The following is a 132,783-nucleotide window of genomic DNA, read 5'->3' as shown; positions in this document are numbered from 1 at the left end:
AGAGAGAGATGTTTTAATCCTGACCACCTCTGCCCTTATAGCCTGTAAATAACTTCCACTGTGGCAGGTTTGGGATCGTCCAGGATGTGATTGGAAGCCTGTGCTGAGTAAGTGCAGGAGTTTCCTGAGTATCATGCAAGTTCAGTCTTGCTAAGCCTGAGATAGGTCGGCATCTCTCCCAAGCTTCCCAGGACCCCTTGGCTGTGCACACAAAGAGAACCAGGCTTTTCTTGTTTGGGCCTTTGCTCCTTCCTATTTGATTGAATTTGAAGAGGAACTGTTTGCCTTTAGCCGCACATCCTGAATCGTAATCAGGATGCTGCTGGCACAGAAAACCTGCTCCCACCCTCGCCTGAAATAACTGAACAGGGAAGTAGCGTTCCTCCCCTTCCCAACCTTAAAGAAAGAGGCTCATAATTTATGGTATGTTGGCGATACATCAAAAGTCAATTCAGTCACTTACAGTAAAATCGAGGAGGGCAGAACAATGAATATAAAGTGAGATTCAAACACCTCATTAAAGGAACAAATGGTTCAGTTGACAGCAGAATGATGATGCTTACATATTTGTCAGCCAGAGTCCAGTGGCCTCCAAAGATGCTTCCTTGTCTGTAGGATATGCAAAAGGCACAAGCCACACCCTCAGCCTTTTCCATTCTTAAGCAAGTGTGCCTTGCTCAAATTATCTACCAGGGATGGTGCTGCTAAGATATGTCAGAGTCCTTGGGCTGCTGTAACAAGTTACTATAAAACAACAGGAAACTGTGGAGGCCAGAAGCATGAAATCAAGGTGTTGGCAGGGCCTTGATCCCTCAGAATTCCCTAGAGGAGAATCCTTCCTAGCCTCTTCCAGCTTCTGGTGGCTGCAGGCATTCCTTGGCTTGTGGGTGCATTACTCTACTCTCTGCCTCTGGCTTTACACGGCTCTCTTCTTCCAGAGTGTCTCTCCTCCGTGTGTCTCTTACAAGGTGCTTGTCATTGGATTGAGGGTCCACCTGGATCATTCAAGCTGACCTCATCTGGAGATTCTTAATTTAATTACATTCACAAAGACCCTTTTCCCAAATAAAGTCACATTCATAGTAATGGAGGTTAAGAGTTGACATATCTTTTGGCGGCGCCACCTTGATACAGAGGACACGAAGTAGGGAAGGACAGGGTTGCTGTTCTCAAGGAGCTCAGGCTAGTGGGGGAGCAAATCATCAAATCACTATGTCAAAGGAATAACCACACGCAGAGCTGCGTGCCACGAGCTGAGTTTGTATTGTGAGTTCATGTGGAGGTGATGGTGAGGCAGGGATGAGGTGTATATTTTTTAAGCCTCTGAACTCAACAATTTTCTAGCATCTAGAAATCATGATAGAAAGCCATCAGGTTGAAAAAACAAGTCCAGTTTGAATGATTAAAAATAATTCATAATTAAAACATAACCCATCATTAAAAACTTGGGGGAAACTAATAGAAGAAAATTCTTTTTTTTTTTTTTTAGGTTTTATTTATTTTAGAGAGAGAAAGAAACACGGATTGGTTGACTCCCATAAGCACCCCAGCCGAGGACTGAACATGTAACCTGGGCAAGTGCCCTGATCTGGATTTGAACTGGCGACCTTTTGGTGCACAGGCCCACACCCGACACACTGAGCCACACCGGAGGGTGAGGAGAAAATTGGTGAAGCAGTTTCTTGACCTGTGTTTCATGGATTCTGGGGGGGAGGTATGGATGGGTGTCAGGGACCAGGAAGATTCTAAATTTATATATAAACTTTTGTGGTGTGTGTGTGTGTGTTTCTATCATCATTGTTGGGGGAAGGTTTATTGTTTGAGGCGCTCTCCTCTGAATCTCATGACCCCCTTCCTCAAGGTTAAACACCATTGCTTAAAACTAGAGACCTATTTGCATCCATTCTTCCTCTTGTAAATGGACACAAAGAGCCAGAGTGTATTGCTGATGTATCATTAGTACTTGCAAAATCTGAGCTTTTATAAATACAAGTTATATATTACTCTCCCTTTAGAGTCATTAAGTAATTTCTGAATTACTTCTTTTTCTATTTTAGTTAAATTCTTAGACTTTTCACAGGCTGGGTTGCTCATATGAATAAAACTGTTTTCCCTTATACTAATTTAAAACTGAAATCATAATTTTGGTTATCCTTCTAGATTATAAAAATAACAGACTCAATATGTACAACTTGCACAATATAGAAATGTATAAAGAAGAAAATCAAATCACCATTAACCCATGCTCCAGAGGTAGCCACCAATAATATTTTGATGAATTTCTTGCTTTTGGTATGTATGCATTTGTGTGTTTGCATATATATGAAGCAAAATTGAATAAGACTGAATGTGCAGGTTTATGTTATTACAAAAAAAGAGAGCATTTCAAACTTCTTGACCTTTTCATGCTAACCCAGTTTTCTTGAAGAAGCGTTTGAATAGGTTTCTCCAGCCTTTGTGATACTGTTGTTGAAAATCACTTCTTTTAGATTGTAGTGAAGACATCTTCCTCTTGAAATCTCCCATCTTGCCGTAACCGGTTTGGCTCAGTGGATAGAGTGTTGGCCTGTGGACTGAAGGGTCCCAGGTTTGATTCCGGTCAAGGGCTTGTACTTTGGTTGTGGGCACATCCCCAGTAGTGGGTGTGCAGGAGGCAGCTGATTGATGATTCTCTCTCATTGATGTTTCTAACTCTCTATCCCGCTTCCTTCCTCTTTGTAAAAAAATCAATAAAATATATTAAAAAAAAAAAAAGAAATCTCCTATCTCTTCTGAGTGCTTAGTACCCTGAGTAATATTATTTATGTTAAATGTGTAGAATTACAATTTATTTTTCCCTTTGGGATGGGTAAGAAAAAAATTTACTAGTAAGTCCGTATTTGTTATTGAGGATGGAACCAGGGCACAGCTAGCACCAGAGTGCTGAAAATCTGGGGGGTTGGGGGTGGGGTGGGGAAACCTAAATAAAACACTGATTTATGTGTAGCTTGGTTTTATAGGTTTGCTGTTTGGTGAAATCACACTAGTGCAAAGGAACCATGCTAAGGCTGTCTGCTTGAGCCTACTTCCATTAGGGCCAGTAGGTTGCCACGGAGACTCACAGGAGTTGAGGAGAGAAGAGGGGCCCCAGGAGGGACAGCAAGGTGGGTGGGGCCTTCAGAGATGGGCAGAGGGACACTTGCCCTCTGACTTTCAGTGGCACTTGGTAAGGCCCTAATCACATTTTGATTTGAAGGAGAGTTATTTGTTTGCTTACATTAATCTATGTAAAGCCCCAGCAAAGTGTCTTGCACTTAATAGGCACAAAACAAATACTAATTCTCTCCTGTTGTATAAGACAATGAGTTCTTGGGAGGTATCTGCATTGTTCTGAGCAGTAAATAAGAGCATGGGGCTTTCACACATACAGACTTGCTTAGGGTCTTGAATTTGCCTCTTATTAGTGTTGTAACCTTGGAAACTTGCTTAAGACCTCTGATCCCATTTTCTCACCTGTGAAATGGGGATAGTAATAGTTCCCATATCTTGGGGTATTAAAAGGATCGAGTAAGAATATTCCTGTAATAATAGCTAACACGTATCAAGGGCTTACTGCATTCTGATCACTGCATTTTTATTTTTATTTTTCATGTATATTTTATTGATTTCAGAGAGGAAAAGAGAGGGAGAGAGAAACATCAATGATGAGAGAGAATCATTGATCAGCTGCCTCCCTCATCCCCCCTACTGGGGATCGAGCCCACAACCCAGGAATGTGCCCTGACCAGGAATCAAACTGTGACCTCCTGGTTCATAGGTCAATGCTCAACTACTGAGCCACATGCCCAAGTGTTTTATTCAGTTTTTTAAGTGCTTGAGTTATAACCATCTTAAGCTAGGTACTAGCATCCCCATTTTGCAGATAAGAAAACTGAGACACAGAGAAGTTGAGTAACATGCCCAAGGTCACACAGCTATTAAATAGGTAGACTTGGGATTTGAACTGAGGAAGCTTAGTCCTCTCTCTGGTATCTTTATATTCCACTTTGCACATGGCCATCCCCTCATCACACGTTTGTGTGACGACACATCTGGTAAGCGCTTGCTGAATAGCGTCTACAGAAATGCCTTTCCGGGTTGGTAATCAGAAGAGCACTAAATGTATTCCTGTTGTGGATGAGAACTTGCTCTGTTGTTCAGTCTTTGCGACAGTAACCTCGCATTTGAATAAGCTCATGGAAGAAGGGCTGGTCTGGTGAAGATCTCTGCCTTTCCCTGTCCCAATCAGCTGCTGAGTTGGGCTGCTGCCAGACTGATGACTCTTCTCCCAAATGCAAGAGGGTGAAGCATGAGGGTGTTACCAGGAACTGTGAGACCTGGACAGGCTTGCAGGGCTGGGCACCCAGCCGAGTCACACCCAAGTGGTGGGCGCCTGCCAGCTTCAGGGCTAAGCTATGGCCCCTGAGAGGCTGGGCAGGGCAGGCAGCTCTTTGCTTGCTGATTCTCTCGTCTCCCTGGGCAACAGCCTGGAGCAGACTGTGGTCACCCGTGGGAATGCTTCTCCTGAGTCAGCGGGGCCTGCAATGCCTCAGGGTGTGGCTGACTGTGCTCCTGTGGGCCCTACACAGATGGCTTTTATCTCAAGGATGTCACTGCGCCATCATGGGTTCGGGGCTGGAGCTGCAGGACAGAAGCTGCTTGTTTTGAGCCCAATTAAGTCCCCAGAAAGTGTCAACTTTAAGGGCTTTTCCTTGGGCTGCTGCTGTATCCATGAGGTGTTTAAGATGGGTACATTTTAAGACAATTAGTATATCAGTGCACAGTCATCAGAGACTAGAGACCTTCATTCTAGAATCAACTCATTCTCTGATTTGTTGTATAAATATGGAAGATCATTTCCTCTCCTCCAGACCTCAGTTTCTTCATCTGAAAGTAACTCCTGCCCTACCTATATCACTGGGTTACTCTGAGAACTAAATGAGATGATGAACGTAAAAATGGTCAATAAATGGTAAGGTGTTGCCCAAGAGCAAGAAACGATTTGTTTTCATGTGGTTGGGTCTTACAGTACTGGCTCCTGGTGGCTGCTTTCCGTTTGAAGAGTTTCTGGCCATAGCCAGCTTTGAAGGGCTGGGGTCTGGTTTTATTAAGAGACATGGCTGGATTCCTGACCTTAAATGCCAGCAAGGATTTCTAAGAGGAAGGAAGGTCTCAGGGAGCTGGTGTTGGAGGCCATGGGATCCAGCCCCTCCTGCCTGGTCTGGGAGGCTACCTGTTTCCAATTTCAGTAGATTGGGCTCTCGTGTTATTAAGGTTTGCTTACTCGTACCTCTCACTCTCCTGTGGTACTCTTTGGGAACTCTTCTGTTTTAGGGGCACGTATTGGTGGTGAGGGCCACTCTCAGAGTGAAGATTTCCTTGGGAGGGTGAACAGTTGCGCTTATAGAGAACTGAAGAGGCGGAGACTCCCAAACAAAGTTAAATCTCAGTAGGGTAATGACCAAAGTGGGGGGGAGGGGGGGCGGGGAGGGGAGGAAGGTGATGCTTGTCCAAGAGTGATGCTGGCTTTGATACCCTCACCATAGATTTGTGGCAAGAACAACACAAATTTCTCAGCTGATTTTTTTTTTTGGAGGGGAGGACTCTTGTATTTATGCATCTAGATATGGCTGCTATTGTACCAGAATAGCCTACTGATGGCTGCACAATGGTAGAAAGAGCGAGGCCTGGCCCCCAGGACTTCTGCACTCAGTTCTAACCAGGGCGTGTCTCTGGACATTGGAAAGGAGAGCGACAGACTGGGACTTATGTTACAGAAAACAAAGGGGTGTTTACTGTGGACATTAGACTTAACTTCCTCCACCTGAGAGCCCCTCATGGGGAAGAGTAGCCTACTCGGTTAGCTCCCAACTTTCCCTCCTTCTCCCTTCTCCCCAGGGGAAAAATTTGGCTCACTAGGAGGAAGAACTTCCTATAAAGTCAAGGCACCTGAAAGTGGTGAAGCAGAAGGAGCCATGTGGAGGGGATGCAGAGACAGAATGGGTTGACCTAGAAGATGTCCCTGCAAGTCCTGGAGGCTGTGCCCCGAGAGGCTGATGATTCTGCAGCTGTGACCCTGATCTCCCCACACTCAGCAGCAGCAGCACTCCGGAGTGTCCCCCAGGATGAAAATACCCTTCAGGGCTGTTGTGCTAGATCTTTCTCCATAGCGATGAGCCTCTGAGGTGCTAAGTTCCACTTCCCGCTGGTTTTGCCCACATCTGCCATTCAGGTTTCCAGCTAGCCCCCTTTTTCATGCTTCCTGTTCCTTCTTTATTCTCAATGTGTTGCTCTTGGCATAAGCATTTGTGTGGATTTGTTCATAACAATTACCCTCTGCCTTGGGGAACATGTGGAATGTTTTAGAGAGATTTTTACAGAGTCTTGGGCTATATTTTGGTGGCTGGAAATTAACCAGAGAACTACCGAAATCCAGGCTTGCTTACTGAGCTGTACAGCCTGAGGGTGAGCCTTGCCGCCTCCTGCTCCTGAGTTCTAGGTTGGGGGCCCCGTGGACTTCTTGGACTGGACCCTTCCTCTCTGACGAGACTGCAGGGTTGCTTTTAGCTCTGGGCGTTTTTATTGTCACGTCCTCTGGTCCTCTTCTCACCTCCCAGATCCTGTCATTCTCCTTGGTTTCCTTTTTTCTCTCACTTCAGTCCTTACCTCCTCCCCACGCCCTGTATTTCCTCCATCGTGGAAATTGCTCCTCCTTGAGCGCAAGGTGTCTGTCCAGCCCAGTGTTTGCACCGCTTCCTGGAAGGACTCCTGGGTGGGGGTTGAGGTGGGTGGGTTTTGGTTTCCTTTGAAATGGCCTCAGCCATTCTGACTATCATTTCTCTTGGGTTTAAATTGACAGGACGGTAAACTCCAGCAAATACCCTTTTGCTCAGCCATGGTTGTAAAGACCTGGCCCATTTCCACATTTCAAACATTTTGATCATTCTTTTCAGATCATAAAGCCATGCTTCTGGTGTCTTTTACTTTTAAATTTAAAATGCTAAGGCCTGAGGAAAACAGTTTGAATTCTGATTATGATTCTACAGACTTCTGTTTGCTGCTCCAAGTGACCCCACTTTAACGGGCATTGGCACTGCAGTGTGACCCCCACATTAATCAGGCATTGACCCTGCAGTAGGCGTTGGGGTAGGCACTGAAGACAAAGGGATTGGGGTGACAGCTGCCTGCCTTCAGGCATTCAGAGTTCAGTCAAGAAGACCCTCGTAGGGTATGTGATAAGGTGAAGTGGGCGCACAGATGAGGAAGGCTTACATTCTGCTTGAATAGAGATGGCGCAGGGGCAGTAGGGAAGCCTGTTCAGCTACACAGGTGGAATCTCAGGTGGGTCTTAAAGTACATGAGTAAACCTTTGCTAGAGAGACAGAATATTACTGGCAAGGAACAGCATTAGGAAAAGCCAAGGATCATGAGAGCAGTGATATTGTAACAGGTTAATCGATGGGTCCGTACTGCCTGTCACTATTTGAGCCAATTCAGCAGAGACAGGGTTGAATCATAGATGAGCATTCATTCCAATACTCCCCGCAGTATAGGAGAGCAGCAGATTATCCACAAAAGTTTGCTCTGCCCCCACCATAAACCAGCTGCTTATATTGGATAGAGAGACAAAGATTACATGGGACACAGGCAAAAGGGTATGCCAAATGGGCAGTTTACAGGTAATGCAGGCTGGAGATTTGCAAAGGCCTGTAGGTATGCAAAGCCTGGGGATCTTCAAAGGGCTGGCAGCTCTGGTTTTTGCAAGATTGCTAATCTTTCCATGATAATTGCTCCCAGATGGAGAGGATGGGCCACATTTCCTGGTGAGCCCCAGGTGCAACTCCCAGCCAGGTTAGAATGTGACTTCTTAACAATCATGGTTAACAGGGCATGATTAATATTTCTTACAATTATAACTGGTCCCCAATATTTGATTTCTGCCCCTATCAGTATGTTTAGGAATCAAAGAGAAGCTGAATCTGAGTAGATGTAGTAGCGGGAGGAGGAGAGAATGGGGAGTCATCTCAGAGAGCACCATGAAGGGCCTTGGGCACCATGCGCAGACGTCTGGGCATTGGTGATGGGATTCCTTGGTCTCCACCTCCCATCATGATGACCTTTTTATAGGGCTTTCATGTCCACCAACTCACTGTGAGATGCTCGGAAAGACCTGTGAGTTTGTGTGTTTCCAGCTGCAGAATGGACAGACAGGGATAGCAGGACCCAACCACAAAGAGATGCCCTTCGGGGATTTTGTGAAGATCCAGGTGAGAACTGTCCAGTGTCTATGAAATCGGCAACCCCTGCCTCAGGGACTGAGTCAGGGGTGGAAAACTTTCCCTTTCCCTCTCTAGTTCTTCCAGTTGGTTAAATAATTCAAAGGACATGCAGCAGACTAAGAGGAGAAAATCTGATTTTAATACGTGTGCACAAGGAATTCACAGAAACACGAAAATTCCAAAGACAGTGAGGCAAAAGGAGATATCTATGTCATTTTGGACTAAGGAGATAGGCAATTTACAGGTAGAAGAGAAAGAGCAAATATTTGGTAAACAAATACTTGCAGGGCCACCCAGAAACAATGGGACACAGAGAGGAATGTGGCGAGAATTTTGCTCGGATCCACCCTGTCTGCCACACTTTATTCATATGTGCTAAGGTGAATATACTGTGGTGAATATGTTAAGGTTCCCTTCCTGAAGCAGGTTTTTCTATATGAATCTCCTTTAAAAATTTTTTTTATTGGTTTCAGAGTGGAAGGGAGAGGGAGAGAGAGATAGAAACATCAATGATGAGAGAGAATCATTGATCGGCTGCCTCCTTCACGCCCCACACTGGGGATCGAGCCAGCAACCCTGAGCATATGTCCTGACTGGGAATGGAACCATGACCTCCTGGATCATAGGTCGATGCTCAACCACTGAGCCACACCAGCTGGGCTCTCTGAATCTCGTTAGGCGGGTGAGTTTTGCTTTTGGCTGGAAATAATCTGCACGCCCGGGTGGCACATTCCAGGGAGACTCACCCGACCTCAGTAGTGCTGGGCCACACCTAGCGACAAGTGCTTCACCTGGTGCCCAGGCGAGGTCTGGTTTGACTCCTAGCCTCTGCGGTCGCCCATCACCTCCCTTACCAGAACTCATCCTCTCACTCAAGCGTAGCCCTGAGTGAGGCTGCAGCACCACACCCTCTCAGGCACTCCTCCGGGGCATGCCTGCCAGAGGCAGGGCAGGATGGATGAGGTAGAGCCGCAGGCCTACTCCTCCCCGCACACCCCCCACCCCAAGAAAATGCTTACAGGAACACAAAGGCTCTGTCTCAGCTGAGTTTGGGTCAGGTTCACCCTTTCCTTAATATCAAGCGCAGGCCTTGTTGCCATCCTTGCCTGAGGAAATGGATGAACGTGGGCTCGGGAGGCCTGCCTATGTTAATGTGAACTCAGAGGCTTTCTGCTCATGGCGTGGGATGGCTTCAGACTTGTCTCTGCAGGCCATTTGGCTGCGCCTGGGTAGGTTCTTGCATTACCTCACCCAGCTGAACACTCGCTGGCGTCCTCCTCAGGGGCACTGGCGGCCTCGGATACTCTGCCAGCTTCCATCTCCCGGAGAAGAGGGCCTGGGATTCCAGCCTCCCCTCTACATTTTGCCTCCAAAGGTTTAGAGCAGGCTCTGCCTGAATGTTCCAGGTGTTGGGCAGACAAGAGATCTCCTGGTGTCACGCACCTTTGGGGAAGCCCTGGGTGGAACAATGCTCAGTAGTTTAATTCACTGTGGGCCTTCTGAAGATCGAATTTGCTAATGTAGATATTTTGAGTCTCCCAGAGGAGGGAAGAGTCAGGACAGTCCATTTCCCATCACACTTGGTTGACTAAGGTGCACCCTCTTTGCCATTGTAGAGGCTTTTCACCTCTACAACAAAGGAGGGTAAAGGAGCTCACCTGGGCCCCCAGCCTTCTCTGGAGTGGATTGTGAGGGCAGCTAAATGTTAGCTCCTAGACTCTGGAGGGGTTCCTGGGGTCAGCAATGCCCAGGTTGCAAAGGGTAGCCCTGGCTTCTATGGGTTGTTGCCCCATTATGATTCTACTAGCCCCGATTTGGGGGTGTAGGTTATGTGGTCACTGTGACCATAGCCCACTGCGGAGCCCAGCCACTTGGCATTTTGGAGCCCACAGGGCAGCTCATTGTCAGGCTTGCTTCTCCCCATAACACAGTCTGATGTCACCCTTTGACTCACCACTTGCTCCCCGGCAACCTCTGGTATTTGCCAGTGGGTCCCGAATTCCTTTCCCTTTATTCAGCCACCATAGTCAGGCTGGCGAATTGCCTCACCTTCTCAAAAGCGGTTCTGCAAGGGACTTGACGGAAAAGCAGAGCCCTAAGAAGTGCAGACCTTTTGTGCTGGATGTCCCTTCACAATGGGTGCCTTCAGTCAAGGCGTTTCTGGCCTCCTGAGCTCTCGAACTTGGTTACTCTGCGGGACTCTGACTGCTGGTCTGTTGCTGAGTTGTTTGTTTGTATCATTTTTTTCTCCTCCTTCTCTCCGCTCCTTTTATTCCTGCTACTAAAACAGCCACCTTCCTGAAGTCAGATGCCCTGTAGGAATCTTGTGTTAGAAAATATCAAGAACCATTCTCCTTTAGGGGCTGAGAGAAATCAAAGGGAAACGGCCAAGTGGGCAAGGCAGCAACCAAACAGCTATGATTAACTAGGAAGCTCACAGAAGTCAACGAGAGAAATGAAAGAATTCAAGATGTTCTCGATTCTTTTGAAGGGGCAATTAATGGCCTACAGGTTTCGATTTTTAACTTTTGCTTACTTTTTTCAGTTTTGTTACTTTGGTTGACAAACCCGTTTTCAAAATGTCAGACATCTGGCATTCCAAAATCCTTTAGCTGGAAAGATGAGGATTTGTTGAAGAAATGCTTTCCTTTTTTATTTGACAAAGTAAATGGTGATGAGCACTTTTAATATTGACAAAAGCCTCAAAAAAGTATCAGCAGTTAGAAACACAAAAGGAAACCAGCGATCAAGTGTTTGGGGCCTCTTTTTAAAAAAATTTTTTTATTATGGGATGTTTTTAGATTTAAATCCTACATACCTGAGTTTTATCTGGTTGTAAATGCCCTGAGTAATAGGGTTCCCATGGCTTCTTCATGAATATTTTGTTTAATGTTCTATTGGACAGACTCTTAAAATCCTGTCTTCTCAAAGAAAAAAAAAAGGGGGGGGGGGCAACTATTTTGTCTTTAAATTTAATCCTTTTAAAATTTCTCAAGTTATAGATCTTAAAAATTAACTGCTCTTTTTTTAGGTAACCATTGTGGCATTTTTTTCTCTGCCCTCCCCCAACTGCATAGTTTGGCTTTGCCTTCTTTTCAGCATGTGAAGTATTTTTTCCCTCTTAATTCTTTTCAAAGTATGGTTTTCTTTTTCTGGTTTGAATATCGTCGTCTAGGCTTTTCTTGTATGTGTGTGTTTATAGCAGCTTTTAATTGGGCTAAATGCCATGCTTTTCAGCTCATCTGCCTGTTTTAGAGTCTTCATGATAATTTTCTCTGGCCAACCCAAACAAAAATCAAATCAGAGCTCACTCTCCAAAATACAACAAAACTGTCCCTCTGGTTCTCAGGGGATAACAGACTAGGGTTACTTCCTTCCTGTTTTATTTTATTTGTTAATATACCAGTGTACATACGAGTATGTGTCTAGGATGCTTCGACCTTGTTATAAATCCTGACTGAAAAATTACAAGAAATATTTGTACCTAGACATTAAAATCAAACCTTGACTCCACAAGTTCCACCTTATTTTGTTGACTTTACTTTTAAGAGAGAAGGTCATTTCATTTTTAAAAAACTTGTCCTTTTCTTTCTTTTCTTCCCTGCTCCCCTCCCCCACCCCTGGGTTGTCTCCTAGGACCAGGAAGTTTATATGTAAACAGAACCTGTAAACAGAGGCCTTAATCAGACCCCTGACCTCCTCTGGGCTTTCAACCCAGTGTTTCCACAGAGGGATTAACCCCAAATACTAACTTGCTTTCAGAGGCAAAATTGTTCCCAAGGCGGGCATCACCAAAGGGTTTTCTTCTCTTGAGGCTTTCACATTCACCCTGCAAATCAGGTCTTCTCAAAGGGAGGCTTAAAGGCAGCCACTGGAAAGCAAATTGCCGGGCAGGCTGGAGCCAGGAGGGATGCTAAGCATTCTCTGGGCTCTCAAGCCCCTTAGTCTGTCCTCCTCCGCCCCGCGGAGTGGTCATAACCTTCCGGATCCTCTGGTGATATGGAAACTGCCAGGCTGCTTGGTCTAATGATATATCGCTGCGTGTGTGTACACACGCACGCGCACCCCACCTTTGGATTTATGCTCAGGGAGTCCTGTGGTGCCGGCTGGGTTGGGGCATGTCAGGGACACTGGCAGGGAGGGGTGTGGGGTGGGTGGGGAGCAGGATTTCCTTCTCAGGGGACGTGAGCAATAGCACTATCCTGTTGTCCAGAACCACAGCTGTGTGCCTACAAGGGGAATGTTTGCAGGCCGTTCTGCTTTATTCTTTACTGCAGGTCTTAGAATGTCCACTCAGGAGGGAACGCTTTGAACCGGGCATCCAGCTCTGGGCCGAATTCCAAGGCAGCTTTCAAAACAGTCAGAGCTCCGCCCGTCCCCGCCTGGCTGGGCAGAAGGGCTGCAAAGGCGAGGTCTCACTTCTGCACGGCCTCCACCCCAGGTCTGTTCCCCACGTGGTCTGAACAGCCCTGCTCTGAGCCAAGACACTGACAGGACAGGGGTTTCTTATGGCAGAACATCCTCTCCACCCCGACCCCCAGCAGCGCCTCACCAGAGAGACAAAGTATCTTCAGTTTAAAGGCTCCGTGTCCAGAAATTTCTCCTGTTATTAAGTAGGGGGTGGGGGTGGGGAAAGGGCCCAATGAGGCTACTTAATAGCTCCTAACAGCTGTGGAAAGTTTGATGCAGCAGGAGCACCCAGACAGAAAATTAAAAAACTAATAAAGTCCTCAGTGTGGGGGCGCTGGCATCAGGACAGCTTTACTTCTCCAGACACCTAATAAAGAGACATTCCCGGACACTCGCTCATAAGGGGAGTCTGCAGGGGTCACCGAGAACAGTGGAAAGCGAGCCATGGAAACATTGCAGTCACTCACATCGCTGCAGGGAAGGTGCGTTTGCTTCTTCTATTCCCTCCCCACCCCACCCCCACCCCCCTTTCTCCTTTTTAGAAAAATGGCATTAAAGGGAAAAAAGAAAGAGAGAAAAAAGTACTGGGTGGATTTCAGGAGCTCTCAATGCAGAAACCTCACTTTGGTGGACAGGTCTAGCATGAGGCTGATGTGTGACGGTTTGGCGTTAGGGGACAGGAGGGGACCGGCACCACCCGGGGAACATTGAGCCTGGGAGGTGCTTTGGCTTCTGGAGGCAGCAGAGAAAGCGGGTTTTGAGAACTGAGGTTTACTCAGATGGGTTTTATGAAGCCCCCTCCTCGCCCTAGATTTTCTCACGCAGGTTTCCCCGCGGCTCTCGCTTTGTCATTTGGATCTGAGTCCCTCGGGGTCTGATGAGCTGTGGGGTTTCTGGTTGAGACTTTTGGTTTGAAGGGATATTTTTTGTTATTCTGTCTGGGCTCTCCAGTTGGGCTGTGTGTAGCTGAGGGAAAAAATGGTGACTTTGGACAACCAAACCATCAGTCAGTTGTGGAAATCCCATGGAGCTGGTGGCATCGATCTTCTCACACAAACAACATTCTGGTGCCCAAGGTGGGATGAAGCAGCCCGTTAAAAAAAGAGAGTAAACTAAGTCAGAGAAAGCCAAATACTGTGTGATCCCACTGAGGTGCGGAATCTTTAAAAACTGAATTTATAGTAACGAGAACACATTGGTGGTTGCCAGAGGCAAGTGGGGAGTATGTGTGGGGTATCTGTGTGTGTGTGTGTGTGTGTGTGTGTGTGTGTGTGTGTGTGTGTTGGGGGGGGGGGGCAGTGGGTGAAAAAAGAAAAAGAAAGTTGCTTCCATGTCCTAATCTGATGTCGAGTTCCGTTCAAGTTTCTGCGAATGGCTGGCGTTACTTCTCACTTCCTGCGTAACCCTGGCTGATGTGTAATCTGGAGACCCGCAGCCTAGGCGGTTGCTCGGGATTACCTCTCCTCAGCAGCGGTTACAGTTTGCTTTAGAAGAATGCAGTGTCCCGTTGTGCAAATTTGTGAAATGGCCTTTGCACGCTGGCCGCGAAGTAGTCCTCGTACAAATTTCCCCGAGAGCTTTCGGTGCGATGGCCGGAGGACCAGGGAACGGGAGACAAGGGACCTGGGCGCCATCCCAGCTTCTAACAAGCATGAGCTGCTTGAATAGCTCACGTGTCCCCTGGGCGCCTTGGTGTCTAGTTCTGGGGGGTGAGGGGTGGGGAGTGACTTCTCGGGCCCCTCCCTGCCCCCACCTGCCGTGATTCCGTGGGGTTAGAAGGCTGGTCTCTGTAGTGGTGTTCCTGGCCCCGCGGGTCAGAGAGAGTGTTTTCCTTCCGGCTTTTCCTTTCCTTGTGGCTTGGCAGAGGGGCGCTGCAGCCCTTGGGTGTGATGCAGGACAACTCTGTGGTTACGTGAAGAAAATAAAATACGGGCTTTAAACTTCTCAAGTCCAGAAACCCTTTCTTCATCTTTTCTGTTTCTTGTTTATTTCTTGTTCTTCTTCTTTTCTTAAAAAAGTTCTCTTTTTAAAGGTTTTTGTCTCATGAGAATATTTAAGAAAAGAGAAATGCTGCCCCTGGGTGGGCATGGACTGGCTTCTAGTAGGGGGGTCTCTCTGAGGGAGGCCTGGGAGATTCTGAGTTATACCGGAAGGAGCTAGAGCTTCTCAAATTCCGGTGTAAAGACCACTTGAGGGTCTTATTCAATCCAGATTCTGGTTCAATAGGTTTGGGGTGGGGCCTGGGATTCCAATGAGCTCCCAGGCGGTGCTGCTGATGCAGACCCTTGGGCTATACCTGTAGTAAGAAGGCTGGATGAACCTACGTCAGGCCTCCTCTGGGCACCTCTGGGAGCAGCAGGACGCACAGACTGGGGACATAATAACCAGGGCCTCTGAGTGGGGCTCCAGGCTTCTAGGTTCAGCGTAAGCACAGAAGGAACCTGCAAGGGCAGCTCTGAACGTAGGGGTTTGGTCTGTGACACGCTGGCTAGGAGTCAGTCTTTATGTAGGTTCTTCCTTTTGCCATCCAACTCTTGAGTGGTTCTCCCTCTCCCCCTCCCTCTCCCTCTTCCCCCTCTCCCTCTCCCTCTCCCTCTCCCTCTCCCTCTCCCTCTCCCTCTCCCTCTCCCTCTCCCTCTCCCTCTCCCTCTCCCTCTCCCTCTCCCTCTCCCCTCCCCCTCCCCTCCCCCTCCCTCTCCCTCTCCCTCTCCCTCTCCCTCTCCCTCTCCCTCTCCCTCTCCCTCTCCCTCTCCCTCTCCCTCTCCCTATTTCTCTCCCCCTCCTTCCAGCATTGGGAGAAGAAAAATTGGACAATGAGGGTGAGAAAGAACAATGCATCAATCAGTTATAAAGCTACAGTAGAGAATTAAATGAGCCTCATGCTCTGCCCATTAACAACATTATATTACTTAGCAAGTCAAGAACTCACGTTTCAGCTAAATAAAGACATGTACATCATTTAATACAGCCTTCTTAATTGAGCCACACACCAGGGGCACCTTTCTAACGGTATTATGGCACCACTTACCTCATTAGGAGGGAAGAGCGGCTTTTATGACAGGTTTGGGAAATTAAAGTGACAGAGGGATGTCCTTCAGGAGGACTCCTTCTGGACTGGATGGGGCTGAGCCGAGAGCAGGGGCCAGAAGGGCACACGGCCTGGGACCGAAGGCACGATGATGACTCCTGTTTGGTCGGATCCCTGGCTTGGCGACAGATCAGGAATCACTCTCCTCCTGTTGTTTCTGGTCATGATTATAAACCCCAGTGGCTCTTGTACTTGAGTCTGTGTAAGACCCACTGGGGAGGCTTGTCAGGAATTCCTATTCCAGGGCCCTCCCTGAGATTCTGCCCCAGGAAGTCTGGCAGGGGCTCCAGCCAAACCAGACTTGTCAGGAGGTCCCTGGTCAGCAATCCTGCAGGACGCGTGCAGATGCTGTCTATTTTGTAGAAATGAGAGAGAGGGCCCTAGTGACTTCACCCAAAACCCAGCTGAGTGTGTAGGGTCCTCCATCCCCAGGGGTTTCATCTTTCCAATGAGACACCTGGGCCTGATCCTTCAGACACCACACAGCTGATTTTATCTGCTTCCCTCCATCCGGCGCGCTTTGGTTGGTTTGTGTGGTTGAGTAGCAGGGCAAACTGGGTTTGACTATTAGCTCGGATGCCTGCCTGCTGTGTGACATTGGACAGGTCACTGTGTCCTTGGAGCTATGGTTTCCTCAACTCAAAATGGGCCCAGTCATGTGGGAATTGTAAAGTGCATTGCACATGTTATTGGTCAAGACACTATCTTTTGGCAACTCAGTCTCCTTCCCTGTAAAATGAGAAAGTAAAATGAGTATGAATTTGGTGAGTCTAGGTAGCTAGTGGGCTTCTATTTCTGGCAGCTTTTTATGTTTTCCTTCCCTGTAGGAATAAGAACTTCAACCTCTAGATTTTGTGTAAATATTGAATTTATAGCAATGGTCTTATAGAGTGTTCCAGTTTCCTGGGTTGATGATTAATGTGGTTTTCTCAGAGTGCACTGTGCCTTCTCAAAAGGCTTTTCCTGCTGGTCCTGTGAACTGCACCATGGCTGAATGTTGTTTCTGCTCTTCTCTCTATTGTCATGTGGAAGGGGGAGCAGATGCATTCTGTGTTACCCCAGAGGGCAGACGAAGCATCAGCTGACAGACACAGAGGGAGGGAGGTGAAATTGGGTTAAAAAGCTGGAATTTCTTAATCAGTAGAAGGACTTCCCTGATCCAAAACCTTTGCTGGCTGTACATTGCCTACCGTGTTATGCACATATTTGTCTGGCTTTCAACATCCCTATCATCTGGCTTTTGCAGGCTTTGCTAATTCTATATCTTCTCCCTAAGTAACTTGAATTGTGTGATTTTAGCTCACTTTTGTGATGGTTACTCTTGAATCCACATTTCCATCCCAGATTCTGACAGCCTGCAAAGCATTTTCCGTGGGCTAGCTTGTCAATTCAAAATGTCTTCATGGACACCCAGCAGCTTTCCCTGAACCACAGTGTTCTTCCTATCTCTCTCATTTCCATGTGTGAAGCATGATTTAGTCTCAGGGAATAAACACTAGATGGGAAGATCCTGAACCTCTTTGTTCTGTCACCTGATCTTTTACTAGGACCCATTGCTTTAAAATATCTTATAGTTGAATAGTTATATAAGAAATCTTTTCCAGTTCTTATAGCCCAGATGATTTCTTCTTCCTCCAAACTAACAGTGAAACCTCTCTAGGTTGTATAGCTCATGGGCCTAGTTAGATCTCATGTGTAGAGAAGCAGCTTTATTAGTAGCACATGTGCAAGCGGGTTGGTAGACAGCGTAAGCCAAATGTAAAGCTACATCATGTGGATGCCAAAGAAGCTCACATACCGTCTGCTTTATTAAGAAGAAAACAGACTCGCCCTAACTGGTTTGGCTCAGTGGATAGAGCATCGGCCTGTGGACTGAGAGGTCTCAGGTTCGATTCCGGTCAAGGGCATGTACCTTGGTTGCGGGCACATCCCCAGGAGGGGGGGTGTGCAGGAGGCAGCTGATCGATGTTTCTAACTCTCTATCCCTCTCCCTTCCTCTCTGTAAAAAAAATCAATAAAATATTTTTTAAAAAAGAAGAAAACAGACTCTAGAATGAGCGAAGTTATTGTCCTCATCATCCTTGCACTGACGGAGACACTCTTGGAGTATTATTTTTCTGAGCTGTCAGAGATGTTGTCTTAAAGTCTCTCATCACTGTTATATCTCTATCAATTTACCCTAAATTCCCCTAAGAATCTCTTGCTTTATTTTCATTCTATATTATGTGGCATATAAAGGTTCATGGAAGTTATGCTTTCTTTATGAGTTGTTCACTTTTTCAATATTTGTTTATTTAAATTTCACTTAAGCTTTTTGCTTTAAATTTTACTTGGATAAAAGATATTATGATCCTAGTTTCTTTATAGATTGTGTGTGTGTGTGTGTGTGTGTGTGTGTGTGTGTGTGTTGATAGTTTATCTATCCTTATTTCTATACTTCTCTTTGTTTTAGGTACATATTTTGGGAAAGCACAGGTTTAGTTTTTCACATATGGGAGTTTAAGATATTAACATTTATTATCATAGTTAATATGTTCATTTTTACTTTTGTCAAGTTGCTTATGTTTTCTGTCTTTTAATACTTTCTTGCTTTTTACTTAAATTTTTTTACTATGTTGTTTGTATTTACTTTGTTCAGTAGTGAATTGGAATGTATAGGTCTTATTTTTAAAGTCTATTTGGATTGCCTTAAAAATTAAAAAAATATATATGAATCTATATTTTCCTAATTATTGATTTTAAATGGTACCTAATGACTGTCTATTATGTAAAGTTAAGAAATAAACACACTTTATTTTCCTCTTCTCTATTTTTCCCAGTTTCTTATTTTATTTATTTATACTTGCATTTTAGACTCAGGTATTACTTTTTTCCTCCCCTCATTTTGTTTTAGGAACATTTTCACACCTACAGAAAAGTTGGAAGAGTTTGACAGTGAATACCCATATAGTCACTATCTGATTTCCGCTATTGCATTTTTTTACCTGGCTTGCATTATCATATATTCATCCTTCTATTCATCCATCCCTCACTTCATACTTCAAAAATGCATTTCAAAATGAATTGAAGTTATCAGTATACTTCCCCTTAAATACTTCAGTACAAGTATCATTAACTAGAGTTTAATAATTCCTTGCAGATATTTTTCCTTTGAGCTAAAATTTACAATGAAATGCACAAATCTTAAGTATGTATTCATTGAATTTTGACAAATGTACACCAGATGTTATTTTTGACATTATTTTATTTCAGTAATTATTGTTTTTATTTAAAAACTATTTGCAATTATGCTTTTGAAATTATTTAGATAACATATTTATTTTAGTAATCATCATTATTTCCATTTCATACTAGGTAAAAAATACCCCATTCTTTATTTTGATTCATCTCTCAGTTGGCTGGAGTGTAATTTTAGTACTTTTTTCTCTAAGAATGTGAGTGATATAGTTTAGGCTTCTCTCTATAACTGAAAATTTTCTTTTGTCTCCTTCAGACATGAATGACAACATGGATGAGTTTAGAATTCGAATCTGGCAACATTTGGCACTCAAAACTATAGATGTTTCTTTGTAATTTGATGTTTAATGTTATAGGACATTATAACATTACTAGAAGCCCGGTGCACGAAATTCATGCACAGCGGGGGGTTGTCCCTCAGCCCAGCCTGTACCCTCTCCAATCTGGGACTCCTGGAGAGATGTCCGACTGCCCGTTTAGGCCCGATCCCACCAGGATCGGGCCTAAACGGGCAGTCGGACATCCCTTTCACAATCCAGGACTGCTGGCTCCCAACTGCTTGCCTGCCTGCCTTCCTGATTGCCCCTAACCGCTTCTGCCTGCCAGCCTGATCACCCCCTAACCACTCCGCTGCCAGCCTGGTTGATGCTTAACTGCTCCCCTGCCAGGCTGTTTGCCCCCAACTTCCCTCCTCTGCCAGCCTGGTCACCCCTAACTGCCCTCTCCTGCAGGGCTGATCACCTCCAACTTCCCTCCCTTGCAAGCCTGGTCCCTCTCAACTGCCCTCCCTTGCAAGCCTGGTCCCTCACAACTGCCCTCCCTTGCAGGCCGGGTGCCTCCCAACTGCCCTCTCCTGCTGGCCATCTTGTAGTGGCCATCTTGTGTCCACATGGGGGCAGGATCTTTGACCACATGGGGGCAGCTATATTGTGTGTTGCAGTGATGATCAATCTGTATATTACTCTTTTATTAGATAGGATAGAGGCCTGGTGCACAGGTGGGGGCCAGCTGGTTTGCCCTGAAGGGTGTCACAGATAAGGGTGGGGATTCCCTTGGGGTGTGGGGTGGCCTGAGCGAGGGGCCTGTGGTGGTTTGCAGGCCGGCCACGCCCCCTGGCAACCCAAGGGGAGGCCCTGGTATCTGGAATTTATTTTCCTTCTACAATTGAAACTTTGTAGCCTGGGGCGGCAGCCATTTCTGGGACGGCAGCCATTTCTGTGGCAGTTAATTCACCTTCTACAATTGAAACTTTGTAGCCTTAAGAGGGTGAGCCCGGCCAGGGTGTGTGGAAAGCTTTGCTTCCCCTGTTGCCGGCGGCAACCCTGGCCTGCTCTGTCAAGCTCCATTCTGCCGCCATTTGTTTGAATTTGTTTAGCTTCTATAATTGAAACTTTGTATCTTGAGTGGAGGCTTAGGCCTGCAACGGCTATGGAAAGCTTGGCTTGCTCTGTTACCTGGGAAACCTTGCTCTCTGTGGCTGTAGCCATCTTGGATTGGGGTTAATTTGCATACTTGCCCTGATTGGCTGGTGGGCGTGGCTTGGCTGGTGGGTGTGGCTTATGTAACAGAGTGATGGTTAATTTGCATATTACCATTTTATTAGAGAGGATGGCTAGCCTGAGGCTAGCCTGAATGTGTTTGCTGCCTAGATAATTATAAAATTCTTTATTGTTTTAGAACTTGAATATATCTAGTAGTCTTTGAGGTAATATTGCCAGTATTTTGTGAGATCTTTTAAATCTGCCAATATACATTTTTTTATTGAGTTATGGCAGAGGTTAGTAGTGGTGTCCCTAAACCCACACTTGCCCTATCCTATATAATAAAAGCTTAATATGCTAAGTGTCCGGTCATCCCATCATCCATTTAGCCAATCAAAGCGTAATATGCTAATGATATGCTAAGGCCATTCAACCACTCACAATGACCTGCACTGACCACCAGGGGCAGACGCTCCGACCGGTAGGTTAGCTTGCTGCTGGGAACTGAGCGAGATGGGCCGGACATGCCCTGGAGCCCTCCTACAGTCCCTCCCCAGCTGGCCAAACTCCTGCGTCCCTCCCTGGCCCTGATCATACACCGGTGGGATCCCTTGGCCTGGCCTGTGCCCTCTCACAATCTGGGACCCCTCTGGGGATGATGGAGAGCCGGTTTCAGCCAGATCCCGCTCAACTCAGGAGCTTCCTCCTGGTGGTCAGTGCATTCCTATAGGGGGAGCACCACTCAGCCAGAAGTGGGGCTCACAATTAGCGAATGCGATAGCAGTGGTAGGAGCCTCTCCCGCCTCTGCGACAGTGCTAAGGACATCCCCTAAGGGCTCCTGGACTGCAAGAGGGCACAGGCTGGGCTGAGAGGCCTCACCGCCCCCCCCCCCCAAGTGCACAAATTTCATGCACTGGGCCTTTAGTTAGTAACATAATTCTTATTCTTGATTTTCACATGGGTGATAGCTTCTTAGAAAAATAACTATATTTCCTAGACTCACTTGAAGTTTAGTGTTGCAATTCTGTCTCAGGCAGCTGACTAATTCTTTATAGATATATCATCTCAGGAAAGTTTTCTTCTTTTATATTTTTGGTTATTTCGTTTGTTCTATTCTGTTCTCTCTCTTTCTCTCTCCAGGAACATCTCTTATCTACAGTCTCTAAATGATCTGTTTGTCAAATCCAACAATTTTCCTCTCATTATTTTCAATTACTTTGTCTTTCCCCTCATTTTTGGCAGTTTTTTAACTTTCTTGTCTGTACCACTGATTTTGACTTTTTTGGAAGTACCTATTCTTCTCTTTATTGCTTTTAATAAAAAATTTAATTAGCTATAGCTTGTGGAGTGTTTTTTTTAAACTCTGTTGGAAATGTTTGTCTCCTCTAGACCAGCACCTTTTTCAGTGCTGCCTCTGACCCTAAAAACTTCACAACTGAAAGGGGGCCGTGTGCTTGGTGAGCTCTTACAGTCTCCTTGCCACTCACTTCCTGTACCTACTGCTGCTCCTCAGGAGGCAGAGCTGTGAGATGACCTTCAGTGTCCTTCATCTGTTCTACCAGTGCCAAATTGGACAGGATAGCACCAAGCCTTCAACCGTCCGTAAGCACACTTTCTTGTACTTGTCCTCCTTCCCCCCCAAAGCTTTTTCTTTTTTATTCTTCTCAGGGTCATTTCAGAGGGGAATTGGTATAGGAGAAAGTTAAATACTTAACTTCAGTGTCTACTTATCTAGGAGTCTATAAAACAATAGAGGCCCAATGCACAAAATTTGTGCAAGAGTAAGCCTTCCTTCCCCTGGCTGCCGGCACTGGCTTCCCTCTGGCACCTGGGACCCAGGCTACCCTCTGGCCACCGGCAGGCACCCGGGACCTGGGCTTCCCTCGCAGCCTCGTCTGGAAGGACATCCAGAAGGATGTCCGGTCTAATTAGCACATTACACTTTTATTATTATAGTTATCATTTAAGGTTTTTCATTTTGTGAAAGTGTATATTATATGTTTAAAGTTTACTATAAACAACCTAGGTCTTTGTGGGCAGAGGAGTAGAGGAGTAAGAGTATGGGACTCAGAGTCAGAAGACCTACACTTGAGCCCTAACTCACTTACTTATAAACCATGTGATCCTGGTCTTACGCTCTTCACTTTGCTCAACTGTACAATGAGAGTAATTGAATTTAATGAGACCAAGTATTTGAAAACACTTTTAAGTTCTTAAAAGCTAAAAATACATAAGAAATGGCTGTCATTCTTTGGCGTTCTTTCTCTTTTTGCCTTTATAGGCTGGGCCTATGGTGTGGAAGGTATTCAATAAATCTTTGTTGGTCAGTTATTTGAAATGAATGTCCAAAAAATTCTGAAGAATACCTAAGGGGGAAAAAAGGAGTGACAGAGTAATTTAAAGTACTATTACTGCCTTCTCTGATATTTATGTTTGTAAGCTTTCTTTAAACCTGTGGTATTAACTGCTTAGAAAGTTCCAGATTTTATTAACCATTTTCACACTTTCTCTGGGATTCCTCCTTCTAATCCATTCCCCCAACACTCAAAATGTATTATAAAAAGGTCTCATTTTTTAAACTTTATAAAAGAAATGTAATTTTCTACAGGTCAGTGTCACTTTATACTTTCTGGAGGCTGCAACATATATTTAATGTCCAAGTATTCCTGGAAGTCATCCAATAAATTCAGGCAGGGAGGGAGTGGTCAGGGTACAGAGTATGCAAGAGGATTGCACTGTGAGTTGGCAGGTATCATTTATTACAGGCAATCCAGCAGGTGCGTAAATAACTCCTACGGGGAGGCTTTCCGCTCAGCTTCCCAAAATGGCTCTATTTCAACATCCAGCAGTGATGCTGTATTCTCAGAATTGGATTAGCTAAGCAGTGGGCAAGGTAAAATCCACTAGAGTGATTCAAAGGGAAGGTCTGCTTCTACATCAAAAGCACTAGTATGAAACAGGCTTTTGTTTATGAAAAGTGGTAGGATTCATCAGCTACTAGCAAATCCAATTCTTTGAAGTATGGACATGCATTTCATGGTTTGCTTCCATATATGTAGTCTGTGAGCACCTACTAAGTGTAAGACCCTATGCTAGGTACTGTAGAGGGTAAAGAGATGAGCGAGACCTAGCCTTAGCTTTGGGAGTTCATACATTTGTTGAGAGACAGAGGCATATGCATTATCTCATCACAGGATAGATTGAGGAATTACAAGTGGAAGCAAAATGCCATTGGCTTAGAAAGGAAAACTTGGAGGTGTCTATTGGTAGAGGAAGAATTCAAATTGAGCATTCTTGCATTCATCTACTACACGGATAAATATTGAATGTCAAATTGGTTTCATGCAGAATACCACAAACACTCAGAGGGGGCCAATTTTAGTTGTTCAATTATTTACAGAAGAATAAAATTCAACAGGCAGAAAGAAAAGGGAAGGGAGGGCATTCAAGGGAATGGGAATTGAGTTGAGGCCTCAAGGGTGCATGGCACGCCAGAGAAATTGGGTGGAGACAGGTGTGGCTGTGACCCAGGATGTGTCTGGGAGTGGGGGAGAGCAGGGGCTGCAATGAAGGTAAGGAAGGGAGATGGAGCAAAACTGCAGAGGGCTCTGAATACCCAGTAGAAGAGCTTGAATGAAGAACACATTTCAGTCACATCACTGAATCCTCAAGCTTCATTGCTAAGTTTTTCTCAACTTCATTCCAGTGGTTCTCAAACCTGAGAAGCCCCAGAATCCCCTGGAGGGTGTGCTAAAACACAAATTACGAGGCCCCACCCAGTAGGTCTGGGGTGTGGCCTGAGGATGCGCATTTCTAACAAGCTCCCAGGTGCTACTGATGCAGCCCACTGTGAGGACCTCTGCTTTATCTTGCTTTGCTTTGGGGCAGACCCTGTTGGCTGCATACCCAAAGCCATCCCCTCTTCCCTGCTGGCAGAGCCCTGAGTTGTTCTAATTGTCAGAGTTAGGTCTATACCTCAGTGCCAGAAGATGCTGATGATGGGTCTAAAACAGTCATGGTCATCTCAGTTCCCTTGGCCATTGATTGATCTGAAGGTAGGTAAGCACCCCATAGTGTTTAAAAAGACCTGAAGGTGAATCATAAGGAGAGGAGCTTAACCCTTGCCCCTTCTTCCCGAATATGTACATATTGTTGGAGCTGTAGTAGCCATCTTGTGACCACGAAATGACAAGCATTAAAGAATCAACATGGCAAGGATATTAGGGTAGAAATACAGACATAACCTGCTCCCCGCTCCTCCCTGCCCAAAGGCATCACTGAGCTGTATGTCCTGGACTGCCTACCTTGACTTGTTCTTATGTGAGAAAAAATACTCCCATCTGTTGAAGCCATTATAATCCTTTTTTTGTTGTTATTTGCAGCCAAACACACTCAAAACTGATACAACCTGTTACTGTTCTGTGATGTTGGTAGCATAGGTAATATAGATCCCATTTCATAGATGAAGACATTGAAGCTCCAGAAAAATGAAGGTGCACAATTTATAACAGTAGGGCTTAGATTCCAGCTCAAGTTTTCTGATTATAAGTCCTTGACTTTTTCCATTGACCTAGCTCAGCCATTCTGATTATTTCTTCCTACTGATCTATATGTAAATTCTGCTTTCCCTTCTATTAAGGATAAGTCCTATCTATTCTGAGCTTTACTGGTACTTCTGCTGTCAGTCATCCAACTTTTGATTGTCATTCATTCATAAGTAATTCATTTCACTCACATTTACATATATTATTACACCTTTGGAGACTTTGACACATACATACATACACACACACACACACACACACACACACACACTTGTAACAGACAAACTTGCATTTGTTGAGATTTTGTTCCTTAACAGGAAGAAGTAGTTCAAATTAGCTTTGCATTTTAACTTATAGACATGGGCTTCAGTTTATACTTCTAAATTTTTGAAGACCTTGAAGCTCTAATTAACTGATACAACCTATTACTGCAAAAATTATGAGGCAATTCTAGAAATATTCCAGAAAGTGCAACTGGATCCAGACTTCTCTATAAATCCATCCCAGCTCTGACTTGGATATATCTTCTTAGCTCACTCACCCATTTATCATACTTGGGCTCTCCCAGCTCTGCTACTTCAAGCTGTCAAGCTTAGTGCAAATTTATTGAAGAGACCAGTTCTTTAATCACACTAACACACCCGTCTATTCTCCCATTGCCTGGTTAGGACAATGGGCCCATAGCTCTCTGAACCCCTAGGGAAGATTGAAATTCTCTTTGTTACTAACTCTTAGATCAGAGTCAGGCATTTATGATGGAACCTAAGTTAATTACATCACAAAAATATTTAGTATATAGTATATGAAGAAGTGCTATTTATTCACCTCAGTTAAATTACCTTAAGTAATTCATTCATTTGTCCATTCATTGATTTGGCAAAGTTTTATTAAATGTTTCATGCGCTACAATGATATCATTACCATACATTTATAGTTACTCATCCATAGTTTATAAAAGCACCTTATAGGATTAGGGGCTGGGAATTGGGTTGGGTTACAATGGAAAGCAAAACCAGTACATATTGATAAAATACACTTATCTCATTGTTTGTATAGGCCAGTGATGGCGAACCTATGACACGCGTGTCAGCACTGACACACGTAGCCATTTCTGATGACACACAGCCACTGAGGCGGCCGCATGCCGAGGATGAAACATTTGCTGCTCCTGAGGATGAAACATTTGCGAAATAATGTTTTTTCCTCAGAGTGACACACTACCCGAGTTATGCTCAGTTTTTTGGCAAAGTTTGACACACCAAGCTCAAAAGGTTGCCCATTACTGGTATAGGCTAATATAGTTATGTGTACATGTACATATGTGTTTTTACTTATTTTTATTACTGTTATATGTTAATGTAGTTATGTTCATATATACACATATGCTATTGCTTGCACCTTATTACTCCTTTCTGGTTAGAGAGTTTGACACCTTCCCTCATCTCCTCACTTTCTTAGTTTACCATCAGTAACAAGGTAAGGAAACACTGTGACATGCTGTCCTCCCCTCTCTGAGGAAGAACGGATTGTTAAGTCCCTGTCCTGAGCTTTACCGATACCTCTGCTGTAGCTGCCTGGCTTCCGACTGTAATTATTAATTATTTCAGTAATAATCCCACCCACATTTACTGAGCAGAGTCTATTTAAATCTGGCACTTAGTGTAGGTAGGAGTTAATAAGTGCAGGACTGTGTTAGATGGGACCATCATACAGTAAGTGAGATAAAACATGCACAGATAACTGAAATGCACACACAGAAAACCCCTGATAAATGTTGTAGGAAAAGAGCTGATGGGAAACCAAAGGTGAGAGACAGGACTTCTGGAAGGAGAATCAAAGAGGCTCATGGTCGGGGTGGTCTGGGCACTGACTGTTCAGGATCCTGCAGGATTTGGGCCTGTCAACTGGACCCGAGACGATGGAATAAAACATGGAGAAAGTCCTTCAGAAGTGTGTCATGGTGTTCTTAATTTGTCAAAGCCAACCCCTCCTACAGAATCCTGCTTCCTCTTCAGCTTCCTCTCTGTCTGAGAGGCCAACAAACCCTTCTCTGAGATGGGGATACATTATACTCATCCACCAGGCAAGTCCTGTTACAACCCTGTGAAAGGACTGCCCCCAAATATTGAGGTTTGTCTGGAATACTTGGTGTACCCAACAGCTCAGTTGCAGAGGCTTTGACGATCTTTTGTGTAGAGTTCAGGGTGAAAGGGTTTGCACATTTCCTGGGATGGAGGAAAGCCGAGTCAGGGCACACGTGGAGAGTGTGCCGGCAGAGTCTCAGCGCAGGAAGCGTTCGGGCGCATTTATGTAAAGCTGTTTCTTTTGCAATAGCACAAAGGAATGACAGTCAGAGGAGGAGGGTGGTCAGATAGCAGAAGAGTGCTCAATACTGGAAACCAGCCCCTTGGACGTATCCAAGTGTGCAGCGTGCTTCCCTCCCAAGTTAGGAGCAGCTGAATTGAATTAAAAAACAGGCTCTCCTTTGCTGCGACCTGGCCTGCCAAATTCTCAGCTGGCGTGAGTTTTTATAGCTCCGTTATAAACCCCCGAAAAGTGAGGCATATAATGGAAACATTGACATAACTTGAACTCCTAGGAGCGGCTTGTGCCACTCTAATTATCCTTACGTTTCATTGGCCCGCTTCTCTCCCTCCGCTGGCAAAACCGGCTGCAGCGGCTCTGCCTCCCCGTCCAGGGGGCTGAGGTTGGAAGCCGGGGTGTGCTGGGGAATAATGAGATAGTGTCTGCTGGTGGGAAGCCCCTTGTTCCATACATACTGGCCCCTCCCTTTCCCCTTCCTTCCCTTGTTCTCCCCCTGCACCACCTCCCCACCCCCCAAAAAAAGGCAGAACAGTTCAGTTGGTTGTAAAAATTAATGAGTTCAGATACAGACTTGCCTTATTCCGGTCCAGCTGCGTAACCAGGGCGATTCCGACCAGCATTCTAGACGCTGACATCAGCTCCACACCCCGGTACAATGCTGCTCTGTTTGATCTCAGAAACAGATCAGGCTCCTGGGCTTTATACATCCTGCTTCCTCCCTGCGTAGCCTCATTTTATGACCCACCGGGAGAGCTCATCTCAACTGCTCTCCCCTGGGCAGCCGACACCAGAGGGTCAGGCCCTGCAGCTGACTCCCCTTTACCAGCTGGACACTTTGATCAGCTTCCCTGGTCCTCTTGGAGGATCCCCACCCCCAGGTGTTGACAACTGGTGGGGGATGAGAGTGATAATGATTTCACCACTTTCCATTTGCTCAGCACCTCACGTTCTCATGTCATTGTGGCCACCACCAGCGTGGGAAGTGGAGGTGGGACGCCCATTTCACAGATGAAGGAAGTCGGGGAGAGTTGGGAGTGGTAAAATCCAAAAGGGATCACGTGGTCCTTGACTTCTAGTCCAGGGCTCATTTCATGGACTCAGGTGTTGATCGGTGAGCTGAGCTGGGAGAAAGCTCTGCAAACACACTTGCTTTTCTTTTCTTTTTTTTTTTTTTAAAAAAAATATATATTTTTATAGATTTCAGAGAGGAAGGGAGAGGGAGAGAGACAGAAACATCAATGATGAAAGAGAATCATTGATTGACTGCCTCCTGCATGCCCCCCACTAGGGATCGAGCCCAAATGTGCCCCTGACCGGAATCGAACCCGGGACCCCTCAGTCCAAAGGCCAATGCTCTACCCACTGAGCCAAGCCAGCTAGGGCTGCAGACCCACTTTCTATCTAGGTAAAGGAGACAGGCAGTGGCAAATTCGTGGCAGGCCCTTCAGAAGTGTGTCATGGTGTTCTTGATTTGTCACAGCCAACCCCTTCTACAGAATCCTGCTTCCTCTCCAGCTTCCTTTTCACCTGATCTGAGAATATTTACTTCCCAGGAGGACTGGACAGACCTCTTTCTTAAGATGGTTCTAGAAGCAGCAACGCCAAAGATGGGTTATAAACTGCTGGGACAGTGACAAGACTTTATAAAACATAGAAGCAAAAATCCTATTACAGGTAAAACTTCATTTTGGAGTTTGAAGGGGCCTTGCAGGTTAAATGTTTTAGGGAAGAGGAGCTGAGCAAGGAGGAGGAGCAGAGAGGTCTACCTCAGTTTCCCCGTGGCTGCCACAGAAAGTACCGCAGGCTGAGTGACTGAAACAACAGGAACTGATTCTCACAGTTCTGGAGGCTGGAAGGTTGAAATCAAGGTGTCCGCAGGGCCGTGTTGCCTCGGAGACTCTGGGTAGACTCCTTCCTTGCCTCCCCCTAGCTTCTGCGGGTGGCCGGCATTCCTTGGCTTGCCCCTGCATCCCCCCACCTCTGCCTCTGTCCGCACATGGAGCTCTCCTCTTCTTATAAGGACACCAGTCAAGCTGAATTAAGGTTCACCCTAAGTTAAATGAGGTGGTGCTAGGTTGGAGGGGGGGTGCTCTAGTCCAATGACTAGAGTCCTTACAAGAAGAGATCCTTAAGTTTATTACATCGGCAAAGATCCTATTTCCAAATAAGGTCACATTTCCCGGTAACAGAGGGTGGGGTGGTAGGGGGGTTAGGACCTCAACCAATTACAGTCTTATGATTCCTTTCATGGTTGTCTAACTGCTTGTCTCTACTCAGAAGTTAGAGAATTGGATTGATTACCAAATACCCATTTACAGTGGTGTTAAGAATCCCTTATATTACTTGGGTTTTCACACAGGTGTTTTCATATATAGCCTCATTCAATCTGCACAGTAACCCTGCAAATGGCAAAGGGGTACAATTCCCATTTTACAGGTGAAGACATGAAAATGAGGAGGGGGTATGCTATTCTTAAAGACTGCCAGCGCCGAAACCGGTTTGGCTCAGTGGATAGAGCGTCGGCCTGCGGACTCAAGGGTCCCAGGTTCGATTCCGGTCAAGGGCATGTACCTTGGTTGTGGGCACATCCCCAGTAGGGTGTGTGCAAGAGGCAGCTGATCGATGTTTCTCTCTCATTGATGTTTCTAACTCTCTATCCCTCTCTCTTCCTCTCTGTAAAAAAATCAATAAAATATATATTTTTAAAGACTGCCAGCATCATAGGGGTGGCTATGGGAGCCTCTGCACACTATGGGCTTCCCACTTGACAAGAATAACTCTCAGAGAGGTTACCTAACCAGCCAAAGACCCTGCTTGGAAAGCGAGCTGGTGTGCAGGTTCCAAAGCTCACACTCAGTCCATTCTGTCTTGACCCTCGGTGAAGGTGCTGGGGACCAAGGCCAACACAGCCGCTTCTCTGAAGCCCTGGAGCTCAGCAGCTGAATCGGGAGCACGACGTTGAGGTCTCTGTGGGTCTCGGGCTCTGCCCTCTGGTCACGCCTCAGCATTATCAGACAGCCTGGCACCCTTGAGAGTGGCTTAAACTCATGTTTATCATCATCTTCCATTATCTCTAACTATTTTTCTGTGTCCCTTTCTTTTGCAGAGTACGTAAACTCAGCATGTTTAGCTTTTGAAATAGATTTGCTATGCAGTCTCCTGGCTCTTGAGTGACTTAAAAATGTGTTGTTTTGCCAAGTCTCTCTGTGCCAGTCACAGTGTTCACCGTGGAAAGCAGTAGGCCACCAGGAAGGCTGATGTTTATGCAGTTTTGGGGGGTTTTAAGGCAATTCTGGGACCATACAGATTATAAATGTCTCATTGTCCCTGAAGCTACTAAAATATTCCAGAAATGACCATATTTCAGCATCTAAGCTACACATTTTAGATTGGCTTTTGTGCCTGGAAATGACTTCCATAAACAGCCATGAGGCACTGTAACGGTTCTGAAATGGAAACAATGTGGTCCCTCAGTCACTAAAGCCCCATTTGAGACTGGACGCCCATTGCTGTTTCTGCCAGGGCTCTGATTTAGGAGATGCTACATGAGTTCTGTATTTAATATATGTGGCTGGCTGCCCTCAATGCACACAGCTTGACGGTGTTTTTCCCCGCATGATTAGATGGGGTACGTTTATGTTATAGATTGATTGTTTAGGTATACAGGCAATCCTTGCTTTGCATAGTCCAGTTAACTAAAATGCATGCGATTGGAACTGGGCCCTCACTTTGCATGATTCTGTGGTGACTACAAAGTGAGAACACAGGTCTGGTATGTATGATTTCAGTGAGCACCATACTGTGCAAAGCTGCTTTAAAACTTTTTGGGATAGAGAATGTGACTCTAGCAGTTCTCATTCCTTGAAAAAAATAGGGAGTGCCTACTGGGTGCAAAGCTTGACTCTGTACGGATAGACAGCGGACACAGCCCCCGTGATTGAGGAAAATGGTAGGAGAGGTTAGATTATGTACAGACATGACCGAAAGATAACAACAGCTGAAAGTTACAAGTGCTTCAGGAACTCAAAGTGGCATGGTTCTGTTTTACTGGGGACAGGACAATCAGAGAAGGCTTATGGAGGAGCTAACACTTGAATTGAGCCTTGAGGGAGGAGTGGGTTTGGGAAGTACAGAAGAGGAAAATGGAGGTGGACATTCCGGGCTGAGCCAACAACAACATGAGCAAAAGTACAGGGGAGAGAAGTCCTGAACCCTAGAGCTGGGGATTTGTAAATGATGACTTCTTGGTGACATTAACCAAGGTGGGAATTTCTGCTTCTAAAGTCCTCACACCCAAGGTGAGTGGTGACAACCAGTCCTGTATTAGGGATCCCATGGCACTGTCACCTTCGTGGCCTTGTTAGATGCCCAGAACAAACCTGTGAAAGACAGAGCCTAGATGTCCCCATTTGATTGGCGAAGAAGCAGAGAGCTGAAAGGCAGAGACTTGTCCAAGCCTTCACAATAGCAAGTTAATAAGCAAGGAGAAGAACATAATGCTCTTGTGTTTAATCCCCTTTTTCCCCCTACCAGGCCACCCTGAGAAGTTGGTGCTCTCAAAAATTGTATTTGGGTCCTGATACCCCAAGGTTGTGGGTTGGACCCCCAGTCAGGGCACATATAAGAATCAATTCATGAATGCATAAATAAGTGGAATAACAAATTTCTCTCTCTCTCTTTCATCACTAAATTAAAAAATTAAAAAACTAAAAAATTTGTATTTGATCTATGCTAAATTATCTAGCTTCACACAACTTTATTCACGAAAATACTAATTACTAGTATTATAGCCAATCTCTCCCTACAGTAACACCCATTGAAGGAAGAACAACAACAAAAAATCAACGTAGGCACATCTACTGCTTTGAGTTGCCTTGCTCATTTATTTCTTCTATACTTAGTTTTACTTTGAAAATTAATGTCGTTTAGATTTTAGAAAACTGTTCCCCACAAGATATTTTCAATTGTTAAAAATAATAATAATAACATACCCACTAAAGGGTTTTTTCACTGTGGCGCCAAGCTGTCTTCCATTTTGAGTGGGTTTTGCTTTTGTGTAGCCAGTAGCTATTGCAGGCCTGCTGTCCTGGCTCCTCCAGGCAGGGGCTGATGATTCTCCAAAAGAATATCACCTTTACATCTGAACTCTTCTATCCTCTCACGTTTACCATGAGCATCACAAAGAAGCCTCTCCATCAATCAGTCTCCGACAGATCAGCACGGACTTAATCTCAATCAGAGTATCTGAGAACCAGCAAGATGGGGCTGTCAGGAGGCCCACCCTGGCTGGTCTGAAGGCTTTGACGGAGTAAACACAATCTGAAAGGGCTGTGGAGCTTGAAAGTAAAACTGTAAATGATCCCATCTGTGATTCTTGGCTGATTGCTCCTCTGGGGTGGACCAAAGAGGGGGAAAACCAGAAGAGAGGGTCTCTCTTTGCTTTAAACAAAATACCATTACACTCCCAGCATCTTCCTTGCTTGGGGTCTTTTTCAAGTGAAAGTTCATTAGGGAGACACGAAAGCACGTTTTGCTAATATCCATCAAAGAGGGAGGCTCAGTTTCAAAGCACAGAAGAAATACAATAGTGTTGAAGCAAACTGCATGAAAAAGATCTTAGGGTCCGAGAAGCAAGAGAGAGGCAGGGACTGGTGACTTGCATTTTTTTTTTCTAAGCCAATTTTTACTTGGGACAAAATAAGCGCGTCCCAGAAAAATTAGTATCTCCTGGGCTCTCTCTTATTTACACAGGGCAGCCTGAACTAAACATTCTGGAATGTTTGTAAATGTTTGGGTTTCCTTTTCCATATTTTCTCCTGTTGGCACCAAACCTGAAGGGCTGAGAATTCCTCAAACATGGTTCTTACCACAGTGATGACTATTATTAACATGTATTGATCTAGAGGATATACAGAAACAGGATTAAGTGCAGATCCGGAGCCCTGGGATTAGGTCTGGCTGGTGAGTAGAATGTAAACAGGGGGACGTCTGAGCGCTGGGGAGTGGGAGGGGCTCATTAGAGGTCTGGGCTCAGGAACAGGGTGGCTTTGTGTCTGTTCTCAAGCCAGGGAGTAAGCCAGATATTGGTGAGCATTAGCCGGGCTCCCTGGCTTGGTCATTGATCTGAAGAGGGCCAGGATGTCCCTTCCTGGGCTGTCCAGGTGTTGGGTAGATCCCAGGACGAAGTGCCCCTGTGCAGGGAGCAGTCATTTATGTCAAGTAGAGGGATGCTTTCTCTGATGTTGAGCTTTCTGCTGAGGACATCCCAGCTGATCAGGGAGGCTCCTTTGAGGGGAGGTACTCCTCTGTTTCAGAAGGACTGGTCTCAGCTGTCCACGTGAAGGAGGGGTTGTTTTTAATGCTTCAATCCTTGTGTGCTGTGAACCTCCCCGAAATACCTTTTTCAAAATAAAGCCTTGGGTGAACATAAATGAGGAACTCTAACTTCTCAGGAGAAAATCCACCATCAGAATTCTGGCTGCAGCCCTGGGTAACATTGAACCTGGGTTCCCGGCAGTGAGACTGAGAATGTGGAGTGAGCTATCACCCAGCTGGAGACGGATCCAGTCCACCTGGAGTTCCCAGCTTTATAGGTTCTTTGGGGAAGTCGTCTAGATCAGGGCTTCTCAAGCTCGGCACTGTTGATATTGTCATCAGTAGTAGGGACACGGGGAAGCAGAGCTAGTCCTGGCACTACTGCATCGTGGTTATCATCACAGGCTTTGGAATCAAAGGTGGAGGTTCAAATCCCAGCATTAGCTGCTCAGTTTTCTCATCTGTAAAATGGGGATAATTGGAGAGAGTAGCTGTGAAGAATAAATGTGGTAATATATGTACATGGTTACTTAGCACAGTGCCTGGCACATAGTAAGTGCTAAATAAGTGGTAGGTTTATTTCCTCCCACTGTGGACTTTACAGAGAAGTGTGTGGACAGGGACAGTAGTATTTAGGAAGCATCTAGTCTATGGTACACATCCTACGATTGCCTCTATGGGTATAGGGAGAATAGGCTCTTGCCTTCTCAGGGATGGTGCCTTAAGATGATGTTGATGCCTGTCACCAGAAGCTGAGGGTGAAAGAAACAAACACACTTGTTTCTTCTTCTTAGATCTAATGCAAAGAGGCTGAAACTGCTATTCTCTAGTGACTTCTTCATTTGTTTTAATGGATGTAAGGGCTGTGACTTGCTTTGGCAGCTGCGATGATAACTTCAAGTCAGGCCTTGGATCTAACTGAGCTGTATACTCAGGTTTGGTGCTCAGGAGGCAAGCTGCTCCCCATCTCTCTACTCCCAACCACCAACATTTATTCACAACCCTCATCACTCAGAATTCAGGCTCTCAAAGCCTAGGGAAGAAATCCGGAATTGTTCGTTAGGCAACTCAGGTAAAGTGGGATTTGGCAGAAAAGGTAAGTGGGTCAAACAGAGAGAAAGAGTCAGGGGTGATAACCATTCATTGATTCATTCAATAACCATTTGTTAAGTACATGCTGCATGCCAGCCATTGCACATGGTGCTGAGGTTACAAAGTGAATAAAACTCAGCCTCCGACCTCAAAAGTATGTCTGGGTCTTGTTCTGGGTGTTGGATAAAATTTATAAATGTTCAATTCTTCGCATACTTAAGATTTGGGTGTGTATGCTATCCCTCAATAGAAAAATTAAAAAAAAAAGGAGAGAATAGTAGCTGACAAAAACATCATTCTAAGCGCGATATGCAGATGTGCCTAGGGCGCAGAGGGAGAGTGAGGGGAAGGTAGGACATGTCACATGTTAGGAAGGCTTCCTGGAAGGCAGGGTGTGCTCCTGGCGCAGATTCCATGAAGAACAAATTCATGGAGGAGAGAGGACACATGGTCTGGGCAGGAAACCATAAAGAGACTCGTGTCGCTGGAGCATAAACTGTGAGGGAGGAAACAATGAGCACCGAGATTGGAGACGGAGGTGAGGACTCTGTGTCTATGAGGTGGGCTTTATCTTGTGGGTGATAGGGAGCCTGGGTGGGCTCCTGTCCAAGGAGGGGAGTGGTCAGACAGCAACATAGACAGCAGGGTGGAGGTTGGTTCAAGACCCGGGGCAGGGAGGCCAGTTTTGAAGTCATTTTCCAGATGAGAGATCAAACTAAGATACAAGTTTTTACACATAGTGTGGACACACACACACACACACACAATTTTCCAACAGAAGATTTTTATGCATTTCTCTACAGAAAAGTCCATTTGAGCTTTGTAGACACGAAGGCAGAATCGTTCAAGAAGAACTCATTACTCCCTTTAATTTTTTTTTTGTGTGTGTATCAGGAGGTTTTGAGGTTTTGAGTGTGAGTTCATGCAGGGCATGCCTTCTATGTTGGCTGTAAGCAGCACACATTTTACGTCTCTTGTATTTTTGTTTTGGAGACATGGGTGCGGAAGTAATTCTTCCTTAGTCTTTTGGGGGCTTATTTGCTGAGTGTCTCTTCTCTGAAATATTTTCTGTTATCTACTTTACCGGCCAGACTCTAATCTGGGGAGTGAACAGTCCATATTAGCTCATCCTTTCCACCTTTCACTATTCACTTCTTTCCTCACATGTTCCAGAAGAAACTCCCAAGCATCAACATTGAAGAGATTTTATCTCCTCTCTAAAACCCCAGCTTGACAGATGTGTTTCTCATGTTCTGTTCCTTTAAAGCAGGAGGTTGAAGGTTCTGCTCATCCATTCCGGAGCTGTGGCCTGGTGCCTGCCATGGGCCAGGCCCTGAGAGGCACTGATGGTGCCTGGGCTCTGGGTGGGGAGGGTCAGCTTAGGGGTGTTGACTCAGAATATTCTTCAACTCCTGCATACCAGGAGGAGGAGAGAAGGGGAGGTGGGGACAAATAGTCCTTGTGGTCATCGATCCAAACTCTCATGTTTCAAAGGAACATTGATTTTATTGGTTCCTGAAGGGAGGGGTAAGTTCTGAGGCATTGGCTGAGCCAGGTTGTTCCCCCTGGAGGCTAGGGTTCCAAATCTGCATGAGCCCCTTGTGAGGAATGTGGCTTTGGGCGAGTTATCTCACCTCTTGTAGACCATTTCCACTTTATAGAAATGGGGATTATACACTGAGTGGACAGATTATTATGATCTCTGAATGCATAATTATCTGGCCACTCTGTGTGTGTGTGTGTGTGTGTGTGTGTGTGTGTGTGTGTGTGTATTTATATTAGAGGCCCGGTGCATGAATTCGTGCATGGGTGGGGTCCAGCCAGCCTGGCCAGGGGGAGGGGACATGCGCAGTTGGCTGGCCTTCCTGCTGGTCGAATTCTGGTTGAGGGGACAATTTGCATATTAGTCTTTCATTATATAGGATATACACTGAGTGGCCTGATTATTATGCATTCAGAGATCATAATAATCTGGCCACTCAGTGTAGATCCTGCCTTTGCCCTTACAGGCTCTGTGAGGTTGAGGGAGGAAATATTTTAGACACTGAAAACTGCATTTTGAAACGAATGGTCTTGCATGAGCATTTTCTCCTGAACATTAACCGAAGTACCACTAAAGCAGCCTTGATTATAATAAAGGGGTTTGAAGAAACAAGCAGAAAGTATGCAAAATGCTCCTTCACTAAAGCAAGAGAGTATAATAATGTCTTGATTATCAATTACAGGAAGATCTATGGCAAATGCTTCTGAGCTTCCTTTGGCCTCTCTTCCTTTGCAGGGTTTCACTGATTTCCACACCAGCCAAGGCAGAAACCCACTAGGTAGTGAGAGCTGAACCCGGCATTGTTAGTAGGGAGGCACTGGGCCTCAGTCCCACAACCTGGGTTTAGGTCTCAGCTCTGCCCTTTACTCCCTGTGGGTATCCGGGTAGGTCTCTTCCCTTCTGGGCCTCAGTTTGTCTTGCATATATTGGTTAGGATAGTAATAAGGTCCTTCCCAGCACTTAAAATGGAATCTGTTCTGTCCCAAAGCAAGTAGTCAGTAATGCCTTGTAGGGACTGAACTACCACATGTCACCGAATGACTAGATTACTGGTGCAGAATCTCCTGCCCACTGGCATCAGTAGTTGACATCAGAGTTGACATCGGTGTTCTAAGTCCCTGGCTCTCACTTCACACAGTGGCATGCGATTGGACATGTCACAACGGTTGCTTGATGGTCCAACTTGTCCAGGATGCAGGAATGTGCAGGGTGCATGTCGATGTATTTGTCTTCTGTCCCAATTCTGAGGAAGCAGCAAAGGAAGTGGGAGGGCAGTGGCCATTCTACATGGGCAAGCAGGGCGGAGGGAAGAGGGTCACTTGTAAAGTAGCTGGTCAATGCTAAGACCTACCGAGGCATGAGCATTACTCACAGGGTGGGTCCAGTTCCCATTTAAGGAAATGCTCCCAGTCCTGTTGTCGTTGGCTAATGGCAATCCCCAAACCACAGGCTCCAGAGATATGAGCCAGCGTTCCAGGAGAAGCCACCCACGGGAGAGGAGAGGACGGAGGGAGAAAGCCTGGCTCAGGGTCCTGTGTGTTTGGGACTGATTGCTTCAAATGGAGGGTTATTGCATCCTCTCCTTCAGGGTTCTTTGGTAAGACCTCACGCAAAACCCAGACTACATTCACAGCTACTCATATGGCCAGGGGACTGAGCTGTCCTCCCCAAAGTCAACATCGAGAGAACCAAGAGAGTTGTGGGGTCACTTGGAAGTTCTTCATGCTGGTCACCCCCACCCCCACCCCCAAGCTCAGAGACCAGCTCACCCCTGAGATGGCTTGGTTTGGATGGCTCTCCAAACCCCTGGTGAGATTGCTATCTTTCAACTAAAGCACAGGGTTAGTTATTTTTTTCCCCCAAACTTCATTTCAAACAATTATCTTGGCATGTTATCTGTAATATTTCCTTTGGAGGGTTCTTCCATGGTAAAAAATAAATTCACCGTTTCCTGTGAATGACTGGACTGAGAATTAAAACCTCAAAGCAGTAAAAATGTATGAAGATTTGAGTGAGTCCTGAGTGTGGGCTACACCGAAGCCCTCATGTGGACGCAACAGCACAGAGAGACCACCCCGGAAGAATGCAAGGCTGCAGGGCTTTGGCGATTTGCAAGGTCTGAGAGGGTCTACCCTGAAAGACCCCTGTTCAAGCCCTTGCCTTAAGGTCAGGTCATTCTTGCCTCTTCAGTCTTGAGACCCCCTTGAACACACACACACAGAAAACACACATTTGTAGGCAATATTGCGCCTCCCCCCATAACTCACAGCAATTAAGAGTTGAATTCCCCAGCCTGCAGGGCTGGACTTAGAGACCCGGCAAAGGGACTCTTGAGAGGAAAAAGGAATTCCACACTGGTGAGGTTAGGCTGCAGGCCTTAAAGGCGAGGTGTTTCAGAGAGACTGGCTGCTTTAGAAAGGGAAGGGTCCTGACGCTCTCAGGGAGGACCTGGGTGGAGTGAAGAGGCCAGGGGCAAAGTTTCAGTAGCCTTGGAGATGGGAACAGCGCTGGGGCGGGCTGCGATCAGCACAGCGCTGCGCTGCGGGTTTTACCTTCCTCCTGCCCTCTCCCTCCCATAGCCCAGGGCCCTGCAGTGGTGCTATTCTCCACCCATCTCTGAAAACCGTCCATCTCGGATGCTACTTCAAAGCCCCCTGGGAAAGCCAAGTTGCCAATTAGGCCTTTTGAGGCAGGTCCTCATTCCTTCCCCACTAATTGAAATGTTACTCCTTTTACTAAACCCATAAACCACCCAAACACAACGGTCTTCCTCATTTGCATTGTAACAATGTCCCTAATGTGCTTCTGAGAGCTTTACGTGGAGGCGAACCTTTTCTCCTCTCCCTGTCTGAACGGAACGGTCAAAAGCAATTCCGAGGCAACGGCCTTCATTTCCATCCCTATACAGCTGCTCATTAGCTAAGGTGGAATAAGTTCCTTTTATTCTGCATTCATTCTGCAGGATGATAATGTCTTTTTTGTCTCAGGCCACTGTTCCCAAACTAGGCCTTAATTGCTGATAGTAATTGAGTTAATACATATTTACAGCCCATAAGGTTAAAGAAGGTCTCCCGTAGCTTTATTTGAGACATTTCATTTAACCTGCAATAAAATCATTAACAAGTTGCTCAGGGTTAGTTCTCTCTATCCTTTATCTTGTCTCTGCCCCTTGGGAAAGTTGGTGAAGGCTGATGGGATGGATTCTGAGGCTGGACAAACTGGGGAGCCCTGAGCCTCACCTCCTCACCTCCAGGCTCTCCTCTATTCGGAGAGGAGGGCCTCTCCTTTGTGAAAGCAGACAGCCCGCGGCAATTCGGCAGTTCTGCGCAGCAATCCCAGGCGCCCAGCCAAGGAGCGCAGGCGGGATGATGAAATCTCATCAGAGCCACCGGGCTGGGCGAGGCTCCTGAATCAGCTCCGACCAGCAACTCGAGCCCAGAGTGGCCCACAGGCTGGGCATCGAGCCAAGGTGTCAGGCCGTGTGACAGCCTGGCCACTGGAACCTGCCCAGAAAGAGGGGCTGAAATCAGGGCAGGAGGAGGAACCAAGGGCCAGGGGCAATGCCAGGGGGTTTCCAGACTTGACCCTGGGAGGCTTGATGACCTTGCCACATTCGCCGCTCTCCTTTTCATAACCGGGGAAGCTAGAGAAGCTCCCTTTACCGTGGGGTCCCAGGCCTCTGTAGCCCATCGGAGGGAAATGAAATTGGTGGGAGTCAACCTGCGTGTCTGACTGCCCCCAGAGGGCTGCTGCCAGCTGCCAGAGACTTCCTTCCTCTCTCCCTTGCCTTGCCTAGGTCTTTAGCTACTTTTCTTTCTGATCTCTCCGGAAGAAATAGAACATAAGGAATGGAGCAGACTGCTACCAGTGGCAGAGGTAGCTGGCAGGTCCCCGGAATCCATGTTGCCGTGTGTTTTCTGGGTACACATCTAGACGACATTTTCCAGCTCTCTCTGTAGTTAGACATGGGTGGGGGAGTGACCAGGAGCCACCTCCGTGCTTTTTGCCCTGTCTGGCTGCCTGGAGTGGAGATGACCCTCTGGGCAACTTTTGAGGCCGAATGTTAAAAATGGCAGCGCCTCAGTCTAGCTCAAAAATTTAAATGATGGGTGGATAGCTGTTCTACCCATCCTGTGTACGAGCACAAAGTCAGTATCTGTGGGTCTTAAACCATTGTGTCCTTCGGGGACTATTTGTTACAGCAGGAATTTGCTACAGTGGCTGAAATGTACAACACCGTGAATTGTGGGGCTGTCTTTGCCTAGAATGCTCAGCCTTTCCCGCTCACCCCTTAAGACTCAGCTCTTCTAGACCCTCCGTGGAGCCTTCCCTTGAGCAGAGGAAGCACTCATGTAGCCTTATCCGGTTGTTAATCCATGGGCTCCTGCTAAAGCCACCTTTGCTTACCTCTAGGCAGATTGAGCCAAGCAGGAATCTGGGACAAGGCCAACTGAATGAGGCTGAGAAACTCAGCTTGAAGGCCCAAAGCCTCCAAACCAAAGGCTCTGATTTCATCATTCTTTGTTTCTGAAATCACTGTTCGGGAGCACCGCATGAGGAGAGTTAATACCCAGCTGATTTCTGGGGCGATTCAGCATGTCAGAGATAGATGGGCCCTTAGGAATAATCTGCTCCTCCCCTTCTCCTTATAGATGAAGACATGGAGGCTTAAAGGGGAAGAATCAGTACTGGGGCTCCTGATTCAGCCTGGTGTTTTTTTTGTTTGTTTGTTTGTTTGTTTTTTGCAGTAGTAAATAAGCTACTAGTATAGCCTTTAGTATAGTTTTTTTATAGATTCACATATGCTCAAATTTGTAGCTAGTTTTATCTATATATATAAAAGCCTAAGTGACCATCTGACTGTCCGAACATCCGATTGGTAACTATGATGCACATTGACCACCCGGGGGCAGACACTCAATGCAGGAGCTACCAAGCTGTGGTGACTTGGCAGCTGTGGTTCTCGGGTGGTGCACCCCAGAACCAGAGAGGAGGGAGCCAGATTCTGGGGTGCATCACCTAAGAATCACCCTCTCACAATCCAGGACCCCTCAGGAGATGTCGGAGAGCCTGTTTTGTTCTGATCCCTGCAAGCCAGTCCGAGGGACCCCACTGGTGCATGTATTCATGCACCGGGCCTCTAGTATTTAAATATAATGCTTACCTGATTAATATATATCTCCAAAATGTCCAACCAAAAAAGGGAATTATTAAATGAATGACTGGATATTGATAAGGTGGAATTTACACAGCATTAAAGTTTGTGTTTTTTCCCTTTTGTTTTTATTTTTTTTGTTCTTTCTATTTTTTAAATTTCTTTATTGATTAAGGTGTTACATATGTGCCCTCATCCCCCCATTAACCCCCCAACACCTCCCCCACTCATGCCCTCACCCCCCTGTTGTCTGTGTCCATTGGTGTTCTTAATGTCTTGTTTAAACCTGAAGTTAAGAACATGGCTGATGGCAGGTGCTGTGGTCCAGTCTCCCTTTGCATCTCCTGGTACGAGCTTAGAACTATTGATCCTTTTTAGTTCACTGAGACGTACATGTCTTTGGTCCACTGCGTTCCAATGTTCTCAAATACTTTCTATAATAACTCCCTTCTTCTCTCTGAACTTCTAACTTCCAAGTTCCTGGTACTGACACTCCTGGCATGAACCTGTTGGAAAGTGCCAATACCTCCAAGGTTAACTGTTCAGTGTCAAACTGGATGGATTTGGCCCATTCCAGGAACATGGACCTGTTCCTTTGTTCTAGAGAGGGATTCTAACAGGCCAGAAATGCTGCCGCATTGAACCATCCCCTGTTTCTTTGTGGGATTCTTCCTCTTGTGGGATGAGAAGTGTCCTCAGGGAGGAATTCCATCTCCATGTCACAGAGAAGGGAACTGAGGCTCAGAGAGGTTTGGGGATTAGCCCAAAGCCCTACAAGATTCCCCCTTCTGAGCTCTTCCCACTGTGACATCACCTATTAAAGCGAGAAGTTCTTTCACTTTTTTTTTTTTTTTTTTATGCCACAGAAGAAAGTAACACTAAAGTATGGTCTGGGGATATATTTTGGAATTTAAAACTCAATCAGCCACAATTTCTCTTATCATTTCCCAAAGCACAGACTTATTTTCCAGTGTTAATTTCTCAGAGTCTAAGGAGCCTACTGGTTAAAACTTGAAATCTGACCTAACCTGGGGTTGATCTAGGTTTCCAAAATGCAGCCCCATCCTGTCAGCATTTTTCCTGATTGTTGGAGCTGGTTCAAAACCCACATTTTCTGCTTCCGCATCCTTCCTTTTAGGAAGCTGCAGGGGCATCAGAGTCCTGGATGCTTGGCTCGGGAAGGGCTGTAAAGGGCATAGAGTCTATTCCTCTCCAATTTTTCAGGGCCATAAGCACATAGCGAGCTGGGCAAGGCTGGCCCTGTGTCCTGATTCTTCACCACAAGGTGCTTTGTACTAAACACGTGATAGGGAATCCAGATTGGTTAGTGTCTCTATAACATGAAGAGGAACACGCATTTTTCTTTAAATTGCATAGCCTGGAGTGGGCGGGGCAGTTTTCCTTGGGGAAATATGTCACATACCACCCTGTGTGCACTGCATTTATGACATCGTCGCTTGTTTGGAATGCTGATGTCTATGTTTCTCTGGGATGGCTCTCTGCACCTTTCTGATTCCTCTTTGGCTAGGTCAGGCGTTCTTTCTGAGTTTAGTGAGTGTACATGGGAGGGGTGGTGGTGGTTTGGATGTGCCCATGCCGTGGCTTGGTGACTGTCACTCAGACATTGGAGATGGAGGAAGGGAGGGAGGGTTTGACAAGGTTAGAGTTGGGAGTGCTTGCTAACAGCCATTCTTTAGCATTTATTGAGTACTAAGTACAGTGAAGGGACATTGTTTCATGTATGCATCTTTGTAATTCACTTGGTGCTTTTTCCATTTGGTATCTTTTTAATTCTGTAAAAGATAAAAACAATATTTGGACAGCAGGGACCTGGAGAGGAAGAGCTAACATGTTGGGGAGTCTACATACTCTAGGAAACGTGCTTCTCACTTTCACATCCATATGAGAGAACTTCCAATCTCCAACAACACCATGAGACAAGTTCTCTTAAATGTCATAGGAGGTGTGTGCTCAGAGCAGTGACTTGCCTAAGATCTCCCAGCTGGTGAGTCGAAGAGGCAGAATTTGAATTTAGATCTGTCTGAGTCAAAGCTAGCCTTCTTTCCACATCACACTGCCTCCCTAAGTCCTTAGTACTATTGGCAGAGAGGAGCCATCATCTCCCATGTGTAGCTTGAAAAAAATGAGTCTGTACGTCTCAGGGAGGCATAAAGTACCATAGCGATTTTCCAATCACAAAAATGTGACTAAAATGTCACCCTGTGTTAAGTAAAATGGCACGCTCCAGGTTTGGTCCCACCCTCCAGAGACCAGCCATCAGTTGGGAGTTATGGCCTATACCTGCACCCCACAAGGGAATGGTGCAAAATGAGCCCGTGAGCGAGGGCTGGCTTGGGTGGTGTAAACGAGGAAGCCTGAAGAATCTGAGATGCTAATCAGCACAGACTGCAGACTGTTGCCTTGTCTGCCAGTTTGTTAAAATTGTCGTTGCTGTAAACTGTGGATCTTCTTGTACCTTTTCCCAGAACTTCTTGTGATCTGGAAATAAGGAAACCTAAATTATAGACAAATATTTTGTAGTAATTGCATCTACTTAGCAAGGACGGGGCTCTCTCCCCTTGGAGAATGAAGCTGGAGCCAGGGTAATCACTAGCCAGATCTTCTTCTCACAATGGTCTGAGTGGAAGCCCTCTCCCCTTCATGGTACCTCCAAAAGGAACAGGGGATAAACACCCTTGTAAGACAGTTGGTCTCATTTTGTGGACGTGAATTCAATGGCTCATGTCTCCATTCTACTCATCCTGGCTCCAGCTTAAGTTTTAAAAACTAATTCTCTCTGCATTAATCTGAAAAGATCCTTCAAACAAAAGCTCAACATCTGAGTCTATTTACTGAGTGTGCAGCTGTGTCAATTGGCCAAGACAAAGAGAGGCTTCCTGGTCAGCCCACAATGGGCTGCAGGTAGTCTTGCAAACAGAGAAACACAAGGCAGCGTCCTTTCATGAGCCAGCGAGCCTTCTTCCAATAGGGAAGAGTGGGAGCTGAGGGGTCAAGAGAAAGGAGTGCTGCCCCACCCCCATCCTCACCACACACAAGTGGGGACTGAAAGATATGATCTGTAAGCCCATCAATTAGGGCTATTAAAAAGGTAATTAGCCCTTTTCCATGGAAACCAAGCAAAGAGATGTGAAAGGGGGGAAATTCATTTCCATGTGGTTACATTTTAATGTGATCAGTACTTTAGTAATGAAGCGAGATGCTATTGTTGAGAATATCACTTGGTCAGTCTTAATAGGAAGGTGATATCAAGTCAATTAAAGAGCTGTCTTATAATAAAAATAGTAGTTTTTATTTATGCTTAAAACATTTTTTTTCAGCTAGATTAAATCAAGTGGCCAGATTTGGGAGGCCATGGAGAAGTTGAGAGTCATTTCCTTTCTAGTTTTCTTTCCCTGAAAGAATCGTGGCAGGAAATGAAACCTGAACAAGTCAACAATGAACAATTTGTCTTGGATTCTGATGAGTGTGAAATTCAGAATTAGTGTTTCTGTTCTTTCTCTTTTCAAACATGTGTGGGTATTTTTGTAATAAAGCCCCAAGGAGGTAAAATGAATAAAGGGGAGACCTTCCTTAAAATGAGAGTTGAAGATATGTATTGAAAGGGATCTCAAGTACCTGGTGCTCTGTGCAACATTGGCCCAGTTCACAATGAACATTCTTGCACACATTTACATTGTCTGTGTCTGTGTGCGTGCATGCTTGCAAGTAAAGTATAATTTGCCTTTTTATTTTCCCTCTACATTCTCATTCTCTCCTCCTTCACTGCCTCTCCCTACTTTAGTGAGGTAAAATGTACATGCAGTGAGATTCATAGATCTTAAGTATAAGGATCACATCCTGTTAATCCACATAACAGTCAAGATATGTAATATTTCTATTACCTCAGAAGACCCTGCCCCTATTTTGGCAATAACCACCTGCCATACAATCAGTGTTCTGATTTTTGTTACCATAGATTAGTTTTGCCTGTTCCTGAATTCCATATAAATAATACCATATATGACTTCTTTTTGCCTGACATCTTTCACTCAAAATTGTATTTTTGAGTTTCATCTGTGATTGAGTGTATCCATTCAATATCTGTTATTTATAATCTGTATTCAATTGTATGACTATGCCACAATGTAATCCATTCTTGTGCTAATGGATTGAGTTGTTTCCAGTTTGGGGAAATCATGACTATAGCTATTACAAACATTTCTGTATAAGACTTTTTGTGGGCATATGTTTTATTTCTCTTGGGCCATAACTTAGGAATGAAATGGCTGAGTCAAAGGTTAAGTGTATCTTTAAGAAACCAACAAACCATTTTCTAAAGTGGTGGCACCATCTTATACTTCCAAAAGTAATGTATGATGCGAGTTTCGGTATTTCTACCTCCTTTCAAATATTGGGTATTGCCAGTATTTTTAACTTTAGCCATTCAAATGTGTATGAAATAATTCATTAGGTTTTCACTTAAATTTCTCTGATGACCAATGATGTTGAACACCTTTTCATGTGATTATTACCAATTTGCATATCTCCTTTCATAAAGTTTCTGTTTGAGTCTTTTGCCCATTATTTATTGGTTTGTCTTCTTATTAATTTGTAGATATTCTTTATATAGTCCAGATAAAAGTCTCTTTTAATATATAGGTATAGCAAATATTTTCTCTTGGTCTATGTCTTTCATTTTCATTTTCTTAATGACATCTTTTCAATGAGCAAAAGTTTATTACTTTGAGGAAGTCTAATTTTAAATTTTTTTCTTTTAAAGTTAGTACTTTTTCTGTTTCATCTAAGAAACTTTTATCTAACCCAAGGTTGTAAAGACATTTCTCTGTGCTTTCTTCTAGCATCTGCACAACTTTAACTTTTGTGATTAACTTTATAAATCATCTCAAATTAATTTTTTGTGTATAGTGTGAGGGAAGGGTTGATGTTTATTTTTCCCATGTATTCATCTAATAGTTTCAGCACCATTTAATAAAGACTTTCTTTTCTCTATTGAATTGCTTTGATGGTTTTGTCATAGATCAATTGACTGTATATGTGTGACTTTGTTTCTGAACTCTCTATTCTTTTTTTTTCCAATCTGTCTTTATGCCAATACAACATTGTCTTGATTGTTGTAGAATTTTAATATGTCTTAAAATCAGATATTGTGGGTTCTCTATCTTGCTCTTCTTCTTAAAGATTATTTTGGCCACTCTAGTCCTTTGCATTATATTTTATTTTATTTTAAAAATCTTTATTGTTGAGAATATTACAGATATCCTCCCACTTCTCCCCCATTGCCCCCCTCCTCCCAGTTCCCATTCCACCCTAGTCTTTTGCATTTTAGAATCAGCTTGTCAATTTCTATAAAAAAAGTTTGTTGATATTTTGATTGGGATTGTGTTGAATCTGTAGATCAATTTGGGGAGAAGAAGAATTGACATCTTAACAATATGGAGCCTTTCAATTAATGAATTGTACATATATATATACACATTAATGAATTGTATGTATATATATTTCTTCATGAATATTTTATAATTTTAATATAGTCTTTCAAATCTTTATTCAAACTTATTCCTAAATGTTATACATATTTTGATGCCAATGCAAATGGCATTTTGAAATTTTATTTTCTAATTGTTTGTTGTTAGTATATTTGTATATTTGACCTTATAGATTGCTGTGTTGCTAAATTTCCTAATTAGTTGTAATAAATAGCTTTATATATCTCTTAAGATTTTCAATATACATATTTATGTCATATATAAACAAAGAAACTTCTACTTCTTTTTTTAAAAAAATCTTTATATTTTCTAATTCATCTTATTGCACTGGCTGGGAGCTCCAGTAAAATGCTGAAGAAAAGTGGTGAGAGCTGACATCATTGCATTGTTCCTAATATTAGATAGTGTTCACTGTAGATTTCTCATAGCTGTCTTTTATCAGACATTTTATTTCTTTGTTGAGATATTTAAGAAATTATAAATGGGTATTTAATTTTGTCAAATGCCTTTTCTTCATTTTAGAAGTGAACATATAGTATTTTGTTATGATTCTGTTGATTTGGTAAATCCAGTTGATTATTTTTTGAATGTCAAATCAACCTTGCATTCCTGTGATAAACCTCACTTGGTCATAATGTGTTTATCCTTTTTATATAATGCTGGATTTGATTTGATAATATATTGATGAGTTCAGAAAAATCACTAGGTGATTCTCACAACATTTGTCTTTCAATGTGTTAAACAAACAAGCAAGCACATAAACAAAGGTATCATAGTTTCTAAAAATTCAACTCAGTCTTTAGTAGTTCTTTTTAGAACAGAATTTCCTGTACTGTGTTCTGAGGAATGCTAGGGCTATGAAGTTCTATGGTAATCTGTGTATAGTGGTCTCTGATCAAATACTTTTGGGAAATGTTATGCCTGATTTTTCTTCTTAGAGCAACACAGACATATTAACATATTAAAGATTCTGAGAAGTCCTATTGAAAATTTTTATTGACTCAGTGTTTCCCAAACTTAATTGATTGGTGGAACTTCTTCACCAAATATTCACTAATATTGGAAACATGTGCTCTTTAGGTTCATGGATTATCAGACCTCTTATCTGTTTTCCCTAAAGTTTTGGAAAAATACTGTTCAGGAGGGGGAAAGAGAGCTTTTAGGTTTAGCAAATCAGTCAAAATCAAGGTTGCTGATATGGTTTTTAAGCTGATATTTTTTATTTTTGTAGAGCCAGCAATTAAATAGATAATTTAAACCTCTCCAGCAAATGATGAGTCCGAGTTAAACACTTTAAATATGCAAACAAGAAGATATTATAATAAAAGGGACTTTTTCCTTTAAAGCTGATGGACCCAGATCTGCATATTTATATTTTAAAGAAACAGAAATCTGGAGGTATAATGCTAGCCCATAAAACCTTACCGTCAAAAGTATTTTATCTATTACTGTATTTTTTAGATAATAACTCACATATAAATTTTATTAGTCATTTATGAAACCCTCTAAAAATACTTTGGAAGCATTTTTCCAACTCAAACACCTTTTAAAATTAAATGACATCACGTCTGCTTGTGCATATCGTTCTATAAGGGAAATTAGAAATGCTTCCCCATCCCTCCCTAAAGTCTTCTCCCTAAAAGCAAGCACCTGGAAAATGTGGGTAATGAAACCCCCAAGCAGAGCACTGCGGAAGTTATTTAGATTCAAAATTCTCTCTCTGGGGGAATTGCTTTGGGTGTGACAAGAAGCACATCCCACAATCCCAGGGGACTTCCAGGTTTCATGAAGGGTGAGTACAGTGAGTATGTCCCAGCTGCTGCACAGGCTGAGCGCCTTCACTGATAGCTTCACATCCTGACTCTCAGGCAGAGGTCAAGTTGATGCATACTCATTCATTCATTCATTCATTCATTCCTTTAATCCATTCAAACTGATTTACTGAGTGCCAATTCTATACAGGCACTATTCCAGAGGTATAGGATGCAATGGTGGACGAAACCCAGTCCCTGCCTTCCTGGAGTTGAATCCAGTGGCTCCTAAACGCTCCCTGGCTGCATCAGACTCACCCAGAAAGCTTAAAAAACAAGTCACCTTCCCGGGCTCCACAATTTCAGAGCCTGGTTCACCACCAGAAGTGGTGCCTGGGAACCTAGATTTTAAAAAATCACTTCCCAAAAGCTTAGATCAGTTTAGGAAACTCTCGTCTAATCTAAAGACCTCATTTTACAGACAAAGAAATTGAGGTCCAGAGAGAGAAAGTGTTTTTGTCCTAGTCACGGAGTTAAATGGTGATAGAGCCAGGCTTAGAAACCATATTCCTGTCCTCCCAACTAGTGCTCTTTCTCTTCTACTCCACTCTCTTCTCTATCCCATCCTTCCCTCCCTCCTTCTTATCTCCCAACAGAAGAGGCCAAGAGAAATGTTTTATCCTCTAATAATAGTTGCTGTTATTATTATCATATAAATAATAGCTATCATTTACTGAATATTTACCTTATCCCAAGCATTGGTCTGAGCACTTTATATATGCTAACTCATTTAATCCTCACACTAACCTTAGAAGATTGGTGTGCTTACTAGTCTCACTTTATAGATGAGGAGGTTGAGGCTGGAGAGGTTAAATAACTTGCCCAAGTTCACCCTGCTGGCAAATGATGGAGCTGGAGAGTTTATGATTCTGGATTCACGCACGGTTGCCTCCTGCTGACCTGGGCAAGACCCTGAGCTGATCATTCTGCTGTTACTGACTTGCATCAACAGGAGCCCTCAGTTCCTGGTCCTGTGCACATCCCAGTGACACCTGTCATATCCACCAACATTCATGCCAGAACTAGACTCATTTGTCACCTGCTACCATAGATTGGCTACCTATTCAAGATTTTTACAGCAATCAATGAAAGCATCTTGTGAGACTCAACTGGCCATATGAAATTTATGATAGTGTTGTATATGTTTTTATTTTTTGTGTTGCAGATTCTTTATATCAATGAAATTTATAATAGACTTATGTCTGTCTGTATATCTATCTATCTACTATCTATCTATCTATCTATCTATCTATCTATCTATCTATCTATCATCTATCATCTATCTGTCTATCTATCTATCTTTTATCCAGAGATCCAGTTGTTAAGCATTTACCAGCACACCACTGCTGAGACATTTTATTTTTCTTGCAAATTGACAAGGAGAAGAAATAATTATCTCACATAACAGAAGTCAAATGGTCTCTGGAGAGCAGGACTGACTTGGTTTGGGTGCAGAATGTCTCCTGGGAGCTGATGAAGAGGAGGTCACTAATACACAGTTGAAAGAATAGTAGTTTGTTTCTTAATAAAACAAAATGCACTTTATTCCGAGAGCTCAAAGATTTTAGCAACAATAGCTCATTCAAACAGCTCCACAGGATAATGAGATTGGATTCTTTGCTCTCATCTCTTCCTGAAGCAGAAGGTCTGAGGTTGGCATCTCCTAAATTCTCCCTCATTCACTACAATCAGCAATAGCAGCCTCCTTGCTGGCCCACAAACATGCCAAGCGCACACTCCTATGGCAGACCTTTGCACATGCTATTCCCACCACCTGGAACAGTCCACCCCTGATACTTGCATGAATCACATCCTTACTTCATTTAAATGTCACCTCCATGACCACCCAATCTAAAACATCACCTCCTCTTCCTCTCTTCCAGCTCTATCTTTTACCTTGTTTTATTTCCCTCCATAGTACCTGTCACTACCTGATAATGTGTGTTTATTTCTTGTCTAACTCATGGTATGTAAGTTCTATAAGGGCAGAGATTTCTATCTGCTTTTAAAAATATATATTTTATTGATTTTTTACAGAGAGGAAGGGAGAGGGATAGAGAGTTAGAAACATCGATGAGAGAGAAACATCGATCAGCTGCCTCCTGCACACCCCTACTAGGGATGTGCCCGCAACCAAGGTACATGCCCTTGACCGGAATTGAACCTGGGACCCTTCAGTCCACAGGCTAACGCTCTAGCCACTGAACTAAACCAGCTAGGGCTATCTGTTTTGTTTTGTTTTTTAGCCCAGAAATTTGAACAGCACTTGACACAGAGTAGGTGCTCAATAAATGTTGTTGAAAGAATAAGTGTATGAGCTTGGCTCAGAATTTTTTTTTTCTTCTTCAAGGATTCTGAATCATCTCCAGCTTTTGATCCACAACCATGGGCCAGAACCACATGGAGGTGTGTGAGGCTGACTTATCTAAGAGTGGGCAGTGCCCTCCCTGGCTGTTGAAGCTGTTTCCCCAGGAGATGGGGCCCTGCTTTCCTGAGGGTTTACCCCCAGGTGAAACCCACTGGGTGGGCATCTGGCATGCTGGCATGTCATCCAAGTGTGTCCCTACTCCACTGTGCTGACAAATGGGTGCTGTCTGCTATCTATAATGTGCTGCCCTTGTTTAACTTTCCGGGATGGATGCCCCATGGCTTTGCTTTTGAATTCCACTTCTTTGACTTGGAGAGGATGACGCAGCAGAAACAACAAAGGCTGTTTAGAATTTAGTCTTCCCAATTGTTAGACCCAGTAAATAGATAAATAACGAGGGGGGAGGGCGAGAGAAAGAAAAGGGGACCCTGGCTGAGCCCTCCAGCTGTGGTTCCCAATGGGCCTGGCTGACAGGAGCCCAATTACTGTGGGGCCAGTGCACCTGTGAGGAGTTAATGAGCAGCATTCAGAGCGGCTGCTCCCAGAGGGGCTCCCATTAGGACCCCACAGAGGCAGCCCCGCCCCCGCTCCTGGCACATCCTAATGACGGATTAATCTCAGCAGGTTGTATTTCAGGACACTCCACCTCTATCTTAGGAGTAAGAGGAGTTATAGGTGGGCTTCCCGCTTGGTTTCCAGATATCGACACTGTTGCTGAATGTACCACTAACAAGGCATAAGTAAAAGTGAAGGCAGGGGCTGGTGTTTTCATGGGGCCATATTCCACAGGAAGTCAACATGAATCTATTGGAAAATCAGAAACTGTTAACGAGCATGGCACTCAATCCCCTCACTTTGCAGGTAGGGAGACTGAGACCCACAGAGGGCCTCTTAGGGGACACTGGGAAGAAAGTGGTTTCTTGGGTAAGGTGACCAGATTTTAACATTGGTAAAGCGGGACACCATTGACCGGGGGGGAGGGGGGGGGGTTCTTGATTAAAAATTTGGTCTATATGGAGCAACAAAAATTTTCATAGAACGCAAAAATAGTATTGTAATATATTTTTTAAAATTTCAACATAAGTACAATTTACAAATGTAATAAATAAAAAATATGTATAGTATTATTTTATTCTTTGGCATATTTCTCATTTGAGTGAATTTTTTTTTAGTAGATTTCTGTCGTTATTTAAAAGGTCATGAATTTGCCGTAACGTAAGTCGTAAGTGTCACTTTCAAGGCCGGTGCTAGACTTTTTGCCGCCACTATAAAATATAAATAATACGAGTACTGTCTGCTAAATTCAAGAAAATTTATGTATTTATGAAATAAATAAATAAATTACTTACCTAAATTATCTGAATAACTGATTTGTAATGACATCACTTGTTTAACTAGCTTACTAGCATGCAGTACGATGTGTGTCGTCTCAGAGACAGTTACAAAATGTTTTCGTTGTTGCCAATCCCCCAAAATGCCATTGTTCATTAAGTCCAAACAATGGCGGTCGAATTCTAACAACTGATCAACAATGCGAACTTTGATAAGCAGTTCTCGATAATCAGTTGTCAACAATTATTTGTTATTATTAAAGTTTAACATTATAAAATTAACAAAAATAATATAAAACTCATATCCTGGCTAAATAGCCACATGGCTGCCAAAAACCGTATATTCCCTTCCCGTCCTCCCGCCGTTCCCTAGCTTGTCGTGCATTCTTTCCAAAAATTGGGACTTTTTTAAAACGCCGCGGGACGCGGGACAAATTGTTAAAAATCGGGACTGTCCCGCCAAAAGCAGGTCGTCTGGTCACCTTATTCTTGGGGCAGGAGGAAATACTGGCCTGAGGGTCAGTGTGGTGTGGTCACGTGGTTGGATGACTGTGAAAGCTGAGGGACCTGATTCTGGCTCTGCTGTCACTGATGGTGTGGCCTTGGACAATTTACTGAAGCTTCCTGACCTCCCTGCTCTCTATCTGTAAGATGGGAGCAAAGGTAGTGGCCGCTGTCAGGGCTGCTGTGAAGTCTAAATGTGTTAAGACACACAATGCGTTTAGGGAAACGTCTCGGTCAAGGCAGCCTTAAGCAAGCCTTAGGTTCTGTGATTATTATGGGCTGCTTTTCTAGACCCCCCTGCCATGGTCCCACTCCTAGGTACTGTCCCTCGAGGTCAGGGTGAGACTCAGAATGCAGACAGTCTTCCTGAGCACCTGCTACAGCCCAGGTGCTCAGCTAGGCACCAGCTTTGTCAATGAGTGAAACACGGCCGCCTGGCTCCTAAAGGCCCATTGGACACAGCCCCCACTGGGAGTCAGAGACACGATTTTTGGAGGTAGGTCTCTCTCAGGCCAGCCATGCCATCTCGGCAGGCTGTTTTGTCTCCTGCATCTGGGATCTTCCCTGTCAAAAGGAGAGGATGACCCCTCCCCTGCCTTTTTTTGGGTTCTAACAAGGATCCAATGTCGTGTGTGCATGCATGGGGGCTTTCGCTACCGCAAAATGCTTCTGCTAAGGTGAGGTGAGAATGAGACTGAAGGACCTCCACGTGCTCTTACCCCAGAGTGGACTGCATGTGAATAGTGCAGAGAGTGGGCAACAGAGGGGAGCAGAGGCAGGAGGCAGGAGGACCTGGGCTTAAATCCCAGCTCCACCACTTACCAGCAATGCCACCTCAAACAGGTTACTTAACTAACATCAGCCATAACTCAGAATCACGACAGCTACCTTATAGGGTGGTTGTAAGGAGAAAATGGAATGATAGCTGTGAGGTGCTCACAGCCGTGCCTGGTATACAGTGACCTCTATAAGGCTTGGCTGTGCTTAGGCGAAGTCACCCTATTCCAGGGCCCAGCACTTGCCAAGCCCCTGAGAGGATCCTGTTCGCAGAGCCTGGCATATAGGCAACTGGTGCGTAGAGGAGGATTCTAATTCATCCATTTGCCAGGTAGAATTGACCTCTGCTGGGGATTAGAAACTCATGTCCAGCCATCCTTTCCTTGTAGGCAAGCTCCCCAAGAAAACCAACCGGAACCAGCATCTTACCTGGTAAGCAGCGTTTCATGACAAGGGAGGCAGTCAGGCAACTGCTTATGTCTGTGGGCACCATGTCAAATGGCCTGATGCGTCCAAGTCCATGACACCCGTCCCAGGGCCTGGGCAGAGCTGTCTGTAGCCAGAGCCCTTCTCCTGCTGTGCAAACAATACCTGATTCCAATGGCTGCCCTTTTCCATGCTGCTGCCTGCTGAGTTACCACTCTTCCTTCATTGTATAAGGTCAGGCCCTATATTTCACCTGCTCCTGCTCTGGTTCTTCCCACTTCTGGCCTATGACCTCCTCTGGATTTTGGGATACCCCTACCTACCTGATGTTGCTCCTTGTGCACTGACTCTGCTGGCTTAGCTGTCTATAGCCTGCACCTTGTTTGCCTCTTGGTGATTATTATGGTCTGCTTTTCTAGGCCCCCTTCCAAGGTCCCACTCCTAGGTACTGTCCCTTGAGGTTTGCAGCTGTTGCCAACCGGTGGTCCGAAAGGTTGGTGACTGCTGGTTTAGGGTATCTACTTTCACTGAGACATGTCATGACCTTGGTACTTCCTAACCTAGGCAATAGCTTAGCAGCTGTAAGGTCTAGAGGACAGGGCTGCACTTGTGGATGCTCTCATTTAGAAGCTGGTCCTTCACCTCTGTTGTTTTTGAAGGAGACTCTGGGTACTGAGGGAGAGTTAATCACTTCCTTCATGAGGCAGGGACCTAAGTCTGTTTTATTTGGCAAAGGCCAGGACAGTGCCCAGCACACATCTCAATCATATCTCTCAAATGAATAAAAGCCACTTCTCAAGAAAACATCTCGATGACCTCAGAATCTGTGTTTTCATTGGCTATAGAAGACAGCATGCCTTGGTTTTCCACAGGATAAATTATTTTTCCCACAAAGCCCACTGCTCTCCTGGCCTCCCCGGGGAAAGCTCTGTTCTAATCTCACCATTCCTCAGCCCAAATCCTTAGATGGCTCCCCTTTGCTTTTAAAAACAAGTACAAATTCTCACCTGGTTGTTGAGGCTTCGGGTTTGCAGCTGACTTAGTCCTCCAGACCCAAGCTTCATGTGCTTCACAAGTGCTCTCGGTTGCATTTCAATGACATTGCTCAATGTTTTCCAGACTTTCCACTCAAACCTTCCTGTCTCCATTCCTTTCTTCGTGTTGTTCCCTCTGTTTGGGACAACCTCCCCAACAAAACCATGTTCAAGAGGAATCTTAAAAGCTATAAGTGATCCTCAAGTCTGCTGGAATCACTGAGAGCTTTTAAGACCTAGCTTGAACAGCATTTTGTTTATAAAATCTCTGAATAGTTGAGGTCCCTTCCTCCTCTTACCCTCTAGCATGTGCCTTCCTTTGTTTTGCTCAACTTTTACAATTATTTCTGTAACCCCTTCCTTCACTCCCACCCCTGTATGAATGAAAGTTCTTTAGGATAAGGACATGGTCCTAATTTTATTTCCTTTCCAGCTTTGTGCACATGGTGCTGTCTCGGGAAATAAGGGAAATAACAGAACTGAAGAACTGCTGAATCAAGTAGTGATTCTGTAAACACAGGTGCTACCTCTACAGTTTATGATTCTCATTTCTAATTGTTTCTGGGTTGCATGGATCTTACAAGAGGGATGATTTTTGTTGTCATCCGCAAAAACTGATTTCAAGCATCATCGGCTGGACTGAGAAGCCAGTGCACCTCAGATGGCTTTATTTTTATTTTTTTTAAATTTCTTTATTGATTAAGGTGTCACATATTTGTCCTCATCCCCCCATTCCCATCCCACACCCCTCCCCATGGATGCCCCAACCCCTTGTTGAACTTAACCATTGGTTAGGCTCATATGCATGCACACAAGACCTTTGGTTGATCTCTCCCCCCTCCCCCCACCCTCCCTCTGAGGCCCGATAGTCCGATCGATGCCTCCTTGTTTCTGGTTCTGTTCTTGTTCATCAGTCTATGTTGTTCATCATTTCCCCTAGATGAGCGAAATCATGTGTCACTAGAGATATACTTATAAGAATTGAATGTGCGACGAGCAATAATAGTTATGCTGACAGGCAAATGAATCAGTCTGTAGTGAGTTTCTTTCTGGACCAACAGTTCTTCTGAGACCCAATATCAATGTCCACCAGTTCCTTATGAGTACATGTCGGCACTGACCCCTCAGCTCTGGATGGTGGACAAATGGTGGTAATGCAGGTCCGACTCCCTCTGGTTTGGTCTCGGCCGGACCCAGGGGCACGGCTTCACCCGGATCCAGGGGCCCACGGCCTCACCCAGACCCGGGACCCAGCCTCACCCAGATCCAGGGGCACACGGCCTCGCCCAGACCCAGGATTCAGCTTCACCTGGACCCAGGGGCGCGTGGCCTCTCCCAGACCCCGGGTCGTGTGGCCTCACCCGGATCCAGGGGCCCACGGCCTCACCCGGACCCGGGACCCAGGCTCACCCGGATCCAGGGGCCCACGGCCTCACCCGAACCCGGGGCCAGGCTCACCCGGATCCAGGGGCCCACGGCCTCACCCGGACCCGGGACCCAGGCTCACCCGGATCCAGGGGCCCACGGCCTCACCCGGACCCGGGACCCAGCCTCACCCGGATCCAGGGGCACACGGCCTCGCCCAGACCCAGGATTCAGCTTCACCTGGACCCAGGGGCGCATGGCCTCACCCGGACCCAGGGGCGCGTGGCCTCTCCCGGGCCTGGGACCCAGCCTCACCCGGATCCAGGGGCACACAGCCTCGCCCGGACCCGGGATCTAGCTTCCCCCGGACCCAGGGGCACGTGGCCTCACCCGGACCCAGGGGCGCGTGGCCTCTCCCAGACCCAGGGTCGCGTGGCCTCACCCGGATCCAGGGGCCCACGGTCTCACCCGGACCCGGGGCCCAGGCTCACCCGGATCCACTCAGATGGCTTTAAACATGCCACCATTCTTGCCGTCTGAATACCTGGAAATTCAAAATGCTATTGCTTGCAAGTTAATGTCACCAGGGCCATGCCTTATCCATTGATCATTCAAATGGAAGTCACATGTGGTTTCCTCTCAGATTTCGGAAGGCCAAGAATGAATTTCTCAAACCTGTCCAACCAATCTCTATTTAGGAAAAAAAAAGATAGAGGCTGGGCCATTTGCTCAATTTGATTAGCTAATATGCATTTTAGAGTGCCTGTACCATTGTTAAAAGGAGTTCCTGTCTGATGGCTCAAGATTGCATCCTTGAACTTGTGAAATAAACTAGTTCATTAGCATATCTTTGTATCCTCCCACGCCTTTAGGTGTACCTATTTCTAGACATGTTTTCAGGATGCTTTTGGGAAGCCTATGTGTAAAGGATATATTTTTTTTTGGTATGGCATGGAGGCTGAGTCTCTTGACAATGACTTGAAAAAAAGAATAATATCTATTTTACATCAGCTGAATGTCTCTAATTGGGTCTTGAAGACCAAAGAATTCTGTTCAAGACAGCTGGGGTTTGGGTAGCCCCAAACCAATTAACTCAAATTATATAATTTTCCTCCCACTCCTACCCCCAAAGCTTGACTTGCTTATTTAGTAAAGAGGAGGATTAGCACAAGCACTCAGGACTCCATTCTTTCGCTGCCTGGTACAATATGCTAAACTCTGTCCTGGGCCAGTCTATAGCACCCCGGCTGGGAAAAATTGGGGCCGGGGTGTAGTTAAAGTCAAGCGGTCTCCTCAGTATGTCTCCTCTTTCTTGGGATGCAATGCAATTCAGCATAAACACAGTGCTGGGTGACCAGGCAGCAGGAAGCATCCTAGCTTTGGAAACAAGCAATTTCTATCCCTTCTAAACCTTTGAAAATGTATAGGATCCAAATGAGGTGATCAAAGACCAGAGAAATATGAATAGTTATGGAGGAATAAGTCTAGGAGTGTTAGTGTGTGAAGGTGTGTGTGTGTGTGTGTGTAAAGGACTACATAGCTGTACTATGAATAGGTTTCATGTTTCTTCTCCTTCTAAATGGTTTGTTAAGGCTGGGATAGCCTTAACAAATGACAAAATTCTGTACTGATTTCAAATGCATTTTCCAAATAAAAAAATTAAAAAACTAAAATAATACTGTACATTACAACTATATCACAAATAGGCTCAGTAAACTTTGTTACAGAACTGCTTAAAATGTTTTCTATTTTATATATAGTACTGCACTTTGGATGTTACAAATTTATCATCCTAGTAACAGGACGCTAAATTTCTGACTTGACTATTGTGAAATATAGTAGTAAATGAATGTAAAATCACGTAGTTTGAATAAGAAAGGGTAATTCATGCTATCTTGCGGCTGTTAGGATTCTTTAGGGAAACCCATTCTGGTACTTTTTGGCCTTTGGAATCCTAACTTGTAAATGCTGGCTTCTTATGTGACAAAGAGAAAAGGCAAACAGGAGACCGTTGAATATCTCTTTTTTTCTAAGCATATAAAACACGATGACGAATTTACCCTCGTATTTTCTCACACCTTCCTTTCTGAGAGGACTGTTGGCTCCTTCAACTACTAGAATCAGTTTCATGTAACAGGCTTCCCTGGTATTGTGGGTCCTAGAAGTTATCTTCCACACTTGACTTTTTGTTCATATGTCTGTCAAAAAGGACACTCTAGTGACATTAAAGTCCTCCGGGAAGCCGCAAGTCCAATTCCCCCCCCCCCCCCCCCGCCCACCCGGATAAAGCAGCATTTTGCCTTCTGTTGATGTTACCATCTCTACAGGATTTTCTGAGACCTATGAAAGAGACTCTAGAGCTATGTTTATCGGCTTTCTTTGGAAGCTGCTGACCATCAGTGTAAGACTCAGAGCTGGAGAATCTTACCCTTTGGCCCTTCAGTCCATGGGCTTAGGCCTCCTCTGTCAATAGCCTCCTCTGTCTTTGGGGAGATGGGTTCTCAAACTGAGGAGCCACAGCCCCAGGAAAGGTATTCGGGGATGACCCAGAGTGTGGATGGGAATGAAAATAAAGAACACGGACTTTCCAGTTCAAATTTTGAGAACACTGAAAATGTTTTAGTTCTCCATCATTTTAAAGATGAAGCCAGGGCAGCCGGGAAGGGAGGTGACCGTTCAGTCACATGGTAACTTAGTGGCATAGCCTGGCCAGTACCCCGCTCTCTGGACTCAGTTGAAGAGTGGCCCCTGGGGATCAAAGCTGATCACATCTTAATCATAGAAGCATCTCACTTATTCTTTTGCCTTTATAAGTTGCTAAGGGTAGGTCCCCCCCCCCCCCCCCCCCCCGTGGTTTGATTTACAGGTTGTGGTTTCCCCCTGCTGCCCCTGGCTGGGCAGATTTGGCATCTGTGGTCTGGTCTCTAAGGTGGGAAGCCGACAGGGCCCTCTCCATCAGATGTAAAAGCAGGAGGTGTACTTATTCATGAACATACTAGTAATATCGTTGCTTCCATCTCTAAGCCTTAGCTGGCACGTTGCTTTGAGACTCTTCGCCAAAATCAAAGCACCACTCTGGTTTACTTTGCAAGTATCTTGAAAAGGAAAATGTTTGAGCACCCCTCTCCTGGCCCTACCTCCATGTGCTGTGTGTAATGATCCAGGGAGAATCAATTGGACACTGCATTTTAAAGATAAGGATTGGGATTTTACTTCTGGGTAACCTGGTGACCCCAATCAATCTCTGTCTTACAAACCCTCTGAAGATTTGATGCTCCAGTCTGCAATTAAGTCCCAGCCTCCAAGAATGGCAACAGATGTTGCAATCCAAACACCTTTATTAACTATTTATCTTCAGATGTGTATCAAGGATCTCTTGGCCAACAGAAACAGTGGACGGCTCCTTAAATGGAAAAAATCACACTCTTTCATCTTTAAGCTATTTTACTCTGTAATCCCTTTGAGAAGATAAAACAGGATATGTTAAGAAGGTAGCCAACAACATTTAATTGCTTTAAAAATTTGCCTTTTCTAAATGTAGTTGTCACCAATCCAGTGAAAATATTGCCATTACATTGTGTATCCCAATTATACAAAGCATTAGGTGGCATCTAGGGCAAAGAGAAAACATACCCAAAGTGAAGATTTCAATATTTGGTTTCCTTTTTTCTCCTTACACCTTGCTGATTATACAGGGTGGGGCAAAATTAGGTCTACAGTGGTTCGTATTGGAAAATAATACAATAATGGAAAATAATACAATAACTAATAAGTAATAATACAAGAATAAACTCTGTTTCATCTACTTACAACTGTAGACCTACTTTGCCCCACCCTGTATTTCATTTGCTAGACTTTGGACCTGTTTGAACCGTGGCTCCAACACCATAGGAATTATCCTTGCCACCCACCTGCTTTACAAGAATGTCATGAGGATTATAAATGACAGCAGAGGACTTTCAACACTAGGACTGAGATATAAGGCCAACATGTTCTAAGCAGTACTCTGCATCATCCTTTGTATTTGAATTCATCAAGGCTTTGCTCTGTAACCAACTTCTTGCCTAGAGTTTATTGAGGTTATTCCAGAGAGGAAAACATACTATTGTGGACTCAGGGAGGCTTACTCTCTCTGGATTTAACTCCCTGGCTGCACTGGCTAGGTCCCTCTCATACAGGCAGTCCTTCTCTTCAAGGGCAAGGTGAATCCACAGGGAGGCTAACGTTTAAGCTTCTCATCAGTACAGGCCCTTCCACCGTGTTCTCATTGCCATTTGTCTTTGTAAAATTTGCAGAAATCAGATATTTTAACCATCGTTGGCTAAGAATGCAATTTCCACTCTGATTTCCCCCCCCCCATCATACCCCAAGGGCTGTTAAGTGACATTAAAGTTGGTCCCAGAACAATTGTGAACTCCAGCCAAGAGGACCTTGAGTTGGGGTTACCTTAATTTGGGATGTATTTACGTGATTTGCTGTCTCTCCTGTGTAATGAAGTTATTTCCAGCCTTTCTGATGTAAGGGTGACTTTCAGGAATGCACCGCCACCTGCCAACTCACCTGCTATCATGACACAGAGCTGCAGACTGAAGGTCCCCATCAAGAGTAACATTAAACACTGGAGGTCGCTGGGGAATGGAGGGGAAGCAAGGTTTGCCAGATCTGGAGCTAAAGGCCAGGATGCTTCTAATCACCACGGGTACACAGTTGTAAATGGAGGCTTCCATGTCAATGATGCTGGGTAAAAGCAAAGCCAGGACTGTGCTTAATAAGGCATCACTTGTAATTATAAATGCACCATCTGGTTTTTCTTTTAAAATGAGGAAATCATGTCAGCAATGATATAGGTGAGAAACACAAAGGCTGAGCTCCTGGATACAGTGCTGGGCAGTGGCTGGGGTGGGGCTTTGGGCTCTGTGCCCTCAGACAAGGTATCACCTTCAGTCTCCACTGAAAATGGGGACGGTGCCCTCACCTACCTCAGAGAGGACAGCAACTAGACGACACTCCTGTGATACTTTAGAGGCACGCGGTAACGGGCAGCTTCCACTGCCATGAATGCAGTTTTATTAAACACTGAAAAGTTCCATGAGGCTGAATGTAGGGCTGTGATGGGCAGAGACCAGGAAATCAGGCGGGAAAGGCTGACTGAGGCCTGGCAATGAGGAGCCTTGGATGCCAGACTAAGGGACAAAGGGTCAGCACAGCTACCCAGAGAGCTTATTGAATATCAAGTTCCCTGAGCACCTGCCCTGGGATGGGGTCCAGGAACTGGAGTTTAGCAAGAGTGATCTCCTTAGCTGGTGCTGCTTAAGAAACCTTTTCTTGTTTTTTTTAAACTGGGACTTGATTTGACTCATTTGCAAAAGCCATAATTCTTCATGCTCCCAGTTCTCCTTTATGCAAAGTCAGCAAAGGCAAAGCCGGAGACGGGGCTGAGGGCGATGGGGGAGAAAGCACGTGGCCCAGGATTGAAGGACTGCTCTGGGGACCTCTGAGAAGCCAGCCTTTCCCAGGGGAGGCAAAGCAGTGGCCAAGTTTGCATTCTCAACTTGCCTTCTTATACCCATAAGTCATTGTGGGCCCTTGGGTGATTCTTGCCTCCTCTCTGAGCTGCAACTTCCTCCTCTGTTTAAAAAAAAAAAAAAAAGTCTAGAGAGCTGAGTTGGGTAAACTCTAAAGTCCCTTCCAGCTCCAAGTTTATCTGTTTATCAAACAGCCTAATCTTTGCAAAAGCACTTGCGAAGGCTACAGCCTGGAGACAGTCTTTGCAAACTTTGCTGTCAGACTCAAGGCTTTGGGGTTATGCAAAGGGCACCAAATACCCCTGCCATCAAGATAAGAGCCTTTCTCCCTGGCGGCTCACGTGCACCTCTGCAGGCTCGATCCTTGTCTGATTTAACCCTTATCTCGCTGCAGCATTTGGTGGGGCGGACATGGAAGCAGCTAGACGCTGTCAGTCACCCGGCCGACCTCCTGGCGATGGGATAGTGCTTGACGCTTCTGTGACTGAAGGAAATGAATTGGATTTTGTGCCCTCCGATTGGAAGCCTGGTGATTCTGTGGTGTGGAAGCAAAGAAATGAAGTGCCTTTGATTTTGGATAAACCACTTATGCACTCCTGGCTTCAGTTTCTTCATCTCAAAGATTTTTGGTTCCCTGGAGGATATTTTTCATCTTTATTGCTATCAAAATCTGTCTTTAGATTTGATAATTTGACATTCTGATGGCATAACTTTTACTAAATCCCTTTTCGTTCCCTCACCATATTGTAGAATGGCCTGACTTTTTAGAATTAGATAAAAAAATAATAGCTCATCCTAAACAAAGCTGCCTTTCTTCTCTACTGAAGACATCTTTACATTCTGAGGCAAATAGTGGTAATAGTGACCTCATGAAGGGCCTCTCTCCCAGTGGTTCACAAACACCTCAGCACACACACAGTCCGAGCTCCCTGGCTTGTCTGATCTAACCTTCATCACCTCATTAAGTTCTAAATGTTGTGTGTTCGTGTAATTTCCATCTAAAGATTCCCAATGATCTACTGATATGTTTTCTAAAGAAAGAGAGGGGAAATGATAAGTCTATGATCACCTGCTAATTTATTTTCTCATTTCCAGATCCAAGGGGAAAATCATTGGTGATGTGAAAATGTGAAATCTTAGGGGGTGGTGGGAGAAGGGGAGTGTGTGGTCAGTAGCTCCTGACATCATGATTGACTAACCGAGAAAAGCTAAAGGATCACATTTTTATGAAAAAGGCTGAAGGAGGTACGCTGGGTAGGAGTTAGTTCTTGAACTCAGATCGCTCCTGCCCGGCTGGTCTCCTGCCTCCTGCACCGCTGGCTCAGGCACCAGGATGCCTTACACTGTTGTTTCCCCTGGAGGCCTCCTGTGGAGCCTCCTTCCCCCATGACCTGTGGAAAGCATTGGTCTTCCCACAGAACAGCCAGCTTTACCTTCCTTCTCCATAGCTACTTGCTCTCTGGGCTTCTGAGCCTGTGGTCTGGGCTGGGGGCTCTTGGGAGACACTCCCACCCAACCCCCAGCCCCCACTACCATGAAGCAGAGTCTCAGAGGGCATTGCTGAGTCAGGTCCTGAACACACCTTCCAGTTCTTCTGCTTACGATGCACTTTGTCCTCAACAGACTCACCCTCCACATGCCAGCCCAAGGGAGGCTCCCTGAAATCCCCCTCCACTGCTGAGGCCCACAGAGGTGGGGCGGGAGGCTGCCTGCCAGAAGTGGCTGAGAAGCTGGGTGGCTGAAAAGCTGGGCAACTTGAAGTAGTCTCATCCAAGTGTCAACGTGCAGTTTCTGTTTGACTGCAGTAAAAGCTCTGGTGACAAATATTTATTGAGGCCTCCTTGAGTATGCTCCACAGCATAAAGAGCAGAAAGAAATGTGGTTTGTCCTAGGGCAGTCGAGGGCTACTGTGGTAGACACACAGGCCGACAGCCATGGGTGCCTTCTCTACTGCGAGCCTGGAGGTTTGCTTACCAGTGGCCCAAGACTCCCAAGACAAGGTAGTGGGGAGGGGGAGAGGGAGGCAGAGGCCAGCCTGAGGATATTGGAAAGCAAGGGGCTACTCCTGCCCTGCCCACAGACCAGCTCCTCCAGGGCATAGAATTCTCAGGGGAGTCTGTCCTCTGGGCCCAGGCCTTTGCTTCCAGCTTCCACCATGGACCTTCACACAGCAATGAGTGAGCACTGGCTTGCCCTTTTTGCTGGCCTCATTTCTCTTAAACCAGACCAAAGTCTGGGCCCTCTTGACTGACTATTTCTTCTGCTTTGCATATCCCCTGATGATCTGTTTTATTTCGTTTTGTTTTGTTTTTTTCTCAATATCTCCTATTCTCTCTGCACTAAACCTCACCTCTTGCTCCACCTAAAGATTCCCAATGATCTACTGATATGTTTTCTAGAACCAACCCCTAGGTCCTATCCCTCCCTCCCAGGTACCCTGTTGCCCTCTTCTTTAGGCCACATCGGGCTTTTGGCAGCCCAGCAAACTATTTTCTCCAGAAGTCCACCTGTACACTGACCAGCTGTTACTTCTTCAGGTCTGACCAGCCCCTGCCTGGGGATGTTCTGGCCATGGCCACAAAGTTTCAGGAGATCCTCACGACATCCTTTGGTTATTGCAACAGCTTCCTAACAGGACTAGCCCTCTAGGCTCACCATCCTCCATTCCATTAACAATGAAGAGGGTTGATGACTAGGATTGCTTAACCTGGAGAAGGATGATCTTTTGTGGTTGGAAGAAGGTGACCAGTTGGCTGAAGTGCTTCTGTGTGACTGAGGGGTTGCACTTGTTCTCTAGGACCCCAGTGAGCGTCGGGGAACTAGGGCTGAGGGATGGAAGCACCAGGAGGCCAAGCCTGCCTCCATAGTAGGAAAACATCCTCATAGAGCTCTCCACAAATGGGAGGTGCTGCCTTGTACCTCAGTAAGTAGTGAATGTACCTAACAGGCTCAGTGGACAGTCAATCACTGGAGAGATTGGGAGAATTTTAAAGGCCCTTTTTGACTCAGTTGCCTATTGCTACATAATAAACCATCCCACTTAATTGTTTAAGACAACAGGAATTCATTATTTCTCATGATTCTATGGGTTGGCTGACATCGCTGGGCAGTTCTGCTGATCTTGCCCTGAGTTAATCATGTGACTGAGGTCATTTGACAGCTCCACAGGAACTGGAGGATCTAAGATGCCTCACTGACATCCAAGGGCTGCAGTGCTGGCTGTCAGCTGGGCCTCCTCTCTGTGTCATCTCTTACCATTCAGTCATCTAGCCCAGGTTTTCATACACGATGTGGGGAATGTTGCAAGAAAACAGAAGAAGCTACAAGCCTGGGAAATAGAGCACATACTTTATTGCTTCTGCCACATTCTATTGGTCAAAACAAGGCCATCCCAAGTTCAAGGAGATGAGAGAATAGACATCAAAATAGATATTTGATGGAAGGAACTTCAATGTATTTGTGATCATACTTAATTTAACACATTTCCTGAATTATCTCTGATTTTGAATATTCTGGGTTATCCCTTAAATTCCATTAGCCCTTGGTAAGGTCATGTGGTACATCTTTATACCTGTGAAGAAGGACTCTCTTTGGACACTGGCTGCCTACTAATATCCATCCCCGATTTTTTTGGGGGCGGGGGTGCCTACACCATCTCTACACAGCCTCATGCTTTAGGGGAAACTGGCCTCATAGCTGCTTTGCTAGCAGGCTGATGAGCCTAATGAATCACTAACTGGCCTGGCAATCCAGGTCTACACTAGTGAGGGCATTGTCCTGCCCACAGAGATTGGCCAGGAAAGGCATGTAACCTAATGCAGGCCAAAAAGACATGGGGGGAAGTTTTCTAGGAACTTCTGGGAAAGATTTCCTCTTTATTAAGAAAGAACTACTGGAAAAGATAGTTTCTCTTCTTCCATTGTAGACAGAAGTGAGGCCTGGCCACTATCTTGTTACCAAACTAAGGATGCAGCCATCACAGAAAGGAGGCAAAGCCTAGAGAACTGCAGAGAAGGGGAGTGGGCATCCAGGTCATCACATACCTGATCACTGGCCTCTACCTCTGGGCTTGTTTCAGGTCCACGAACCAACAACTCCTCTTTACTGGGTAAGCCAGCTTGAGTGGAATTTTCTGTTTCTTGCAGTTGGATATGTCATAATTGACCCGGGACCTGAAATTGTTACATGACAAATCTAGTCACTCTATAGGTGGGTTACAAATCAGATATTAGCTTTTAAAGAGATTAATAGCTAATGTATCTTTATTTTACTTTTCTAGAAAGCGACAAAACAGAAGATTCGTTATGTCGGAACAGAACTAGAAATACCCTTGGACATCACCTGTTCAACCACCTCTCTCAACAGATAGAGGAACTGAGGCCCAGATATTTCAGCAGAAACAGGACTCAGGTGTCCTGACTGCCAGGCCAACATGCTCACCATGACTCTCCACGTGCCCACCTGCCCTTCACAACAGTGCAGTCACTCATGTGCTCAGAAGCACAGGGAACACCATGCTATGTATACTTTGTTAACCTCTAAACAAACTGCTATGGAAATCTGCTTGGCAGTTTCTTAAAAATCAAACATGCCTCTACCCTAGGACCCACCAGTTTCACTCCTGGGCATTTACTCTAAAGGAATTAAATCATGTCCACACAATGACTCCAGCAGGAATGTTCATAGCAATTTATATTCCTAATAGCTAAAAACTGTATACATCCCAGATGCCCAATAACAGGCAAATGAATAAACAACACATTATGGTATTGTAGTATATCCATACAATGGAATACTACTCAGAAAGAAAAAAAAGGAGAATCTCAAAAGCATAGTGAGTGAAGGAAGTGAGACACAAAAAAGGACACCTAGTATGATTCTGTTTATATAAAGTTCTACAACAGCAAATCTAATCTGCTAATGACAGAAATAAAATCAGCAGTTGCTTTGTGTTGTGTGTACTAGAGTATATGGAGGGGCATTGACTAGGAAGGGGCATGAGAGAAATGTTGGGGGTGATAGGAATGTTCTGTGTCTTGATGGGGGTACAGGGCACATGGGTGTATTCATTTGTCAAGCGCAGTGTCCTGGAATCCAGAACTTGGGAGCATGGCTGTCTGTTCCCACTTGTGCTATTGGCTGGGGTCAGCCAGCTTCCCGTATTCTCTGCCAGTGCCTTGCTGTCGGGCTGGGCACAACCACAGCTGCCGTAATAGCAGGTTGGGAGAGCCATTTCCTCTCGGCCCTGCAACCACATCACAGGGCCAGCCATACCCTCTGGCCGGCTTCCCCTGCCACTGACTGCCTCATGGAACCCACCCAAGAACCTTCCCTTTCCTCACCCTCAGGTACCCTTCGGGAACCTTCCTGAACCCAGGCTGCACTTGACATTACTCGAGCCCCATTGGGTAATTAACTCTGGTTTTCTGACATTCCAGGGCTGCTCAGAATTCTGAGCCATTGCCGCAATTCTTTCTTTAACTTTTTTTTTTTGAAACCACCATTTGTATTTTCTTCATATTTCCTTGCTAAGTGTCAAATCAGGGTCTCTCCAGATACCAACATCTGGTACTAAATTGCAAGTCTGGATAACCTTCCAAAACGATGTTTTCTAAAAGCCAGGGAACTTCTTTTGCTCACATTATTCATCTGTTCAAAACATTCTCTCAGTGATTTCTCTACTAAAATATATCTTTCAACATGTCAAGCTCTATTCTATTTAAGATAGGCCTACTACTGGCATCGGGCCCTACGCTGCCTGGAGAACATGGGGTCTGTTGTTTTGTTGTTCTCTCTTACTTTTCTTTTTTGAAAAATCAATAAATTACAAGTAAAGCCTTCATGAAAAACTATTGACTGGATAAATGAGCTTAGCTTTTCCCTTATTATGATGTTTATATTTTCACTGCAAAATGAAATCTCTAAGACCAGACATATGGCACCCAGATGAAGTCTGGTTGTCTGAATCTGGGGCTAGAGGTGGTTTTAGATATTTCACACATGCAGTGCGTGTCTCCCAGCTGGGAATATGTGCCTGGGATGGGGAGGATCCCAATCCCAAGCTTGATTCCCTTTGCTTCTCCTATAATTGTAGAAGTTGCCATTCCTTTTCTGTAGGAGGTGAGGATGCCGTGCACACACCTAGCCTGGAGTGTAAAGGAAAGCATGTGGTGGAGAGACAGGAGACCTGTTTCTGGTCCCAGTGTTACCACTAACTCATAGATGGGTCACTACCCTCCTCTAGACCTTCTGCCAACTTGGGCCTTAGAACGGATCACCTGGTTTCAACCTCAATGTCTTTTATGGGCCACGTGAAGGGAGGTGGGGTGCTGGTGGGAGAAGGGGGAAGAAATGTCTCAGGGAGTGGGTTCCTGGCCACCTCTTACTTCTACTTCAACCAGAGTCAGTTCTCTTTGATTTGGTTTATATCTTGGGTTTCCACGTAAACCCGGGCAAAACAGCAACAATAACAACCACCACCTCCTTTCGGACCATGTCCAGTACTAGGTGATCGAAGTGGCCCTTCCAGGCTGACCTGGGAGGATTCCTTGTTCCTTTTTAGAGCTGAGCCATAGGCGATAATCCACCCCACGGCCAGTGACACTCAGAAGGGACTCCATCACCAACACTCAGACCAGTCATGGAGGAATCACGTGTTCGGTGCTAATTTGGCATGTACTCTCTCTGATAAGTGCTTCTTCCTTCCTTCCTCCCTCCCTCCCTCCCTCCCTCCCTCCCTCCCTCCCTCCCTCCCTCCCTTCCTCCCTCCCTCTCTCCCTTCCTTCCTTCCTTCCTTCCTTCCTTCCTTCCTTCCTTCCTTCCTTCCTTCCTTCCTTCCTTCCTTCCCTTTCCATCTTTCATCCTGAATACTCCCTGCTGTTTCGACTGCATGCTATAGGCCTTCCAGTGGCTATAAATCCACTTCACACTTTGAGCTGTTTCAAAGTGAATTTGGAAGGTGATTGTGCCTAGCCTTCTGTCTAGACACAACTTCAGTGTGCAGATGGGGGTTGGGCCTGCCTGGGATCCTCACATGAGCCCACCAGGCCCATCTGTGGCTTCATAAATCTACGGGGAACCTGATTCGACTGCCCACGGGAGGGTTTTCAAGCCTCCAAGGCTGTCAGCTGTTTGGAACGGCCTTCTGCCAGGCATGTGAAGTCCTGAATCAGCAAAAATTGGGTACCTTTAGAAGAGACTGGGAGAAATGTAAATTTAAAAACACAGCACCAGCCCAGCACAAAACAAATGTTGAACAAAAGGTTAATTCTACGGATAAACAGCTCTAGGTGGCGCTTGACTGGGAGTCTGGTTCCCATTTCGTTATGCCCTTCTGCCAGATGTACCCCTTTATTGATACATCCTGCTGAAGCTGAGATGAAACGCAAAACTAGAAAGCTGCAAGGAGTGCTGGCAACATGACGCGGCAACGTGCAGGGGCAGAGAAATCTCTGAACGTGGCCTACGTGGGGCTGCGCGTTCCCAGAGAGAGCCGCCAGGACAGGGGCCCCTGTGTACGCTGTTTATGCCTCATGAGATTTTTTAAAAAAATGAAAAAATGGAAGAAGAGGGAGGGTCACCTGATTCTGCATCCTTTATGTGTATTGGTGTCATTTAAGAGATGGACATGAAGCTCATTCTCTGTGTTTCCTTGGTCTGGGAATTCCAGGCTCCGTCTCTCCCGCATCTTCCTTTGTACAAAGTGCTCTCCCAGTTCCTTCAATCATTCACCCTGAGAACTGCATCGAGAACCTCCCATGAGCCAAGTATTGGCTGTGTCCTATTTTAGTTAATGACATCACCCTTTGTGTTGCTTTAGGACAGGGGAGGGGATCCTTTCTTCTGCCAAGGGCCATTGGGAAATGTATAACATCATTCGCAGGCCTTACAAAATTATCACTTTAAAAATTAGCCTGCTCTATTTGGTCAAACATTTAATCAACTCACCCCTAATGCCTTGGTAGGGCCAGACCAAATGATTGCGCGGGCCTCACACGGCCCTCGGGCCAGACGTTCGCCACCCCTGCTTTAGCGCAAGGACCATGCTTATTTATATTTGTATATTGCATAAGTTATTAAATATATGTTCATGGAGCGAGTCAGAGAGAGAACTCCATATGTCAGTTTCCTTCCCCTCGGTCCCAGGATGCCCGCTCTTGTCTGATCCCGTGCGAACGCTGGAAGGTGAAGTGGTGGCCCGGCCGCTTCCTGCTTGCAGGCCGAGAGAACAAAGGCCGCCTGCGCCGGAGGTGTCCTCCATCATGTGGAAAACTGTGTCCAATCTCATTGTGGGAAGCAGCAGGTAGCTGTGAAAGGCGGCTCAGGCCCCCATTGTGATGGCCGTGGCTGCAGGTGAAAGGTCACTTCTCAGGCAAGACTCTGACCCTTAACTTTTTTGTTGAGAGTGTCACAAGGTAAATTAATCAGATTTATAGCATTAAGCTCTGCCAATTTCTTTATCCTCTCGGCTCTTTTTCTCCAGCAAAACTCTCTCTCCTAAGGGGGGAAAAAAAAACCCTCCTTTTTGATGAAAGGAAAAAGTGCTTTTTGTTTCTACCTCACAGTTTTCACTAAAAAGTGAAAATAGTTGGCCACAGATAGATAAAGCCCAGAGGCCAGGGCAGCCTCTTCTTCCTGGAAGAGCTGAACGAGGTTCTTGCACGATGACGTGAACTTTCCTGGCTCTTAATCAGATGTCCCCTGGCGTGGGGACAATGAGGAGGGCAGGATTTGCTGGTGGTGAGAGGCGTCTTGATTTCTGGGCAGAGCCCTCTCCGTTGACCAGAGCAACTCAGCAAAGCCCATTAGGGACACGTCACCATGAGCTTATGTCTCATCTGGACCCGGCCCAGGGCAGTACTGGTACCAGAGCAGTATTTCGGAGTGGCAGGTAGTTTGGAAGTGTATGGGCAGAGAACCCGTAGTCCCAAAGCCAGAGGCTTGAAGCTGCCTCCCAGCAGGAGTGGGAGGGAGGCTGCTGCTGCTGCAGGTGCTTTTCAGGCAGCCTTGCAGGAGAGCACCAATTTCCTGCTGCTAGAAATTTGTCTGCAAATTTTTTCTCATTCAGAAGTGACGGGATCCAGGAGACACTGGCTAGATATGATAACTTGATTAAGGCTTGCCCAGGAGACCCAGATGCCTGGGAATTGGCTGGAAGAGAGCATGCTCCCTCTCTAACCTTTCGCCAGGAGAGAACTGACAGGTTGCAGCTGGTAGATTTCTCCACCCTTAGCTGGGAGGGGCCAATGTTTTAGACTCAGAGCCCTCTGAATACTGCAGTTGTGTTTTCGATACAGCTCCTTTGCAGATAAAGAAAAGTCAGCTAACAAAGCATCCTGTCACCGCATTTATTTGCAGCATAAAATAAGAATTGGATCATATTGACTCAACCAGTATTTAGTGAGCACCTACTATGTGCTAAGCCCTGTCTTAGACAATGGAGGTATAGGAGTGAATGCTTTCATGGAGCTTATCGTCTAATTGGGGAAAACTGACAGTAAATACTTACATAAATTCCCCGTATGTCGGGGTTTAAAATGCGATAAAGAACAACCAAGCAGGGTCAGAAGATAAAGAAGGATGATGGGGGTGGGGTGGTACTTTGGATACACAGAGTGGGTAGGGACATCCTCTTTGGGAAGATGACATAGGCTAGAGGCCTGAATGAAGGGAGAACATAAGCCACATTGATAACTGTGGCAGAGCCCCCTGAAAGAGGGTTTAGGTCCTGAGGTGGGAGTATGCTTGATATGTCCAAGGAATATTCTTTTACAATAAAGTCTCACTTATAAATGCAAAAAACAACCCATTTAATGATTGTAATAATAGTGGTAGGACTTTTGGGACACTGCTGTTATGAGGATTAAATAAAATAATGCTTATCACACATAGCACAGCGTCTTTGAATAGTAATAATTTAATAAAAGTTAACTACTTTTATAGTTATTGTTTATTTGGCATTTGATAGTCACAATAATCCTATAAGGTTAGTGGGTAAGAGCTATTAACACCATCCTATAAATGAAGACTCTGAAGTCCACAGAAGGGAAGTGATTTGCCCAAGGTCACACTCCAAGTTAGTGGCAGGTGGAAACAGCCTGAGTCATAAGGGCTGATGCAAAGTCACCCAGGAGAACCGTTGGTTAGTATTAGACTTTGCTTGAGCAGGAAATAAACTTTTATTTCATTAAACCACTGAGATTTGGGGGCTATATGTTCCAGCAGCTAGCATTACTTAACCTGACTAATACAATGGGCTGTGAGAGGGTAGAGACCAGGACTGAGGCCCTCAAATAGAACTCATGGATTTTGGAGGAGAAACTATGTCACCCAAAGAGAAGGTAGTAGAACATACTATGAAGTTTTGTCTCTTGGGACTCATTTAGACAAGGTGCTTCACAGGTTATTTTGATATTTCATCGGTGGACATGGCTTTTTAAAAACTGCATCTGTTTCTTAAAATACTGCTAAATCTTATTGTTTAGAAAACAGAGGATTGTATTTGGGAATGGGTGGAGAGAGAGAGAGAGTAACCAGAGCTAGAGGAAAGATGAAGTGTAGAATAAATAAATACAATATTGCCATATAGGGTGTCTACTTCTCTAATAAAACCCATGTATCCTTCAAAGCCCTGTTTGAATGCCACTTCCTCCAGGAAGCCTTGTCCAGCATTTGTTGCCCTGCACTTCCACAAAAGATTCCTGTTGACTAGTAGTCATTTGGCCTCTGTTCTACTTGTACATATATGTACATACATAGCTCCTGCATGAGACAGCGTGCTTCCCAAGGTCAGGCCTGTGACCTTATAGCTCTCAAAAAAGTTCAGGGGCAGGATTCCATTTGAAGAGGGATGCAATAAAGCACTTTAAAAAAATTTTTTTTAAAGGTGATTTTAAATGGTTGGGCAAGTATTCTGAGAACATTTTCTTTGTAACAGGTTAATACCACTGCTCACAAACATGCAACCTCACATGCACACGTCCCCCAGTGGGCCCCTCATTTCCATGGGCAGGATTGTGATGGTGTATTTTGCTGTTGCCTTTATGTTGATATTCAAACTCCTCTTCCCCCCTCACCCGCATCAATTATTGAATGCCTTTTAAAAGAAAAAAACTAACCCAGCAGATGTGTGTGAGCTGTTTGATCTTGAGACTGAATAGGAACGAAAGTATCTGAGACTCAGATTATGGTGCAGAGAGGGAAAAAAATCTGAACAGGAGCTCTGTGAAGGAGAGAGTTTAGCTTTGATCTTCTATTGAATTTTGCTAGTGGGGTGTGTGTTTATATCTATTTCTATTTATCTTTTTAGCTCTAAAATTCTGTGCTGCCGTGTCTGTCTTTTATAACACCCAGAAGAGTTTCATCTGGTTCTGTGCCATGTGATTTAAAGTAAGAATTTAATTTCTCTGGGAAATGAGGAGAGGACTGTAGCTTAATTTATGGATACCTTTTCCTTTAAGGGATTCTAAAATAATTGGTCCACTTTCTCTCAAACCAAATGGAAAAGAGGCCTATTAAAAAGCAGAGAGGCCGTGCTTCCCGACGAGGAGGTCTGACTTTATCGCTTAATTCCCAATTTGCACATCTTCTGCACTAAAGAAAACCCAACCTTGGAAAGTAGTCTGACCTTTGTCATCTAGAAGGAGGGAATTAAAGCACACTTGTTTATAGTTAAATCTTATTTCAAAATTCCCCATGAATGGGGCCTCTTCTTTAAAAAAAACAAAACAAACAAACACAAAAATACCAATCATTTTAAAAGTTAAGATAACTTGAGAAATTTTAAAAGGCACCTGCCCTGATATGCTGATAATATCATATAATGATACTGGTGTGATATACAGAAGGTTTTTAGTTGTCCTCGAACTTTGTGGATTTTTAATGACTTTCTTGGTGTAATGTGTTCATTTATATTCTCACTATTGACTTTTTCTCTTGGTTTGAGAACTGCTGAAATGCTTATTATAACTTTCCTTTCCTGGCATGCATTCTTCAGTTAATGTATTCATTCATTCAACCAATATTTATTGAGCCTACTAAGTGCCAGACACTTTGCTTATACACTTCTAATCTGTGGTGGGTATTCAAAAGACAGATGTTTATCTGCACCTCAAGGCATAAGCCTGCAAGAGTTCCTAAATTAGACACGAAGAATCCTCCTATGCTGCTATTCTTAGAATTTGTTTTATTTAGCATTTTCCAAGGTTTTTATTCAAAGCCAGCCAAATATAAAGCCCTACGCTAAGCCCTGGCATGAGCAGGCAGATGGGTCATGCATGACTGTTTTCTACATGGCTTGGGGGTGGGGCTGGGGAGGGACAGCAGAAGGACCACTAAGGGAGCAAATAGGTATGGGTGGATGGAGTAGGGGGAACACTCAGAGAAGGGGGATCCCTTTGGCATGGGCTGAGGTGGAACTTGTCAGCTTCCCAATAATCAAATTGGAATGTCAGTGCTCTGGTGTGGAAGGAGATGCGATTCAAATGCTGTCTAAGGGTTGTGATCGTTGTTCGGGAATCCTTCCCTGCTGGGCCAGGAGGGGAGGTCGCACTCAGGAGAACACCTGTTGCCTAGAATTTAGGCTGCGCTTCTTTGGGTTGTGGATCACAACATTCTAGAAAATTCCAGAGAGACTACCTCACTTCTCCGCTAAATGAAGGCCTTATTAGAGGCAAAAATATGATTGATATTTCCCACTCCACCCCCGAAAAACTTGCTACAGCCTTACATCTTTTGTTGTTCTCTGTTGCACCTCCTCTCCCCCATTCCCTGAAATGATTTCAGAACTTCAAGTGTTGGTTCCCACTGACTTTGTGACAGGGTAGGGTGGTCTCAGGGAATAAATTGTCACCGTAGGTGCAGTTATATTGGTTGGCTCTCATAGACCCCATATCCCTTTACTTCATTGGGGTCCATGTGTAATAAACACTAAGCCCTTGGCTCTGCCTTATTTAGAATTGAAAACTGTTCACAATTTTTCTTAGAGAAATTTTAGATTTTTGTAGTGTTTTATGCCATTGTTGGTCAAGTGTATTTTAGGCATATAATTTCTGATGGGCTCCCTTTGGACTTGGCCGATGAAAATAAATTAGAATTTAAAATAGCCATATATGGTCCTAACCGGTTTGGCTCAGTGGATAGAGCATTGGCCTGTAGACTGAAGGGTCCCAGGTTCGATTCTGATCAAGGATATATACCTTGGTTGCAGGCATATCCCCAGTAGGAGGTGTGCAGGAGGTGGCTGATTGAAGTTTCTGTCTCATCGATGTTTCTAACTCTCTATGCCTCTCCCTTCCTCTCTATAAAAAATCAATAAAATATATTAAAATAAATAACTAAACAAATAAAATAGCCATATGTGTTTTATATTTCTAATCATATATATCTCTGTGAATGTTTAGGCATTAAACAATTATATACAGAATGCCTACTATGTACATCAACTACCTACTGTGTAAAAAGTAAACAAATACCACAGAAAGATGCAAGTTTTCCCCTATATTTATTTGTACAATAATGTATATGCATTCAGTACTATAAAAGCTTTATTTCTGATGGCATTGTATAGAAAATTTTGCTAGTAAGTTGAATAATAATAAAGACTTTGCTAACATAATATTTAGCATAGGCTTGGCAATTAAACAGGTCTGGCTCAAATACTGGCTTTGCCACATATTATCTGTGTGACCATGAGCAAGTCACCTAAACTCCTTCTTATAAAACAGAGATTTCAGGGCTGTTTTGTGGATTAAATGGGATATAACATTAAGTGATTGCTATTATGCCTGTCACATAATAGTTGATCATGAAGTGCTAGTGATTTTTCCACTTTTTTGTAAATTTTTCTAGTGTCTTTAATTGGGTTTCAAAAGCTGTGATCAGTTTTTATCTTATAATAGAAGTTTATATTTTCAACATTTCTCTTTAAAAATGTCAAGGTCTGTCAGGCCTTACACACTGACAGTGTGGGGATTGTCTCTACAACATGCTGGTAAGGTTGCCTCTTTCGGATTCTTGCTGTCACATGGCACACACCTGTAGCCCCAAAGTAACTGAGAGGCCTCCTTTTGTGGCCCCTGGCCACCCCAGCCCAGCACCACCCCATGTCATCCTGAGGGAGTGATGTCCTTTCTTATGGGATGCTCACATTACAGGTGTGTGTTGGAGAGGCCTGCACTCGCAGCAGAGTCTGTATTCTCTGTGGCCGTCTCTCACAGACACCTCTCTGAACCTCTGCCTCCCTCCCTCCCTCTCTCTCAGGAGCATGCGGTGCTTCTGCCCCTGCCAGCTTCTCAGAGCTGGGCTTCTTGAAGTCATTACCGAACTACACCTAATCATCAGAGTGTTGTCTGATTGTTGTCTAACAATCAGAGTGTTGTCTCCGCTCTGTTTTTCCTAGCTTTTGAACTTGCCCAGCCTCTCTAAGAAAACTTCCACATTTCCTTTCATCTCTCTTAAGGTTTACACATCTGGATGGCTCCTACTGATGTCCAGTCAAACCCAGCCAGCCTGGGGAGGCAGGGCGCATCCCCTGTCTTGCCTGTTGGCTCCACCCATTCATGTCTGGGAGTTGCACCTGATTTTGCTTTGAGGAACCATCCAGTACCCACTGTGTGTAGTCTTAGAGGGGCTCTGGGACCATTGGTCAAGCAGTTCTGCTTTCCTTTGGCCAAGGCTTGGCATGTGATTATAACTTGACCAATCAGATTCTCTCTTGGGAATTGGCGTTTTGGATGGAAAGCCACTGGAGTCACCTAATCCCTGCAGCAGCTTCCTATTCAGACCATCCACTGGTTCCTGCTACCAGGGGCCTGCCTGGGTTCCCCGTCATTCTGACGCTGATTCTTCTGATTCTATACGTGGTCCTGTATCCTCTACTAAATCTCTCTTGTGTTTAAAATAGTAAGATTTCACTTCCTTTGTTTGCAATCCAAGAATTCTAATTGATATAGTAGGTCAGTCCAAATATCTAAAGCTCAATTTATATTATACTTACTCTTAGCTGATCCACAGTGGAATTCTAAAAATCTTCTAAGTTTTGAAACAAAGGATTTAGCAAAGGAAAGGCTTTTTTTAAAATCACATGGCTAAAGGTAACTACAGATACTGCAAGTAAGCTCAAGAGAGGCTGGTGTATCTAAGCTTGTCTTTAAATCAGTGCTTCTCAAACTTAATGTGCATGAGAATCACCTGGAGAGCTTGTTGTTCAAAACATCAATTCTTTTTTTTTTTTTTTAATTCTCACCGAAGATATTTTTTTTCCATTGATTTTTTTACACAGAATGAATGGGAGGGAGAGGGGAGAGAGAGAGAAACAGGACACATGGTTTGGTTGCGGGTTTCATGCCCTAGACCAGGAATCTAACCTGCAACCTTTTGGTCCAAGGGCTGATGCTCTGACCACTGGGAAAAACCAGCCAGGGCCAAAACATCAAGTTCTTGGGAACTACACTCAGAGATTTTGACTTAGTGGGTCTGGAGTGGGACCAGAAATCAGACTTTTGAACAAGCTCCTGGTGACACTGCTGCTCTAAGGACCACCGTTGGAATAGCAAGTCCTTAAATATGATTTTTCCCCCAAGTAAGAGAGGCTTTGGAACACGGAAAGATTTCATCTGGCTTGTTAAAATTGAAAGACGGAAGACAAGATGAAACCTGCCCTTCCAGGTGAACTTTAGAGATGCCTGCTGCTCCCTGACCTCAGTAACAAACTGTGTCCCACTGAGCCTTGAGTAAGAGGAGACAATGGCAGGGTTGAAGGGTATGTTCAAGGGCAGAGTGTCTTCACCAGTCAGCCTGGCACCCGCCAGAGCCTCACCGGCTGCTGGGCAGAAGGTCCAAAGCTACTTCAGTGGAAAGTTAAAAACAACAACAACAACACACCAATAAGTAATTGCATAAGATTCAGAGGAAATGCATGACTGCCTCCTGGAACTACTCAGCAGTGATCACAGCTAGAGCTGGGACCTGGAGCTGAGCCCGCTCCTTACTGTGTCCTCACAGGCCCCCATTCCCACCTCAAACACCCTCCTCACTTTGCTCTTCCAAACCATTTTCTTACCTTGAAACCAGCTCTGAGCTTACCTCTCCCCAGGTCCCCTTCCCTGCCCTCTTCATTCTGCATTATTCCAACATTTGCATACTCAGCTTTAAAATGTTAAAAGTCCTGTTCTGATACTAATAACAGCCACTACTTCTCTGCTCCTTACTGCATTCCCGGAGCGTTGTTTATCTATCTCGTTTAATTCTCCCAACAACCTTATAAGGTAAGTGTTATTACCCTTGTTTATAGATGAGAAACAAAGTCAGAGGAGTAGTCTGCTTAAGATAAACTACTTAGGAAAAATTAGAGGCAGAAATTAAACCCTATTCTGTCTGACTCCAAAACCTATGTCCCAAACCACTCTGCCAGGCTAAACCAATACATGCTATATGTATGCGTTCGTGTGTGTGTGTGTGTTCCTGTACCTGTCATGGCATTTTGTTTCCCTTTCTTAATGGAAAACTCACCTAGGCAGGACAAGCTGCTCTGGGAGAATATCCTAGTGGTCCTCTTGACCTGGCTCACATTATATGTGAGCTTAGAGTCAGGTTTCTTTCCAGGGTAATCATTCAAGAGATATTGTTTACCACTGATGTATTCTCTGATGGCTGACATTTTTTAACATCGGCAAGAGTAGGCACATTACTGGAAAAGAGAAGCATATTTTCCTATTTACCAATTAGCTGTGTTTTCCATTCATGTCTATGAGACATATGAAAAGTCTGACTTCCAAAAGGAATAAAGAGTTCATTATTTGTCATCATCCACTGAGAATCTGTTTTGTGCATACCATGAGGCTGGGTCCTAGAAGGAGCCACAGAGGATCCTGATTTGAGAGGCCTTAGACATGGGGTGTGCTGGTACCCAGAGTTGGGGGAGGCAAGGGCCAGGAAGGGAGAGCAGGTAGGGAGGGGCCAGGCAGAACCTGGGCTGGAGGAAATGTCCTGATGGTGGTGCTGGTCCCAGGCTGGACTTCATCCTGAACTTAATGGTGTGTGGCAAACACAGGTGCTCATCTCAAAGGGGTATACAGTAGTAAGGGCCTTAAAGTCGGATGAATACCAACATTGCTAATACAGGTGCTTGGTGATTTGAGCATAAGAGCCCAGGCAGTGGTTGAGAAGGCACAGGAAACATTCACTTATTCATTCATGCATTCAAGAAAAATATATTGAGTATAGAACTTGGCACTGATGATACAATGATAAACAAGACAGATAGGGCCCCTGCCCTCATAGAACTTGTGGTGTTAAATACTAATGGCAAAGGGTGGTTTGATTATAGTTGTGATCAGTGATATTACAGGATGAACACAGCATTAAAAGAGGACTCATGCTCTGTGGCTTGGCCAGAGTGTAAGTTCTCCAAGCAAAGGGGCAGGAGTTCAAGACCAGGCAACAAGTGCAATGGCCTCTGCCTGCAGTTCATTTGGATCGAGTGAGAGAACAACCTGTCTAAGTGCACAGACAGGCCCTATGCCCAGGCTGAGAAAGGGTGTTGGACTTAGAACCAGAAGAGCTGGTGTCCAGTCCCAGCCATCCTTGTTCCCACAGCAAATTGCCTGAATTTCAAGACATGTAAACTCTCCAAGGCTCAGTTTTCTCATTTGTAAATGGGAGAAACATTTACTGCTCTGGCTGCTTTACGGGAGTCATGAGTGAGAATGTGAAAGGCTTTTGCAAACTATGCAAAGCAGATACACACACACACACACACACACACACACACACACACACACACACACACACCCTGAGCTCAATGAGCCCAGGATGCTTAGGGCCAAGTGCAGACTTCAAATGAAGCATTGAGAGGGTTGGGTCTGGAGAGATTCCCATGAGCAGTCTTCAGAGAGATGAATGTGGCACAGGGAAGAAGGAAGTGGCCTGGCATGGGCATTCCACAGGGGTGGCATGTGTGAAGGCAGGTCATCAGGAGGGAGGGACCCTGAGGGGGAGCCCGAGGTGTGTTTGGTAAGAGTCAGGCGCCTCAGTAAGGGGCAATCAGAGACGAGAGGAGTTGTATACGATGGAAGGAACAATCTGTGAGAAACTTTGAAGCACGTGGTCATCTCCGTCGCTGTTTTATGGTCTCAGTTCAGTCCAACGTCACTAAAACATTTAGGTGACTCATGGATTTCGGTTGTTTATCAGAGAGGTTTAATTCTAGCACAAAGAAGGGGGCCTGGCATTTCTACATATAAAATGAAAAGAGACAGGGTTAGGAATATGGTCCACTCTTTGAAGAAAAATAAAGTTAGAATCCCTACCTTATACTCAGTAAAAGGTGAATTTTAGATGGGTTAAAGACCTACATGAAAAAGGTAAAATGACAAAGCTCCAGAAGGAGCTATACCAGAAAAGATAAGAGAATATATTTGTGGCCTTGGGGTGGAGAAGGACTCTTAAAGAAGAGCCCAAAAGCATAAAATGATTTGCCTTTGGGTGGTGGGCACACAATGCAAAATACTGATCATGTATCATAGAAATCTACACTTAAACCCACATAACCTTATTAACCAATGTCACCCCAATAAATTTAATTTTGTAAAAAGCACAAACCTTAGGGCAAAATAATGATGGATTTGGCAATAACAACATTCAATTTTCTTGTTCAACAAATTATACATTAGATAAAAATTAAAGAAGGGCATCAGATGAAGAGAAGATATTTGCAATGCCTTAAGCTAATGGGAGTAAACGAATACACAAGGAACTCCTGAAGACCAACAAGAGAAAGACAGGCAATCCAATGAAAAAGAGTCAAAGGCTATGTGTAGGCAAGTTACATGGGAAAGTTTAAGTACACAAATGACACCCCACCTCACTAGTAATCAAAGAAATGCAAAACGAAATTACAAAACGGTATCTGTACTCACTAAGTTTGCAAAACTTAGGTGATCAGATCCTAAATACTGAGGAAGACATGAGGAAATAGGCGCCCACAAGCATTGCAAGTGTAGCCCTTCCAGAGAGCAACCCGATGTGCAGCATGCACCTAACTGACGAAAGCATGTGATGTCTGACCAGCTCTCACCCCAGGGAGAAATGCCATAGAAACGCTCACGTGTCAGAGTTGTGTTGTTTGCAGCAGCAGGGAGTTGGTGATGATCTCAGACACTGTCTCTAGAGGAATAGATAAATAAAATAAGATGGGTGCATACTGTGGAATATTATACAATAATCAGAAACAGTGAGCTGGAACTAAAACACCAACATGATTAGATCTAAGCAAAATGGTTTTGGGTGAAAAAAAAACAACACAGAATAAAAATATATAGCACAATAACGCCCTAACCGGTTTGGCTCAGTGGATAGAGTGTTGGCCTACGGACTGAAGGGTCCCAGGTTCGATTCCGGTCAAGGGCATGTACCTTGGTTGCGGACACATCCCCAGGGGGTGTGCAAGAGGCAGCTGATCGATGTTTCTCTCTCATCGATGTTTCTAACTCTCTATCCCTCTCCCTTCCTCTCTGTAAAAAATCAATAAAATATATTAATATATATATATATATATATATATATATATATATATCACAATAACATTTATATAAATTAAAACCACAACAGAAAAAAAGTATGTTTTACAAGGATTTATTCATATCCAAAGACATATAACAAACATTCTCGATGAGGTACCTATGTACCAGCAAGAAATGGGGACAATGTATTAATCAGTGTCCAATCAGGGAAACAGAAACCACTCTAGATATTTTAAACAGAGAGGGTTTACTATAGGGAATTGATTTCAGGGGGATTGAAAGGCTGAGAGATGAGAAAGAAGACACTGAGAACACTGAGGTATTGTAACTGCAGAGAAAAGTTACCACATGTAAGCCTGGTGAACAGAAGGGAAGGGATAGTGTGCTGAGACCTGTGGGTTCAAAGGAAGGAACCCCATGGCTGGTGTGCAGGCATGATGCTCAGAACTCTGGGGTAGGGACATAACAGGTGCTGATGGCTGGTGCCAGGAGAGCTGAAGGAAGTGGGGGACTAGAGCCATGGCCCTCCTTTGCTGCTGGGGGGATGCTGACAGAAAGTGAGAAAAAAGAGAGTACCTCCATTCATCCTGCCTTCCTACCTCCAACCTGCATGTCCCATTGACAGAACCTGCCAAGAAGCCAACTTGCAAAGAAGTCTGAGAAATGAATGTAAGCCCCAGTAATACAGGGGAAAATGTAAAATTATGAGCTTGGGCTCAGAGATAATTATAAATAGACTATGTTATAAAAATAATAAAACAGCAGCTTTGTCTTGGACTGCTGGTGATGGTGCACCTGTGAATTAAGGAATATGATAAACTCAAATTTATAACTAAGTCCAAAAAAATAAAAAATAAAAAGTAAGGGCTCAGGACAAAGAGTCATGTGACATGGGGGAAGTTTATGGTCTGACTCACCATGTCACCTTGGCCAAATCACTTAAACACAGGAGTCTCAGATTATTCACCTGTGCTAAATCATAGATCTACCTGTGAAAGATAAAGCTATAAAACTTTTAGAAGTAAGCCACAGAATAAAATCATAGTGATCTTGAATTTGGCAAAGATTTAAAAAATCTGATATAAAAAACATGAACTGTAAAAATTAAAAAAAACACACACACAAAGAAACAATAAATTGGACCTCACTAAAATAATAAATTGGACCTCACCAAAAGATTTACTGTTCCAAAAAACACTGTTACAAAATTGAAAATGCAAGCTTATCTAGACATAAGTCAGATAAAGAACTTTATGTCTAGAATATATAAAAAAAATTCTACAACTCAATGATAAAAAGACAAAGAATCCAATTTAAAAATGGGCAAAAGACATGAATAGACATTTTACCAAAGAAGATATATGGATGGCAAGTAAGAACATGAAAAAATTATCAACATCACTAGTTATTAGTAAAATGCAAAATTAAACCACAGTGAAATACTTTTAATTTCCCACTAGAATGGCTAAAATTAAAGATTGGTTCAACCAAGTGTTGTCAAAGATGTGGAGCAATTAATTAAAATTCTCAAATACTGCTGGTAGGAATGCAAAATGGTAGGGCTACTTTGGAAAACAATTTCACAGTTTATTTTTAAAAGTGAATACTTTTAAAAGTACATACTTTTCATGTGATCTAGTCATTCCCATCCTAGGTATATACTAAGAGAAATGAAAATATATATTCAGAAAAACACTTGTGCAAGAAGGTTCATAGCAGCTTTATTTGTAGCAGCCAAGAACTGAAAACAACTCAAATGTCCACCAACAAAATGATTGAATAAAAAATTGTGGTACAGCAATACAATGCAATACTATATGGAAATAAAAATATGAACTATTGATATTATAACCATGTGCATGAATCTCAAAATATTTTTCCTGAATAAAGAAGCCAAACAAAAAAAAGTACATACTGCATGATTCCATTTATATGAAATTCCAGAACATGCAAACCAGTCTATGGTGATCGGAAGCAGGTCAATGATTGCCCACAGTCCCCATGGCGAGGTGGAGGGGATTGGGCAGGGAGCAGAGGGAGGCAGTGATTACACAGGGGCACAGGGAAACTTGTGGGAGTAGTGGATATGTTCATAATCTTTATTTTGGTGGAAGATTTCTCATGTGTACACATATGTCACAACTCATAAAATGTTATACTTTAAATATGCGCAAGTTATGCAACTTATTGTATGTCAATTATACCTCAATAAAACTAAAAACAAGCCTGTCTGGCGTGGCTCAGTTGGTTGAGCTTCCTGCCATGCACCAAAGAGTTGCTGGTTTGATTCCTGGTCAGGGCACGGGGAGCATAAGGAAGACAACCAATCGATGTTTCTCTCTCTCTCTCTCTCTCTCTCTCTCTCTCTCTTTCTCTCTCTCTCTCTCTCTCTCTCTCTCTCTCTCTCTCTCTCTCTCTCTGCCTCTCCTTTCTTCTCTCTAAGCATGTCTTTAGGTGAGGATTAAAAAACAAACAAACCGAAAACAAAAAACCTTCAGAGTAAGGAGTTATGTGACATAGTCCTACTTCCACTTCTAGCCTCTAAGGCTCACTTAGGCTTCATCCATTTGGAGGAGTGAGTCTCAGCCCCGGATGCACTTTGGGAGCTTTGAAAAATACAGATGCCCGAGCCCACCCTTGGAACTCTGGTTGAGTTGGTGTAGTGGTATAGCCTGGTCTCAGCATTTATTGAGTCCCCCCGACCCCCAACAGCACCCCCTCCCAGGTTATGTGCAGGCAGAGCTGAGAACCACTGATAGAGAATTCTGTTTTGAAAAAATCACTATGGTATTTTATGGGCATTACAAATGAGTCACTGAGAGACTATCAGGAGGTGCTGAGCAGGTGCCTACGGGCTTGTCCCGGGAAGGGTTCTGCAGAAGCAGATGAATCAGGAAGTATAACTATCCACATTCCATAAGAGGCAAGAAATGAGCAGCCACACTTCAAAGACTTGATTTGGTGTAGGGAGAAAAAAACAAGGTTGGGATTAAGTAATAAGACAAGACACAGATGGACCTTGAATTCCAGCATGAAAGGTGTGGTTCTTCCTACTCCTAGGAGCCAAATCTTATAAATGGAGACTATTCCTCTGCAGAGAACTTCCTGGATTTCAATCTCAGGTAATTCAGTGGAAAGAAAAGTAATACAACATTCTCTAAGCAGGAATCTATCCCCATGTAAATTCCTGTCAAAAAGAAAATACTGGATTTGTGTAACATTAGATTCTTCGGCTTTGTCATTCTAAAGCTTTTATGTAACAAAGTGGGAGAAAAAATAAATTGGCCAATCTGGTTTTCTTTCCCTAAAAAATATTTTCTCCATATCATTTCATGAAATTGGTAGGAAAATGGCTGTCATGTGATATAGATCACATGAACTATCAAAATCTATCAAAACAAAATTTTAAAAAATGGAGAAATGATAAAAATGTCCCGGTGGGAGCATGAGTCTGTTTCATGGAAATGGTTGTGTGATGCTAAGGTGTGATCAGGCTCTGAAAGTCCCAGTGCATGGCGTGTGTTACTCTTTGCACATCACGCCTCTGGCAACCTCACTTGTTCACAGAGTTGAGAACTGAGAAGAATAACATCGATAACACTAGCTAAGCTATGTTGAGTGCTTTACCATGTTCCAGGCACTCACTCTTCTGTGAACTTTGCATGCATTGAGATTTTTAATCTTCACAAGAGCTCTATGAGCTAGACCTTATTTTCATCATCCCCATTCTAAGGACCAGGAAGCTGAGATGACAAGTTCAAATATTCACCTGAGATCACACAACCAATAAACGGCTGCTCTGGATCCAGGTTAGTCTGGTTCAGGGCCTGAGTTCTTCACATTCCACCCTTATCCGGGAAGAAGGGAAAGAAGGCAGAAACAATCAGTAAGTGTTTATTAAGTGCCAGCTACTTTACACATGATTATTTCATTTAACCCCCACAACACACCTGTAGCCCCATGGTATAGCCAAGGAAATGAGGAAACACAGACTCAGAGTTTAATGACTTGCTCATAAGAGCTAGAGCTAGGATCCCACCTTAATTTGCCTGACCGTAACCCTGTGCTTTTTTTCACTAAGCCATGAAATTTCAGATAGCGTCCATGCATGAAAGCACTCTGAAGAGAAAGTCTCTTGCTTAGAGCTTCATCCTTAACTTTGTATGATTTTAACAAGCTTGATTACCTGGTTTCCTTGTTAAAACCAGGAAGTATGTGAGGGGAGGGGATGGGTACATGGATTGCAAAGAAAATTAGGTTAATAGAAAAACAAATGTCCAAGAGAAGAAAATCATTAAATAAGCAGTCTTTTAGCTATTCATCTGTGATTTCTTTGAACAGAAGTTTCACATTAAAAGCTTTATGCTTTATTTAAAGGAGTCAAAGAGAAGAGACTGGATAAGTTTGTCAGCTAAATTTTGTAAACTTTCAAAAGCTAGTATACAGATAATAGTTAAATTTAGAACACAAATCAAGCCCAACCAAGAATTCCTTTTTTAAAACACAGTTTCATTTGTCTCTAAAGAATACTTTGCTATTTACTCCCAACAATATAAAGTCAATGAAATGCTGATTCCAAGATCATTAAATGCACATCAGAAGGTGTGCTGAGCTCAGACACTAGCTGCAGATGCAGGGCGGGTCCTGTGCCCGGGCATGTCCTCCTTCCCGCCTGCCCATGAGCTCTTCTTCAGGCCCCCGGGCAAACAGTCAGCCCTATTTCCTCTGCCCCCACCTGTCACCCCGCAGTTCTCACACTTCAGAGGGCCTCAGAGTGAGGAGAGCTTGTTGAAACACAGATTGCTGGGCTTTACCTCTGGAATTTCTGATTCAAGACTCTGGGCTGGGCCTCAGAATTTGTATTTTCGACAAGTTCCCAGCTGATGCTGATGCTGATGCTGCTGGTTCCATGACTACACCTTGAGGATCACAGCTCCAGGGAAAATAGATCTCTCCTCTGGGCTGCCTGGTCTGTTCAGTTGTTTTATTCTGATTTCCACCAAGCAGATCATTTCTGTGTCTTCTCAGGAGTCTGTGAGCTCCTTGAAGGAAGGCGCTGATTTTGCAGGCCTGGGCAAAGGGTGATAATAGCAGGGAGCTGAAGGGCTACTGGAAGAGCAAGCATGCTGAGCAGAGAGGACCCAGGGCTGAATAGTCTGTCAGTAACACAGCTTCAGTCTCTGAGAACGCCATCCCAAACCCCAGAATGTGCGGACTCCCAGGCCGGTAGAAAGTCAGGAGTTGTAATTAAACACAAAAAGCTAGTTAAAAAGAGAGGAAAAGGGCAGAAAGAGCACTCTCTGGGACCCCATAACAGTGCGTGATACAGGGAGGGAGGTGTTTTCTGCACCCTCCACAAACCACCCTCTCAGTGCCCCAAGGACTCCAGGCCATCACAGGCAACATCTGAGTGAGATGGCAGTGCCCAGCAGAGCGGACATTGTCCAGGGCTGTGCTGCCCAACACAGTAGCCATTGGCAACATGTAAATTAATTAGAAACACAGGAAAAAGAAAATTTAGTTCATCAGTCATACTAGCCACATTTCAAGTGCTCAGTTGTCACAGGTGGATAAATAGCCACCCTACTGGAGATAACAGATATAGATGAAACATGTCTGTTACTGAAGAAAGTGCCATTGGCTAGCACTACTGTTGGGACTTGGGTAAGACGTAGCAGGGGTAATATGGCACTGGGGCAGGGCAATATAATGTGTTTGTGTCCCTTGCCCTACATGCCACTATTGCCCAAGAATCTGCAAAGATTTGCAGTATCCCGCACCACCAGTGCCTGAGAACAGTACTCCACCTCACCCCCCACTTTCCTATACTCCTGGGGCCAGGACTTCAATGTCTAGTGTGGGGATGGCACCCTGGGACAGAGGGCCAATGGGACTGAGAGTGGTATTGTCCCTGAGCAGGGGTAAAGTCCCTCCCTGGACTCCTAACAGGACCTAAGGGCCCTTCCCATGAGGCGGAGACTGTCTGACATGCTTGGGCTACGTTGGGTCATGCTCTTGCCAGTGGCATCAGTTTTAGCAAGTGCCTTGCCCGGCTTCTTCTGCAGCAGGGACTTTCCCTCCACATTCTCATAAACTAGGTGAGCTCCTTCAATTGCCATCTCTCCTCTATCAAAGCCAGCCTACTCTGTATTGGAATTCAGGAATTTAAAAGGATAGCTAAGCCTGACCGGCATGGCTCAGTGGTTGAGTGTCAACCAATGAACCAGGAGGTCACAGTTCAAATCCCTGTCAGAGCACATGCCAGGGTTGTGGGCTTGATCCCCAGTGTGAGGTGTTCAGGAGGAAGCTGATCAGTGATTCTCTCTCATCACTGATGTTTCTATCTCTCCCTCTTCCTTCCTCTCTGAAATCAATAAATAATATATTGAAAATAAAATAAAAGAATAGCTGATGGAAAGGAGAGTTGGATTATCCAGGCTAATGACAGCATTTTCCAGACCTAGCCTGGTCCCTTCTGTATATTTTAGTAATGGGGTTTCCCAGCCTTTCCTGGAGACATTGCCATGGCCTAATAAATCTCTCTCCAGAGCCAATTTCCTGATCAAAGGTAGCTTAAATGTCCCTTTATCTAATTCTCCTTTAATTCATCATAAAATAAGAAAACAGATTCTAATTGCCTCCAGTCAGGCTAAAGGCTCAGGTAGGTGGGAGGGAAAAGCATCTAGGCTATCTTTCAGGTGGCACACGGGACTTGAACTTTAGCAGAATGGCCCTTATCTGTCTCTTTCATTAATCACTGCAATTCCTCTGCCTTCAGTGTGGCAGGGTATTAGTCAATGGCTGGGTGACGAGCACACTAAGGAGAACAGAATGCTCAGCCAGATCACTGAAGAGGGTCCAGTGTGGGGTTTCGAAATGTGCAGAGTGTGTGGTGATGGGCAACCAGAAGTCAGTTCCTGTGAGGACTGAGGAGCCTCCTGGGAGACATTTATTTCAGGAGAATGGAATCAGGGCATTGCAAACTTGATCTTGTGGGCGCAAAGTTTAAGCTGGAAGGGGGGAGGGAAGCCCACGTGCATCATGGTATTTGTCACCCAGATTTGTCTCCAACCCGATGAGGAGGATGACATAGCCAGGGCTGCACTAGGTACCCTCTGGGAAAGCTGCTTGACTTTCAGCTGTTAAGCACTGAGCCCAAGTAGCACTTCTCTCGCAGAGAGTGACAAAGCAGGGTGCTGAGCAGAGCTGTTCTCTCCCACTTCCCACAGAACCCACACGGCTCTGGTGCTTGAAGAGCTCCAGGCCAGATGGCACAGGAATGGGGCAGGAAGCAGCAGAGGCCTGGGGCCCCAATGAAGACCTCTTGACCCAAGAGCTCAACAACCCCAAGGGATGTTGGGTTTCTACAGAGCTGAGGGATGTGAACAAAGAAGCCTGGGGTATAGTAACAGGCCAAGAAAATTAGCTCTTCTTCCCTTCCCTTCCAGAAAATTCTGTTCAGGAGCTATTATGTGAGATGAAGAAAGGTAGGCCTCTGCCCCTGAGTGGGGAGTGGCTATGGTGGCCCAAAGCAGGAGGGTGAAGCCAACTGGGGTGAGGAAGAGTTTCACATGGGGTCGGGGGGGGGAGGTGACCTACTGGGAGGTTGGGGACCATGTGGAATGAGGGGGTGTCCACATTGGAAGGTGGCCCTGTGTGTGATGAGTAGAGTATCTTAAACAAGGTGAGAAGAGAGACCCTCAGGGAGGTGTCCTGGCACAGGACTCAGACCCAAAGTGGAGTGAGAAGTGGGTCTTCATAGGAGAGTTTCAGAATCCGAGTGGGGTGGGGAGGGTGTTGGAGGGTGGTCCAGGGCAGGATGCTGGTGTCCTCCCAGAGGGCAACCCGGCATGGGTGCCTGCCCTGAGCAGGGTGAGGAAGGAGATCATGTGCCCTTGAAGGTGACTGTGGGTCTCACTCTTCTTTGTATACAGGGCCTAGCAGAGTGTAAGGCGATTAGTAGGTGCCCAAGTACAGTAATGGTGATTGTTAGGTGGGTAGTGAAATAAACGAAGAAGACCTGAAGACCTGGGTCCGAGTCCTGTCTTTACCACTTATTCCTGTGCTGATGTGGCTTCGTCTCCGACAAGGGGACCCTGTGTATGAAAACACTGAAAAGCCAAAGTGCTGCCCGTGTTTGAAGGATCCAAACTGTTCCATCTAAAGGGAAGGGGGACCTTGACATTCTCTGATGGGCAGGCCTTCCTTATACTTCCCATGCTTCGCTCAGTGGGCACCTGGGCAACCAGCTCAGCTGGTCAGGCCTCAGTGTCCCCTGCGTAAAGTGAGAAGAGCATGAGCGAGCTCCCCGAAGCCAGCCAGGCCCAGGCCGTGGTGGACCCAGAGCAGTGCGCCTCTGGGAGGGAGCGAGCTGTGGCCACGGTGAGCAGACCTCTGTGTCTGTGTCTCTGTTGCTTTATTTGGCCCTGCTTGTCCCCACAGATCAGTGGGAGTCAGTATCCCCTTTCAGCACAAACCATGCACTTTCACAGTAGACCGAGGCCCTTGGCTGGTTCAGGAAACACCAGGATGCCTTCCTGTCTAACAGACCTGCTTCTACCAGAAGCACGTATCTGAGTGAGGACACTGGGTGGGACCCGGGTGACCTGGACCACAGGAGACCAGTCACGGGACCACAGGAAAATGACACCCTGGCCTGGGCAGCTGAGGACGGCCTGCTGGTTATGTTCTGGGGTCTCAATCCTCAGAATTTCCCTCCTGGCACCACTCGCCTCGCAGGCAGAGGGGACAAACTTACTGACAAGCAGCAAGAGATCTGAAGGATAGCTAGACAATGTCTTATCAAACACACCCTTCCCCACATGTACACACACCCCAGGGGAGTATGTGGGTAGTTGAAACACAAATTAACAAAAGACTAAATATATATTTTCACTAAATATATTTAAATTATTCTCAACTAAATTGTTTTCAATTTTTATGCAAGCTTTTTAAATTTTTGTTTTTAATGAATGTCATTATGTTTACAGCTCTGAGTCTGACTTTCCTCTATATCAAGGGTGGGGAACCTTTCTCTGCCAAGGGCCATTTGGATATTTATAATGTCATTCGAGAGCCATACAAAATTATCAACTTAAAAATTAGCCTGCTCTATTTGGTCAAACATTTAATCAACTCACCCTTAATGCCTTGGAAGGCCAGACCAAATGATTTTGTGGGCTGGACATTCCCCACCCCTGCTTTACATCCTTGGGTGTCTTTTCTACTCCAATGACATCAGTTAGCATTTTTAAGGTGACATTGCCCATAACTTTATCTCCACTGGAATCTTTTCTCTTGAACTACAAGATCATATTGCAAACTGCCTCTTAAACATGACCACTTAGATGTCTCTCGGGCCCCTTCGTCCACAGATTGAATGGTGAACACATGGACACCACCCCAGGCTGCTCCTCTCACAGCCGCCCTCCCGGTCTCAGAGAACAGCAGCAGCATCCAACCCCACCCCTTTCTCTCACTCACACAACAATTAGTCCTGTGAAATCCTGCTGATCTTACTTCTCAAGGCTTCTGTGTCTTTTGCCAATATCCTGGTTCAAGGCACCAGCATCTCTCATCTGTAATACTGCAGACTGCCTCCCAGTTGTCTTGCTGGCTCCGCCCTGCCACACCATCCTCTCTGCCCCCTTCAAATTACACGGACTACAGCGCCCAGCTTTGCAAAATGTAACTCTGAACCTTGTTCACTATTGCCCTTAAGATAAAGTCCAAAATCCGTACAATGGTTTATCAGCAGTCCTATACCATGGCCTCAGCCCTTCAGGGTGACTGACTTGTCCAGGTTAGCCAGGGCTGTCCCTGACTGTAGCACCAAAAGGCCTGGTTCTCCTTAGTGCCTGGCAAACTGAGCAGGCCCTTCACTCTACTCTGCGGCCCATCCCCACCCCAATCCCTCCAGGCCCCCACTATTTTCACCTCTTCTGAATTTCTTTCCTTTAATGATGTCTGTCACTTCAGGGCCTTCACACTTGCAGTCCTACTGCCTCCTACTGAGAACACTCTGCCTCATTCCTTTGCCTTTTTAAATTTTAACCCCCCTCCAGGTGGCTGGAGAGGTGTGGCAGGTCAGAGGACCCACCCTTTGCCTAGTTCCTCTGTGGCACCTCAGCACGTATTTCCATCAACTGATTATTTGGATCCACCTTCAAAGTCTGCAAGCACAGCCGGCAGGGGCTGTATCATCTTTGCTCCAAGTTGTCACCCCACAGCTGGCACAACGCCTGCCACGGGTTTCAGTGGTGATTCTTAGCTTAACCGTGACTCATTCAGGTACAGCCTAAACACAGAGCATGTGTGTATGTCTGTTATTTTGGCTCTTAAACAAGCAGCCTAACTTATAGAAAACAACTAACTTATAAATACATGATAACAATGTCTGTTATCCCTCCTAATTAAATGCATGCACATTAAAACAACAGTAAAATTCATTTCTTACCTACTAGATTCATAAAGATCGCAAAGAGGAGAGGTGGGGTCACCAGCAGGGTATAGGAGTGTAAATCCACAGGAATCCTTCAAGAGCAACTTGGCAATCTCTACTAAAAGTTCAACTGGACATATTTTTTACAATTTCACTCTTAGAAATGTGTTCTTCAAATATTCTTACACACATGCACAGAGGATATACTAGAATATTTAACTGGTCATTGTAACCAATGAGAAAAAAATGGAGGAAAAACACTGTTCATCAAAAGAGATTTATTAAATAAATTATGAAAGTCCTTCTCATAGAGATTATAAAGAAATTTTTTATAATGAAATGGATTACTTTAAAATTTAATACTTCTGCTAAGTAAAGGATGCCACTAATAAGTTAATAGACAGGGAACAAAAATAGACTCACAATATTGAAAATGGAGATGGGCTTAACAATTAAAATATATAAGCAACTCTTAAATAAACAAGCAAAATTAAGGATTGTAATAGAAAAGTGGGTAAAACTTGGAAATAGAAATTATTGGAAGAGGAAAATTGCAAGGCTACCTTCAATTCATTGGTGGAAAGAAAATTGCAAACTAAAAAAGAAATGAGACTGAGCTCTATTAGACTTTGAAAAGCTGGATACTTCCAAGCACTGGTGGATGAGTGAATGGAGAAATATCCATATATTGCTGGTGGAGTGTAGATGACTGCAGATGGTTCAAATAGCACTCAGTGGACACTTGGTCAAATTGAGTAGATATATGCTGTGTGTTTCAGAACTTCCACAACTTGTTATACATCAAAAATGTTCACACAGCCCCGGCTGCTGTGGCTCCGTTGGTTGGACAGTGTCCCATGCACAGAAAGGTTGCAGGTTGGATTCCTGTTCAGGGCACATGCCTGGGTTGTGGGCTTCATCACTGGTAAGGGGTGTGCAGGAGGCAGCCAATTGATGTTCTGCTCTCACATCGATGTTTCTCTCTCTTTCTCTTTCCCTCTGCCTTCATCCCTCTCTAAAAATCAATTTAAAAAAATGTTCACACAGGTCCACAAAGGGGCAGCTAGGGGATGCTGCTGGATGTGGCATTATTTTTGAAACTGAAGAGTTGGTAGCAATAAATCAATTGGATCATCACTGGGATAGTAAACAACTAAACTGCTGTTGAAGAGCACCATGGGACATTCCACAGTCATGAGGAGAAACCAGGTAACTGTACTCTTCACTACTTGGTCGGATCTTAAAAACATTATGCTGAGTGGAAAAAGAAAGCAATATGCTTTATAACATTGTGTAGAAACATCAAAATTACAGGCACACAAAAAATACATATTTTGAAAGAACACATATAAACAAAAACTAAGTAGGAAACCCATTAGAATGGGTGGGTGCATTCTCTATCTGTGTGTCTTTAAATCTCATCACAATGGTCACATTAGGGACACTGGAACAATGTGATTTTGTTCATGTGGGTTTTATTCTCTACATTTTAAGGCAAGTTATTCTTTTATTCATATTTCTATTCAGCACCTAAGCCTCAATAAATGCTTATCAAACAATGAGCAGAGAATTGATTTTAATTTTTAAAAGATGTTTTCAGCTTTTTTGAGGTATATTTGAAACACTACCTGTCCATCAAAAGGAGATTTGTTAAATAAATTATGAAAGTCCTTTTTATGGAGATTATGAAAAAAAAAAAAACTTTAAGCAAGCCTCAAAGGAGAAAAAAAGAAAAAGGTCCACAATGTTTGTATTTAAAATTTTGATTTTAAAAGGAAATGTACATATGTGTTCATATGCATAAAACATTACTGGAAAAAACACAAAAATATGCAAGAGACTCTTAACAGTAATTATCTCTGGGGAGAGACAGATCTGGGATAGGGGTGCTTAAATATGTTATTGTAGTCATAAATTAGCTTTACAATTATTACAAAAAGGAAAATTGTTTTTAAAAGAAAGAAGCAAGTGAATTTGTATTTGCCCTTACTCTTTCCTCCCTTCCTTCCTTCCTTCCTTCCTTCCTTCCTTCCTTCCTTCCTTCCTTCCTTCCTTCCTTCCTTCTTTCCTTTTTCTTTTCTTCTGTTCCCTTCTCCATCCTAAGAAAATGATTTTTCCAGGATCTCCTAACCAGTTCCCCACCCCTGCCTGGAGTCCGGGTTTGACTGGGTGAGCCCATCACTGCTTGTTGCCAAGTGCTGACTTTCTAACTTGATGAATGGGCACCGCTGTGCCCTCCTTCATCCTCTCAGCCCACCTCTTTACTCCAGCCAGGTCTGGACTTCCAGCTACAACCGCTCCCAGCACCTCCTTTCTGCGTCTCATTCCTGTATCTCAGTATCAATTATGAAAATAAGCTACCAGCCCTTGTTGTGGAACTGCTCACTGTGGGAACCCAGGCTGGACGCCATCCTTCGGTCACAGTGTGCTCTGGCATCCTTGGACAGCTGAGGGTCAAGGTAAAATGACTGTCCGTGGGTGGCTTCTCTCTCTTAGTCTTTCTGAGGTGTAATGTTTATCCTCTAGGTCAGTGGTTCTCAACCTTTCTAATGCTGCGATCCTTTAATGCAGTTCCTGATGTTGTGGTGACCCCCAAGCATAAAATTATTTTCGTTGCTACTTCATAACTGTAATTTTGCTACTGTTATAAATCGTAATGTAAATATCTATGTCCTAGAGCAGGGGTCCTCAAACTTTTTAAACAGGGGGCCAGTTCACTGTCCCTCAGACCGTTGGAGGGCCGGATTAGTTAAAAAAAACAACCTATGAACAAATTCCTATGCACACTGCTAAGTCGGCTGCTAAGTAGGACAGGCAGCGGCGGCAAAAACACCTGGCGGGCCGGATAAATGTCCTCGGCGGGCCGCATGTGGCCCGCGGGCCGTAGTTTGAGGACCCCTGTCCTAGAGTCTAGGTCCTTATGCCTGTCTTTCCTCCTCCGACTCCCCTATCAATGTGAGGATGGCATATGTGAACCCAGCTATTCTTCAAAATCGCCTCCAAGTCAGACATAAGCACACAGTACAGATTTTCCAAGAGGGAGCATCTCTTCTGTAAATTGACTATACCCTTCACATTGGGATCCTCTTGCATCCATTTTAGATCCCTTAACTCTGATTTAGTGTTTTAAGAAACCAGAGAACCTCTGAATCTAACCCTGATTCACTGGAAGGTGAAGAATATACAGAGTTTGCTCATTTGGAGAGCAGGGGTCCTTGCACAGAAGGTGCTGGACCAACCCGCCAATCCCTGGCTCCAGGTCACTATTGTTTCATCACCCTCTGGTCAGAGTTCCCACGAAGGGCTGCCGATGCCTTTCCAACAGGCCTGGAAAAGTTGTGTGGTGGTCTCCCATCCCCTCCACCTTCCTTTTTTTGGGTGGTGTTCTTTTTTTTTCTGTTACACTTTCAAAACTAACCATCCCCACTGGTTGTGGTGAATTTCAGTGAGGGAAATTTCCAGTTGGGAATGGTGAGGAGACCTACCCGAGGGACACTATGTATAGCCTGTCTTTAATGGCCATAATAACATAATTGCCTTTTCACTTCTGTCTGCCTTTAAGCAATAAACAACATTTTCATTTGAAAAATCAAACCAGAATAGGTTGCACAGTCTGCCAAGATTAAATAAAGTATGTGTAAATATGCAGCATGTATTATTTATAGACCTGACTATAATTTTCTTTTGGATAATAGCTTCACTTGGGTGCTCTGTAGACCTGGGTCAATGTAATCTGACAAAATTCAAATTTGTCATAGAAATCTAGATGTTTAGAGCTGGAGGAGCCTTTAGGAACCACAGGGTAGAAATCCCATCTTTTGGCCAAGGTCACGTGATGACAAGATGAGAACATGCAAAGAGGAAGAAGAGATCCATTCCAACTCACCACCAAGAGAAAGACTTTGATTCTTGGATTCAATAAAAGGAATCTTCACACATCTTTTTACCTGTTACAACCCATATTTGGAGGTTGTAATCCCCACTGTTCGGTTGAGTGAATAGGTTCAGAGAATGAAGTGACTTGTTCCAAGTCACACAGCTAATCTGTGAGAGGGATTGAATTGGAATCTGATTCCAACTCGAGGCCAGTATTTTTCCATTCATTAGGACATCTCAGTTGTCCCTGGTTTCAGGACTCTTGGGTAAACTTTGAGAGATATCTCCATAGCAACAGTCCTGCCGCTCTCACTCCCCATTCCTCAACATCTCACTTTGCTCCCTCCCTCTCTCCCAGCCCCAGGGCTTGCTCATACTGTGAATGACGTGAGTTGCTCCAGCCCCTACCATCACAAATGCCTTCCTCTGTTTTCTCCCAGAATGGCCCTTTCAAAAATAGAGCTATTTACAATTTCCTACTTTCAAAAGAAGAATTAGAAATGAAAACCACATTTTAGGTTCCCTCCTCTTCCATTAGTTTCATGCAAAAGTCCAAAGCCTTTGGCCTTGGCATTCAAGGCTGTCTGTGATTTGGCTCTTGCTATACCCTTCACCGCCCCATCACTGTGCTGCCTATACTTCCATTAGATCATTGCATACAGTTCTGCAATGTGGTGAGTAAGAGACCAGAGGATGTTGAACTCATTTTTATGTCTAACAGAACAGCTGCCAGAGTAGGTGTTCAATGACGATGTTGAATGGAACGGACTCCTCCCTGCTATCTGCAGTGTGCTTGTAGGGCCTGTGAAGATCATACTACTTCATGTCTGCCATCCTTCATGGTAGACACTAACACACAAAGTGGTGAGATTTGCCCCTGTGTAGAGTATCCTGGAACTGGCTGACCTAAATAAAACTGTGAGCATGCTACTGATGTAACTAAATTTTTCTTAAATCATCACAACAAGATGCCTGATGTGTTTTCTACAAACTTTATCTGGACTGTGTGAATGCGTGTTACTGACTCTCCCCTCCCCCAAATTGTAACTGCTCAAGACTAGGTGAAGAGGAGTGTTGCTGAAAACTCCACAGATACTGCAGCCCCCTATCCCAGTGCCTTGTCCTGGGGTCTCGAGATGCCTTACAGAGGAGCTTCCAGTCTAATGGGGGTAGAGGAGGAGTGTGCAGGGAAAAAAACCTCCAGGGAAATATTGACAATAGAGCAAAACCAGAGCATGAATATGGATATTGTGCAGTGAGTTGGGGTGGGAGGGATTAAATGAGAGAGTTTATGGAAAATGCCTACACAGTACCTGGCACGTAGTAGATGCTCAATAAATGGTAACAAGTCGTATCCTCACTATCACATATCTGGCTGGATACACAGAGGAGCAAGGCCTCTCTGCCTGTGTCTGATTGCTATGTTCCTCCCACCCTTTCTATCTGCTCCAGCTGGATTTTGTGAACAATGAGAAACACCAAATTCTTTCCCTCCTGGGAAAGTAAAAGCTGTTCCTTATGCCAGGAACCCTTTGTTCCCAGCTCTTGGCAAACCTAGCTCCATTCCATCTTTCTGGCCTCAGGGTAAATGCCACCTCCTTATAAAGGTCTTTCCCGAGACCCCATCACCCCGATTTGGTTTAATTGTTTGCTTTGTTTATTGTCCCTTTAGACTTCAAGCTCCAGAAAGAGAAGAGCCACCTCTGTGTTCTCCACTGTTGTGTCCCAGCACCTGCAAGGTACTTTTTGAATGATCGGCCTATAGTTGCTCCACCTCTGCCTGAGAGAGCTGGGAAGGCCTCACACATGAAGGCGCATTTGATCGGGGCCTCAAAGAGGGGACAAGTTTACCCACCAGGGGCCTTGCAGACGAGGTGGCATCAGGCCTGCTTCTCAGTGGGAGGGAAGTACTGAGAAAAGAGACTTGGTTGTCAAGTCTCCAAGAGAAGACAGGCTCCGAGTCAGGACCGGGTGTTCCAACAGCAATACCCCGAGGGTGGGAGGGAAGGGAGTGCACCTCACCCCACTATCAGAGGCTTGGGGCTCAGGCCCCATCTTCTTATCTGGGTTCTCCCACCAGCCTTCTGAGCTGGAATTTGTTTTTTACAATGTAACCTGCCCACCAGCCAGGGGCAGGGAGACCTTATCAGGTGGCCAAGCCCAGTTTTCAAGCAATCATAATAATTAAAGGTATTACCATTTATTGAGCTTCTACTAAGCGTCAACCACTGCACTAAACATTTTACCCACAATATCTGTTTAAGCCACAGTCACTGCGCAGGGTTGGCACTATTTCCCCTTTCTGTGGGGCCGTAACTGGGACTCAAAGAGGGTAGGTCACATGTCCAAAGTCTTGGAGTTAGGAGGTGATGGATGGAGTTTCAGACCCAGCTGCGTCTGACTTCGAAGTCAGTGCTCTTACACAACCTCCTTCTGGTTGGTGTGCCTCGCAGGTGAATCAACTCCTTAGGTTTGGCTCAGACCCTTGGGGGTGAGTCATCATAAGTCAGCCTGCCTGAACCTGTTCCTCTCTGGGAAGCTGATATAAATCTAATCCTTAAACTGACAAGGCCGAGGGTGAGGCCCTGGACTTTGGTAATCCCAGATAGGGCCACTTTTGCCCAGGGCAGGACCCAGGGGTACCGTGGGGGTGAGTGATTGCAGAAAGTGTGCTTTGCTCCGCCATGGACTGGGGTGGCTAAGAGCTTGGGGTGGAGAGGGAGACAAACTGGTTTGAAATCCAACTCCTGCACTTAGTAGCTGTGTGGCCTTGGCCTGGGCAAGTCCCTTCACCACTCCACACTTCCACTCTCCCCTCTAAACCGCAGACGAGAACCATCTCCTGCTGTTGCTGTGAGGATTACATGAAAAAAAAAAAAACATATAAAGTGTCATTTACGTATACAAATCCTTAGCAATCGACGACCCTTATTATCATTGTCGTTAACAGTCTTACGTGATAAGACTACGTGAAGGCATACGTGATAGGGTAGGTTTGAATCTTGGTGCCATCACTTTATAGCCATGTAATTTTGGGGAGTTACTAGACTTCTAAACTCCTCATCTTTAAAGTGGCTAATTTAGGAATTTTTTTTTTGGAGGGGGGGACTTAGGAGTGCGAGGGAGTCCCATACTCTCATTCTTTAAAAAAAAAAAAAAAAATCAGCTTCTGTTAAGGAATTGGGAAATGCTAGAGGTAGGAAATGATTCTCGCTGTGAATGGACAGTACCCGCCTTAAGCCCTGGTCTGTGGAGAGGAGGCCAAGTGCTTCTGGACTGTCTGAATCTCATTAGGGTGCCCAGCTTGAGGCTGGATCAGCTGGTCGGAAGCTCTCAGCCAGCCTGTGGTTTGGGTTTAGGCTGAAAGAAGATTGCTGTAAGTGAGGAGCATGGCGAGGATGGCCTGCTTGAAAGAAAAGGCCACGGAGAAAGGCCAGGTCTATGCTCACTGCCCTGGCCATGCCCTGCCTCAGAGTTCAGATGGGCAGCCCGTGGCTGGCCACCCGCCGTGGGAACAGGGCCACAGGGGAACAGAGCGTCTGGCTTGGGCACTGAACCTCTGCTTCTGCTTCCACGCCCCCAGGCAGCCTTCCTACCCTGTACTGCTCACCTTCTCACAGTGAGCAAACCTCCCCTCATCCGCACCCCAGCCGCTTGGTGATCTCTCCGACTCAGTGTGAGTTGATGTGTGTGACTTCTGAGACGCTGACCCCCTCTGAGGGCACCAACAACACTGAGTTTCTGGGCCTGCCAGGCCGAGAGGCTGATCCTGTCACACGGTGGCCCCACCAAGTTGCCACCGCTCTGAGACCCTGACGGAGCTGTCACTGACTGCCCCAGAGGCCCCTGCTCTCCCAGACCCCTCCTTTATCTGTAATGAGCCTCCCTCAGGGTTAAAGCATTGAATGTCCTGGCATCCATGAGGTGCTCAACAATGCTGATTCTTTCCTAGCTTATGTAAACCCTGTGACCTGCCTCTGCCGAGAGACTGTGATCCCCTTAAAGCCTGGAGCCCTGCCTCCTGTTGCTCTGGTTTCCTCTCCCTCACTCCCCAAGGTCATGCGATGGGTTCGCCCCACCCTGACCTCTGCCCACGCATCAGTCATATCTCCTAGTTTCCCCTGAGCCACACGACAGCAGCTACACAGCGGAGCACCCTAGGCCCGGCGGCGTGGCACCAAATTCTAAGGCTGTCACCTCTGCCTGTGGGACCTAGCTCCAACCATTTCTCATCTCTGAGCGTCATTTCCCCATCTGTGAGACGAGGGCTGTGGGCTAGCTCTTCACATGCTGTAGTATTTGTATGATGACTTACTCCTTCCACCCACCCCTCCATCCATCCCACAGACTCTCAGCACCTTCTCAGTGCTGGGTCAGGGGTGGTGGTAGGAAGAGTGAGTTGAATGGACGTGCCCCCAGGCCTCAAACCCCTCACACCACTGCGAAGCTTACCGTCCTCTGCAACATAGGATGTACCTCACAGGGGACAAGCAGTGTGACCAGAGGGCGGGGGGGGGGGGGGCACTCTGTTAGCCTTGCCTGAGTCCCTGCTTGCTGGCTTTGCAGTGGCAGGCGCCAGAAGTCGGCCCTGCGTCCTGCGGAGATGCCTCCCCCACTCCCCAGCATTACTCAGCGCCCCACAATGTCTGCCTCCCTGCGCCCTCCTCCTGGTCCCCCCGGGAGCGCAGCACAAACGTCCTGTTGTGGGCCAGCAGCCCAGGCAGCAGGCGAGCCTCTGGGTGACTCACGATCTTGCCATTTCCTTTGTGTGGCCCGCGGATCCTTGCTGGAAGCCGGCCTGTGCCTGCCCCGCCAGGGTGGGGGCTCTGGTGGTGCTCCCCAGCATCGCCCCTCGGGGAAGGGGACCCCCTCCTTCCCGGACCCGCGCGCCAGGAGGGCTCCCGGCAAGTGATGCCCCACTAAGAAGGCAGCTGGCTCAGGGAAGGCAAGAGGTTTGCAGCCTCGTCTGGCAGGAGCCAAAGCGCCCGCTGTGGGCAAGGCATGTGGTCCCCATCAGGCAGTGCCCTGCTCCCGGTGCCCTAAGGAATACATCTTTAGGAAAAGTGAAGATTAACCGCGGAAGGGAAGGGACGGATGCCTTGGGAAGCCACGTGGGCTGCCGCCTCCGGGGGCGGGAGGATCTTTGGTCCCAGCTCAGATGCCCTGTCAGCTGCCACAGAACCCAGCTGAGCTTCATCTGGGGCTCCTGCACTCAGCGCCCTGGCAAGGCTGGGGCTGGTGTGTGGCCAGAGGCAGCCTGGCCAGGGGCACCTAATGAATAGTGAAGGAGCAAGTGAGCACTGGACTGGGAGCCCGGAGATGGGTTCTCGCAGAGGTTGCTAACCTGCATCACCTCCAGCAGGTTTTACCGGTGGAATTTTAGGCATCCTTGGGAGCAGGCCCTAAGCCATGGCTCCTGAGACTGACTCCTCCTGGTCTGGCTCTTGCCTCCTGCCTCCTGCTCTGGTTTTATCTCTACCCATCCGCTCCTTGAGCTTCACACTCCAGCCACTGTGAACAACTTGTTCTTTCCCGAGCATACCATGTTCTCACTCACCTCCAGGTTTTGCACAAGCTGTTTGTTCTTGCTGCAAGGAGAGCCTTCCCCAGCCTCCTTGAGGGCGTGTGGTCAGTCCTTTCCTTTGAGACTCAGCTCAGGGGCCGCCTCCCATGGGAAGCTTCTCCTTAGAGTCTGGCATAGGCATTCCTTCTCTGCACTCCTCTGAACATCTTTGCAAAACCTGCCAGAGCACTTACCCCCTGCTCTCTGATTCCTGCTGGTTTACATGCAGGAGGGCACTGAAGTGGTGAGTGAGTGAGGACTGCTGAATGAAAGAATGAATGAAGGGCTGGGGAAAGGAAATTGCTTCACATACCATTGCCCTGTGGGTGGGTACTAACACACACCCTACAGGAAGCCTAAGAAAATGGCTCTAATTCTGTCCTTCCTTTTACAATTTTTAGGCATCTCTTGTGAAACGACAGGTGTGGCTGTGCGGTTATTGCCCTGGACTGAGGAGGTACCCACACAAACAAGGGAGGGTGCATCTGTCATCAGTATGCGGGGTCAAGGCCAACGCACAACTTGTCATCAGACCATTGAAACATAAACGTGCATGGACCCAATGATGGGCCAGGTCAGTAGTCCGTCCCTGAGAACAATGAGGTAGGCATTGAGAAAAATCCCCACACACTCCCACAGTTCTTTAGGGTTTGCAAGCTTTCACCATCGCTGGTCTTATTGGATTTGAATAGAGATCATTTCTACCCCTGTTTTTGAGATGAGCATATGAAACTTAAGAGAAATTGAGTTTTGCTTATAAAGTAAATGGGAAGAAAGAACGCAAGTTCTCTTGAACAAACCCTCAGAGGTTAGTGGGTGTCAAGTGTCCTGAAGATGAAGGAGATGTGGAGCATCCAGGGTTGTCAGGGGTAAGTGCTGCCTTCATGATAGGAATAAGGGGACACTGGAGTCCAGAGGAGGGAGAGGTTTGTTCTGGCTGTAAAGTCAGGGAAGACTTTGTGGAAGAGGAAACTTTTAAATAGGGTCTCCAAGGGTTGGTAAGAGGCTCCTGAAGATGGAGAGAAGGGAGGAGAATACAGTGAGAGGGGGCTATGACAAGGAAGCATGCCACCCCAGGCTTCCTCTTTTGGGCTATAAGGCATTCGTCTTCCAATGTTTAAACCAGTAAGGACTATACCGGCAGATGCAGTGATTAGTCAATGTGAAGGTCCTAGAAGTTCCTGTAAAGCACTAGTCTCACCAAATCTTAGCAGCAATGAACTGATCCTCATGTTTTTTAGGCAGTTCTCCCAGAGGAGTGTGAATTTGGAAATCACCATCAGTTAAATAGAAAACGGGGGTAGTAGTTGGAGAGGAGTGAAAGGGGGTCAATGGAAGATTGTATTAAGAGATACATACTACAATATGTCTAAGGCTGAAAGGAATGATCCAGAAGGCAGGCAAAAACAGTGCCCAAGCATCAACCTGAGACACCAGCCTGAGGCTTCTCTAACTGACCGCCAGTTCCCTCTTAGTGTTCTCTCCATGACTTAGTGTGCATGCACCTGGCTCCTTGGGTCCACACCCTTCATTGCCACTCCTCTTTTTCCCCTATTTCCTCATCCTGTCAACCCAAGTATCACCTCTGCTGGTTAGATAGAAATATCCAACTTGTTGGGCTTTAGCTCCTGGAAGGAAATACAAACACAAGCTGAAGGTTCTAAGAGAGATCGAGCCAGCCTGCAAGTAACCCTTAGCTCCCATAGACCCCAGAGACCCACGTTGGGCAGCATCCAAGAAGGAAACAGCCAACACTTTGACTTGTAAATCCACATTGTAGATCCATAGCGTGGTGTCTGTATCCTTCACTGCTTTTTGTACACATAGTTGTATTTAGGAATGATAATCCAACCAATAGCCAGTTACTGGGAAGCAATGCAACCCTCCTCAGAATTCCTTTCATGCTGAAAGGGTGGGACCTGGGAAGTCATATTAGTGTTATGTACCTCTGACCCTCATCAGCTGATTCACCCAGGTATGGACACATGACATTGGGCTTCAGTCTGGGCCAAGCTAATCAGCTTCTTTCTTGGTGGAATTTGCACTAAGAGAGACTCCAGTGAGGAGTATGCACTAAGAATTTGCACTAAGAGAGACTCCAGTTAGGAGAACTGAAAGGTCCCAAGACATCAAGAACAGGAAGTAAGACTATGTATAACAAAATAGGAGCCATAGGCAAGCCTTGATTATGGAAGAATGGAAAATAAGAGTCTTTCAGAGAGGTTCAGCCTGCCAAGAGGAGAATGGAATTGACATGCAGAAAGAGTTAGAGGCAAGATAATGTGTAGCCAGTGAAGGACAGAGAGAGGAGACTTTTCTGTTCCCTCTGTCCTTGGAGATCAATGACAGTCTCCTGTATCCTTTTAGTAACCCGTCTACTCATTTGAAACTGTTTGAGAGAATACCTGATCCTTATTGCCAACATACCTTAAATAAGAAAAATACTAAAACCAAAGACATAGTGTATTTGAATTAATCCTTGGAATTCCTTGGCCCAATTCAATAATCATTCATGAACAACTTCCATGTGCCAGGTACTGGGTGCATTCTGAGAAAACTTGAGACCCAATATCTGTCCTCAAAGAGTCTCCAGCCTGGTAAGCTGTGTTTCTATGTACCTAGAACACAGATAGTTAAATGTTAAATGTTAACATCCTATGGGAAGTGCAGATGGAAGGCTGGAGGGGTGGACTACAGCTGCAAAAGCAGGAGGAGCTTGATGGGAGAAGGCCTTCAAGGAGGAGTGATATTTAATATTGGGAAGAGGAAAGAAGCATGGAAAGTACAAGAATTGGAAGTCTGGTGGCAGGAAGAAGCATGACATTCATGGGACATGGCTTGAGAGAATTATGGGTTAAGGGGAATAATGTTAGATGAGCCTGTAAGGCAGGTTTGATTGTGATTATGAAGGGCCTTGAATGCCAAATCAAATTTTTATTACAGAATCATAAGAATGGGAAGAACCTTGGATGCTATCTGGTCTAACTCAGGTAATCTGGTCTCTATCCCTCTTAAGGTGGCCACCATGACTGAGTGCATCCCCAAGTGCTTATTTGTGATATTATAATTTCAATGACAGTGACTCAGAAACGACTCTTCTCTCTACAAGGACTTTCAGTTCTCTCCACACGAGTCCTCTCACTAGCAGGAAGAGTGTTAGAGCACAGGAACTAGGTGTAGAAATTTTGCAGATCATCTTCTGTCCCTTTTCAGATGAGAGAAATGAAGCTCCAGGCAGGAGTAGGAAGGTTCTCCAGGTCTGACAGCTGTAAGAAGTGAAGCAGGAATGTGGGCCGGGTTGACCATGGCAATGTGCTTCCATACCCCTTCTCTGCTTCCTGTGAGGCTAGACAGGCCTTCTAAATATCACCCTCAAAGGAATTTCAAAATGACCTATACTTAAAATTAATGGCTGATGGCTGGTGTGAGTGGGTAGAGGGAGCAGATTATAACAACAAAAGCTCCATTGCATGAATTTAGCAAGGTTCTAAATCGTCGATTTTCAATCTGTATGCCATGGCACACTGGTATTCCACAAGAATTTTTAAAACATGCAGTACCTGGCTATTTAGTCAGGGTCACTGACCTCTTTTCCCCTTAGATTTGTAAAAAAAAAAAAAAAAAAAAAAAAGAAATAAAGAAAGAAAAAGAAAAAGACAACAGCCAATCCAATAATCACCATCCATTGTGAATGAAACAAAATTATACCTTTTTTTTTGGTCAAATCAGCAAAAACTATATTTTTTGGTGTGCTGCAGAATTTTAGTAATTAGTTTATATGTGCCATGAGATGAAAAATGTTGAAAATCGCTGCTATAGACCATACAGACCAGAAGGCTACAGAAACATGTGGCAAAATGGTTATTTCTTGTTAAATAATCCCAAGACTCAATTTATAATATGCCTTGAACAAGTCCCCAATTCAAAAGCCTTTATCATCTTACAAACCCCTCTTGAGACCACACAGTGCTTCCAGCTTCCGGAAACAGCAGGTGCTGTTGCTTCCATAAGTAATGTCATCGCTTACTACACAAGGGGAAAGAGAGGAAGGAACACGCATGGACGGGGACAGGGGAGGAGGAGGCAGCATTAGATCCTCTCTGGGGTCCTGTCCAGCTGGAAGTGTGCTGTTTCCATCTCCTAAAGTTGGCAGCTTGGGATGCGAAAGGCCTTCGAAGGGGAGGTTGGGAGGGGGCAGGGGAGAGCACTGTAAGGGGAGAAAGGTGGCCTGGGGGCGAGAAAGCCCAGGTGAACTGATGGTACTTGGAGAGACAAGCAGAGCCAGATGCAAGAGCAGCTGAGGCCTGTGAGAAGGTTGGACCCAGCCCGTGTCTAAGCCAAAAGGCCAGAGCACTTAACACAGGTTGCCAAACTTTAGGGCTCTTTAGAAACACCTGGGAAGCTGATTAAATTCCTAGTTCCTGAGGGAATCCCCAGAGACTCAGAGTCTGCGATTGGGCCAGGAGTGGCATTTTGTGACCAGTTCCCCAGGTGATCTTAGACAAGCAGTCCTTGGGAAAACAGTGGCGACAGGATTTTCCTCTGTGAACCCCTATGACCTGTAAGTTGAGAGGTTGTCAAAGACAATTCCAACCGTCCCTGTCACCTCCAACAATGGACTTCTCAAAGGCTTGCACAGCATCTCTTTGCCCAAGCTTGCAGGCCTTCTTATCTCTCTCAACATACTAGTAGTTATTTCCGGTGCCTTTTAATTTATGAGGCAGGCGGGTTGTCAGCTACCTGCTCAGCTCTTGCAAAGGCCTTATGTGTCACAGACTCCAGCAGCTCCATCTTGTCTGCCCATTTGGCTAAGAGCAAGGCAGCATCGTGTGTGTTCACGTGGGTGTCAAATGGGACCGAGTCCCTCTCTCTGGAGGCCGTGGCTTGGGGCCAGGACAAAACCACTTCCAGGTCTCAGGTCACAGGACCCTGCAGGATGATTTATTTAAGGAAGAGAGCTTCAAGGGCTTAAAGGAAATGAAACGTGTATATTTCTCCAGCAATTATGCATGTGCTTTCCCTTGAAAAATAGTCCCCATGCCCTGCCTGGAAGAAAAACCAGATTTCTCAATGAACCTGTGTTCTGAAGGCACCCAGGGGGAGGTGGTGTTTTTCTCGCAGTGAAAGCCACATGAAAGTCTTCACAGCGGCTTTGCACTCTTTCTGCTACAGCGCGTCTCAGGGCAGACTGGGGAGTCGGGGAGTCAGGGAGTCCTGTCTGGGAAAACGAGACAGGCTGGGCCTGAAACATTGATTTCTGGTTCAAGTTTCTCAGTGAAATGTGAATAGGGAATTTTCCACTTCTTTTTGTCCTGATTCACCTTGGCGGAGTCTTTGGAGTCCCAGACTGGGTCAGGGAAAGTCTGTTGCAGGTGGGCATCCAGCCAAACTTGCACCCCAAATGAATAGTCCTCTGTGCTGTTCCAGTATCACTTGTCTCCTTTTGGCCGGGAAAAGGCTCCATCCATCTGACTTCTGCTTTAACCATTTTGCTTTAGGAGAAACCGGGCCAGAATGTCAGGACAAGAGAATGTCATAGTGCCATGGAAGTCCTCATCACTGGCTCTGAACTTAAGTGGGTGATTATATCCATTGATGCTAACTGAATAGCTAGTATATGTCAGGCTGTCTGCCAGACTTTGGGAATCAGAAGGTAAATAAGACACAGTCCCTGTTCTCAAGAGTTTACAGTCTAGTGGAGCTGACAGTTGTGCAAATAGCCAGGGCAGACTCTGATAAAGGTGACAAGACTGAAGCAGAGAAGTGGGGAGCAAGCTCTGGCTGAAAGGCATCAGGGAATGCTTCCCGAAAAAGTTGGCATTTGCACTGGGTCTTGAAGGATGAATGGGACTGGGAGATGGTGGAGGGGGCAGGGGAAGGGCTGTCAGAGAAAAGCAGTGTGGTAGAACGTCTCTGGTCCAAGGGGTACCGTAAATAGTCTGGGGCCCTGTAGCTAGATAAACAAAGAGAGGAGTAGGAGATAAGGCTTGAACAAAAGGCAGAGACCAAGCTAGGAAGGACACTCTAAGTCGTGGTGAGGGTCTGGACTTGACAAGGCAACAATGGACAACCATCAAAGGACTTAGAGCTGGAGAGAGAGGAGTTGGACTTAGAGAGAATAGGTCAAAGGTTTTTGCAATAAAGCAAGTGAAAAATTCGTTTGGCCAATGTTAGGCTGAGGAAATGAAAAGTCAAGAATAGAAGCAAAAGATTATTTTGGAAAAGAAAAGAAATTGATTGACCATGGGGAAGAGGGAGAATTTAAAGATTCCCAAATATGTGCTGACCCCCAATTTAGAGAATGATTGGGGGATGGTAGGATGGTTGCTGGTTACCTGCATAGTCTCTAGAGCTAGATGACCTCTGTCCAGCACCAGAGTTTTTAATTTCCTAGAAAGAAATTGAGGAAGTTCTTCATGCCTCAGTTTCCTCATCTATAAAAGGGAAAGTACAAGTTGACCAGTAAATGTGTTGGCTATCATTGTATTAAAAGGCCTATCACTTTTTTATTTCTCAAGGTCCCAAGGGTTAGTGACTTGGAATTTAAATGGGGTGCATTGTGAAGAGGGTATCCCTGGTGCATCGCTTAGTTCATGAGGGTGAGATTCACTCTGCTCATTTTTACTCTCCATCTGGTAACTCATCTGACAATTTTGTTAAGTGATAAAATTTTCTTTGCAAAAAAAAAAGAGAGAGAGAGAGAATGCCTCTTTTGAAAGTGAAGAGGTCCAAGAAAGTGTTGTTTCTTAGGCAGAAAATGGAAGTTTTATAAGGGAAATTACTGCCAGAATAGTTTGAGAATTTGAGGTTTTTCAAAAGAATCCTGCAAATCATCCTTTGTATTCTCACTGGAAAAAAATTTTAAGAGTATTGCGATATGTGAGGTTTTTAATACCATTAAGCAACGTACATACAGCCCTAGCTGGTTTGGCTCAGTGGATTGAGCGTTGGCCCACGGACTGAAGGGTCATTCCAGTCAATGGCATGTACCTGAGTTGTAGGCTCAATCCCCAGTATGCATGCAGGGGAGGCAACCAATCAATGTGTCTTTTTCACATGGATGTTTCTCTGTCTCTCCTCCTCCCTTCCACTCTCACTAAAAAATGGAAAAATATTCTCGGGTAAGAATAACAAAAAATAAAACAAAACAAAAAAACAACAGCCTATATACTGAAAAAGTCCATAAAACATGCCAGCAAAACAAACCATTATAATATGAGTATTTGCATAACCACCACCCAGGCCAAGTAACAGAACATTGTCAGCACCCCAGCTCCCCTTCCTGGCATACCTCTTCACACCAAAAATAAATTTTGTCTTGACTTTTATGGCAACCACTTCCCTGATTTTCTCTCCTCCCACACCTAAGTATGCACCCTGGGTTCCTGAACACCAAGATTTCATTTTGATAATCTTGACCTCCATGTCATGGAATCACACACACGTACGCTATTCTATCTGGCTTCCCTTTCTCAACGTTAGGAACGGCAGCACCCATGCAGGTGTGAGCCACCTCACTAGAAAACCATACTACAATTTACCTACCAATTTGACTTTTGAGCATTTGGGTTGTTCTGTTTGGGGGATATTCTGAATGGTGCTGCTGGGAAAAATCTCACACACGTGCACACATTTCTGTTGGGATTTTCCTGAGCATGGAATTGTTGGGTCATAAAAAGTAAGTGTAGCTTCATCCTCAGGAAATACTTCTAAACAGTCTTCCAAAGTGTTTTTACCAGTCCACACTTCTACCAGCAGGGCTCAAGAATTGCCAACTTTTTCTATGCTTACCAAAACCCGGTATTACCCATCTTTCTTACATGTTTTATGTCTAAAGTAGGTTTGAAGGGCATCCCAGACAAATAACCAGAGGTTGGTGTACTACCAGATGAACTTCAGATTTGAAGAGCTATAACATCTATAAATAAGCACAAGATACATTTTCAGAGGAAGGCCCAAAATTATGCTTTAACATACAAAATATTGTGAATCTCTGACTGAACTTACAGAAGCAGGCTGATTGTGGGTGGGCTGGTGGTGCCAAGAGGGAGAGTTGTAAGGAGATACAATGGTATTTCAGAAAAGTTTTTGAGATGGAAATGGAGGCAGGGATGGAGAGAATCAAGGATGTCTGGAGGCAGGTAGAAGCCCTGAGGGAATAGCTCCAGAAAAGAGTTTAAAGTTTTGGAACCATGTATTGGTATGGGTCTGCTGGTTTTAAAAATGTACACAAGCCCTAGCTAGTTTGGCTCAGTGGATATAGTGTCGGCCTGTGGACTGAAGGGTCCCAGGTTCGATTCCAATCAAGGGCACATCCCCAGGTTTCAGGCTCGATCCCCAGTAGGGGGCATGCAGGAGCGGCCAATCAATGATTCTCTCTCTTCATTGATGTTTCTCTCCCTCTCCCTTCCTCTCTGAAATCAATAAAAATATATTTTTAAAAAGTACACAAATACTATTATATTGCTCTTTTCACTTGCAATTTGCCTTTTTCCCTCAAAATATTGACCTCGTTTATCAATTTTAATTACTATATGGTATTTATTGGCATTGGAACATCATATTTATTTATTCATCCCTATATGGGTGGATATTTATAAATTATGCTGAAACATTTTTTAGTTTTTATATTTCTTAAGAGATGACAAAATTAAACTGAAGCACATACAACAATTTTGGATGTTGAGTACAAGAATGTCTATTATTTTCTGGATATGTCTATGTATTGGAAATACATAATTTAAGCATGTTTTAATATTTAATACTAGAGGCCCGGTGCACAAAATTTTGTGCACTGTGGGGGAGGTCCCTCAGCCCAGCCTGCCCCCTCTCACAGTCCGGGAGCCCTCAAGGGATGTCCTACTGACAGCTTAGGCCCACTCCCTGAGGGGAATGGGCCTAAGCTGCAGTCTGGCCTCCCTCTGTGGGAAGCGACTGGGCTGATCAGGGGAAGGCACTGCCCCCATGACCCCGCTGCTGCTGCCACTGCTGGCTGCTGCAGTCGCCAAGGTGTTTTCATCAACACAGAGTCCAGTCCCTTTACCACGAAAAAATGATAAACTTTCTTTAGGCATTTTCAAATGTCTCTTTCATAGATATGACATTTCTTTCTTTCTATTTTTGTTATCCTCATCTGAGGATATTTTTCCACTGATTTTTAGAGAGCATGGAAGAGAGAGGGAAAGACTGAGAGAAATATCAGTGTGAGAGGGGCACTTCGATTGGTTGCCTCCTGCATGAGCCCTGACCTGGGCCCCGGCCAGGGAGGAGCCTGCAACCTAGGTACATGCCCTTGACCAGAATCAAACCCAGAACCTGTGGTCCGCAGGCCGAGGCTCTATCCACTGAGCAAAACTGGCTAGGGCAGGATGTGACATTTCTTAGCCCCTCCAGCAGCAGACCTTCGTTTTTTTTCCTCCAGGAGTGAGGTGGAAAAACCCTAGATCACCTTCTTGGATTCTTATTACCCAAGTTACCAAGAACACTGGGAATGGCGTACCAGGAGCTTAGCTAATGAGCAGTCAGAAAAGGTGTTTCCTCTGCAGCTCACACACAGAGGTGGGACTGCCAGCACGCTGTGGCTGACAGGCCCTTTTCTCTCCGGACCTGCACCATCCGTGGCTTGCCTCACTGCATATGCAGTCCCCTCCCGCCCACCTGCGCGCTCAGCCTCCTCCTGAGTGGTCGTGACATTACGGTGTCCCAGATAATTTGCATATTACCTCTTTATATATATAGATTAACCTAAACAAGGCACAGAAAGAGAAGAGCACTTGAATGGGCAGATCCTAGAGTCTTACTGGCTGAGTTGACCAAGGAGCCTGTGGAAACCATAGAGACCAGACACCCAAAGGGTCAACCTGGATGCAACCTAGCAAAGACCTTATGCTCCTCCCAAGCCTCAAAGGTGGCCATGTGGTACAGTTCTGGAATTAGACAGATACAGTGGGAATTGATCTCAGTGTTCACAGAATGAGACCCTAGGCAAACTGTTCTGTTCTCAGTCTCTTCATGAGAAAAACTCAGCGGATTTAATTTATTAGGCAGAGCTGTTATGAAAGTAAATGCAATCACAGACATAATTGGCAATTATACTAGTTTGAGTTCATGAGGAAAGCAGAACCATTATGAGTGATAGAATAAAGGATCTGTTACAGGAATTTGACCATCAGAATTGTGTTGGAAACTGGAGAAGAGAAGATCTGGAAGGGGACAGTTGGAGGATCAGAGAAAAGTCACTTACTCACCAGGGAGCACAAAGAGATGCTGGTTAATAAGTCTATGTAAGGTTCTGCATTGATGGTGGCCTGAAGTCACTACAGGTAAGCAGGAAAGGCAGCTGGGGAAAAATGCTGGACATGAAGCATAAGAGAGCAAGGACAGAGCTCATTTCATAATGGTCAGCTCGGGTCTAATGGTAACTTGGTGGCCCATGAAAGGCATTCAGTCTCTATTAGGCCCAATAGCAAGGCAGAAGCTTTCTAAAAGGGGGATAATTATCTGTAGAGTATGGCATAGTTTTGCACCCAAATCCTAAAAGTCTGTACTATGCCTTATCAATAGAGACCAGCTAAAATTTTCATAGAGCTTCTTTATCTGCCACAGATATTTCTAGTACCAATGGATCTGCTGAATCATATGTTTCATTCAGCTGGCAGAGCAGCTTCCAGGCTAAATCTGTTGCAAAGTCTTTTCATTTTCTGGACCTCACTCAAAAGTGGCAGACATTTAAGTTACTCATTAAGTGAGTTCAAGTACCATGCTCAATGAAGTACAGTTTCCTCCAAAATCCAGAGGTTTGCAGGGCATTCTTCAATTTCCTCAGTGGTAAGAGAGGCCAGATGTTACAACTTCTTTTTTACTTTGGACAGAATATTTCAACATGTCCTGATCACTGGACTCAGAAATTTCACTTTGATTTTTTTGAGATTTATTTTCCTTCATCTGTTTGCTTTTTTCTTGCCAAGGTATTCAGAGTAGCTGCTATTTCTTGCTCACCAGGACCAATTAGCATGACATCATCAGCATAGTAGGCCTGTGTGATATCCTATGGAATGAAGAAGCTATCAAGGGCCCTGGGATTAGATTATGACAATAGATTGGGGGGTTAATATAGCACCAAGGCAGGACAGTGAAGGTGTATTGCTGAAAGCAAACAGTTCCTGGTGATTTTGTTTTGTTTTTGTTAATCCTTGCCTGAGGATATTTTTCCATTGATCTTTTAAAGAGAGTGGAAGAGAGAGGGAAAGACAGAGAGAAACATCAATGTGAGAGAAACACATCGATTGGTTGCCTATTGCAGGTGCCCTTACCAGGACCCAGGCCTTCGAGGAGCCTGCAACCAAGGTACATGACCTTGACTGAAATTGAACCCGGGACCCTTTGGTTCGCAGGCCTACACACTATCAACTGAGCCAAACCAGCTAGGGCCCTGGTAATCTTTATTAAGAAGGGAAGAAAAGCATTTTCCAGATCAGTAGCTACCAGAGGTTGTGCTGATTTTCTTCAGTAACAAAACCACATCTGGAAACTGCAATTGGAGTTACAACCAATTAAGTTTATGATAATCTACTGTTATTTTCCAAGATCCATTCATCAGGCCAAATAAGCAAGTTGAATGTGGATGTGGTGGGAATCATAGTCTCTGCATCTTTCAAGTCCATTGTGGTGGCACTAATTTCTTCTATGCCTCCAGAAATGTGATATTTCTTTAATTTAATCTTTAGTAGGTAGAGGTGATTCTATTGGCTTCACTTGATTTTTTCTACCATAATTGCCCTTACTCCATGGATAAGGAAAACAATGGGAGAGTCTACTACTGGCTGAGTATGTCCCTTCCTAAAATGCTCAATTCTGGAACCAGGGCAATAATTACAGGGTGTTCAGAGACACAGTGAGCCCTCCATGAGATGGATCCAAGCCCAAACTCCATCGATCACTTGACTTCCATAAGCCCCTATTCTACTGTAGACCACAGTGCCATTTTTAGTCTCTTGAAATTAGTCAATTCAGAACCAATACCCAGTAATTCTTGAAAGGTGTGGTCATTTTGCTTTTCCTAATGCAAAATCACACTGGTAAATGTCCTCAGTTAACTTTGGGGAAAGCTAGAAAAAAGATTTACTGTATAAATTTTGGGCTGAATAGTAGTTCCTTTCTCACGGGATCAACTCTCTTTCATTCAAATGGTGATAGCTTAAGTCTGGGAATTTTCTACTGTATTCAAGTCACCTCTACTTGCCAGACCTAGAGCTTTTCAATTTGCATAAATCAAGTAAGACTTGAATGGGCTACTCATCAATTTCAGTTTTCAGGTTGCTATGATCAATTAGTCAATAGCAAAGAGCTCTCTTCAAGGTCAAACAATTCTGATTAATGCTTTGACTCCGCTGTCCATTATGGTAGCCACCTCCTGTCAGACAATTAAGTGTCTTACCCTTGGCTTCTGCCACCTGAGCATCCCATCATCTCCATGAATTCATGGAATCCACTTCAATGGCTACTATAGGTTCTTCAAAGATACTGGGCTCCCTTTGTGGTATGCATACCATATTACAAGGCCTTGGTAAAGGGAGTGTTCTTGGGACCCTCCTGGAAACATAATTAGAAGGTGGGTAAACAGGTCTCACATAATAAATATACTCCAACTAGAGGCCCAGTGCACAAAATTCATGCATGGGGGAGGGGGTGTCCCTCAGCCCAGCCTCTCCAATCTGGGACCCCTTGAGGGATGTCTGACCGACCGTTTAGGCCCAATCCGGTGGGATTGGGCCTAAACGGTCGGTCAGACATCCCTCTCACAATCCAGGATTGCTGGCTCCCAACTGCTCGCCTGCCTCTGCTTGATTGTCCCTAACTGCTTGTGCCTGCCAGCCTGATCACCCCCTAACCACTCCACTGCCAGCCTAATCGACACCTAACTGCTCCCCGGCCGGCCCGATTACCCCTATTTGCCCTCCCCTGCTGGCCTGGTCACCCCTAACTGCCCTCCCCTACCAGTCTGGTCACCCCTAATGGTCCTCCCCTGCAGGCCTGGTCACACCCAAATGCCCTCCCCTGCTGGCCTGGTCACCCTTAACTGCCCTCCCCTGCTGACCTGGTCACCCCTAACTGCCCTCCCCTGCAGGCCTGGCCCCTCCTCAACTGCCCTCCCCTGGCGGCCTGGTCCCCCCAACTGCCCTCCCCTGAAGACCTGGGTTCCCCCCAACTGCACTCCCCTGCTGGCCTGGTCACCCCTAACTGCCTTCCCCTGAAGGCCTGGGTCCCCCCTCAACTGTCCACCCCTGCAGGCCTGGTCCCCCCACAACTGCCCCCCCTGCTGGCTGGTCTCCCCCAACTGCCCTCCCCTGCAGGCCTGGTCCCCCCAACTGCTCTCCCCTGCAGTCCTGTTCCCTCCCAACTGCCCTCCCCTGCTGACATGGTCACCCCTAACTGCCCTCCCTGCTTGCCTGATTGCCCACAACTGCCGTCCCCTGCAGGCCTGGTCCCCCTGTCCCCCAACTGTCCTCCCCTGCAGGCCTGGTCCCCCCGTCCCCCAACTGTCCTCCCCTGCAGGCCTGGTCCCCCCACAACTGCCCTCCCCTGCTAGCCTGGTCCCCCCCAACTGCCCGCCCCTGCAGGCCTGGGTCCCCCACAACTGTCCTCCCCTGCAGATCTGGGTCCCCCGCAACTGCCCTCCCTTGCTGGCCTGGTCTCCCCCAATTGCCCTCCTCTGCCGGCCTGGTCACCCACAACTGCTCTCCCCTGCCAACCATCTTGTGGTGGCCATCTTGTGTCCACATGGGGGGCAGCCATCTTTGACCAAATGGGGGCAGCCATCTTGTGTCTTGGAGTGATGGTCAATTTGCATATTACTCTTTTATTAGATAGGCTGTTCTGAATTCCTTAGCCTTTGGCCACCTTCCTCTACATCAGTGATGGCGAACCTATGACACGCGTGTCAGCACTGACACGTGTAGCCATTTCTGGTGACACGCGGCCGCTGAGGCGGCCGCATGCCAAGGATGAAACATTTGCGAAATAATGTTTTTTCCTCTAAGTGACACACTACCCAAGTTATGCTCAGTTTTTTGGCGAAGTTTGACACACCAAGCTCAAAAGGTTGCCCATCACTGCTCTACATTATATCAAGAAAGTTCTAGTATTTCAATTGCACTAGGTATAAGCCATCATTGGGTCTAGATTTGAGTTCAGTAACCAAGCAAACTGTTAGAGACATTTGAAACTACTCAAAGTAACACACTGAATTGAGAATCTCTGCTCAGTGCACCTATATTGACATATTTGGCCCGGTTCAGAATTGTATTCCTTTCACCCTGATACAACGTCAATGAGATCCATTTCTAAACATGTTCCTCAGGTTTCCGCGAATGTAAATTGGCAGAACTTTGCAGTTCTTTTGTTGTATGTGACATTTTCACATGGGTCACACCTTAATTCATAACCTCCAGGATCTGCTGAAACTTGAGTCTAGTTATAGGGCTAGAAGCAATGAGAGGGGTTGAAGATAGGTCTTGAGAAGAATCAGTAGTTTTCTGCAAGGCACTTCAGCTTCTTGGTCCTGGTCTAAGTTTTTCCAGAAAAGGTAGACTGAGCTTTTCAGTTAGTGGGGGGAAGTGCTGCTTCTTATAAAGAAGGTTCAGCGAAATTCAGAGCTCAAGTTCCTCAGCTTCATCTAAATCTGTCCATGTGTCTCCATCCCAGTTATCAGGGTCCCACTTCCTCCCAGTCAATGTTCTAACTTTTATTTTTTAACCCTCACCTGAAGATATTTTTCTATTGATTTTAGAGAGAGTGGAAGAGAGAGGGAAAGACAGAGAGAAACATCAATGTGAGAGAAACACATTGATTAGTTGCCTCTTGCAAGAGCCCTGACCAGGGCCCAGGCTGGAGAGGAGCCTACAACCAAGGTATGTGCCCTTGACTGGAATTGAACCCGGGACACTTCCAGCTGATGCTCTATCCACTGAGCCAAACTGGCTAGGGCAACGTTCCAACTTTAATGTAAGAGACCCTGTGGAGTGGTAACTTTAATTTGCATTATTCAGCTCAAGATTAGACTTTGGGATTGATTTTGAGAAATTTTGACCCTGCAGCCACAGGAGCTATGGGCTTTTCTCAGCTAGACCTTGAGTTGGGGACTTAAAGCCCTAAGGTCATAATTTTCTTTTCCCATCACACTTAGAAACTACCTACCAATCCCTTTCTCCTCTTTATTTTAACTGAAACAATCTATGGCAGCAAATACTTGGTCATCTGAAGCCTTTCCTTCTAATAGGCACTTGATTACAGGCATTACAGGTAATATTTTAAGTAGCTGTTTTGGCACTGCATGCCATGGACTACCTGTGTCCCCTTTATCACTGGTATCAGGATCATTATGCCTTTAGATATAAACAGAACAGAGAAGCCATTCCAGAAAGCAATTCCAGAACCAATTCAGGGAATTCACCCTTTAGATTCTCTTTCTCATAGTTTGATCGGGAAAGCAGAGCCACTCTCCATGATACAAAACAAAGAATTTTTTATAGAGATTAGACTTTTCCCAATTGTAAAGAAGCCATGCAGGTAAAGGCCTGGAAGAGAAAAATTACTAACTAGAGACCACAAGGGGACTGGCGAAGATTTCTGAGGGCAACTTACCTCTGTCTTCTGGTGGTTCTGAGCTATTGCAGTCAGGAAGACAAGCTGGATCTGAAGCAAAAGAGAGAGAGCAACCTGGGACCCATGCCTGACTCTTGCTACATCTAACCCTGACAGTGTGGGTGGCCTACAGAAGAAGCTCATGCCCTCAGCCCTGGAACTGAACTCATGACTGATCCAGGACTCAGTGGGAGTGGAAAGGCTGCAGAATGGGCTCCTGCCCCATGCCAAGGAGGTGAGTGAGCAGATCAGTAACGATGCCTGTGCTGAGCTGTTGTGACACCTGTGGACAGGCACCGACCTTCCAGTAGGATAATTATTCTTACTTTGCCTTCCAAATTTCATGCCAATTTCTCTTGTGGGCAACTGGAAGGAGGGCCATAGAAAGAAGGGGAATCCGGGAAATGTGGTTTGAACTTTGTTAGGCTGGTTCAGTACAAAACCACCATAGCAGTCAATACTTGATAGTTCTTATTTAAGGAGCTCAAGATCTTAAAGGGAGATGCCAGGAGAAAAGGATGAAGAGGAGCCATGTAAAAATTGGAATATGAGTCAGCTTAAATTAAGACTGTGAGGTTTTACTCATAAAAATCAGGATCCAGGAAGCCAGAGGGGATTTGATAACAATGATGAGAATCTGCCATGCTCTTCTAGAGCATTTTATGGTTTGGGACATGATTTACATCCATCATTTCTTTCTGGGTGGATTGACCTACAGCATTCACTTATTCACTAAATATGTATTGGGCATCTGTTCTGTGCCAGGCACTGTGCTAGGTATTTTACATATGCTGCCCCCCAATATGATCTCTCCTCTATATTTCACTCATTGCTATTTTACATGTAAAGAAATTATGGCTATGACTCTGGGAATACAGAAATGAGCAAGACTCCTTCCTTGCTTTCTAAAACAAAGGTTGGCAAACTTTTCTGTAAAGGGACAGATAGTGTGTATTTTAGGCCTTGTGGTCCATAAAATCTCTATTACAACTTCTCAACTCTTGTTTATGGAGAAAGCAGCCCATAGACAATACAAAAATGAGTGGACGTGACTGTGGTCCAACAAAACGTTATTTACAAAAACAGCTGGTTGGACAGATTTGCCTGTGAACCATTGTTTGCTAACCCTTTACTACAAGGTCACAGTCTAAAGGAGGGACTAGTGTAAATAGCTCACAATAAGACAATGTGGTAAAGAGGTATAAGTGCAGGCAGAGGGCATAAGTGTTTGGGGAACTTGGCGAAGCCTCCACACAGCTTGTCTAGAATCATGACCTGTGTAGCCTGTATTTCTAGGTCATTGCCATCTAAGACCCAGGAAATGGCTTGCAGACAAATGCCGGGTGGGATCTGGCACTTACATCCAATCAGAGCATGTGTCTCCCTTCTGCCTGTGATATGGGGGTGTGGCCCACTGTTTGCTTCCCCATCCTGCATTAACTGCTCCCTAATACTTCCAGAAACCCAGAGTTCCATATCTTTGGCACTGCAGAAGCTGTGGGCTTGCCCCAACACTGCCCTAGGATGATACTTTCTTGTATGCCATCCTCAACTTCTTCTGACCCAGAGCTAGGAGACAATACTTCCTAGCAAGTGGGTCACCAGTTAACACTTCCTAGAATGCCCTCTGGATATGGTTCCTGCTAGAGGTATGGGATCACACTTAGGGTTGGTTGGATGTCACAAGGAGGCAGGCTTCAGCTCAGTACATGGAAGAACTCCCTAAAACAGCAGAAACAGCCTCAAACTGGCATGACTTGTCTAGGGAGATGAGTTTCTGTGGTGGAGCAGTGGCTAATGACCATCTGAAGGAGAAAGACTCAGGAGCATCTCTGTCCTGCTGTCCTATTAACTAGCTCTGTGGCCTTGGACAAATGTCTTGACCTTCTTTAAACTTGGTTTCATCATTGAAAATGGAGATTACATGTCTCTCATATGGCTGTTGTGTAATTAATGAGAATTTCATCCAAATCCTCAGCATGCAGCAGCCTGGCATGGAGTAGATTGAAGACGCCTTGGAGGGACACTGACATCAGGTGGGGTGGAGTGAAGTAACACTGAGGTCTAAGCTGTACAGTTCTTTAACACACATATCTAATGAGAATGCCTTTCCTTATAGGAAATGATTTCATGGAATCCTACAAACAAAGCAATATGACCTCAGAGGATCCACTTGTGAGAGCCCTAAAACTGAACATAATGAAGGAACATTGATTAACACAAAAAGATTTTGTGTGGAGGGAAAAACAATTGTGGGATTTTTATGCTTTCTGATTTTTCATGCGTATAAACAGTTTTGGGTAAAAGACATTCCAACGTAAAGTGTTTCCAGTCAACCTGCAGGAAGTTTTGCTTTTAAAGTGTCTATATTAGCAAAGCTTTCGTGGAGGTTTGGGGTGGAGAAGGGGGAACTTTTTTTTTTTTTTTAACTTTTGCTTGCTGCTTGTTAAAAATATATTACTCAATGGGCTGGTCTTAGCAATAGGCATCCATTTCTATAATTCCTCCACAAAATGAAAGTATCTAAATTTGCGAATCAAAGACAATGCAACTCCTTTTTCTCAGTGCAGATGGAAAGAATCCCAAGAGACTAGTGAAGCAAGAAATTATCAAAGCTGCGTGCGATATTTACTAAGTAACTTTGTGCCAGTGCCCGGGGAGCTGCCACCACGGCTGCCAAGCCCCGTCGCTCCCTGCCCGGTGCAGAAGGGGCTCGCTGCCCTGGGATGGAGGAAGCAGGAAGTTTGCTGAACCCAGACAGAAGAAAAAGAACGCATTCCGGAGAGTCCCAGCAGGTGGGGGAGCCCCTTTGCACAGGGAGGCTCTTTTGACCCAGAGCACACACAATAGAGCTCTCTCAGAAGAGAGATTTTTTTCCACGGGTTTCTTCTTGGCTCTGGGGATTTGTCCTAAGTGGCTTTCTCTGTGTGTGAGTTGTCTTGGCCTTTCTGAGTTTCTTTCCCTTTGGAACTCTCCGATCTTTCCATTGTATGCCATGTCCTTGTTAAAAGGCTGAGTCACTCTGCCTTGCATTTTGCAGCCTCCACATTCCTTCTTTGGATTCAGGTAACCGGGCCTCTGTCTGCTGGCTCAGTAGGGGAAAGGGCACCTTTATCGCCCCCTCAGGCACCAGGCACCCCCTCAGGAGCATTGTTGAGGGACATGGATTTCAGATGAAAAGGTGTCTGTAAAAGGCTGACAGGAGCTGCTTAGGCCAGATGACCTTTAAGATCTTTGCCAGTTCTGAAATGCTACAATTCTAAAATGGTACGTGGTCCTGAACAATGCCATTTGAGGAAGGGCAGGCCGAACTAAAGATGTGTATGACTCAGAGGAGGCAGTAGAGCTGCCTTTAAGATTTTTAAGATCTTAAAGAGATAGATTAGTTTTAGCCTATATGGCTTCAGAAGGCAGAAATTTTGGCTGGAATTTGATCACAGGATGGGAGTGTATAGTTTAGAGAGAAAAGGAACTAGGGCCCAGGTGTAAAGCCTGAACACCTGGGTTCAAATCCTGACCACTACTGACCACCGTGTGACCCTGGGCCAGTGACCTCGCAGAGCCTCTGCTTTCTTCCAGGTCATGTGTGATGATAAGATTGGCTTGCTTCTCCCATTGGGCTATTGTGAGGATAGACTAGTACAGGGGTCCTCAAACTTTTTAAACAGGGGGCCAGTTCACTGTCCCTCAGACTGTTGGAGGGCCGGACTATAGTTTAAAAAAAAAAAAAAAAAACTATGAACAAATTCCTATGCACACTGCTAAGTCGGCTGCTAAACAGGACAGGCAGCGGCGGCAAAAACACCCGGCGGGCCGGATAAATGTCCTCGGCGGGCCACATGTGGCCCACGGGCCGTAGTTTGAGGACCCCTGGACTAGGGTAAGGGAAAGTGCTAATAAATTCTAAAATTTTTCAGATTTAATCTTATTGTTCAACCCCTGATTTTATATAGTTGATACCCAAAGTCTAGAAAAGTTAAAAATCTCACGTGAGACCACACAATATTGGCCTAAGGCAGTAGTTGATAAGACCTCACTAATAATTCTATTAATCCTTAAAAACCCTGGGGTAAAAAGCTTTTGGGGGACCTTGAGGCCATGATGCATCCCCAACCTCCAAGTGGGGTTTCATTCACTGAAAGTTTTATTTTCTGATTAGAAAAATAGTACATGCTCACTATGAAACTTGTGGAATACAAAAATCACAAAGAAGAAAAGTTTAAAACATTTTTTTTTGATTCTGGTATGTGGTTGTATTTACTGTGAAAATTTTGATATATACCTTTCTAGTCTTTTTTCTTTGCATATCCATTCTTGAACATAATTGAAAGAACATTTTATACAAAGTATTGCATACTGACACTTTTTTTTTTCACCTAACAGTTTATTATATACTAGAGGCCCCGTGCACAAAATCTGTGCATGGGTAGGGTCCCTAGCATTGCCGGCTGCTGGCCGGGGCCTTCCTTCATTCCGCGCTGCTTCCTGGTGGTCAGCACACGTCATAGCAAGCAATGGAACTTCCGAGGGGACACTTTGCATATTAGGCTTTTATATATGTAGACTAGAGGCCCAGTGAACGGATTCATGCACCAGTGGGGTCCCTCAGCCTGGCCTGCACCCTCTTGCAATCCAGGACCCCTCGGGGGATGTCAGACTGTCCCTACGGCATGAATTAGTGCACAAAGTGGCAGGCAGCTGGGGAGGAGCCCAAGCCCGGGCTGGGCGCCATGCTGCTCCCACTCATCCTGGCCCTGCTGTGCCTGCCGCTGTTGCCACTGCTCAGTAGAAATAATGAGTCTCACAGTGAACTGGTTGCTCTGCCAGGGAATAAGGTGATTCTGCAAATAGAGTAGGGAAGGATTCTGGAAAAATGGCATTGAATTGCATCTTGAAAAATGCCTCGGAACTCACCAAGGAGGAGGGGCAGCCCAATAGAAAGACCCATGTGCAAAAAGACATCCTGGTTGGAGAAGAGCAGTGGTAGATGCAGGATCCTATCATGACAGCCTCATATATTAGGTCATAAAGTAGAAATTGTGTCTGGACAAAAATGGGGAACCAATAAAAGAGTTTTTAGTAGGTGAGTGACATGATGAGATGTGCTTTTAGAAAGATCACTGTGGCTACCTTCTTTCATGCAACACCTGTTTATTGAGCTAGGAATGGTCTAGAGCCGTGTTCGGCAAACTGCGGCTCGCGAGCCACATGCAGCTCTTTGGCCCCTTGAGTGTGGCTCTTCCACAAAATACCACGGCCTGGGCGAGTCTATTTTGAAGAAGTAGCGTTAGAAGAAGTTTAAGTTTAAAAAATTTGCTCTCAAAAGAAATTTCAATCGTTGTACTGTTGATATTTGGCTCTGTTGACTAATGAGTTTGCCGACCACTGGTCTAGAGCAATGATGTCCAATAGAAATGCACTGTGAGCTTGGCTGGCAAGGCTCAGTGGTTGAATGTCGACCAATGAACCAGAAAATCACAATTTGATTCCTGGTCAGGGCACATGCCCAGGTTATGGGCTCAGTCCCCAGTGTGGGGCATGCAGGAGACAGCTGATCAACGATTCTCTCTCATCATTGATGTTTATATCTTTCTCTCCCTCTCCTGTCCTCTCTGAAATTTAATAATAAAAAAGAAATGCAATGTGAGCCATGTATATAATTTTAATTTTTCTAGTAGCCATATTTTAAGCAGGAAAAAGTAACAAGTAGAATTAAATTTATAATAATATATTTTATTTAATCCAATAGTTCCAAATTATTATTTCATCAGTAATGTAATTAATATAAAATTATTGGGATATTTACATTATTTTATTCTAAGCCTTCGAAATCAGTGGATATTTTACACTAACAGCACATCTCAACTTGGACTAGCTACATTTCAAAAGCTCAACACACACATGTGGCTTGTAGGTATTGTACCCGGCAGGGCAGCTCTAGATTCAGGGGTCACAGTGGAGAACAAGGCAGGGGAGGTCTCTGCTCTCACAGAGTTTATAGTCTATGGTTGAAGGGTGAATATTGAGAATCAACCAGCAAATAAGTCAATCAGCAAGATTGTTTCAGAGAGTGACAAGCAGTATGAAAATTATAAAACTAGTAGAATAAAAACATGAAACTCTGGTGATATGTGCCTGGGCAGGCAGGTGGTGGGGGCCAGGCAAGGACTTGCCATGGAAGGGGTGCTTATGCTAACACCTGAGTGCCAGGTGGTGCCATGTGTGTGGGGCTCTTGGGGCAGAGTCTGTGGGGTATGATGAATTTGAAGTGCATGTGGGAGATCCGCATGGAGATGCTTAGAGTTAATAAGGTTCATAGAATTGTCATAAAACTGTTCTTCACTTCCTGCTTTTCCTCCTAGCCCTTAATGGCATCATGAACAGACTTCATCATTTTCAGTTGATTAAATCTCAGCCAAGTGAATGTACTAAAAGCCACCAAATTGTACATTTTAAAATGCTTGACATGGTGAATTTTATGTATAAAATCAGTCAAACTCCCTTTAACTCATTGATCTCACACTTCGTTCAGAACTTTGTTCCCCCCGCCCCCCCCCGCCCCCTCCCCCCTCCCGCCCCGCCCTGTGCTGCCATTCTTATATCTTACGAATTTGTGTGGGAAAGGTACAAGGCCATTTTTCCATCTTCCTCTTCCTCTTCTGGACTTCTTCCTTTATGAATTGGAGCGGGAAGGAGGGCCAGGGAAGTGAAGTCATTTTGTGTTTCTGGCCTCATGTGTGGTAGGGAGGTGTAGCTGCCTCACTCTGATTCCTTGAATTGCGGTGGCCTCCAGCTCTCCAGGAAGAGTGAATATGTTATTTTCAGCTTCATGTTGGTCCCTCTTGTAACAGAGCAAGCCTCAGACCAGGGCCCTGCTGGCATTTATACCCCCAGCCTCCCTCACTTGGCAGCCACTGGGCCGTCCTGTGACTACTGCTCCTTTCTGTGCCCTGGGCTTGCTCCTGGGAGCAGCGGGAATTGCCAGAGATGCACTCAGGAGGCTGCAGGAAACTGGGAGGAGGTGCCTGTTTCTCCCTTTGTCAGCACAGACTCCACTCCTTCCTAATTCCTGTTGGCACCAGCCAGGCTGCCAAGGCCAGGAAAGAAGTGGGCACTGTCTCTCTGCTCACAGTAACCCTTTCCTTCAGGGGATGTGTGGTAAGCTGTGCCAGGAATTCTCTTGCCCTTCTTCAATCCATTTGGATGGTGGTGTCAGGGTGGGCCTGCAGCTTAAATCCTCAGCAAGCAGGGGGCAGGTGACGGAGGTGCCAGTCCCCTTTACCTGAAGATACCCCCGTCTCTGAGAGAGGTTGTTGTGGAGACCCACTCTTACTTGGCCTCAGAGTTGGGTGTAGTCCCTTCATTCCCCAGGGCAGAGAAGGACAAGCGTCTCCCCTGCAACAAGGCCAAGTGTGCCCTCCCTTCTTCCCCTCGCCAGTCTTTTGATGAAAGAGTGTTTCTGAGTGATGATTGGTTTAGCTGCCCCTTAGTAAGCCTCAGCAGGGTTCTCAACTCTAGCTGCCCACAGAATCACCTGAGGAGCTTTTGTAAAGCACCAATGTGGCACACCTTTAAAAAACTGCCATTATCCACTGAAGCTGAATAGGCATATTTTAGCAATTCCACTCGTAGATATATACTTAACAGAAACCCATGCATGTGTGTGTCAAAAATCATGTAAAAGAATGCTCCTAGCAGCATTATTTGTAAGTGCTAAAAACTGCTAACAATCCATGTTTACCAAGAATAGAATAGCTATAGTCCTAACTGGTTTGTCTCAGTGGCTAGAGCGTTAGCCTGCAGACTGAAGGATCCTGGTTCAATTCCGGTCAAGGGCACATGCCTGGGTTGCAGGCTCGACCCCCAGTAGGGGGCATGCAGGAGGCAGCCGATCAATGATTCTCTCTCATCATTGATGTTTCTATCTGATATCAATAAATATATATATTTTTAAAAAGAGTAGAATAGTTATATGTGTGTGTATAGTTAGACAATGGTCTACTATAAAACAATCAAAAGATATGAATAACAGCTACTCAAAACAACATAGGTGCATCTTACAAATAAGATACCGAATCAAAGAAGTCAGACACAAAGCATGCATACTCTGAGATTCTGTTACAGGCAGAACAAATATATGAGGTTAGAAGTCGGGAGAATGTTACTATCCTGGGGAGGAGGGACTGAAGGGACATGTGGGGTGGGGGCATTGGGCTGCTGGTAGTGCCTTTTTCTCTCAGTGTAGGTAGTAGTAACATGTGAGTATTCACTTCATGAAAATTTATAATTTTCTGATGCATACTAGAATTAAACTTAAAAGTTAAAAAAAAATACTAGTGCTGGGCCCCCAACCCTATGGACTTTGATTTCATTGGTCTATGGTGGACCTCAAGCTTCTTAATGGTTTAAGAGTTCTCCAGGTGCTGTGTGAAACCAAGCTTGAGAAGCACATGCCGCGCCTGACTACTGTCCTCCTTATCCAGCTGCAGAGAACTTGGGCTGGTTGCTTTCACCTACTGGCCAGGAGTAAGCAGTGCTCAGCACCTGGTTACGACGAGGACCAGGAGAGAGGTCAGGCTGAAGATGTGGAATACCGAGTCATCACATAGAGACCAGCACTCCCCGAGAGTTGAAGAGTCCGGGATTGGTTAGGGATTGCTTAGAGTGATGGCTCCCAGGGACTAGGGTGGCTTTGGGAAGAAATAAACTAAGAGGAGCTGTAGACTTTGGAAATATGGGGAAACTAAGGACCTGGATGTCTGGATGAGGTTTCATAATAGATGTAATAAACATAAAGAGTAAGGCTCTGGGGCCATAGGCAATCATGGTGAGAGAATAGATTTGGAGGTTCAAAAGCCCAGAGAAAAACAAGGCAGGAACATCACCACCAGCCTCACTCTCAGTGTGGCCTGTCTGCAGGGTTGCCCAGGTGAAATGCCTGCCCCTCAGGTACCTGAATGTGGTTTGCAGTGTCCTACCAGCACAACGTTTGTCCCCTTTCCTAAAACGCTCACTGATTTAGCAAAGCAGCGAGGGGTTCAGTACTGAATGTGAGCTCCAGGGTTGCCACCAGCCAGATGGTCAAGCTTGGGAAATAGCTCACCTTATAGAACTCTTAAGTGCAAAAGTTGGAGATCTTGTCAGATAAAACGATTTCCAACAGTCTCTGTGGAGACCGCTGGAGTCCACCTATAAGCAGGCGGTTTGGGGAGATGGGAGAAGAGAGCTGATGGCCTCACTCCTCAAGATTTAACCAGAAGGCGAGGCTTTTAATTGTTTTACACACTGGATTCTGCAGTTAATAAAAGCTTGAAATCCGTGTATTTAATTATCATTGAGGTTCTTTCTAGTGTTGAGAATCTGAGCTTCCTCTCTCTCCTCAGTTGGGCAACAAGTGAATTACAACTCAGGGCCCCACCAGGAACACAGCTGGCTCCCCAGGGTTCTTCCCCTTCAGAAGCCACCCCTCCTCCGGCTTCTCCTCCCAGAAACTCAGTTTCAGAAGGAAACGTGTGCAGGTGCCTGAAGACAACTGCTCACAGGACACAGGGATGCCTACACGGGCATGCTGCCCTGTGTCCAGATCCCAGGCAGGGCCTGCTGACTCTCAGTTTTGCCCAGAACACATGGAAAAGAAGACAGGACCATCCTAAATGGTCCTGAATCCAGAGGAGCAAGGCTGGTGCTGGGAGCCCGGCCGGGCTCCTCTTGACTTTAGAGAAGAAAGCAGGTCCAGAGCTCAGCAGGGTGGCTCACGGTATCCCCAAACTGAGTGGGGAGGAAATATTTTGAGCTCCCTACAGTAAAGAGGGTTGTTACTTCAACTTCCAAAAGCAAAGTTATGTTGTGGCCCACTCAGGAATGAAGTCACCTGTTCACAAACCCAAATGTAGACAACTTTTCTACATAACATTGCTGGGCCCTCTGGGTTTGAGAATCCGGCAAGAGAGACCTGGAAAGAAGTGAACGGCCCAAGGTCACAGAGATGTTAGAGGCAGAAAGTGTAGTTGGTGGGAAGAACACTGTCTCTGGGGTCAGGCAAGCCTAGGGCTGAACCAAACTCTGCTGTGTGACCTTGAGTAAATTTGTCAACCTCTCATTTTCTCATCAGTGAATGAGGGCAATAATGCCTACCTAGCAAGTTTATTGTAAGGACTAAATGAGAAAATATATGTACAGTGCCTGACACAAAATCGGTGCTCACCAACTAGTTGTTTATTAGAATAAAGTACAACTGCCTATTGGTATAGAGTCCCCTTAAATGAGAGGTAGACATCCACAATGGAAAGGCTGTGTTGGTCACTATCTGGGTGGCATCGGGTGCTTGATAGTAATACTACCCTTGGGAGTGATGTTTCTCTGGAGCTTGTCTGAATGGTTCAGGAGAGAGTCCCTCTTCTTGTCCTTCATGAAGTTTTCCATGGTGGCCTCTGTCCCAGTTGGGAGTGGTTTCTGAATGAACCACTGTGGAGGATCTATCACCTGCTGAAAGACTGTGACCAGTGATATGAACACTAATATTTCATTGATTCATTCATTTGTTCATTCATTCATTCAACAAGTATTGGAGCATCTTATTTAATTTAGACAGTATTCTACATGCTAGGACCACAGCAGTAAACAATTAAAACCCCTGCATTCATGGAACTTATATTCTAGAGGATTCTAACAATTTGAGGAGAGTGGTTATGGGGCTGATGATGCTGGGCTCTGAGGCCTTTCTGTTCCGAAGCCTCTTCTCCCAAATTGCCACAGACCCTTTGTTTGCTCCCTTCCTCCAACAGCTGTTTCCACTTCCTCCTCCACATTAATGACTCTCCTTTCATGACCCATTCCCCTGGAACTGGGGGAATTAGTGCAAAAAAGGCAATTGTTTAGAAGCAGGAAATACGATCATTTCTTCAATGATTGAGAAATCAAATAAATTAACAATTTTATAAATTTCTTTTCTAAAATGTGCCCCCTCATTTAATTAAGTTGCTTTTGTCTTGTAGCTGATGACTTTTTAAAATTTATTTGTTAGAAGTGCTCCACTGGGGAAAAACTTTTATTTATTTATTTATTTATTTACTTATTTATTTATTTTTAATCTTTATGGTTGAAAGTATGACATACGTTCCCTTTTGCCCCCATTGAGCTGATAACTTTCTTTCTGAGCATGGCCAGCCTGCATCAGAAGGGCCTCCTCCCCTCCTCTCCCCGGACCCAGGTTTCAGGGTGTGTCTTTTATAGCAAACATGGCACCCCTCACCTCCACCTCCTTTATCACTTGACTCTGGCTGTGAAAAGAAAGAGAAGAAAAGTGGTTTGTTTAGTGGGAGCTCTTTTCTGAAGCCAACAGGGAGAACAGGATTTGAAACAAGAGGAGGCTGCATTTGGGGTCAATGGTTAACCAATCAGATTAATAAATTCTAGAAGGAGGAAGTAGCCAGTGAGTAAAAAGCCCAGAAAAAATGTCTCCCTGTGGTTCAAAAGCCAACTAAAGTTTACCAAGACCCGTGACCTGTGGTTAAAATGTCCTCAGAGGCCAGTACTCATCTGATTCCCACCTGAAATGCTGCTGCCTTTCAAGAGAGCCACCTGGTTCTGCTCTTGGGCACAGCGCCCGGTGCAGCAGCCCAGCAGTGACCTACGTGGTGCCCGCCCCTCAGGCCTCACCAGGATTGCCCCACCACGGAAGCCTCTGGGCCTTGCCCCAATTCCACAGACTTTTTTCCTTGGAACCCCCTCCTCCATGTCCATAGGCTTTATCCCCCAACACAGCTTCCACCCAATGTCTGGAATCAGATGGAGAGCATTAGGCCAGCTGAGAACGTTGGGCTGACATGTACCAGGGAAGCTGGACTGTCCTGACCTCTGTTCTGACTTGCTCTATGAGTTTTAGCAAGTTGTTTGCCTCAGTTTCCTTGCTGTTGAAATTATAGGTTGGCAAACTTTTTCTATAAAAGGTCAAATAGTGAATATTCTAGCCACCCAGTTGGTGTTTCTCTTAACTACCCACTCTGACGCATAACCTGAAAGCAGCCATAAACAATATGTAAATGAGTAGGCGTGGCTGTGTTCCAATAGAAATTTATTTACAAAAACACCACGCTGTGAATAGAACTGGCCAGTAGGCTGCAGCTTGAGAGCCCCTGGAGGAGATCCCTAAGGAGCTTTGCAACACACAAATATCACTGAATCCTGAAGTATTTCACAGAGAGAAAATTCAGGCCCAGAGATGCTAAATGACATCCCCCAAGCCACCAACTATGAGAGTGACAGAGTTGGAGCTAGAAGTCAAGTCTCCTGGCTGTAATCCACCGTAGCTCTCAGTTCTTCCAGGGGCAAAGCACGAGCTGTTTTGGGGAAATGGGGCTTACCCTGACAACCACTCTCGGAAGACGCTGGGTGCAGGAGTGGGAGGCGGCACTGTGTCCAGCTCTGGAGGGCTTTCTGGCTCGGGGAATGTCCCAGACTAAATTAGATAAGGGACACTACAAGAATGGGGGAAAGCAGTGGGCAAAAGGTTGCCATTCATTTTGAATCGAGAAAACTGTGGCTTCAGAGAGGGAAGTCCCTGTATATTCCATGTCATAACCTCTGCTTCTGAATCTGCATGTGTTGACCTTCTTTTCACCCAGATGGTGCCGCAGGGAGGAAGGCCCCACCAGCGTGTGCTCTTCCTGTGTGACTGAATGTTCCCCCAAAGAGGCTCCTCCCAGGAGATCAGCTCCTGAGCCTATTCTTCCCCTGCAGAAGTGGTGTGGCCCAACACGGCTATTTATTGTTACACTTCCATGACATGCTTCCCTTCAAACAACTTTGTGTAAATTTGCTTGGGACTAGTTGTTCCTTGGCTGATGATCCAGAAGCTTTTATGATGTTATTCTGTTTCCCTCTTTGCCCCCAGCCTTTGCCCTCCAGAAGGAAGAGACCATGAACAGGGTCCAATGGGGTGGGGTGACACTTCTTTCACTCCGATTCTCAAGGGCCCCATGGTCTGGCCAGTATGATTCTCTTTTCCACACTCTATTCTCCAATTCCTGCATGGACCCCTTGGCAGGACCCTGGCCACGGGATTCTGGAGCAACAATACGCCCCGTCACCACTGACACCCCGATGACTTCTACAAGTGAGACAATGCACCCTGTCTGCATTCATTGAGCTCCAAGGAACAGCCCCAGTTCTGTTCGGTGTGATAGGATTTTGTAGCAAAATTTGCATGAAAGATATGAATCTTGGGAATTAGTTTGGTACAGGGGTTTTCAGCCAGATGAGGAAGGAAGAATTGGCTTTAGCATGAGGCTGGATTGGGGAGCTAGACTGGTTCTGAGAAGTCATCCAAGGAGGCCTCCCCCAGAAGGCACATGAGGTTCCTGGTCAGCTGGCATCTTCTAGCTGCAGGGTCAGCTCAAGATGATTCCTACCTGGATCTGTAGACCTCCAGGCTAATTTTGGAGGTTGTTGATTTTATTAAATGGGGTCTGGCAGTAGAACACCCCAGTCCACCATCACAAACCCTAAATTGAACTACGATGGTTGGAATCTGAATTCTCTGTGTGACTGATTCTCTGGCCTTGTCACCGACTCTTCCCACCATACCCCTCATATTCCTGCTAAACTCAGTTGCAGAAATCCCTGATCTACGTCTGCTTTCTAGCTCCTGCCTTTGCTGACAATGTTACCCTCTGCTTTGAAAGCCCACCCCTCTTCTGGGCTGTTTCCATTATTTTTTGGTTCTTATCATTCCCTTCTTTATATGGTGGCTATCTGTACCCCAAGGTCCTATTGAACAGTGATATACTTCAAGGCAGGGACTCTATCTAATTCATTACTATAGCCCCATTTCCCTCTATGATCTTTGGGGTACCTGTTAAAGAGTGAGCAGATGAGTAAGTAAGTGACCTTTCAAGGATTGGGCAGGTGAATAGTTCCCCCACCCCCAAAGTATGTCCAAGTACCAGTCCTCAGTACTGATGGATGTGACTTTATTTGGAAACTAGAGGCCCGGTGCACGAAATTCGTGCACGGAGGGGGGTTGTCCCTCAGCCCAGCCTGTATTCTCTCCAATATGGGACCCCTCAAGGGGGATCGGGCCTAAACGGGCAGTCGGACATCCCTCTCACAATCCAGGACTGCTGGCTCCCAACTGCTTGCCTGCCTGCCTTCCTGATTGCCCCTAACCGCTTCTGCCTGCCAGCCTGATCACCCCCTAACCACTCTGCTGCCAGCCTGTTTGCCCCCAACTTCCCTCCTCTGCCGGCCTGGTCACCCCTAACTGCCCTCTCCTGCAGGGTTGATCACCTCCAACTGCCCTCCCTTGCAGGCTTGGTTCCTCTCAACTGCCCTCCCTTGCAGGCCAGGTGCCTCCCAACTGCCCTCTCCTGCTGGCCATCTTGTGGTGGCCATCTTATGTCCACATGGGGGCAGGATCTTTGACCACATGGGGGCAGCGATATTGTGTGTTGCAGTGATGATCAATCTGCAGATTACTCTTTTATTAGATAGGATAGGGTCTTTGCAGATACAATTAAGTTCAAGATCTTGAGATGAGATCATCCTGGCTTTAGTGTGGTCCCTAAATCCTTTTAAGAGATAGAAAAAGAGAAGACACAGAGACACACAGAGGGGAAGGCTATGTGAAGACAGAGGAAGAGATTGGAATGATGCATCTATAAGCCAAGGGACACCATGAATTGCCTGAAACCAGGAGAGAGGGATGGAATGGATTTCCCTCAGAGCCTCCAGAAGGAACCAACCCTGTTGTCACCTTGATTTTGAAATTCTGGCCTCCAGAACTGTGAGAGAATAATTTTATGTTCTTTTAAGCCACCAGTTTGTAGGAACTTGTTATGTCAGCCCTAGAAAACTAACATTAGGGGGGAATGTTTCCCAACTATTTCTATAAGGCCAGTATCACTCTGATATCAAAACCAGACAAAGACATTACAAGTAAAGAAAACTACAAACTACAGATCAATATCTCTTCTGAATGTAGATATAGAAACCCTCACAGAATATTAACAGATCAAATCCAATAACATATAAAAAGAATTATATACCATTGCTAAGTGGGGCTTATCTCAGGAATGCAAAATTAGTCCAAGTCCAAAAAACAATTAATGTAATATACCATATCAATAAAATAAAAACAAAAAATGCATGATCATCCTAGTAGATGCAGAAAAGTATTCAACATAATCCAATACCCCAACGTTCATAATCAAATACTTGACAAACTAGGAATAGAAGGGAGTTTCCTAAATCTCATAAAAGGCACCTATAAAAAACTCACAGCTAACACCATACTCAATGGTAAAAGAATGATTGTTTGCTCCCTAAGATCAAGATGAAGACAAGGATATCCATTCTTGCCACTTCCATTTAGCATTATACTAGAGGTTCTAGCCAGGGCAATTAGGCAAGAACACAAAATGAAAGGCATTGAGATTGGCGATGAAGTCAAACTATTTCTATTTGCAGATGGCATGATTTTGTATACAGAAAGTTTTAATAAATACACTAAAAATCTATTAGAACTACTGAATAAATTCAGCTAAATGAAATTTAAAAATAATTTAATTTACAATATCATCAAAATAATAAGATACTCTAGAACAGCG

General features: G+C 45.1%; 2 long non-coding RNA genes across 6 annotated transcripts; one reads left to right on the top strand and one right to left on the bottom strand.

Moving 5' to 3' along the window:
• The first annotated feature begins 12,540 nt into the window (after positions 1-12,540).
• On the top strand, positions 12,541-68,835 carry LOC307096279. 4 transcript variants are annotated; one of them, XR_013813249.1, is made up of 4 exons: positions 12,541-13,189; positions 22,028-22,116; positions 66,062-66,244; positions 66,416-68,835. It is a non-coding gene; the product is annotated as an uncharacterized lncRNA (long non-coding RNA). The 4 variants fall into 4 exon arrangements; XR_013813251.1 differs by lacking the exon at positions 22,028-22,116 and having other exon boundaries at positions 66,416-68,834; XR_013813250.1 differs by lacking the exons at positions 12,541-13,189; positions 22,028-22,116 and adding an exon at positions 33,247-33,344.
• Positions 68,836-80,761: 11,926 nt separating this feature from the next.
• Positions 80,762-102,152, bottom strand: LOC307096294. 2 transcript variants are annotated; one of them, XR_013813253.1, is made up of 3 exons: positions 101,531-102,152; positions 85,426-85,504; positions 80,762-81,300 (listed from the first exon to the last, which is right to left on the bottom strand). It is a non-coding gene; the product is annotated as an uncharacterized lncRNA (long non-coding RNA). The 2 variants fall into 2 exon arrangements; XR_013813254.1 differs by lacking the exon at positions 80,762-81,300 and adding an exon at positions 86,471-86,726 and having other exon boundaries at positions 84,875-85,504.
• Between the last annotated feature and the right edge of the window lie 30,631 nt (positions 102,153-132,783).

Source organism: Cnephaeus nilssonii, assembly GCF_951640355.1.
Source record: "Cnephaeus nilssonii genome assembly, chromosome: 3".
NCBI lineage: Eukaryota > Metazoa > Chordata > Mammalia > Chiroptera > Vespertilionidae > Cnephaeus > Cnephaeus nilssonii.
This window is presented reverse-complemented; position numbering and strand designations above follow the sequence as displayed.